This window comes from Varroa destructor, unplaced genomic scaffold (genome assembly GCF_002443255.2).
Source record: "Varroa destructor unplaced genomic scaffold, Vdes_3.0 BEIS01000003.1, whole genome shotgun sequence".
Classification (NCBI taxonomy): Eukaryota; Metazoa; Arthropoda; class Arachnida; order Mesostigmata; family Varroidae; genus Varroa; species Varroa destructor.
Window position 1 is genome coordinate 54,699,054 of NW_019211456.1, and position 144,179 is coordinate 54,843,232.

General features: G+C 37.5%; 6 protein-coding genes across 27 annotated transcripts in view; 4 read left to right on the forward strand and 2 right to left on the reverse strand.

Annotated features, from left to right (window-relative positions):
• Positions 1-15,002, forward strand: part of gdl (gonadal protein gdl) — a 25,245-nt gene extending 10,243 nt beyond the window's left edge. Inside the window, exons 3-5 of the mRNA XM_022797050.2 lie at positions 7,592-7,707; positions 12,141-12,254; positions 14,725-15,002. Of these exons, the coding sequence (XP_022652785.1) occupies positions 7,592-7,707; positions 12,141-12,254; positions 14,725-14,832 (338 nt within the window). The 3' untranslated portion in view covers positions 14,833-15,002. The remainder of the gene's footprint in view (positions 1-7,591; positions 7,708-12,140; positions 12,255-14,724) is intronic.
• Positions 15,003-21,401: 6,399 nt separating this feature from the next.
• On the forward strand, positions 21,402-48,383 carry SRPK (SR splicing factor protein kinase). Of its 9 annotated transcripts, none has more exons than XR_015323373.1 (12): positions 21,402-21,528; positions 21,598-21,691; positions 28,581-28,616; positions 30,538-30,804; positions 34,745-34,953; positions 37,658-37,775; positions 40,303-40,576; positions 41,200-41,303; positions 43,815-44,722; positions 45,224-45,484; positions 45,613-46,342; positions 46,622-48,383. XR_015323373.1 is itself a non-coding variant. In XM_086983088.1 (11 exons), exons 1-11 carry the CDS (start codon positions 21,462-21,464, stop codon positions 45,831-45,833), a joined length of 2,559 nt encoding a protein of 852 aa, XP_086839214.1. In that variant the 5' UTR covers positions 21,402-21,461; the 3' UTR covers positions 45,834-48,383. The 9 variants fall into 9 exon arrangements, 6 of the variants coding, with proteins under 6 accessions (XP_086839214.1, XP_086839217.1, XP_086839215.1 ...); XR_015323374.1 differs by having other exon boundaries at positions 45,613-46,328; XR_015323375.1 differs by having other exon boundaries at positions 45,613-45,950.
• Positions 48,384-61,568: 13,185 nt separating this feature from the next.
• On the forward strand, positions 61,569-67,387 carry Sec61alpha (SEC61 translocon subunit alpha). The gene is made up of 5 exons (XM_022796700.2): positions 61,569-61,743; positions 62,731-62,798; positions 62,962-63,027; positions 64,292-65,216; positions 66,052-67,387. The coding sequence occupies exons 1-5, from the start codon at positions 61,737-61,739 to the stop codon at positions 66,414-66,416; spliced, it is 1,431 nt and encodes a 476-aa protein (XP_022652435.1). The 5' UTR covers positions 61,569-61,736; the 3' UTR covers positions 66,417-67,387.
• Positions 67,388-68,087: 700 nt separating this feature from the next.
• Positions 68,088-82,111, reverse strand: LOC111246693 (polypeptide N-acetylgalactosaminyltransferase 11-like). Of its 2 annotated transcripts, none has more exons than XM_022796699.2 (5): positions 81,122-82,039; positions 79,644-79,822; positions 73,947-74,142; positions 71,783-72,480; positions 68,088-69,620 (listed from the first exon to the last, which is right to left on the reverse strand). In XM_022796699.2, the coding sequence occupies exons 1-5, from the start codon at positions 81,347-81,349 to the stop codon at positions 69,122-69,124; spliced, it is 1,800 nt and encodes a 599-aa protein (XP_022652434.1). In that variant the 5' UTR covers positions 81,350-82,039; the 3' UTR covers positions 68,088-69,121. The 2 variants fall into 2 exon arrangements, with proteins under 2 accessions (XP_022652434.1, XP_086839390.1); XM_086983264.1 differs by lacking the exon at positions 68,088-69,620 and adding an exon at positions 70,254-70,729 and having other exon boundaries at positions 81,122-82,111.
• Positions 82,112-91,716: 9,605 nt separating this feature from the next.
• LOC111247312 (uncharacterized) lies at positions 91,717-114,266 on the reverse strand. 9 transcript variants are annotated; one of them, XM_022798071.2, is made up of 9 exons: positions 114,205-114,264; positions 113,975-114,078; positions 109,707-110,075; positions 105,611-105,838; positions 103,188-103,433; positions 102,502-102,784; positions 98,262-98,440; positions 94,266-94,490; positions 91,717-92,836 (listed from the first exon to the last, which is right to left on the reverse strand). In XM_022798071.2, exons 3-9 carry the CDS (start codon positions 110,036-110,038, stop codon positions 92,500-92,502), a joined length of 1,830 nt encoding a protein of 609 aa, XP_022653806.1. In that variant the 5' UTR covers positions 110,039-110,075; positions 113,975-114,078; positions 114,205-114,264; the 3' UTR covers positions 91,717-92,499. The 9 variants fall into 9 exon arrangements, with proteins under 9 accessions (XP_022653806.1, XP_022653809.1, XP_022653802.1 ...); XM_022798074.2 differs by having other exon boundaries at positions 103,200-103,433; positions 109,707-110,084; XM_022798067.2 differs by having other exon boundaries at positions 109,707-110,084; positions 114,205-114,263.
• LOC111246462 (transposable element Hobo transposase) overlaps positions 114,258-144,179 on the forward strand; it is a 39,015-nt gene continuing 9,093 nt past the window's right edge. For 2 of the 5 annotated variants that reach the window (XM_022796092.2, XM_086982182.1), the window contains exons 1-7: positions 114,258-114,390; positions 123,724-124,016; positions 127,005-127,347; positions 135,146-135,408; positions 140,733-140,923; positions 141,167-141,321; positions 143,412-143,587. In XM_022796092.2, coding sequence (XP_022651827.1) covers positions 123,786-124,016; positions 127,005-127,347; positions 135,146-135,408; positions 140,733-140,923; positions 141,167-141,321; positions 143,412-143,587 — 1,359 coding nt within the window. In that variant the 5' untranslated portion in view covers positions 114,258-114,390; positions 123,724-123,785. The remainder of the gene's footprint in view (positions 114,391-123,723; positions 124,017-127,004; positions 127,348-135,145; positions 135,409-140,732; positions 140,924-141,166; positions 141,322-143,411; positions 143,588-144,179) is intronic. The other 3 variants (XM_086982181.1, XM_086982183.1, XM_086982185.1) reach the window with 3 other exon arrangements.

Here is a 144,179-nt window from a genome sequence, read left to right on the forward strand (position 1 = left end):
GAGTTAAATATTAAATGCAATTCATATTACTAGATACTTTCCTTTGACCGAATTTTAAGAGGTTGGGCTATATGCAATAGCTTAGTGAACTTGTATTGTATCGAACTTTTTTCGAACGATCAAGAAACAAAAGAACTACCTTGTTTTTCCGCCACAGTCCCACCTGTCTCAAAGCTACTATTTTCAAAGGCAAACTAGAAAAAAGTTACGTTTTATTAAAGCCAGAACATTCGAATTATATTACGTGACCGCTTTAGAGGCTATATGTGTAGGCCACTGCATTTCGAGCATATTTGAAACTGGATTCTATTGATGTTCATTTTGCAAGAAAAGTCAGAATGTGGCCTCAGAACACAATCTACCTTAGTCGGAATGCGTTTATGTGTATGTATAAATTTGACTAAGGGATCGTAGTCTTCCAGACGTTGTACCACATGTCGCCAGCGATGTGTCACACGTGGTTGGTGCTGAAAGATATTTTGATGGCTTTATTGGCATAACGTATCGTTAGGACAGATCAATGTTGCCACCAGTGCAGATCATATCATAATTGTAGATTACAATATACTGAGGATAAATATTTATACCAGAATCATGGATAACCAGTATAATTATGGAGGTTTCAGTCCGGTCAAGTTGACACCGGAAAGCCGTGCGCATCGTTACCGTTTCTCTTTCCTCGAACGAAATTCAACTCGTGCAGGTGCCAGTATCTGCGCCGACTTCATATCATGCAGCAATGCTTCACGTCGACTTATAGTAGCCGAATCTTTAGCCTACCTAACTCAGCAGTAAAGGAAAATAAAGCATCGATTTTTCTGATCAGGACTTTATAGCAAGAAAAGCATTTCCCTAAGCCATATAATGCAAGTGTTTCACATGTATACTGGCTATGATGTTTTTCTTCCCGTGATTTTAATTGTTTTCAACTGGAACGTTAAACGGATTTCGTCTTAAAGTTTTACTGTTCTCTATGTTATGTTCTCCGGAGCTACTTGATTGGTTGAAGGACTTGAACAACGCTAACCCCATTAGGTGGTACAACTATTTTTACTGTATATTAAATGTGCTCCCCTTTACTGATTACATATTAAAGCCAGCACTTTGGGAGCTTTTCATAGCTATGCGGTGATTTGCACGGTACTGATTATTTAAAAAGGTCGAGGGTTGGATTACTACGTTATTTGTCATTCTCTTTAAAGCATAAGTGCAATCGAAACCACATGGACTTCATTGGAGAATATGGAGCGTACGCCATCGCTCGACTCTGTTTTCGATTTAGTCTGTAATCGAGGACTGCGATAAGTTGCATGTTTTTGTCAAATAACCATTCTATGTTGCCGATTGCTGTACCAACGCATGAATAAAGAAATTTACAGGAGCTTAGGGTACTTTGCTTAGAATATTTTTGAGGCGATCTCTTGTTATGAAAATATTTGCCAAGATACATTACTATTATGAGCGTCAACTTAAACTTGAATACATTTAGCATTGTGATCAAAAGTCGTTTGCTTACCTGTTCAGTTCCCACATAGGAGGCGCAAACTGACACACGTCTTGCCTTTGTTTCAGGCATATTATTTTGTGGGAACAATTGTGGAAATTGTCCCACACGCGTTTTTATCTGTCCTGAAGCCTGTTCGTAGAGAACCGATCCTTGCCTGTCTGATTTTGTGTTTTCTGTACGATTTCCTAATACGTACTTAAATGATTCTCCTGTTGAGCCGGTAAGGAACGTATTTTACCTGATTTTGCTTGAAAGCTTCAATGGCCACAGCAACTCATTCTTCCGTTGGAAATCTTAAGCTGTTATTATTTCCTTTGTAGCTTTGAGAGTTAGTAACGCACGTAATCGAGGGGGAGGGCTGTAAAGAAGCCTATTATGTCGACAAGCTATCTGTCTACATGATAGTAAAATTCGAAACTGTCTGCCATTAATTCAGCCATGTTCCTCCTTTGAATATGAGAAAGCTGTTGAATTGATTAGCAGATGATAAATCCGCCGCCAGTCTAAATCCTTTTATCACAGAGAGTAGTTAAACGGGCAAAGCGTAATCAGGGTTTTGTTTTATCTAACTGTACGGTAGTCGGCTCAGTTGGTCAGAAAGGCTTGAAAATCTGAGCATATCGTAGATTAGATACATATGGCCACTGCACAGCTCAGATTTGAACCAATGGATTACCATATATAGAGTGTCATTAAGAAAGGTCTTCTAGCTTTTTTCATTACGCCATTCACTCGTTTTACCACAAAAATGCTCGCATATTTGAAAAGTGAAAATTCGAGCCTGAAAGTGGTGTAGGCGCTAAATGGAAACTATAATAGCGGCGAACGGAAATTATTTTGACTAAATTTGTCGTCAAGAAATGCGCTTTTAGTACATGTCAAAACCTCATTGTTTTTTGTTCTTGCTTAGATCTAAACCGACCAACTTGCGCCTTACTAAAATACCATGTGTGTACAGCTGCAGTTTGTCCTTGGCTAGAACGTGCTGCATTAAAGTTTTTCTGATACAGGAAATTGTCGCTCGAGAAAAAGGTTGTCAAATAGTACGACCGCCATGACACGAAGGTTCTGAGTTCTCACTGTCCTCATGTCATGGTGGTCAAATAGCAAAGCTAGAGTAAGAACTTGCGGGTCGCATTTTTCTATCTAACTGAAAGTCTTGAGCAGCAAGGTTGTTCCATTCAATACGATCCCTTAAAGTGGTCGGATTAGATTCATTTTTTGAGGGTAGCTAGAATTTTACACGGAAAAAAATTATTTGAAGTTGGAACCGATTGACCAAATACTTCCACTCTTTCCACTGTTTAAAAGGAAAAAATTGCTTTTTCCTATGAAACCAAATGTTATTTCGCTTAGTCGTGAAGCGATGGCAGCAACTTCTTTCCCATTTTCACTGTTTACTGCCAAGTCGAAGATGGCGACTAGTATAATCCGCGCTAATATATTATCAGCGTAAATATTGTGTTATGTAAACAAATGCGCTAAACGGGCGTTGCATGTATAGGTGTGTTTCATTGTCATGCATGATGAAACTTACCAAAACTATATTATATAAAAAATATAATGTTACAGCTATTATAGATAGTAACCAGCCGCTATCCGACGTTTTCTCTATTATAAATACGGTTAGACTTTTACTTCTATATAGACAAACGGAATTGTGTTCAGTCATAAGACAGGTATTGAGCAAAGCCCGTGCGCACTCTAGTCATTAAAAGAAAGTGGACATTAAAAATACTGTATATCCGTCTGCCTTAGAAACTATCATAAGATCAAAATTGTGGGATATCGCTTGCAGATCTGAATGAATTGGAAAATTTGTGAAGTCAAATAACAATTACATGGAACAGTTACACGGTACAGCCACAAAATCACCAAACTAAATCAATGCTTACAAAAAAATGTTTTTTATGTTGGTACTGTATGATCACACTAATAGCACTGTGAATATATATATATTCAATATGCTAGGATGCAACCAAAGACAACGGTTTTGTCGAGAGAGTGAAAAAGGGTGAAGCCGACAGTGTGATTTATGTCATGCAAGGCAAGCAGGCAGTTAATTGTTGAGATGCACACAAATTGCAATAAGCTCGAACGTACGGACCTTGGGCATTTATGGCTAGTAAAGTGCCTGTCTTCGTTGTTTTTCATTTGGACAGTTTGGCCGTCGTCTCATGGGCGAATTCTTCTATGAAATAAAGTAACATATTTATCACCGACGCAATATAGGTTCGACGCTGTTTAATTTAGCAAGTCTGCGCACATTTTTCTAATTTTTTCCTCCATTTTAAGGACCTCACTTTTTCATACTGGACTACTTGGCAGCGGACGCACATCCTACGCCCTTCAAAAATACGGATCGGCCTGACTCTTTTGCTCATAGGTATATATTATCGATAGCATAAACGAATACTAGATGAAGTAGAGCATACGTTACGCATACATTAGTAGAGCATAGAGTTACGGCCTTCTTTGATGATATTATGAAAAGAAAGGAACAACTGGAAAGGATGAGACGTAAGAGAATCATAGAAGGACAGGCCCGAAACAATCACGGGCCTAACACACTACAATTGGTATTAACGGGAAAACAGGGAGTACGGTCCCCCTCGTAGAAAGAGGAAAGCTAGAATGGAGGATGGACTGGAACGGCTCAAAGGCGAAGGATGACGAAATGACCGTTCCTGCAAGTCATGGTTTCGAAGTAATATCAAACATATCCCGAACCATGACCCAAGCTGGTAAAGAGATCCAGGGTTTAGTGGGTGAAAGTCCCACAGTACCGGACAAAACACAATTCAGTGATGTCTGGTCTGCATAATGCATTTGCCCTTAACCTCCAAAAAAAAGATGAAGTAGAGCATAACACGGGCAATACTGCCCACATCTTATACATAGTCAAAATTAGATAGGAGATGACTACTCGGAAGGACAACATAAACGATAAGCAGGTGAGGTTTCTTCCGTAAATTTTAGCTTTATATCTCTTCCGTGCTCTACTATGCCATATAACAAAGTGCAGTGCACATAACTAGCTTCGAACGCATACAAATGCTCTATGCTACCCGCTGTACATAAATTTTCTATTCTATCATACAGGATTAAATTTGAAGCATTTAATTCTCTGCAATTTGGCGATATAACTGGTTAGCCACAGTGCATAATCACTGTTGCAGATTCTAGACAATTTGAAAAGCCCGCCGTGGCGTTCTGATACGAGGAATAGCAACGCGAAAGCTAGCGGACGTTAGCGCAATATCGCCGTGTGCCGAGCATCAATTCCCAGTATAATGGTACGGCGTTATACTATACTGTGTTGTTGTTTTTGCTGTCGCTTAACGATCGCTTCAAATTTAAACCCGTGTGATAGAACAGAAAAGCTCTGCACAGCAGATTGCATAGAGCAGTTTTATGCGTTCGAGGCTCGCTGTTTGCGCTGCGTCTTGTTATATGGCATTGTAGGACACAGAGGAGATATAAAGCTAAATCTGCAGAAAAATGACACCTGCTTGTCGTTTATGTTGTTCTGTAGAGTAATCATCTTCCATCTCAAAGTAATTTTCGCTATGTATAACATGTGGGCATTGCTGTCCTTTGTGATGCTCTGCCTTATCTTAGTTATTTGTTTCTATGAGAACAAATGCGATTCTTGGCTAGACAATTTACCATTTGTCAAATAATAAAAAGATACCTTGGTAGGAACACCTGAGGTAGAAAAATAGTACACTGTTTAGTAATGCTTAGATGTTTACAGGAAGACATCTACTACATAGTACAAGAATAGTATTTTAACACAATCAGTCATTTACTACTTGTCAACTCCACTGTCAAAAAACAGTATTCTATTCTCGATTTTGTAGATAATAGCAAGAAAAGTTTCTACAAGTTTTTTTGGTCTAGTCCGTTGATAGAATTCTAACATAGAATTGCAAGCTAGTTAAGCCGATGAATTAATTGCTGTTGTTTTAATCATAAGTCGAGACTGGTTAATGGCCCAAAAGGTAATCACTTACACTTCAAATTTATGTTTACACACGAACACAGGTGCGTGTATCAGTTTATACAATAACAACAACATTAACAACGACAACCATCACCCCCAACATTTACAACATTAGCACTCAACGAATAGTTGTTATCGTCGCTATACCTACCGCCTTAACATAACTTGCGTTTTATTGCTTTAATTTTGTCGAACCAAAATTAGTTCGAAGATCATCGTAGGCTCTCTCGTAGGAACTCAGAGATGCAACAAGTCGCCTATACCTGTTGATGATAATAAGCGTTGACCATAATATACATAATAATACACATGGATAACGAGTTATGACCTTTGCATCAAGTTGGATTGATTTCTACTAATAGAACTACTTACAGAAATAGGTTCCGTAGCCGCATGTAACGACTGTAGATAATCAATTTTACCAAAACATTCTCTCAATTTGTCTACTTTTCAGTGCTAGATGATAGCGTCTATAAATATGAGTACGCATTATAAACATAAGCTTGAAAAGCCAAACATCCTGCGTGACGATCAAGGTTAATTGTGTGTATATGGGGCCGTGTAATCCATAACGGCTGCTAATCTACGTATTAAAATACAAAAAATATCCAACAAAGTGTGACTAAATCGTGCCAACAGATCAATAACATATAGAATAATCTATAAACGTATATGCACAGCAAACCATTAATGTTGAGACATTATTGTACGGACATTATTGTATTGAAACGGTTCAGGAGTTACTCATAAAATTTCATTTATCCACTCTTCCTGATGTATTGATTAACAATATATTATCATAAGAGCAGAATCAAGAAAGCGATAATATTTTGCATCATATAAATTATACAAATCTAGTTGGGCTTGTAAAACCTCCATTTTAGTAATTTGCCAGATATTTTGAAGCTTGTTATGCAGGATAACGGACAATTTGACTAATTCTAAAACATATTTACCGTCGGGCTCGGAGAAGCCTTTTTTTTTGCAGAGCCCTATGGCTGAACCCATGCACGACATAGCAAATCACGACGTATCGGCTTGACCGATTCATAACTTCTTACCGTATCCAAGTCGAAGAAATCTTAAAGGATTCTCCCTGTTTCTGTGTTTGGCCTTAAAGGCTTATATTGATGAGAACTCAAACCGGTAACGCAGCTCCTAGAACAACAGTGACGAGTCGACTAGTAGATTCGCGACGCGATTACGGGCTGTTGTGTAGTCCAAGTATATACCTGAAAAATGAGGCTTTATCGCGATTTAATTGTTCGAAGTTCTCCGCTTTGAGATCCTCTCAAATAAAGTATATTTCATGCGATGCCATCGAAGAGTATCTTGTATGATGCCATCAGAGCTACGCTGAGGTGGGGCAAGCTAGAGGCGGTTGCGACAAAAAAACAATGAAGTAGCTTTCTCCTCTCCCATGCAACAGAAGCTATTTTCCTGGATCTTTCGAGGACGTACGCGAAAAACTTTTGCCATTTACAGAGATCAGTAACTCTGAGTACGGGAACTGATTAATGTCCGCGAGCGGTAACCAGGCAAAGCACAAGATGTTAGTAGGCGCTCTCTTGCATCTTTTTGAGTTGCGTCGTGGTCGGGATTATCGTCAGTCTTAGTCTGTGACCTTTTGTCTGTGACTACCGCCTAAAGCCGGGTCGGACCCGTGTACCACTAAACCGCTTGCTTACAGGATGACCTTGACTAACTTTCTCGATCGGAGGCCTTTCACCAGGATGAAGATAAGAGTGGGTTCAAGTTGTCTTTTTATGCTAGACCAAACGTCTGTGTAAATAATCAAAATTCTTATACTTACAGACTATAGGTAATAATTTTAATGTGGAGTATTATGTAAATTATGTGTCTTTTCTCTTTCGGCTATGTTAGCATAGATGAAGAGGCCTAAAATAAGCTACTGAGCTTATTGGCACTGCTGAGTTACCGTTGCTTAATTATTATATGGGTCTGTGCTATTTATTTGCCATTCAAATCCCTTAAAATAAAATCGCCTTTATTTGCAAATCGTTAACATCACCACTGTAAATGCATCCCGGTTTAAATACACCATTTTGTTTTTTTAGCACGGCTTGGCGAAGTGCGAAGGCAACATCAAGAGCGTCGGGAACTTCAAGCAAAGGCGGGACTCAGCTTAGAAGAGCTCGATAAAGAACTCGAGGCTCAATGGAATCTTGTCTCGGTATGTAGCTAAGCTTTCCCGAAATGAAAATTTTTCAACTCATCATCAAGTAAATTTATTTGATATTCGGTACAGTAATATAGTCCTATGCATCAGTTCGCATTGTATTCAATATATGCAATGCTGGTTGCTAGTGGTTCCATTCTAACGTTTAGCCAGTGACAGTATCGTTCTAGAGAGCTTGTTAATTAAGACTTGCCTCGTTTGGCAGTAAAATATGAGACGTCATCCTGTTTACTCAATGCGTTTGTTTTAAAATAGTTGTTCGTTTAACAGCATTTTTATTTTGTTTTGATAAGCGGTCGTTTTTTTTACTATTATAGAAATTATACTATCTTTATTTATCGTATGCAATGAATAAGAAAAGTTTAAATATATATATATATATATATATATATATATATATATATTACTGTGTAATGGATAAATTAAAAAAATTGTTTGTTTACATTTTGCTTATTTGTTTGGATTTGTTTGGAAGAAAGCGTTTAGGTGGTTGTGCTTCAATTTTGGTCAAACCTTTCTTTGAATGCAAAGTTGTAATGTTTTTCGTCATATTTCTAGCAAAGAAAAAAGCGCAGCAGATTGCTGGTAAAATATACATACTGCATGAAATTCATCCCCTTTTCTCCTAATTGTTCCTCCTACAACAAACTTTAGTACTCCTGAATAGCATTAATCGAACGATACATCAGGTGAAAGATACATCAGACCTATATGATCAATCTGAAGGTTGACGTCAACTGGAAGCAGGAATTGCAATATTCATCGCCTTTCTTTTCGTTCACTTTTTTTTTACATCTACGCTTATTTCTGGACAGTTTTGCAACTTAAGGGCTGATGCATTATGCAAACCAAACTTTACTGCTTATAAGGTATCCTTCAGGCGGCGTGAGACCCTTGTTCATTAAAGTATAAACCCATAGTTTCTAAATCCTTGGTTTGGATCTAACTTCAACTCAGAGTTTACAGAAACGGCTCGTTAAGATGTGCATAACATTAAGATGTACATAGGTTATGGGTTCATTATTCTTGCTCCTGCAATATACCCATAGGTGTATCAGCGTCGCCCCTTGTTTGCTCAACAAAATGTCCATCAGGTCCCACTTCCCACGCCCATTCTTTTGAGAAGATCTTCAAATAATTCCTGTCAGACATGTCCTGATAAGCATTTTTTCGTTTTGTCTATTTGGGTAGTAGCTCAGCCCTTCGTCCTTGTTTTTTTTTTACACTAAAACATCTCTAGCCAGTTGTTGCTTTAAGCGCCGTAGTTCAATCGTCTGAGAGATGCACCGTATATGGCCGTCCAGACCGGTGCTCATCGTGTGTATGTGCTCGACTTCCAAAGCCGGTTTAGCCCCCTCTTCACTGCCGTGACCGGAAATACCTTTCGATTTGAAGGTCAAAAAAACTCACGGCCTGACAAAAGTAGCAGTTTTAAAACAAAGAGCCGTTTTGAAGAAAATTTTGCATTCCGTTCTTGCGAAAACCTGTTACTTTTCAAGTAAAATTAAGATGTAGGCTAATTTTATTCTCCATGGAGATGGCTTTGTGACCGTGTTAGGACGCTGGATAATTAAAAATAATAATTAACACTTGATTTGTTAACTATTGCCGTGAAACGCTGTGGTTAGCTACAAGACGAGTGAGCTATCAGAACAGATCAATGGCTGTGTCCATTATTTATTTCTCCAGCTTTGAACGAATGTATTATGTTATATGCTGTGAGTGATACCATATATTACGTTAGCGATAAAGCAAGAGAAAAGAAAGTTGGATTCGTTGCTACACTCGAAACTTTTAGAGATTTTATAAAAACAAACCTGCGACGGATTTTATCGTCAAAACGAGCAGCAAATTCGAAATTCTTATGTTTCAGCGTTGGTGTTGTAGTTGTAGGGTCACAATCTTGTTTTATTTTATTATCATGTATGACTATGTCTATGTAGAAAGCACCTATTTACTTGTCTTGCTCGACCCACGGTGGTGCCGTTTCTATTATTGCCTTTCGTAGGCTGTTTTCAAGCTATAGCAATAGCAAGTAAATAGTGATAACGTACTGCAATAATTTTCACGTATTGCAATAAACATATTACTCCAAAGTCGATTATTTGAACGACTTTATTTTTTTTGCTGATTGCACACGTCATATAGTAGATATTGTGAAAAAGCTGTAAACGTTTTTTTTTACTTCACATATTGGAGGCTAGACCACTTGCATACGGTTTTGTAATTTCGTAATACAATGTTCTGCACTGAGAGTTGACAGATTTGTCTATATAGAAGCTGTTTAGCTCGTCTAACCGAGAACACAGGCACCTTTGCAGCATGTTGAAGTCGCGAACCTTGCCTCATAGATCTCCATATAAACTAATTTTGGTAAGGTGTGGGTGACACGATGCCTACAATTAATGATTTGTTGGATATACCTAGATTAGTCCACAACTACAGAATATATACAATTGTTGCGCGGCGAATACCTAAAAAAGGGAGAACGTTCCACGTCTATAATAGTGTGGAAATAGTTCTTTTGCTTGCTTCCTACGCTTGACCTATTCGTACCGACCCCTTGGATAGACTTGTTCTTTGCTAAAGATAACCAGAGATCAACTGCCCTCCGTACCGGGTCGACGGTAGGCCGTAGTCGGGAGTTTCACTGCTTTTCTGGTCATCAGCTTCGACAAGCTCTACAGATCCAATGTTGTTGACGATATATAGCGTTATGGCAGCCGGATCCGTAAGAGCGGCATCCGCTTAAAAATAGCTAGGAGAAAGCCAAATTCGTCTATGGTGCAGGAAGTGCGGTGCCACGGTGAGTTCTGCCGTTGTTGATTAATCATTATCTGCGGCGGCTCGTATGGTATTTGTGCATGAGATAGTTTTAAATGCTTGAAACACTAGAATGGTAAACCGCGTTTCCCAGCAACCGTTCTACGATAGACACTGTATTGCGACATTTACCACCGCGTGGGAGCTTTACGTTTCTCTGCAGCTCTGTAACGCACCCCATACACATTACGACAACAGTACCGAAGCTCAGACAGTTGCCTTTCGTGACATAATCGGATTCAGTATTTGATTTACTGATAACTAGTCCAATTTATTTTATGTAACTGTCTGCTTGTTTCATTCGAAGGCAAAATACACTTCACAGACAACTGTTCACTGTCGAGGTTATGAAGTCCGCCAGAGCTGCGTCGACAGAATGAATTATAATCGATTAAACTGCAACCTCATGCTCTCAGTTTACACAAGCGTAAAGATGATTCTTTTCGACAATTACCTCAAAGACGGTCGATAAATTCTAAAACATTGAACTGCAAAAGTAATTTAGCATTCTGAAGAATTCAAGTTTTCGTCAAAAATTAAGTTGTTACATTCTTGACATAGTCGAGCGAAGAATTTTCTCATGGCGATGTTAACTATTGTCGATAGTATTCTGACTTATACATGGGTTTGTTTTTTAATGACTTAATATTCGCATGGTATTTTCAAAATCATATTGGTTTCAGTTTGGGATAACCGAAAATTCACAATAGGATAACAGGGAAGACTTTCCCGTTTCTCTGTCAGAACTCCGTTAGAGTCGCAGGTTCACGATATCAAAGTGAAAGGTTACCCGCAACGGGAGTCCTGTGATGATCAACAAAGGTGAAGTGAAGAACAGGATTTTAAGTCACGGCTGTAAGATATAAAACTGAAAGCAATCGAGTAGCCCAGGCAGCGTTGCTGAAACAACGTAGTTGAGTTGAAATAAGTGTGAGAGTAGAAGAATGCAATATATTGAATGATACAAGGTGAGAAAAGAGCTGCAAATGCTACGGGATGGAAGAATAACTGTAACTGAACAATCGACTTACTGCAATAATTCAATAGAACTGCAACAGCAAACACTCATTAGGCAGCATGTATGAGGAAGCCATTAGCATGTTTCCAACCTGAGTGTTTATAACTAGCAAAGATGTGTGAAGCCCATGTGCTGCTCTTCGTGCCCTTCCAGGGAGTGGTCGACTTAGTTTTATTTTTATACACGGTATCAATATTTTAAGAGCTGATGGTACTTTCGAAGACGGCGGGATAGGTTTTGATCATGTTGCTAAGCGTAATCGGCCTTTGCACTGACAACTTCACGTCTGCGACAACTCGTTGTCATCTCTGAAAATACAAAAAAAATATAGGAATCATTTGTGTTTCAACCATAGTGCGGTACTTACCACACTGCAGCAAGTCTATGCGTTTGAACGGTCGAGATATCATTTGTTTAACGTCATGTAAGGGTGAGTGTTGACCGTGTGACTAAGAGATATTCGAATAGTAGTCACTTGACGCCGACTCTAAATAAATACAAATATTCTGCACATCATGCAATTAACACGTTCACAGCCCCACACTCTAATACAATTAATGTATTTTATTTTCGTGTTTGGATGAAGGACGAAGTAAAACGAGAACTGAATAGCAAGGATCTAAACATTATAGGAGAGATCGATAGCACGGTCGTCGAACAACAACGAGCTCTTCAGGAAGTGGGAGTTCCCCATTTCAAGGTGAGTGAATCTTTTCAATATGTGATATGTTCAATATGTGACGATTCCACAAGGGCGATGAGGTTAATAATAAAAATAACAGTGATAGAAAAAGCAAGGAATTCTCGTTGTCGTAGCACAGAAACATAGGACACGTTTGCATTACCAGAAGAATGAGTAATAAATCGCAGTTGACAATTTTTTTTAAGTGAAATGTTGGCTAAAATAGATATTCTGTTTTCAGTAGCTAAAGAGTAATGTAAATTATAAGCCTGTCAGAGATTTATTGAGTATACCGGATCATCTACGGTCTCACTATGATCAGCCAACGTCAGTTAAAACTACACAGTCATCTTACATGGAAGTTAATAATTTGGGTTTCACTACAGCTACGACTTCACTAAATTCTATCCAAGTAAACTTAACACACCAGCACATAGCTTAGGTCTTGACCTATTGAAAATACTGGACTACGAGTGTCAGAAATAGAAGCAGATCAAATATAAAATAAATTGAACCTTTTGTAATTTTTTTGTAGCGCAGGAAGCGTGGGCCAGTATTTCACTTTCAACCATCACAGATTTGTCAGCTTAATGTGCAGATTGCAAGTTGCTTGATCAAAATATACCTCTGAAACGCCCACTACTCTTCTGGACTGATAATTTTATTAAATAATTAGATACTACTTTTTTTTATGTCTCTTTATTTTGACACCAGCGTTACCGTTTTAGAAGTCCATTTTGTTCAAGACGGCACATTGTGTCTGCTTAGCAGAATTTTAGGTTGTCCAAAGCAGCTCACTAGAAATATCTATTATTAAATGCAAACAACGATTGTGCAGTTGCACACAGACTAACCGCCCAATTCAGGCCAATGTAATGACTAAACGTTATAAGGCGCTAGACCTGTCCGCCTCGTGTTTGTTTTGTCGTTAAATTGAAAGTTGATTCACTGATATTATACCCAGCCTAACGTAATCTGTAAGATACACCAACAGCTCTTCCGTAACAATTACGCTGTCTCACCCAGTCCGTTACCCATTTTCATTTGCTTCATTAGTTCGTTCCAGTATATTTACAAGGGCGCTCATTTAGTTCTAGATTAGTCGCGGCGGTACTTTTATTACGACGTTACTAAAAAGCCATTTTAGTGCTGGCTGATTGACTTCGAGATGTACTTGAATAGGGTCAGCTGTCGACCGACCTCTAAGAATCGAACGTGAGTTCAGTTGGCTTCCGGCCAATTTAACACTGGTACTTTTTAAACATTTTTAAAAAATATGCTTTTTTTTTTTAAAAAGTCGTTACACATGCTGCTGATTCCGCATCTAGTACATCGCCGAAGCTTAATTTTCTAAATATTCTGTTATATTCCTTCGCATTTTGATTCTAACTGAAAATAAATGATAAAAAAAAATAACTTTACATTTGCCGCTTTAACATTTCAATTGACACATAGGAATCCGCTCAAAAGTACCTCAAAACGCACTTTCTCTTCCCTATTATGTAGGCGAAATTAATTTTCAATGGGCTTTTGATGATTTTTTCATCGAAATGTCTATACTAAGAGTATAGGAACGTGTATTGCATTTTTACTTAGGTCGATTAGCATCAAGTAAAACCCACTTTAGGTAAAATGCTTTGTTTTCGCTTCCGGGGGCACTTCCTATCTGAAAATTAAAAATTGAGACACGCATTACATTTTAATTCATCTCGGTGGGAACTTTCGGTTGGTATTAAGAATGATTCTACTGTAAATAGATATTCGGCTATTACTCTGTCATTCGAAAAATTTTTCAACAGAACCCCATTATAAAATAGCTTACCTTAGCCTCTACAGCTTTCACACACATGAAAGACTCTTGCAAAATAACTGGCGAAAAAGGGCAAAAGTAAATGACCAATTTGCTTAGCTTAACTTTTTATTCTAAGGAATGAAAAAACTACCCTTGTGAAAAAAGTACTAATCTAATCAGCTTCATTTTACGCGCAGCTCTCTTCGTGTGCAACTCTAGCGATCCACCAAAAATAAATTTTACGACTTGATTGGGATAAACACTGCCGTGTGAGACATATATATATATATATATAATAAGATAGCCATTTATATATATATATATATATATATTAATGGCTATCTTATTAGAAAATGTAGGTATATATACACGCTCTTGATGGCTCGGTTTAACTGTGACAATATTCGTATTTATCAACATCATACATAATTTCATATTCAATAACAGTACAGGTCAATTTTATAAAAGCAACTTAAAAGCAAATCGGGATAACCTACCTTGTTTCGCCGCTAAAATTATTTGATACAAGATCATATTGTTTTAAATGGCGCTTTGGTCAAAAATTGTTTGATTTGATGTTATAACATATATATATATATATATATATATATCCGCCTAAAATTATGAAATGGTAGAAACATCTCGTAAACATAACTAAATTGATATCAAACGAATTCTTTAATGCTAATATTTCAGGAGACAAAGGAGCCAGTTGAATTGCGCATCCAAATGACCCTGCTCGACTTCCTCCTAAGAATAGTTCGGATGCCCACGTTCCGTTCCTCAAATGACGACGACAGCTGACTGGTACATTTTTATAGATGACCTTTAACATTAAAAATCTACTATCCTGTACAGGCTTGCTTTTGCTTTTCTAAGAGCACATTGCTGAAATTCTGCGGATTTAAGATGAATACCTCATATGAAATTGCTAAAGGAAATACGGCTAGAATAAAACTTTCTTAACCCTAAAATGGATACTTTTTCTTTGATTAAGATGTATTTAAATACGAGGTTGAATGTAATATGAAAAACTATTCCTAAGTCAGACGAAATATTCTGATATCTACAAGTTACATGAACCGAGTGCCAGTATGGTACTATAGGGGATAGTCAGTTCTGTTATTAAATGTGCATGTGTAGTGTGAAGAATGTGAATTCTCAATATATCGATTCACCTTATAGACGAAATCACAAAACGAATAAAAATTTTAAACCTGAATATAGGTTTTGCTTAAAATATTTCAGATTCATTGTTATCAACCCTGTTAGCTTTAGCACTTGCGAGTATTTACACGTTTAAAAAATAGTTAGCACAACTTCACGTTGAATTATCAAAATTCTGCATACTACAGAAATGAAGGAATGTGTGCATGTATAGAAAAACTACCGTTTCAATTATTATTATCTAGCTATGCTGAATAACCTCACATTGCTATATTTCAGTTAACCTGCTGCATTGTTTTAGACTTACTGTTATCTTCCTTCGATCATTAAATAGTTTTAATCCAGATATTGCGTTTCCGTGTCCTAGTCGCCCCATGACCATGCAGCATCACCTTGGAACCAAATGTACCCTATTGAACTTCTCTATTATCCCGCTTATGTGTTATCTCATACGTTTTTAGATCTCATAAATTACTTGTCTAAAGCTTGGGAAATCAAACTATATCTGTATTACGATATTTTACAAATAGTGTTGAGCCGATAACTACATGAATAGGCCGGCATTTTTCTCTTTTTGCGTTTCTAGGGAGGTGGTCTGCATATGTGTATTTGTAAATCTCTAATTTTGCTTAGGAGTCACAGAGAGAATGTTATCCATTCCTCACTCAGTGTGTCAGAAAGCCGGAAAGTCATATACAGGGGACGCTCGCTGGCTCAGAGCGTCGATTACAATACAAAAAAATTCTAAGAAAAAAAAAAGGAAAACATTCTAATTCGGTATCATGGTATTGTCAGCAAGTAAGCGCTTACATTACTTTAAACGAGTATAATATACAACGTTTGTATTTGGCTCAACTATTCACTTATATGATTAGAGAGCATATCATCAAAAACCATCAAACATGTTCTCGACGAAATTTAGTCCCCGGACGCCCTTCGGTTCTCACGTAAAAGGGTTCTACAAAAAAATTATAAGCTCAGACCAAAAACATGCATTTTCAGCTTGAGACTTTCGATTGCCTTCGACCTAAAAATACATAAGTATTGCGAGCTTGATGAACCGATATCGATAACGTTCTAGATAGTATACATATGATACCATAATGCAAAAGGCTATTCATTTCAGCAAATCCGACTCTAACAACTATTTAGCCGTTCTAATAAATAAAAATCACATTCCAGTAGACCACGGATTATATTCTTGATTGTTGATATCGCCTGGGACGATGTAAGGGCAATTCTAAAAACTTGAAACTGGTATACGATTTCAACTTCACAGGATACGCGGAAAACAAATCGACGTGATCTTGACTTGGCATATTTGTTAAATTAAGTTACTTTTAAACATATGCACATTTTTCAGGTAGCATGTATTAAAAATACACCTAACATGTAAAATACAGATTTGATCTCTACTAATATAGCCTAACAACATTAAACACTTTCTTTTCACCCAACTCTAAAGGCTACTGAATTGATTTGCCTGATTCGATTTAGCTGTATAGCCAGCAGTAATATTTTTCTACCTTTAGATGCATTTGTAAAGAAATTTCTGTGTTTCGCAGGACAAATGATAACACCATAATCTAAACTTAGCGACTGCGAGACGAGTATTTTTGTTGGTATATTTCAATCTATAACCAGTCGTTGTAGGTGTGCTGAACAGCAAGGAACCTACTGAAATCTTCCTCTTTTTTATTTGTTTATAAAGCTGCGATACGCCACCTCAGGAAGCCGGTCAATCACTGCCAGGTTTTGGGTACTCTCACATACACAGAATTTAATTGTTCTAGCAAGTATGTCTCAGTTTAGAGAAGTTTACCAACGCCTATTATATTTTTCAGAAATTAATCATTGGTGGCACTATTTTTCAATCTAATTTAAATGAGAAGAACATTATCTTAAATGTAGTCAAAGCTGATTGTGGGATGTAAGTGCAGGAAGATTCGGCGATAATAATTGAGAAACATTTAATGTCAGTTTGCAACGAAATATAGGTTATCTAACTGTTTAATTAATAATACTATAGAGGCGAAATTCATTTATGTGGGTAGAAGTATCACCAAAGTAAAGTAAGGTGTTAATTGGGTACAAGTACTGAAAATGTCACTGATCAGAGTTAAAAAAAGCAGCGCTTAATGGTAATACGAGACATAAAACTCGAAACATTTATGAGAGCCGAGGCTAATTCGCGGCCAGACGAATACAGAGCGCTAAACCGGAACTCGATGCACAATTTTCATGAAGATGTAAATGGAATAAGGGATGTCATACAACGATACAGAAATATGTAAACGATTGAATACTTTCCAAGGTTCAAGGAAAATAATAAGAATATCTTAGTTCGAACGCAGAGTAGCCTTATAGAAAATATCCAAGAGTTGTGAAATACGAATGGCATCCACTGTGGGAACCGCACTGAATCGCACCGGAACTATTAGGTTCGAATTCGGACATAGACAGCTAGGAGCCAGCCATCTAATGGAATGCCTAACGGCGATACCGAAATATAAAGGTTTGCTTAGGTAATAACCAGGTTGCATAAGGTCCTACCTGTTATATCCTGAAAGGATGCAATAACTGTCGATCTCAAATTCTCACGAGATTGCTTAATATCATTTTTATGGATAAATAGAATTCTGCATCTCATCAATACCTCGACAAAGACTCTTCCTTCAATACAAAGGTTAGTTAAAGCTGCCATAGAAACGGCCCAATATAAAACTTAATTTCATAGAAAGGCTGTCGCCATTCGATGATTCGTGGACTGCGAAGATATCTAAATCATATGTCAGAAGAGGCTATTTTTAAATAAAAATAGAGATTAACGTGCAATTAAGAACGTGTGAATGACCTCAAAGTTATCAGTCAATTGTGTTTTAGTCAACGTTGAGGTAACCCAGCTGCTCTTAAGGATCGGTTAACCTTTCAAGAGCTTTCAACAAATCGACATAAAGTTGTGGTTTTTCCAAGTAGCTCGTTTTTTTTTATCATATCAACTAACTACGTTTATTTTTGCTCTATTTTTGCTAAACTATCATAATCTTAGTTTGTTAATCTCTGACATTATAAAATGCCAAACATGTAATCAACTAATAATTTTGGAAAACATATTAATTAGATTATCGTTCCATTGTAGTCGTTCACAATTTACGTATGGCCTCATGATAAAATCGTGATAGAACTATGTCTGGAAGTACACTTCAGTTGTGAAACTGGGTTAAGCTTCAACAGCCTTTTGGTTTTTAATTTAAGATATCTATTTGATTTGCTTATCTAAGAACAGATTAAACAGATATCCTGCTGAAAACTTGAACCTGCTGCTGTCAAAGACGGCATATTGGTTACACGCTTGTTTATTACGTTGGCGACTCGAAGATAATAGAGCGTGCTGCCAAAGAGACGAACCTGAGGGCGGGTTGCTCACATTCACGCAAAAAACTGAATGCATACACGACGGCGCTACAGTAATATGTTTGCCTTGTATGCTTGACTGAGAAGCTTTGAGGTTAAAACTGGAAATGGACTTCCTTTGCTGCATGCTCCGTGGAAACTAGTCGTCTTACGCAATGACTAAAGGCAGTACCGGACATAAAGCTCGAAACATTTCATTAATTGTGTTACTTGAATTTATGTCAACAGATGCCAAGACTTCCGGTCCTTGTATAGTTTAAAATAAAGTCGGAAGAGTGCAATTCATTGCTGGTAGACGATTACATTCGAGGTAGATATCATATGCGTTGTCGCGTAGATTCTTAACTTTTTAGGCTTGATTAACGCTCCCAAACGTTTTCCAGGAATTTTCCGTATTGGGCTTTTTCGTTTTGGTTTCATTGTTTGTTCAGGTCTCTTTGGCATCATTAAAAAATTACACGCTAGTCAGCTCCGTTAAATAAATGCACATATTGAGGTTCCACGATTTGCTCAGGTTGCCAACATAGATTGCCATTCATCTACCAAATTTTTTTTAATTGGAGGTTATAGTTTTCCATATGTGCTCAATCAATTTTTAGCAAGGAAACGATAAAAGTTTCGAAATAGGATTTGGTTTAAATAAACGACTATATTATTTTTGGTCTCGTCCATAGTCAACACCTTGACTGTTGCGGAACTTTACTTAACAGAGATCTTATAAATAGGCTAGATACTGATACTTTAGCGACAGTCCAGTCTGAACAATCGTATTGAAGATCCCATCAAAAGGGTACAGATGAAAAAATTAAGCGTGCGTTAAAAACTTGTTTATTTTTTTGAATACGTAAGTTCAGGAGTACATTTTGAATGCAATAATTCAGGAATCTATATAGTCTATACATTTTCGTTACTCAAAGATGTTTCCCTTCGTCCAGTAGAGCACACCAATAAAAACACAAAATATTCTAAAAAAGTACGCGTTTTTTGTCGATTTCTCATGGGCACAGCCATATAGAGGAACGTGTAAGCCGACCGTATCGAAAATGGCCTTAATCTGCGTCATTTTTTGGGAGCTTAACTTGCAAAAAACACTGTCATGAAAACAACGGGCCTGAAAAGAATCCACGGTAAAGCAACAGGGTAAAAGAAGAACTCCGGCAACTTGAGTTCTGGCCAAACGGGCTTAAACCACTTAGAATTAGATTAAAAAAGCTACAGGATTGTATTATGTAGTGTTCGGTTTTGTGTTATTATGTGCTACGGATAATGTGCTGGTAAGGGGTGAATGCATATTGATTGGTAAAACTGAACTCTCACTGTATAACTTTAAGGCTTTATAATGGATTCTCATAAACATTTATTTTTTTATTCCTGACCCTACCGTTTTATTTAGATGTAGATTCGTGATTTGAGAATTGTATTCAGTCTAGTAAAATATTATTCCCGTGATAGCCTAGTAAATAAGCGATTTGGCCGCTAATCTTAGGGATACGTTGTGATCTAGGTTTGAATACGGGCATAGACACATTTCGTTTCGCAATAGAACCCCTAACGGCGATGCTGGATGCAAAACTTAAAGATAAAGAGTAAAATATTACCCATACTGCACTGCATAACGAAATGTTGTTAAACCCAAAATTCGAAAACACAATCACACCTGTCAAATTTGGGGACACTGCATAGTACGCAAATATAAATTTTAGCTCATATATAGTTCGCAAGATATTTGATACTTTATATGCCTGCATTTTCAATATCTTTCGAAAATCGTCACACTTTTGCTCTTATTATTTCTAAAGTTTATTTCTGTGTATCGATTTCTGTTTTAAAGAATGTCGTAAAAATATCTGATTTTTCTTAGCCATTTTCTTTCGCATTTGTGGCAAAAACTTATCAGTTATCCCTATAAACCGGTATGGTGATCGATATGTTCCACCATTACTCTGAAATCTATCTTTAAACACTCCTTGGCCAGTGCAGAATTTTACAACAAAAAATCGTAGTATTTAAAATCATAATTTTTTCGGGTATTACACGCCTCACGTTTCTGAAGTGTTGTCTATGGTGCATCCCGAGGCAGGCTGAAGACAATCATACGCCTTAAATTAAAGTTCGTAGGCTTGGTCGCTTGAATTCAATATAATAGTACAAGTTTTGCCAAGACCTTTAACACAAGTCTGGAGAAAACTAATTTAATGCTTAGTTCAGGTTTACTAACAAACCAAGCGTCGTTTCATAAACCTGCAGTTTGTATAAAAGCGCTTTTGATCGAAATAAAACCAGTACATCATCCTTATTCAGTTTAATGTTAAGATTAGAACTCCCGTAATTAATTAGCAAGATATCTTGTACAACTCGGTGATTAGTAAGAGCCTGCGCTGTATCATTAAGATACTTTGAACACTGTTGCTGTAGCAGCGCTACTGCAACTTCTCCTCGATTGTTTTTAAACTTGCGAATTTTTCGTTCACCCAAATTCTTAAACTACCCTATAACACCTCATGTTCTGCTATATATAAATGCTTTAGAGTTATTATTATCTCTTTCTGAAGCTTTTTGGGGCGGTCTACTTTATCAGCAATTATTATTGAAACATAACTAGGTGAAAGTTATTTTATGTATAGGGTCAATTGACGCATGCAAATAAACAAATGTATCCCAGCGGTTTGACAAGCTATGACTGTCTAAGCCGTTGTTCAGGTCAGCGTATACCCTGTAGGAGCTTATGAAGTGGAACTATCTCCTTTGTAAAATCAAAGTTGGCGCTCTGGTATGATTTGTGGCGAGCGGCAAATGTTGTTCTGTCGATTAAGCACTTCCTCGCGCTTTCCAAGGTTCCGATTTTTAACGGTATGCCTGTGTGCAGTCACCAACAGCATCTAACTAACATCATGAACAGCGTTGACGGCAACCGAAAAGGTTATTTTTATTCCCCTTTTGAAATATTTCGACCCAAGTGAATAGTGAGTAACGAAATTCTTTTTTCAGTGCTCGCTATCCAGGCGAAGAAGAAACGGTCCCGAAACCCAAAGGCTGGCAAAATGAAGGTTCAGCAACGACGCGCTCCAGATCCGGCCTCTAGGTAAGCCTACAATTTTTACTTGTTTTTAGGTCATTTTGTTAATTTCCTGCCACAATCAGCGTGTTTCTGGACACGAATAACATCATAGGTACTCGGTAAACGTATAGCACATGTTTATCGAACGGTAGATGGTTTCAAGGGTCGCGATTGCAAAGTGCTGCCCGTACGACCAAGGCTGGTTGCTATCCATAGCAACGTTAGTAATATTGTGCACATTGCATAGCGGACTACATAGAAAGCAACTACCGGCTGCTTGTCTGCCTCTACCCGTAGCCCGTGTATAGAGTCTATTGCGCTTGCGATTAGCTTGTGTTATGTGATGTCTTCGTTTACGTGAAAATATGTGAAACTAGCCACGGTATTAGTGATATTGCGATGGATTTAACGTATGAGCGCCAAGTAATGCTGAGGATTAGCCAAAGAAAGAAGTAGGAGCGTTTCTTGTTCTTGTGCACTGTGCGTGGATGTAGGGAGCTGTGTAGAAAGGAACTCTACTTGCACAGTCAAACTGACTAAGTGACTGACGCAACCCATTAATATAGAAAAGATATATAAAAGCATAAGCAATTTAAATCCGACGTGCATGTCTCAAACTTTGCAATAATGTCAGTCTGTTTAGCTGAGAACTCTTTGTGCACATAGTGACTGTGTTGACTATGGTGACGGCTTTGGCCTTTTTATGCGAAACACAGGACAGCTCTGATTGTACAGACTGCATTGGGCTAAAAATGGGGCAACTAGTTCCTGCTATTGATCTGAGGTGTGCAAGCCTCTGGTCATGAACAAGTAACGAGTCATAATAGAAACAAAAATATAAATGTTTTTATTTTGCCATAGTTGATTCGTATGTACAGTGGTTGTCACTTTGTTGCTACTGTTCTTGGTCAAACTCTCTGTTCAGTTAGAGCGCAGTTTAGGGCCAACTGCGCAGCCTTACATTGGCTTAAAACCGAATGCATAAAAATATCTAGGAGTGAATTTACCCTAACTGATAGCGTTGTGTCAAGAAGAAACTGTTTTTCGCAATTTGTTTGTTTCTATGTATTAGAATTATGCAAAATAGCAAATTGCGTTATTTTTTTTTCTAGTATATATCGTTAATAGGTGTAAATGCCTTTGGTTTCTTCTATAAAGATTTCTGTATAAGCCCGAAACTGAGTGCAAACAAATATATCGAATGGGTCTCTCTAGTAAGTAAAGTAACCACGGCAATGTTCTTCGTAAAACAAAACCAAAACTAAAAGAACTAAAAATCAGTTTGAAAGATGCTGACAGTTGGAGAGTCTTTATTCTGTCTATTTAAGTAGCTAATTTGCGCGAATTATTAGAATAAACAGTTCCTTTGACTGTGGAACATAATATACCATGCTGTGTTATGGTGTCAATGATCATTACTCTGGTCGTTAAAACGATGTTACTAAATAATATCAGATTACCCTATGGTATATTTACAACATAGTATTATAAATATCTACAAGTGATCAAGATCGGAAGATTTAAAAACGGCTCAAACAATTTTGATTGTTTTCAGTGAGTGAAATTTGCCCAAAAAATTCTGTTCGGAAAAACTAATTTTTGTGTTTAAAAAATATTTAAATTATCCTACGGTCATCGAATCATCAAGTTCGTACACTAGCAGACAGCACTGAATTAAGTACGAGGCATTTCTTTGTTGAAATGGGCCGCTTTGCCTATGCGGAGTCTAATTTTGTGCCATTCACTTGTTTACGCGTATGATCGAAGAATATAGGCTCCTTTCGAGTATGTCATGAATAATTCGAAATAATTTTTTTTGTTAGTTAGTTAAAATTTCTGGTGGTAAGGAAATGCTATTAAGCTATAATGAAATGCTATTGGGGCTTATTAATATGCGTGGCCTGTATCCGTAATAGCGGCACGCGCTTGCCTATTATGCTTAGGGACACGTGGTAGTTTGGGGTCAAAACCCGGCGTAGACACACCTTGTTTTACACTGGGAGTTAGCTGTCTAAATCAATGCTAAGCAGCACCGAATGTAAAACTCGAGACCTTTATAATATGTGCGGCCTAATATCCTTATATAAATCACTGAGGGTCAATAAGAGATTGAATTTTTCGTGGTAGGGATAGCCTAATTGTTTTAACAATGTAGTGCACAGCATATCACCATAATATTGTGAATACCTTTCTGTAGCAGTAATAACGAAAACGAGTCACATAGTAAAATACGTAGTTATAATACACTCAAACAAACAGGTTTTGTCGAAAATTCTCACGAAATTTATATGTAACAAATACTGGAATAAAAACGATTTTCTTTTATGATTGACAACCTGGACACCTTACTACAAGGGCATTCAATAGCAAATTAAGAATGATCAATTATTGCTAAAACGTGAAGTTGGTATAATAAATTGTACAATTATTTCAAATAGACAAAAACTATTAGTTTAATAGTCAAACAGTTCAAAAAGGGTGCATGATATTTGTTGTTTTTGGAATTTCTACGAATGGCATGATCTGATGATTTTATGAATCTTTTGGTGTGATATTAAAATGTCGCTTCAGTTTGAGAACCTTTAAAAATTGGCACATATCTAGATGGAATGTGAATTATGAAGTAAATATTTCGATTAAGTTTTTTAATATAACCAGCTCTCACCTATTATGTCCAAATTGCACGAACTTTATCGCCGGTTATATTTTTTACGATATGTCCTCCGAACCTCAAGATAATAGATATACCAGGAAATGTGCGAACTTTATAGAAGCTCTTGTACAGTTCTGACGTTTTCGTGATTATCCATTCTCATCAGTGTATTTCGTATAACAGAACCTGAGTGAGTTATTAAAAAAAACCCTTTACGAAACATCAGATTTAGTTTAAGATGTAGTTGATTTCGCGCTGTTCGTTTCTATTATAAGCAGTGAAGAAATTGTCACAATACTCGGGCCCATAAGGGTAGGCAGCCAGAAAAGTGTTCCAAATTGGCCGGTGTGCCCCAAGTATCTCTGTACAACGATATTGAATTTCATTGAAACAAGTATTATCAATTAACGGAGAATTTGATTGACGAAACCATCTTTAGCAATGACAACTTACAGAACTCAATATATATATATATATACTGAGTTCTGCAAGTTGTCATTGCTAAAAGTGGTTTCGTTAATCAAATGATCTCCGTTAATTGACTTCTGTGCTTTACAGTGTAAAAAGCGACTACTAGTATATTAACATTTTTTCTGCACAATAATACGTCGGAAATCTTTTCGGTGACTTTACATTCGGATTTTAGATTTTTTCGTTGTAGTCTCTTAGTAGTATATTGATTCACATAGTGTAAATGGAACAATTGTATTTTGTACCCTAACAAATTTGTTTATTCATTCCATTTTAGCTGGGGTAGCAGCGAATAGAATTTGGCGACTTTATTAGATCAAATGTTAGATTAATTCAATCCCTATAGCTTAAAAATTTTCTCGCAATATCTATATCTTCAGCATTCTAAGGGTCTTTGGTAGAAGTTAGGTTTATTGCGCTTCGTTCGGTGGATGCAGTTAATAGATACGCGTTCTATAAATTAACGCTGTATAGTCCTGTTGCCCCTGCTAGATCGTTAGTACAACAATTAGTAAGCTTGGTAATAATTAAGCTTTTTAAAGGTATATGCATATATGATTCTACTATGAAATAGTGTGGTTGATTGAACAGGTTGTGTTACATGAGAACTAAAGTCAAATTTCGATTATAGTAACTCCAGGATATCTGACAGTGTAAAATTGAAGTTGGCCAGTTGCCACGAAAATATGAGAGTCTTCAGAGAAAACAGTTTGAAAACGAATGTATAGGAACGTGGTGATTCCTCAGCGCTAAGGACGCCGTCTATCTTCACATAATCGGCATATTCTTTAAGACAAATTGTATATACACATATATGTACTTCGACGCCAACTTATCCGCCTGCAATTAGAGCTTGTTTTTTGCATTATAATATTTGTCAAAAATAACTATGACGTGAGGTTTTCGCCGAGTCATTACGTTGATAAAGAAATCCTGTTTTAATGAGATACATTGCAGTGTAAACTATCAGAAGTTACTAGATAGAACTCATTTGTGTATAGATGAATTGCAAGTATATCATCACTCTCTATATATAATTGAACTCTCATTTTTTCTTTTCTATTTTTTTAGAGCGTTATTTTGTGCCTCACGTTAGCTTAGCGCTCTTGTGTTAGAGCTCTAGTGTTCCTTGGCGTTTAATTTATAGCTCATAGTAATTCGTGTAAGACAAGAGCTAAATGAGTAAAATTTCTTAATAATGTTACTTGTATCAGCTGCTAGTTAATATGGTACAATTAACTTTTTACTCTTTGGACGCAGAATTTAACTCTATTATGATTGTTATTATTGTCCTCTGCCTGAGAGTCCATATTACGACCAACTACATTTTTATACGACCTCCAATCAAACACTATAAACTGAAAGATTTGACTAATTATTGCTTAACATGACTGGTAATGCCTGCTTTCGTACATCTTGAATAATTTGTGTGCCTTTTTCCCTTTTTCTGTTTCTATTTTTACTGGCTTCCTCCCTTTCGTTCGGACTTCGATTGCGCCTTCATATATTCTTGAACAGTCCCTCTCCCCATTTGACTGCGAGTGGAAAAGAGTTGCGGACAACCAAAAATCAGCACTTCACATCAGGTCCTCTGCAGCGCCATCTACGCCGTTCTCTAGTGGGCATGAACAGCTAAGAACATTTGGGGGAATTATGAAGGGGAGGAGGACATAGAAGAGGGAGAGGGTTGATCGTCCGACCAACCTCTTGTCTATCTGCGGACTCTATGGTGAGCCGCCAAACTGTTGACATTCGCATGTATCGCTGGCAAGTGGTAACAAGGGATAGAAGACGCGCTCGTGTCGTTCGACTAACCAGTTCTTAGCTTTGTTTCTCCTCAAGATTATTGGTTCACTTTTACATAGCGCCGACAGTGCCTGAATATTTATTAGCAATAAGTGCTGATTCTTGGCACTCATATCCGTTGACTGATCCTGCAGGATTCTTAGAATTTTCACTTCGTCTCTAAAATTCGTTGTACCTTGAATTTTATTGCAATGGTAAAACATATGGATTTTGCCTTTAAAATGTCTACAAGCTGCTTTGAATAGCGTATCTTATCCATACTAGTGTAGATTTATGGTCAAATGGATTTTTAACAAAGTGGCTACACTTACTAACATAATTAGGACGTCACTCCTCTCTTTTGCTCCGTGAAGATTTCTAATAGTCAGATAAGGAGCGAGGTAATATGAGGGCTCCGTACGCGTGGCACATCGATTTACTGAAAAGCCAAGGTGCAAGTTAAACCTTTAAGGTCTTTGACGTCAGCTCTACCGTTTAAACTCAAGCGTTTGCGTACAATAGCATGGATGGTAGCTGATAAGATTGGGCTGTCGCTTATAGTGACCCGCCTAACCAGATTTGGAGACTCAACCGGATTTCATTAAATGCATCACGATTTGTCAACGCCAAGGGCACTTTGGCTTCTCCTATGCGTGAAGCGATGTATAGAAAAAGCAGCACGAATTACCTCTTGCTGACTGATTGGGAAGAAAGGATGACAATACCAGAAGGCGCACATCAATATCAGCGATTGTTGACGTGTAAGAACGTGGCACAGAGTAACAAAAGGCGTAACAAGGTTGAGGGTTCAACAAACTAAAAAGGAGTTTTGAATGTTCAAAGCGAGAGGTTACGGAAAAAAGTTATCAAGGACAAATGAAAATTTGCGATCACAGTAACTACAACCAAGCTAAGCTTGGGTTAAAATAGAGACAACAAGAAATTTTCCTAGAAGTTTTTAATTACAGACATCATTAAAATTTGGACGTGTTCCCACGGGTGTTGCGAAAAAGTTACTGGTTAATTATATAAAATCATATCAGTAGCTCGATACACAAAATACTTATCCAAAACTGTTATCCGTGATTCAGCCGACTGATTTTTTGCAGGAACTAAAATTGCCATTTTAGTGCATACGGTTTTACTGTAAGTTAGTATTTCCTCTTTGACGAAGCATTTTTTGTGATCCAAGAGTTCTCATTAATCGCTCGAAAACCTGGGAAGTGAAGAGTCGCCTTGTTGCCTTTGTAATACTATTTTATCTGAATCAGATTATTTTACTGCTATTTACCATGTCTGCAGTTTGGGTCGTTAATAAGACTAATGGCTCACTGGCATCTTCAGAAATAGTGACGTGATAATTTTTGAACGATGGAGCGCTTGTTGAGTGCAGTTGTTTTTTAGTCTACTTCTAAAGAATGTTATGGTAGTTCATCGGTAGCTATCCATATATTGACACATAACATGTTGTTTGAGATGTAATTTTGGCATGTAATTCATCCGTTATGAGCAAATGAAGCCGGTTTTTTTGTGCAGCGGTTGTGTGTATGCGAATTAACGTATACAGGTTTTAAGGCTACACTTCTTGCTATACATATAAGTCATTCAGCGCGTTTTCATTCGATGGACAGCTAAAAATATTCCCGAGTTATAAGGTCCTTAAAATTGAAAATCTGATACACAGGCCACCCCTTTTTGTCGAAAAGGCACAAAAGTCTATCTGACCTTTACCTTTATGTTAAAGAAAGGACCGATCGACTCAAAACTGAGACGCCTCGATTTATAGCCCAGTCTACTATTTGGGTAACCGAATTGTTACATGCTACACATAAATGCAAGTTGAGTCTTAAATTATGTGTTCGACACATGTGCTCGTTACATTCAGTTCCGCTGCTGCATTCTTTAGCTTTCACATTGGTTTACCTTACCCCTATTTCTTTTTCCGATATCAGCAAATTGTAATATTGTTTATTGCGGGTGTAATTTCTGTTTAAAACTTCGCAGTTTGACTGAAACGTACATACGATCGTCCGACGCCATGTAAGCTGCTGTGCTTTATGTCCTGAAGACCTGAAGAAGGTCGCATTGTACATAACTTTCCTACAAATTTCTTAATTAAAGACGATTTAACTCCATGTAAGTATTCCGTGTAAGATTTATTTTTGTAGAGGCGCTATTTTGTCATAATATTTAAGGTAAAAGGAACTTGTGCAAAGTGCCCCTAAAAAAATAATGAGTTTTTAAGCAATTTGGCAAGATTTATGACTTGAGTTTTTCAACAGACAGAAAAAGGTTATGTATGTAAATTTTAAACAAATGAACGGTGCATCAAGGTTGTGTATGAGAAGCGTTAAGGCAATGCTTTGTTGAAGGGAACTGCCTTGTTGTAAAGGTGTCACGTACGTTTGCCAGGTGCAGTAAGAATGGCGCACTGAAGGTCAATCAGAAAAACAACGGATGGTTCATGAAATGTGAACATGTTTTGGATTTCGTAGGCTGTTCGCCGTGACAATCTTTCGTGAACTTTCTAGTGAGCTATTCAAATGCCCGAAGACTCTATGCAAATCACTGAAGCTCACCACCATACAATGGATATGTTGGTTTGAAGCCAGTTTGATACTTCGTTTGCTTAGTAATATGGTTTTGCAGCGTTTGTGTACTTCAATATGTAGACGACCTACTAGCAGTAAAATTTTCTTAAAATCTATAGTGTGGTACCCCACAGCTGATTTTGATTTCTTTAATTTACTTAATACCAGCTGCGACTTTCTTTCAAAGTTGAACATGTAAATCCGTGCAGTTTAAGAGCTGTTATTATGTTGCGTGTGTTTTGTGAAAAAAATATTTTCAAATTCTCATAATTTTTAAAAGCCAATGTTATTATTTTGTTGTGTATGTGTAAATACAATGAACGGATATTCTGTGTATATATATAACAGCAAGCAAGATTTGTACAAAAGTACATATAGAAAGCGGTGATTCAATCGTTCATTTGTCGGTTTTTTTTTGAGGAGAAGTAAAAATAGGCTGTAAACGTTAAGGCGCACTACGCAATTTACAATATCATTCTTCTAAATTGCATGGCACACTGATTGCCTTAGACTGCTATTTGACAGTGTTGTGGCGGTGAAAATACCGAAGCTGATCATGCGCAGGTCCACTGAAATCGTCAAATTTTGTTTATAGATATGTACAAAGAATAATAATCCCCGAAATAGAACGCAACAATATAGTCGTAACAGATAAGTCATTTATTTTCAATAACCACTAGTTATCTGGTATAGAAGTAAGGTTTTAACATATTTTAGATAAGATTTTCCTCATCGTGCATTAGTATGCCCTTTTTATGTTAGGACATGAGATTATTATCAGTATTTGCGCGACCTACGAAGATCAAGTAATGCAATAACATCTACAAATCCTAGTAAAATTTCATCGGCAGCTAGAATATAAGCAAAATGTGAACTGTGTCTTCGAGTTTTAGCATCAAGAAAGTATTTTAATTTACTCTGGAAGACCCCCAGTGCTCTTTTTTGCAAGAAAATCTGCACTAGTGTGCCTAGTGTGTGTTAAAAAGTAACCCAAATAGATACCAATATTATAATTGACTAAGTGAAACATTCGTCGATATTTTCGTGATAAAAGCAGCTCTGACTTACGAATAACGGCTTCGTGTACAACTCGCAGTGCTTATTTTTTAGGTTTGAAAGCGGTAGTTCATGTATACAAGACACAGTAGGTTGTATATGGGAATACTGTAGATTATAGAATAATCGTCCTCATCATGTGTCCATAATCTTTATCGATGTGTATCCGGTGCCGGAGCGTCACAGTAAAAAGTAATTCGATCGGAGCATTGACTCACAAGTATCGAGCGCTTCATATTGGAAATAACTGAAATGGCAAGTAGTGCTGCGAGCAAGTGTGCGTAATCATATAAATCTATTTGTGTTGTATGAAGTATGTGGCAACTAGTGGAAATCATCGAATACGAGGTCGAACAAAAGGAACTCTATTTTGTTCAAGATGGTGATGATCAGGCGTCCGGTTTTGCTTCCGTCAGTAATGAAAATTGCGTAACGTCTCGTTGTTGCTATAATACACTGAAATGGAATCCTTGTATTAGCACAGTATGCAACAAGGAACATGTAGGGCTGGATTATGAGTCAACCAAGGAAGACGGTTCGATCAGCTGCGTTAAAGACCTTCAATGGAGACCCAGGAAGAGGTATACGAGTAACAGAGGAAACAAATTATACTATTGGTTTCATCCCTTTTAATCTGAGATCAACACTATACAAGCAGAAGATCAGAAATACCTATTAACCACAAATTTACTAACCAAGTTTAAGCGGTAGAAGTTCACAATCTAAGTCTGCCGACCCACGGATCTACCTTCTAAATCCTTCATAGTGTAATGTTATTGACACTACATCATTTAAACTCCATGAAACTAAACCAGGTCCAAATTATATCACTTTTTATCGCTGAATCTCTACCTTTTAGTAGCACAAACACAAAAAGTATAAAAAACACCCATGTGCAATCCTTATTGTCTCATGTCGAGGCACAAACTTGAGGATGTTAATGCGTTTTATAGCCATAGCTTACAAAGAAGTTTTACTCAACTATGTCCATTTGAAACAATGAAATCTACGCAGTTTAAAAAGAGTAACAATAGATGTTGGTCTTTGCACCTAAATAAACGAGTTTAGAGGTTGTACCAGGATTGAAAGTGAAACATGTCATTAATAGTCAAACAAGGTTTTACTGTAAAAACGATGTTAAAGGAATATAAAATACTTAACTAGCAAGTATACTGCTGGGAAAATTATGTGAAAGTGAAAATCGCTGGCGCCCAGAGGGTAAAGTCCGAAAACTTTTGGTTGAATACGAATGTATTTTTGTTGGACATGAAAAACCTGAACGTGCGAGTAATTCCCTAATGCAGAGAAGTTTACCAGAGAGATTGCGGCTTCTGTTTTTAGTGATTCGTGATTGTACAAATGGACTACTTCGACAGCAGCGAAGTCATATACGCAGGCGATATATTTGAAGAGAGGAACGAGCTGAACAAAAGCCGATACGATAGCGAATCTCCTTGTGCTTAAACCTTTGCGAAATTCAAATGTCGGAAGATAAACTTGTGCTCGAGTAACTATTTGTATTGCAAGACGTGCCTCTCAGAAATATTTTACATATAATATTTTCACCAATGCTTCCTTTGAAATGTACCTTCATACTTTCGTGTTAAAAAATCGCTAATTGCAGTAATATCCATTAATTTTTTACTGTTAGATTATGGACGCTGGTAAATTCAGTGTAACATGCACATTTTTTTCCGCGTGTCCCAAAAACCTATATTGTGTCAACTACCTGTTTTTATGTCCATTTAAATCCATTATACCATATATTTACACATTTTAAAAATTCGTAAGCACGTGACCACGTATCGATTTAATTAGTTAATAGTGTATCTGTATGCCTATACCGTTTTCTACTGCGGGCAATAGTTATGGTCACTAAATTCCTGATAACAAATGATGTCCAAGGTGTATGCCGAATTATTGTGTAATAAGGTGCTTTTGCGCTTCTCTCGAATCTTTTTTCAGCCAATTTTCTCAAAAATACATGCTTTCAAATATTTAATTAAAAGATATTATGAAATAATTGGGTCGAATAGGCCATATGGCATGAAGCCCGCTAAGATATATTTGGTTAATAGCGAAGGCGCAATTTGGTCCACACGTCCGTGGAAGTCGTGACAAGGCCTGCCTCTTGGTAAAACAAGTTATGGTTTGTGTTTCTAAGAGAGTTCGCGAGTCATGTCAAATAAGCTTCGTTAGGAGGGCCGCCTTCGCGTCGATGCATCCGCAGCGGGTTGTCCCTTGCCCAAAGAAGCTAGGGACTGAACTGCTGCAGTCACGCGTAGGTGCCGAAGAAGCCAGCAAAGCGGATATAGCTAGCTAATTTAGTAACATAATGTAATCCTGTTAAATTCATAAAGGCATAGATACGACCTTGAAGGCAATAAACAACTATCACTTCTAAGTACAGTCAAAGCTGCAAGACAAAATGTTATTTTGAATTCAGGTGTGATGATACAGTTTCTTTGCTAATAGAATTATAATATATACGTGAATGGGCCGGTGAGTGAAGCACGAAACTGTTTGGCTTTAAAAGCGCCGATATACTGGCTCATATAATTTTAATTTTTTAATAATTTAATAAAAATAATAAATCTAAAAAGAGGAGACAAAAACGACGTACGGGTTTACGAATCTTCAAACGTGCTTGTGATTAGGAATGAAATGCGTGCCACTAAAGGTTTTCGGGAATATACTATAATTAATAAGAAAAATTAGATACTGTGTGGTACGGAACTTCAGTCACCATTCTTATATGATGTGCACCTTGTTAGAGGAATTTAGGTTGAATATGCTCACGGTTGTTGATTCTTTGCGTAAGTGAATCCTAGCTGATGTTTGCTGTTGAGTTGTGGCCGATTGTCTTGCGAATGTTGGAGCCCTGGAGGTGAGAAACTACATTTTCTGTTCCATACAAGACAAATTAAAAGTGAAAGTAAGTATTATTGGAATTAAAAAAAGGTCAAAATATGGGCTGTCGACAACAAAAAGCAAATAAATACATACATCGCTTTGTTAAGCTTGCCGTAAGTCCGAAGTAGTTAATAATAGTAAATCTGCCTTTGAAAAAGCACACGTAGATTCTACCTAGATGCTGATGTTTTACATATGGAGGGACTTCACATATGAGGTATTCTTAGATATTATCTGCTAATATTATATGCCGTGCATTATTAGAGAAGAGTTACGCAGTACCTAAACAACAGTCTAGTTACAATTAAGCTGAAGTTCCTTAACCCATTTATGGTGTTACTAGTAGACTCTTATAGTGTATAATTAGGGTACATTTTGTCGGCAAAATTTGATTAGAAGTACGTTCTGCGCAGCATGACAACACCCACAACAGACAAAATTTCAAGTCACAGAAGCCATGGTCTGAGTACAGTACAAGCTTTAGCACGAGAAAACCTCTGCGGTAGACACTGTTCGTTCCGGTCAAAGTCAACACGCAAATATCAAAAATACGAGGTTATAACCTATTTTCGTACGTGTTTAACCTATAGAAATTAATATAATTTGTGTACCAGCGGTATTATTTTGATCGCTTGGTTTCTTTATTTGGTACTTATGATTGTCGATATAGGATTTAGATGTAGTTGTGTTTTTATTTGCAGGATCAAGATTTACAAAAACTAAAATTAGGGTTGCATCTCAAGAAACGCCGCCTTTCCAGGATATAGATAGAGACTATAAAGGTGTGGTAGAGTTAAACTAAGAACATATAGCACATTCTTCATAAATATAGCACTGCGCATACTTAGACAAATTCAAACTGACGAAAACCGCACAAACGTTTTGATCGCTAAGGGAAAACCACTGCGCAGTAACATTTGATTCCTCCAGTATATTAGAATAAGTGTAACTGAATAATCTTTAATAGAATCAGTGATAATTAGAGGAAAATTTTCGCAGATGACTCATTGTGGGGGTTGTCAAATTTATTTGTACTTAATTGTTAAGTAAACTACCGAATCGAAAAGAAAAACTCCATGCTATTTATTGCACTCTATGCAACGCAGGAAGAAGTCTATAAAGATAAGATGCTTTACGTGTCTGCTATAAAAATTGGAAAGCGGCATGAGAACGAACAGAAAATGGCGTTACAGGTTTTGTGGAAAATGTTATTTTAAAAGAATGAAAGAAATGTGTATATCAATGACCCTACTTTTGAAGTAAGTTTCCATTGATTTTTTCCCAAGCTCACTAAAAGTTTCCTAATATTTTTGTCTCCATTTTTCTAAACCTTATTACCTGAGAAAATAGGGCTGAAAAGGACTAAGCATGAATATACCGAAAGCGGTAATTTATCCGTCAATTACAAATTCCCACAAATGTCAAAAAAGTAAGAACGTTTCTAAAGAAGCAAGTGTTTAGAAATGTTTCGTTGCTGTGGGAAAATAAACAAGTATTTTGAAGTTATCGTTGAAAATTATCAATTTTGTATGCGAAATTACCTTCTTTTTAGCTCTGTTAGAAGTACCCTAATTACATTTCAATGCATTTTGTTTTTAATCATTTCAGTGGTGGCGGAGTCGTTGGAACAAAATCTAATGGCTCTTTTCATATTGGTCCTCCTTCAAGCGGAGTCGGCGGAGGTTCGGGGGGCTCAGCAGGATCCGCAGGGGAAAGTGATGCATCGTCAGATGAGAATGGCGATGCCGGGGCATTGAATGAGGCTGAAGAGGAGGCCGAGGATGAAGAGCAGGAAGATTCAAAAGACTACTGCAAAGGTTACACCCTACGTTTTTATCATCATAACCCCATCGTTTGCACAGGCAAATTTAGTGCTGAACTACTGTTTATGGCAGTAGTAATATTTGTACCAGGATTTGTTTTTTTGGGTACTTATACCCAACCAGGCGTACTTCCATAATGTTATTTCGCTATAATGCAATGTCATTCTGTGCGCCATTCTACGAAATTATTGCTGTCATCGTCAGTCAAGAAATTATTCATTCAGCTAAAACAAGCAATTCACAATAATTAAATTATTTTGCAAATAACTCTAGTATAAGAGGTGTTATTATATTTAAATAGTAGGCTTTACAGCATCGCGTCAATATTCTTAGTGCCACTCTTGAGTGCTTTAGAGGCAGTTACCTCTAGCATTAATATTAGGTCTCAAAGAGAATCGCGTTGCAAACGGTCAACAATTTTAACTTATTATCTCAAATAAATCACTGTATGCAAGGGTTGATATAATTACGCGTTTGTTTAAGTTTTCATAGGATTTAACACGTTCATAATTATATAACGTTCAAAAATATATTATTTACAAAATCTACTTTTTGCCACTAAAGTGACTTCTAAGTTATACAGTGGGGTAAAGCTACGTGGTATTTGAGACTTACATAAACAAGGACTACAAAGTTTTATCAATAAATAACTCACAAAAGCACTTATGGTATTTCAGAGTGAATAAAACTTTCTCGAGATCTACAAATGGTAAACGAAATATAAAAAACATAACCTATTAATTAATGCGCTCGAGTTAATATTACAAAATGTAATAAAAAAAATAACTCTCAGATTGTTTAAGTCGGCTGGCTGGATAATGTTTTTGAAACCGGGATAATTAATTGCACGGGGAGGAGACTAGCAAGGCAGACTGCCCTGACCAAGTAGAAACTGTCTCGGCAGTGATATTTGTTTGCGGATTTAGAGCCAACCGCTATATTTGTTGTTGATTCACTTCGAAACCTTCGGCGTGTTTACCAAACTTACCAAATAAGGAATTGGAGTGCTTAAATAGGCAGTATCCTGCTCTTTACACCCTCAACACCGGGAGCGAGAAAAAAAAACAAATAAGTAGTGTTTATAATTACTTATAGGGAAGAGCTATCACTAAATACTCACAGTTTGTTTGATACTCACACACAAATTTGAATATCAAGCCATGATTTTATGCGTCTGGGATGAGGCAATATTTCAAGTGTGAGTTGCTGTCTGCCTGAGTGGTTAACATATGTACTGGATAGTTGGTTAATTCGTGTGACCCATGGGGATTACCCATCGTTATACTCTTCGTTTCTAAAACCCAGGATATTTATTCGACACTTGTGTTGCAGAGATTAAATCAAATAAGTAGTACGCTGATGTAATATGATTTATTTCGCTACAAAGAGACGCTAAACCGTTGAAACCGTTCTAATGAAATTTTTGATCTATTTACCTATGCAACTCAAATTGATTTTATACTCCTTTCGGTAAAATCGAGGTTAGAAAAGCATTTCAAATTACTGAAGCCACGAGCAGAGGAGCCATGCTACATGAAGGGGAATTGTAAATAATAACAATTTCGGTAATTTTATGCGGCCTAATAAAACTACCACGAGTCGCTTAACTGTATAATCAGGTAATGAATTGTTCTATAATTTTTAACCTACTTCAGCATTTCGTGGTGAATCCTACGCTAATCGCTTCAATGTGCCAATGATTTATTATTTAATTACCTTCCGAAGCTTGACCTTACCTGCTTTGGCAATATATAAGCAAGACTTCACGTGTCTATCACATGACTGCAAGGACCTCAGGTGTCAAAAATTTAAACTGATTGGCTTTCCAGTAAATCTATTTTTGTTTAATTTATAAGTCCACGAGCTATATTAGCATTGAGTGTATAGTCAAGTATTATTTGGAAGATGATTTCGCTACTTCATTTATGTTTCACCAGTCTGAAATGAAGTCCATTGCCCTCCTTAGGGTTATATGAGACCCAAGCATGCGAATTAAAGTGTGAATCATAAAGCAGTTATTTCGTATGGAACAAGAGGTGTTATACAAAATGGTCCCTCCGAGATCATACGCTAAATGTGTGAAGAATGTACAAATAATCTATATTTCTGTTTTTCTTTTTCGACTTATAGCTCTACTAAATATTATCCTATTAAAAAACCTGAGGTTTCAACGTTTTTAAACGATAATCTTGAGATACACCTCATTAATATATAGGGCCAAACATGTGTGACTGACTTTGTAAATGATGAAATTTTCTTTAACATTTAAAGCTCGGACATTTCCACCTGAACAATTTCCGTTAGATCATTTGATTTAATTGCATAAAGCTGCGGAACTTTGGTCGGTAGACATAACAGGTTCCTTGCGAGAGATAGTTTCAAACTGTAGACTTACGTAAATTTCATATGTGATTAACGGTATAATAGCTATAAGCAAAGCGTTTAGAGGAGTTACTGAATTGGTCCTTATTAGGAACGGACTCTGATAGAAGTCTCAATTAAGAACAAATTTGAGATCTAACATAATCAACCAATAATTAATAATCAATTAATAACTAAATCGAATACAACATCAATAGTAATTAAAAAATACTGATGTACTAATCAGTAATTTACTTCGTTGCTTGCTTTATAATTCCTTCTTTTTGGCGCGTAATTTAAGCTGAATGTATTCCATTAATTTGTTTGACATTTGCAGGCGGCTACCACTATGTGTGCATTGCCGACGTATTTCAAGGCCGGTATCACGTGATTCGCAAACTAGGATGGGGCCATTTCTCTACCGTATGGCTTTGCTGGGACTTCCAAGATAAAAGGTTGGTTTGCTTGTTGTTTGTTTCCAGACATTCAACTTAGTGCATATATCAGGTTGGAACAAAGGTTACCGCTTTTTTTACTAAAGAAAAAAACATATTTTTCTATTCATGTAACAGTTAAGTTATGTATCCTTTGCCATTACTCACTGCTTGCTTCAAAAATGTTTTGAGATTCCCCCAGGTTTCGGATATCGTTTTCAAATTTGGCAAACCATTCTTGAGCAGTTCTTTTAGCGTTAGTGTCGTTTTTCCGGGGCTGTTTCGATAGCATTTTATAGAAATGCATAGTACAGAAGGGGTCCGAAATTTCGTTTTCTTCCACCCTGAACCTTTGAATTTTTTCAAGTTCAAATTGCACTCACAAAAAGAGCGTTGTAACAACGTGATAGAGCAGGAAGAAGAGTGTCAAAAATGAACGACGAACGAAAGGGAAGACGGAAAAGAAAGTTTTTTCTGAGAAAACGTAGGAACATTCTTTCTAGCCAAATATTGAGTAGTAAGAAAGATGACTGTTTTCCTAACTAAATGGCTTTAGCCTCATATCTCAGGTAATATGGGTCTCGCACTAAGATTATTGTAATGCTTTTAAAAACGTGTTTATTTTACAAACTTAATACGAGGAAGGTACAAATTCTTCTCGCATTATTAGAAAATTTTTTGCTGTTCATAGTCAGGATGCGTTACTGTAAGGAATAACCCAAAAATAGTTCTGTCTCTCTTATTCTGGAAATTTCGATGTAAAAGATGTTCTTCGTAGTGATGGATCATTTACAAAAAGAAGAGATGAAAGTACTGTGAAACTTACCGAAAAACGTGAGAAACCGTAAAATCACCCAGGAACCAAGAATCTACCACTAAACAGTGTTAAACCATTTGAAGGAAGTTGGCTACAAAAAAGCTCATTATTTAAATATCATACGAAATGACCAGTGATTAAAGGACAACCTCAAGGACGCATACGATTAGTAGGGTATTTTAGTTATAGTTTTAAACGTTTATCACGTTGGAACTAAAAGAGTAAAAATAATTGTTTTTTTAGTGTCACATTCAATGTATACCCTTTATTACTTGCATACCGAAGCCAGCCTTCCGAAAAGGCTCTATAACCATGTAAGCTACCATATAATTTGTTATTTATTACTTCTTACCGCACATCTGTATTGTGATGCTCTAGCTTTTTGTTGCTTTTATGCACTAAGAGCATCAAAAGTTTCCCGAAGTGGAATTAAAGTGACCACTCGATATTGGAGTTCTCGACTCTAACAATCATTGCACCAGTTCGATAACTTCCACTGCCATAACTTAGTCATACCTTATATTATCAGTTGCTGTGCTACCTTCTCCAGTAATTTTGAAGATCAAGCAAAATTGATTGTCGCCTTTCCGCTAATATTCTATTATAGACTTGCTTTATTACTAATAAAAATTATGACGAATATATTATACTCGAACCTCTCTGAGTATAGTAAAGTTTTCATTTAGGAAATAAAGAATATGGATGTCGGGATAACGCAAAGTTTTTTTTCCTGCTTGTAGGTATTCACTTATTCGCCAATGACTTTACCTGTGCGCAAATTATAATAATGTGTTTGTGACCATACGTCTGCTTTTATCAGTAAGCCAATCTTTACTGACAGAGCGAACGGTGATCTTCGAAAGCGGAGAGTAAGAATTCTGAAAATAGAAAATTTCTAAAAATGTCTGAATAAATTACCTAGATGAAGTATCAAAAATACAGAAAATACGCTTTAAAAATGCTTACACATGCTTTATGACTAGTAGTGTCGAAGGAAATTATGTAAAGTTCTACTGGGAACACATCACCAGATTAGTATGGTAAAATATAGACTAAAAATGTTTAAAGCACTCAGATCAGTTAAAAACTATGAATTCTTAAAAAAAAAGTAAAAGCATTGTTGCATACAATTCAGGGATCCACTGAATGAGATCGGTTTCAAAAACCTATCTCATAAATGTGTGAGAGTGTAAGCATGCTGTATTAGCGAATTATATATTATTGATTGGGACTGGCACAAAAAAGCTAGGATTTCCAAAGTTGTATATATTGCTGAAGCAATGGTTAGTGGTAGTGCTGGAGATAAAACGCAAGACATTTATTCTTTTAGCATATCTTTCTACAGTTTACAGCTGCAATAGGTTATTTAAGTGAAGATGCTGTTAACACAGTAAAATGACGAGAATCCTGGATGGACCAGACAGTCGGCTCTAAAGCTGTGTTTGGAGCTGTGTTTTATAAACAATGCGTCTCATACTACACAATGACGTTAATGCCTAAGCAGTAAAAGCAGAAGCCGCTTAATTGTAATTTTTCTTTCACTAAATTTATTTTGCGCGATTTCTCGCCATATATATATATATATATATATATAGTTTAGTCAGTCTTATAATAAATCGCACCGTCGTGTGTTTACCGTTCAGAAAGAGGGTACACTTTTTAGCGTCTTTTTTTGGAGATAAGAATTACCATTAATATGAATCATTCTTTTGCAATGTTATTCTCGTACAGGTTCGTTGCTCTGAAAGTTGTAAAAAGTGCGCCACATTACACAGAAACTGCCGTTGATGAAATCCGTCTTCTTCGTTGCGTACGCGAAAGTGACGAAGCTGATCGTGCTCGACATTCAGTGGTGCAACTTCTTGACGATTTCAAAATCGAGGGCGCAAATGGCACCCATGTATGCATGGTCTTTGAAGTGCTGGGACACAATCTGCTCAAGCTTATTATTCGGTCCAATTATCAGGGAATACCGATTAACAACGTGAAGATCATCATGCGACAAGTGAGTCTCACGTTTTGGCAGAGTTTTATGAGTATAGTCAAAAAAAAAATCTCATTAACTCCTGCCGTTGCTGTATCAATATTTAATTTTAGGGTACAATCAGAGAAACGCTGCCAGTACCAGCGTGTATATTAGTTTAAATCTTACTCAATGCACTCACTATCAACACCTGGAAATTACTGGTCGTAAGAGTTCAGTCTTCCGCAGATTTTCGTAAAGTCCCTCAAATGACACATAGCTGCAGCGACAGAAGCGCTGTGACGGCACGTACTCCGTTGTATACACACTAATTAAATACCATTGGATCCCATGCGTGTTGAGAATACCTTGGTGAATGAATTTCTTCACGGATCCTCCTTAGCTGTCTCGCTTCGTAGCCCGCTTGAGCGCAATGTCGTTTAGTATTCGTTTATAGATGAGTATGTCATGCGTCTATATAAAAGACTGGATAAGATTAGGCATCTTGGGGGGTATAGTGAAAGAGTGGGATCATTTAAATAAATATCGATGCATTTGTATTTTATATTTTATTTAATTTGTTTAGGAAAACGTAGCATGTGTTTTGTAAATAATCGTTTCATTACTTTGCGTCAATTTTGTGTGTCGTGTCACTTTTATTCCAGGTGCTGGAGGGTTTGGACTATCTCCACCGAAAGTGTCACATAATTCACACGGACATAAAACCAGAAAATATTCTTGTCTGTGTCAACGAAACCTACATTCGGCGGTACGTTGCATTCATATCGTGGGTGAAATACTAATTACTGGTATTCTCGACTGCCATTGGATGGGTATAGCAAGTGTTTAGGCAGATAAATTTTTTTATTACCTTCTCGCCAGCGGTGTTAATTCATCTTCAGTTTGATTGTACCGGAATTACAGATAGTCGGCTCTTTTTTAAAAAGTCTTTAGAAATTCTGTTCAAGTTACTGGCTTATTAGCAGTGAAAAAAACAGGAGTTGCCATGAACGCAATTAGCCGAGCGCAAGCAATAATCAGTCACGACTGTAACCAAAGCAGAGCAACAATAACAAGCAATACTCCGTATGGTGGTCAACATGAGTGGAAATAGCTGTTCAATCTCGTGCGAGACAAACGTTTCTCCCAAAGCGACTTGGCTAGTGGTAAAATTTCGCACAGGCTTGGTAACAAGAGAATTCTATCTAGAAGCGTTTCTTCTCCGTCGTTCATAAACAGAATAAACAGAATTCACTTAGCCTAAGAATCAATAAGACTGGCCGATAAATATAGCACGGCGTAATAAATTAACTTTATAATACAATTGTTCTGATTGTCAATGGGAGAAGATACATTTGATACTCTGCTTCTATTTCATGTCCTATGACCAGAATAGAATACTTTTTTGTTTTTCACTGAAAAGTTTTCGAAAACAAGAAAGTAATTCTCTAAAACATCAATTTCCATTTTTTCTTTTTTTTTTTAAAGAAAAAAAATCAAGCTTCTCAATAGTGTTTTTGTACCATAAGCGTTTAACAGAGTTAACACCTTTTTAGTGGAGGTAATGAATCTTCGAGTTTACATCGTGCTTGCAGTGACAACTAGGGAAATAAGTATAGTATAAAACTCAAAAATTGTGTTACTCCTAACACTTTGGACGTCGGAGGATACTTACTCTTAACAGTACTTGCTCTGAGAGCAACGTGACCTGGTGCAAAGAAGAAGAAGAACTTAAGCTACTTCTCAGACGTATATGGCGGAAAGCCATTAAGCAGGAAATACCTTTATTTTAATAATATTAGGTGGTCAAAAAGTATTGACGGTTTTAAAGCAAAATTGAAGCAGTTTTTTTTTCTAATTTTTGAGAACAATACTATTAGTCTAATTAAGCGTCATTTTGATCGATGACCTTTTGCTATATTTGTGGTAACACCGTCATTTCATCACTGTAGAATTTGTGTAGTTGCTGGCGAAAAATGATAACAAGCGATTTTTGAATGCCTTCATTGAAACTAAATTAACACCGTTAGGGAAGTTCTGCAGAAGCCGAAATACATCATAGTCAGATGGTGTAAAACTCGGGCTATACAGCGAATGCATGAAGGCTTTCCATCCAAATTCTCTTTCCTTGCCTGGTAGCGAAATATGTACGCAGTCTGTTATTGTAACGGTAGAAAACGACGCTTCCTCCGTTCACTGGTTCCGACCATTTTGTCAATATTGTATAACAATATTCTTATTCATTAGCAGTAAAAATCCAAATAAATTATTTTACGAAGCAGCTGTAGCTTACAATGCACGATTCCTTTCCAATTCCAACAAACACAACATCGCCTTCTTCAGCGTCTTTTCGGGTTTCGCCACAGATTGTAGACCTTTTCTTGCTTTGACCATGATCTGTTTCGCACATTGTTGTAATATCCGGCTAACTCTTCATCGCCCGTAATCAACCGGTTTAGAAAAGGTTCGATCGCGTTGCGTTTCTATAGAGCTACACAGATTCTTTTGCGTTAATTTGCATGGAACGTCGAGCTTGTCTTTGTGGCCAGTTTTCTTTAAAGTAGTCAAAACTGTTTGATGGTGCATGCTTAGTTTTAGTCCCAGCTCAACCTAGTTCAAATTTTGCAGTGCCTGTATCATTCTTTTTTATAAACAACTGACTACCACAAGAAGCTGTCACGTCGGGATTCCTAGAATTAATGAGACAGAATCATTTTTAGACCGCTTGCGCTGATAACACATCCTGACTAAAACAGCACACATTTTTCTGGGCATCATTTATGCTTTCATTGCAAAATATAGCGAATTTCTGCATAAATTCCTTTTTATATTCTTTTGTCCTCAATTTGTCTTCAAAGAGCTCGATCCTAAGTAGATCTGTTACAATTGCTGGAGAGCCTTTGTTCAAACGAATTCCATCAATTTTCCTGTAGTACGTGAGATATGAAAAACCGTGAATACATTTTCGACCATCCAATAAAACAGTGGCACACAAAACATTTTCATTGGATTTAAAATACGAGGTAACGTTCGAATGCGAGCCACTTTTGATTCTGTGATCAATCGATTTATGACACCGATACGCGGTAGAGTATCGGTGGCAAAAGCAAGTAACCTTTTTATTCCAACTTTTAAAGTTTTTCAATTCGAACTACACAATGGGCGAAATCTATAACATTTGCTGAACTTATTTCACGTCCGTTACGACGTTAATTACATAAGTACGCTTTCAGTTGCCTAAAATTTTATAATAATAGTTCGCGCCAACTTTACCTTGCAGGTTGGCATACGAGGCCACTCAGTGGCAAAAGATGGGCTTACGTTTACCGCCGTCGCTAATTTGTACAGCCCCCCAAGATATAGCACAGATGCGTATGTTAACAGCTAATGGGGAAAAAATCTCAAAAAATAAGAAAAAACAGCTACGCAAGAAAGCCAAAAAGAACCAGGAGCGTATTGAAAAGGATATGGCTAGACTGCAACGAATGGACCATAAGCAAGCTGAAGCCGATGATGATACAATGAATCCAGTGAGCGACGAATTAGGAGAAGCTGGCGGAACGCTGCACGGTCCGCACGGCATGCACGCAGCCAACGGAACACTAATCATGCCAAAAAGTTCAGAGCATGAACAGGATCTCAAGCGAAAAGAGCTGCAGTATATGGTGATGCAGGAGGCATCCGGTTGGGCAGAGGGTAAAGAACCTGGCTGGTGGGAACGACATCCTGAGGACAAACGTAGTTGCAGAGAAATAAGTAATTCTGGCGAAAATTCTTCGTTGCCCACTATTGACGCTATGGATGTATCTCCGCCACCTCCGAAGTCACCGAAAGGGGGTTCCAAATCGCCCTCGCTGCTACGACCCGATGGTGATCGAAAGTTAGAACGTAGTGAGACAGTATTGCTGTCACCAGGCCGTCTGTCGACGCAAAACTCACTTATCGGCGGTGGAGGTGAGGATAGCGGCTGTCAGCAGAGGACGCTGTCGCAGGAGGCCAGCTCTCAAGTGGAACTGCGGAGAGTGGCTTCAATGCCGGAGACGCAGGCTGCAACTGCAAACGCTGGAGGAACTCAGGGGGCTCATAGTGGTGGAAGCAGCCGCTGGGGGAGTAACCGTCGATCGCTCCCGCCGCCTCAACCCGATCCTGTCCGGCAGGACTGTCCAAATCTTCAAGTGAAGATTGCTGGTACAACTAATGCATACGTTTTTATCTTCGTTTATGGATATGTTAGAGTATTCTTTGAATCCTTTTACCAGGTTATTTTAATTCAATAATTATACAACATAAGTATTTAATACAAGGCGTAGGATAATCTAGTCCAATGAGTGAGACAGTACACGAGAGTAAAAATAAACACCCCCTGTTTACAAGTCATTAATAATGATTAGCACCATAAATAAGCATGTGTTAAACATTTCTCTGTTTCATAAAGAAAGAATTTCAGAGATTCATAAAGTAAACATATAAAAAAGTAGCTAATATTATTTCTCCACTTATTTGCAGAACTTTTAGGACAGCATCCTAACAACCATATTTTAAATTTGACTGGTTTCGTAGGTGATTGAATGATATTTACCGCGATTAAGTTTGGATTGAGTTACAGATTATATTTGCCGAATACAGCTATTTAGGTAAATTCGATACTTTTCCTAAGGGTATATCACCTGTCTGTGCCTTTACTTTAAGATCTGGGCAACGCTTGTTGGACTCATCACCATTTCACGGAGGACATACAAACTAGACAGTACCGATCCCCGGAAGTTCTGCTCGGGGCTGGTTACGGTACTGCGGCAGATCTATGGTCAACGGCGTGCATGGCTTTTGAATTGGCTACAGGAGACTATCTCTTTGAGCCTCATTCTGGACCGGACTACTCCCGTGACGAAGACCATCTCGCACACGTCATTGAGCTGTTAGGAGAGATTCCTCGTCAAATAGCTTTCTCCGGTATATACTCCTTACATTTGATTATTCAAATGTTGCCTTTTTCGTTTCTAATTGACGTTTAGTCAGGATGCAGGTTAAATAATTCTAGTCTCTAATACGCCGTTTATCTTACTGCTATTCTTCTATAGGCAAATACTCCCGCGAGTTCTTCAATAAGAAGGGTCAGCTGCGACATATCACTAAGCTGAAGCCGTGGGGTCTAACCGAAGTACTCACCGAAAAGTATGATTGGTCCCATGAGGATGCTCGGGCATTTGCCGATTTTCTAGAACCAATGCTTGACTATGACGTGAACAGAAGGGTAACCGCACAGCAAGCTCTGCAACATCCCTGGCTGCAGCTTTCTTAAACCTATATCCGCTGAAGGAGTTCTTTTCAAAAATCTGTGAGGCCTCTGGACCAGTTCGAGCCAGAAGATAGAAAGCGATATGCGGTAAACTGGGGCGCTGAAACGGATTACCTAAAAGTAAGACACCAAAGCGTGGTAGGTGTTCCTTATACTTAAAAACAAGCGAGATTGGAAGATGGCTTGGTATGAATTTATCGATTACCGCTATGTAGGGAGATGTTACTGCAAACAGCGCATATAATGGACCGATACGGGGCAAATGCCTGTACGTCATTCGATTAATGGATGCCGGTGTGTCGGCACCGTAAATGGGAATACAATGAACGACTAGTTGCCGGTGTTTGTGATAGCGAAGTTGATGAAAGCTAAATTGACTGAAGAAAGAAGCAGAGCTGTCAGCAGGATTTGAGCACTCATAGTGGACCATCATGGACCAAGCGAAAAAGCAAGGATGATCGAGAAAAACGAAAAGACCGAAGTATATAATATTAGAAGGTCAGCCAGTCGTGGTAATATACTATTGTTAGTCTTAGTATTCTGCTAAGGAGGGGAACGAGGACGATGATAACTATTAGTGTTATTATTTTTAAATAGCGACCGTAGATTAAGACAACCAATTAGCACGGAAAACAAAAGGAAGTAGATAGGTGATAGCCGAAAATAACGTACCCAGTGGAGTAGGGAGTTTTCTAGATATACGAGAACGTAACAAACACGAACAATTAATTTAGTAAAATAATATGAATACTTCAATATACCAATTATATTTATTGCTGTTTGGTTTCAAGCAAAATACGGAAAGCGGAACGGAAGATTATAACATATAGCCACCTATATGTTAGGAAAAGTAGAAAAAATCACTGTGCGAAGATGGAAAGCTCGATATACTAGCTGATCGTGGGTGACCAGTAAACTTATTATTATTAAAATGAACCATGCCGCGAGAGTAGGGCTGGCATATATCTGTATGTGAATACATGCTATTTGTGTATACGCGCCCAGCAACCAGAAGAGTATATAATAATGGCTTGGTTTCGTCCACATATTCATCAGTGCTGGTGGTCATGTTAGAAGGGCCAACGAACATTGGTAAAGTGAGAACTAATGAAGCGGCAAACTATAGAACAGGATGTTACGTCGAGGAAGCATATTAGCAAAGAGAAATAAAGCAACAAAAAAGAACGAATTATGAGGAAGAAGAGCGGGCGTTGTAAATGAAAGGAGGATAGCTGATCCGATAATCGTTGTCGATCGAATTACAACGAACCCAAGGAAGATGATAACGAATCCGTAAAAGATGTCGTACGTTCAATTATGCATGCAAGACATGCATATGCAGACATAGTTGATCAAGAATGTTGCCGCCGCTTGTTTTATAATTTGGGTCCGCAGTATGAGATATCTAGATGCGATGTAGTTTAAACTCTGCTGAAATAATGACTATCATTTATTGCTTATCTATGGTCACAAAATTCAAGCAGGATTATGTGACGTCACGTCGTACTATAATATCGCGAATAATATTGAGATCCCTTAGCAATTCCAGATGAATCATAATAGTAGTCGTATGTGTGTGTCGGACGGCCGTTGCGTTTTTTTTCATATGTACCCAAGAATGAATATGTGACCGGAAGTGAGGACTTCAAACGACATTTCTATTAAAGACATCTAACAAATTAGGCTGAGTCGTCGGACAAGCTATAACGAATCATGCCCAAAAACAAGCGGGAGTAAGTGTCTATAAAGGTAAATCAATGCTAGCTTGAGGTGATCAAACTCATGTCTGTTTGTTTCGCCTTATGCTGATATCTTAAGGTGATAAAAATATTAGAAATCAGATCGATAAATGAAGATCCCCAAGGAAGATAGCAGCAACTGTTCTCTACTAGACATGCAAAGGCGCAGAACCACATAAAACATAAATATATTGATACCAATGGAACCAAGAAGGAAAAACTAATTGTAACATAGGACGAAATTAGTGTCTGTCGTCACCATATTGCAAGCACTGCTTTATTTGGAATGTTATTAGCAAGTCGAACATAGTGTCATGCACGTGTCGGACAATGGCGAGTGATGGCAGAAAGCAACAAACAAACAAAAACGGACAAATTATTTTGCAACCGCTACGTATCTTGCTCGCTCTTTGTGCAAAGATTTGTTTGCTTACAGCAACGTGCACAAACTAACCAACAAAAATATCAATGAAAAATCATAATTACGCCGAAATTCATATAAATAATGAACCTCTTAACCAAATTGGCAAGGGAAAGGCCAAAATGAAGGAAAAAGAGATGCAGACAGAGAGAGGAAATAAGAATGAGGGGCCTCAATTCCATTTAGTATTTAAGAAAAGTAACCACCACCAAAGGTGATTGATGCCAACTTGGGGTACAGAAAGGGATTGTGGATAACTGTAATGGGGACATAACAAAAATCGGTGGAAACATATAGACTCTGAGGAACGGTAACAGTGATTATCGGGTGTGTGTATATATACTGCTTTGTAAATCTACTATTCAAATAAAAGCACTCTCACTTAGAAAAAAATTCTTCATCTTTGTGCCTACGTGTGCTCAGTACAAAACGTAACTGTAACGATTATTTATTACATTTTTGCTTTAAATGTGCAATTGATCTTTTTATTTTCATTAATATTACTATAATCAGACTTGCCATTACTGTATGTACTTAAACGTATTCACCACACATTTTACCAGTATGCATATCACATAGATATTACTAATCAGTTTCTGTTGCCGATATTGCTAATTTTCATTAATCTTCTTACTTCACTCTAGTTTTTACTTCGCCATATATTCAAGCTATATCGATTATATTAATTATACGGTGAACATATGGTATCTCTTAAATTTTCTTAATATATAGCACTGATTGTGATCATCCTGTAACAGCGACAGCGGAAAGTGTGTAGGGATTTTAGTAGAGTACTTCTAATAAATACTAACTAAAGCTATTTAACTGTTGTTATAAAATGAAATAATAACTGTTTCTAATGGCGGTGCAGAATAGAAAGATGTTTCAAAAGTTCTACGAAGTTTAACATTTCCAATGAAATGTGTTGTATCGTATTATATATAAACGAAGATCAGCATCCACAAAACAAAAATAGTTACATCCATAGATAATTAAACAGTCCTTTCTTTACTTCTAAAAATATTAAATTTTTATTTACGTATTTTATATATATATATATACATATATATATATATATAACAAAAATGGCTAACATTACGCCATCTACGGGGTTTCTGAACTATAAAGTTCCAAAGGTCGAAATAGACTATTTTTTTAATCTCGGAGCCATATCTCGTTGTTTATCCGCCATGTGGCTACAGTGGGAGGATTAGTGCACATGTGTACTCTGTCTCTAATGCTTTCAGCGCTCGTCTATAGGATTAGAAAGTTAATTCATTAGGAGGTTCTCTTTACTTTTTAATCTTCTTAATCTAATTTTTAACTTTTGAACAAGTAAAGACATCTTAGTCAACGTAGTCCTTCGCCTGTCTTTTTGAGAACTGACGCATTTCGCGAAGTGTTAGCCTTACTGGCTATGCTGAATTGTCGAAAGAAGTAATAATTAGATGGAATGACGTTCCGTGAGCGTTCACTATGTACCAATGCGGTGTGCGGTACAGTAATGTCATTATCATTGACGTCGTCCTTTGCTAGTCCAAGGCCTTCTTGTATCAATTTTGTGGGTCAAAAATATGAAACTGTTAGCACAGCGATTTCCTGTAACTCTGTCCTGAGGTTTGATTAGCTCATAACCTAATACTCCCGTATCATCTCACTATATACAAAAGGCGCAGCCTTTGACCATGAATTCAGGCTTGCATTTTATAAAAGTAAAAAAATCAGTCCTCAATTGCCGGTGACAATCTTGTCTAAAAATTACTTTTTTCTTACAAGTAGCAAAAGGCATTTTGTTTGACGTTTTTTTATTACACCGCCGAGTTCATGGGGGTTTACTTCCCTTCCTTTTTTTTTCAATCTTTGTTATGTATGGGAAAAATCGGCAACAGTTCCCTGGAGTACTTCTAGCTATATAGAGAGCTATCGGGTGGATTGCACCCCATTTTCCACAAGTAGTATTTGCAGCTCGTCATTGGCTTTCTGGAGCATGGGTTGTCGTTCAATTGAAATTAACGATTTTGAAGCCTAAAGCGAACGTGCAGTAAACGTTCGTTTTAGGCTTCAAAATTTCTTGTTTTGCCTTGGCAACGTTTTTCCCAGTGCGAAAATAGTGAAAACAATGCCAAATCAGCATTTTTTGGAGCCCCATGATTGAAGGTACTGGATCACCACTTCTTCAACGACAAAAACTCAATTAACGCAACAAGATACACGCCCGCCAAACGACAGTTAAAAATCATACTGGGAAGTGTTAACCAGATACAATCGACCGATCCTACGTTAGCGCCATATCTTGACTCCGACGGAAACTTTCTAATCAACCTAATACATTTTCCATCACTCTATATACATCGCACCACTCACATCAGCTTTTCAATGTAAAAGAATGAAAGGCCCTCCATGTCGGTCATTCATGAATATCAACATGTGCCAGGTTGTACCTGATTAACCACAGTTCCAAAGAATAACATGGTTTCTATGTAGTTACTGCAATCCCTCCTCATCGACAACTTCAATAGACGCAGCTTATTTCTACTGTTTCTGTTTTCAGTTTCAGGATCCGGTCTAAGTTACAGGCGCTCACTTACATAAGCTCCGTGATGGTGTTATTTAATGATACTTAACATCTGTTGTTCGGATCGCGGAGGTATTACGGACCAAATAATGACTGCATTTGTAAATTTTAGTAATAGTGCTCATTGCTGTAGATTCCATGCCAGTCCAAGAGTCAATTCAGACCGTTAAACCAACTGGTAAATTCGACTCCAAACCTATTCATCTCTTATTATTTTGAGGCTATCCATAACATCTATGACATTATATGACCCTATATATATATGCTTCATGTGAATACCTTCTGTTTGAATATATAGAGCTATTTTTTCCAGCTAATTTGGAATATTTCCTCTGTTTTGTTTCTGTGACCACACCTAAAAACGAAATTTTATCGCGATTAAAGCCTTAATTCGGGATTTAAACCATTCACGACTCATTCTCAGAATATATCTTCCCTATTCCGTAAGTAACCTTTTTAATAGTAACGGCTAAAAAGTGCAAAAAACGCAACAGTCTCAAGAAGACTAACCGCTGTGGCTGATCTATATGACTTAACTGACAACTGATATTTTTTTCTCCAAAACGGCCGTTAATTAAAAATTCGGATATATCGAAAATGTTTTTTCAGCAAGCTTCGATGATTTTTTGAGCTATTTAAATCTAAAACATACTAAGAATCTTCCAGCTTGCTTCATGAGAATCTATCTCGGATTTTTCAAAAGTCGCACGAAAAGTGCCAACAATATAGACTATCAATTTCGCATAAAGCAAAAGCACAAAGTTTCTAATCTTGATGGAAATTGCGTCCAACATGAAGACAGTCGATAGTAGCTAATAAGAAAAACGACGCATTTTTTCCACTGTACCGAATTTATTGTTTTGTTATTAAAAGAATAGGCTTTCTAAAGAAATTTCTTCATGAAAGGCGACTTAACGCATACCCGTTACCATAAACAGCTCGCGAAACTTATCCTGATTAAATTCTATATTGATACATTTAGATGGAGCGTATTTATATGAAGCATATTTTACATAATCAGTACCATTCGTGCAAAAAACAAGCTTTTTTTGACAATTTTTCGAATGTGTTCAAGAAGTTCATTCGTATCATTCATTGCTATCGAATTGTTTCGTTATAATCATATTAGGTTTAATCCTTACTTACTGACAGCTTATTAATATATGTATTTACAATTGCCCGTATTGCTAATATTTATTTTCCTCGCGTTTATTTTACTCGAATGTATATATCCCGTATATTAAACCTGTCTTGTATATTAGGCAGCTGATGGTTTTCTTTTTTTTAAGATCGTTTCCATGCAACGCAGGTTGTCTTGCCTATAGCGACTTCCAAAAGGTAGATGTCGCAACCATATCTCCTAGGCTAGTTCGAAAGTAATAACAATGCTTCAAAATTTTCGTTTAGCCAACACAATGAAAAAATGAGTTCTCGACACCCACTAGATTTCGCGTGTCCGAGTTTAAAGTGCTGCCGAAATAGCTCGTGATGTCTATATCACGTGAACCACTGACCTTATAACTGAGCAAACTGCCTGAAGGGGTTCAGTAGAGTCAAAGATAGAGTTTCGAACTTGTATAATGTACCTCCCCAGTCAACCATATGAGGCGTTAGAGCACCCTAAATAGACTACTCTCTGTTAATTGGCCAAGAAGGCAGGTCGTAAACAATTGACTATTGTACGGCATTTTGAATGCGTGAAACAATTTCCCTTTTTCGCTACGAAAAAGGTTATTTTGTTTTTGCTCCGACTACAACTATGGTTGCTGCCGCAAGTCGGTTTCGCTTATGTTTCGTGTTAAAATATGGACATTTGTACAAAAAGTATTTTTAGAAACTCTATCTCAGACGATCTGTAACCTGAAATATGAAATCGTTCAAAATGTCTAGGTTAAATGGGGGAGATGTAGTATATAAAAGAAAAAATTGCCAGCATACGACAACTATGCCGGAGGGATCACAAAGTTAAGGTCGCCTATTTCATGGTTTCTGTGATAGTCTCCAACAAGCTTAAGAGATAAAAGCTGCTAGCGTGTGAAAGAAAGAGTTGGTTACATAAATTACAAAAAATCTTTTGCATTTTGAATGTATGGAACTCACTCAAAAACTAGGAGCGTAGACACTTATGAACGAAGTAAAGTACACAAGGAACCACGTCTTCTCAATACCTTGCAGCAAAGATAACCGATTTCTGCATAAGATAGGGGTGACAAAAAAATGGTGTTTCTAAGTTTATATGAGGTCACAAAAGGCATGGGTACAGCAGACAGAGTTAAGCCGAGTCGCCACTCCAGAAAAAAAAACGTTGTTTGCGTCTGATTGGAACGGAAGAGCCTTATACGGTAAGAAATACTACATTTTACAATTAAGTCCCAAAAATTGGTTGGCAATTTGCAGATAATATCGTGGATGACTAACCTGTGGGTTGACGAAATAAATGATGGTAATTTGTTTGTCCTTAGCTATTTGTTTGCCTATAGATATGTTTGGGTTTGTCCTTATCAAGATATAGGTTAAGCAAATAATTCAAAATGCTATTATTATGCCACTTAAACATTAATCGCTTATTTGCCAAGCAAACATTCACTATCTTACTATCACATTAGACCTGTTATCATTGTTGTATACTCAAAGGATTTTTGTATATCACTCCTGTTGTTTTCACCGTATCCATAATCATGCCATGCTGTTGCAGAAGGAAAGATAACTGGCTCCGGTTTTCCGTTCATCTTTCTCATGATGAAGACATTTCGGGTATAATAATTATTTATGGAGAGAGGGAAGCATTAACAAGTATAAGAAGACCAGGGATTCAAATAATAGTAGTAATGCGTATCTATGTATCAACTAATTTGGGCTGCTGGTCAGACCTCTTTACAGATTACCCCATTTTTTGTTGGTTGATAATCTAAATGTGAATTTGTCAAATTCGGATGATGATGTCATAGTTGTTTGAATTGACTTCACTCGAACGTGGTGTCATCCCACCTTTGATGTAGTCACTCTTATTATACCGGGACTTGTCCACATCATAGTTGGGTTGTCCATGCGAATCGATAGAATCATAGTTAAAATGTTTAACATTTTGTCTTTTGGACTAATGCGCTGTAGCCGATTTTGCTGTACTTAAATTCTGCATTCTCCTATCAATGTCGGGTTCTAGTACAGATTCACGGAAACTCCAACCAATAATATATTCATTTGGATGAGTTGTGATAGATATTACAGTTTTTTTATCCAGAAAACGTTCACTCCTGTAAACGTTATACTTCATTAACTGTATGTTCAAAACGACCAAAAGAAAATCCTAGACGTTTTTCTTTCTATTATAACCGGGCACTGGATAGTACTTTGTCCTTCCTACAAAGCCAATAGCAAAGACAATACAACATAGCAAAGAATCGTTGAGTATTTCTAGTCTGTGATAGAGACAATTAAAACATAGTTTCAAGCTGTTTCCATAAGGAGATTCGTTACGAAAAAGGTCCGCCCTCGCACATCTGAAAAATCGCTGCTTCAACATAAAAATCGGCAACAACTACTTCCCTTCCTTACTAGAGTAGTACGCAAGTAACTGTTTGCGTTGAGGTTCTGCATCGGTTTAACGTTACAACGGAAGCTTCTAAGGGAAGGTATCTTCTTGCTGAATTCATGCTTCCCTCCTTCTTTATATGTGTATCTCCCCAAAATATATATGTATACATCATATATGTTTTCTATGTTATGTATTGACACGTATTATACAACCCGTCTAAGTAAAGGTTGACAAATTGCCTTTGTCTTCAATCTTGTCATGATTATAGCGCACACACCACCTATGTTTAGAGAGCGCTCGCTTAACCCTATATCGGCAAAAAGAACGAGATCACAGTGAGTTGTTTTACACCAATTAACAATAGTCAGTTTTTTAGTTAACTTATCCGAGTAGGGTATTTTACCTCAAGCAAAAAAAATGAACAACCTTTAAGGTTCGCTTTTTCATGTGAAGTTCAAATTTTATTATTATACGATTATCTACAGTAAAATATTACCCTCATTCTTTTGATTTTTTTACACCTGTACAGTTTTTTTTTCTCGTTTAGTAGTTAACTTGTTTAGTATTACAAACATATCATTGTTCCACTTGTATCAGTGTATCATATTTTCGATGCGTTTCCTAAATAAAAGTGAAATTATTTTTTTACACCTGTAGAGTTTTTTTCTTATTTAGTAGTTAATTTGCTTAGTATTACAAACATATCATTGTTCCACTTGTATCAGTGTATCAGATTTTCGATGCGTTTCCTAAATAAAAGTGAAATGATTGAAGGGTGTCTTAATTAAATCCAATTATACCCGTAAAAATATGTATATGCGTTTTGCAAGGTTCAAAGAAAAGCAATTAAAACTACACAGAGCTAGAAAAAGTTAGGCAGTTAGGTCAGGTTACTTCGCGTGAAGGCATCGAGTCCAATAAAATGAAACAACCAGAATAATATAGACGTAAGCCTACGTGAATGAAAAAAATACTGCAGATACTTCTAGGAGCTACAGGCTGCTGGTGCAAAACTATTATAGTAGACTATGCGAATCTTGCCGAACGTTGCTCAAAAGCTCATCTTCATTCTCTAGGTTTGGGCGCACTAACATACAATTTCACATATCTGTATATTTTATTACAATCCAGACAAACGTGAGTAACGAAGGCACTGGTGCCATTTCTGTGTAGGGCGGTAAATCTGTTCATTTTGCAATGCGTCTTTACGACCTAATGGGAGAAACTCTATTGTTATGAGAAAAGAACTGCTTCCCGTTGTCAGAGCATGATCCACTCGTATCCCAAACCTGGACCTAACGATTTAGATTGACCAACAACTCCTTCATATTATTTATTAAAAAACTTCTGCATGAGACATAGAAGTGCCTGCAAGATACATTTATTAAACCCTAAAATATAAACTTTAGGAAATGCGAATGCATTTCCTAGAGTTTATATTTTATAAGCCTAGACAAGTCCGAAGGTAAACAAGCTTAAGGTCATATTAAGCAGGAATAGGTCGCCTCTCGGCTAAGCTGGACAAATGGATATTCAAATTTCGGTACTTACCCAGTGACCTACTTTTAAGAAGCGATAACAGTTGACACCTCAAGACGACGTATAAGTAAAGTTAGCAGATCTCTCCGATATTATTTTCATCTACTTTATCACCGGTCTGAAAATACCACGGTAATATTGCTATTAATAACAAGGTGATTAATCAGAAGCATTATAAGAGGAAGTAACAAATGTGATACATCTTCACCCGATAATTGTATTTTTCCATGATATCTTATCTAAAAATATAAATAATGATATAACATACTTTCAGCATTAGTTGCCAAAATGGGTTCTAACTTGCAGCAGCAAACCGACATAAAGGAAAATGTATTTCCGAAAGGAGATATTAGTGGTACAACAATTGCAGTTAGCTGCAGCGGTTCAGTTACAGCTAAGGACAATCAACGACCTACGTTTCCTTGCGTCAGAAAACAATTCAACGGAGTCAGTACAACACATCAGCATTAATCTGCTAAACTGTCACCAAGGCTTACCGCAGCATTCTACTGTATAAAGCCAAAGCCCACAGATCACTGCCGAAAATTCATCCTCACTTTTTAAATAAACCACGAATTGTTGAACGGTATACAGTTGTGCTGTATTTGCTTTATCACGAATGCCGTATGATAAAATGTACACGTTAATACTAGCGGCGGCTCTATTGTTGTAAAGTATAGGTTAGACTAACGCTGGATTTTCTTAAATGGTGACTGTTGCAAAAAAATAAAATACTGTTAATTTTTGTAAAGAGAGAGCAAAAAAAGTTTGCTTCACGAGGGTTCGATGAGAATGTTAATCGCGCAGCACGATAAAGGTCGTTTAAGTAAATTGCCCTTATTACATAGAGAAATCAATAATGGAAACACGATAAAAATAGTCACGATCTTTTATATATATCACTCATATAAACGTATCAATGCAATAAGAAAAAGCGTTAACAGGCAACACCTCGCGGTTTGTAAACGCGTAAAGGGTTCCCCATATAATCGGGAGGTGCAACCGTTTCCGGGCAGGACAGATGATGCAGTGAATTTCGTGTAACTATTAGCGACGGCATGTTAATTGGTGTTACCATTGCGCCATTGATCATTGGCCCCATCCGATAGAATTCGAGGTCGATATCGTTCATTGTATTCAAATGCACTTTCGTGCATAAACTAAACGTTTCTTTTAACTCATACTATTTTTTGACCTCCCCAACGAATAGTGGCGTGTCACAAAACAACTAGATTAGTCTGTTTTTTTCTGAAGGGTGGACACTTAGGTCAAGCTTGAGAAAATAGCTTTTCTCGATCGAGAGCGTGAAGTTAATTGTATGTAAGGTAGTCCCAAAAAAACGACGAACAAGAAATTACTTTTAACTGAAAGAGCTCTGTTTTATGCAGAGGCTGTCTCTAATTAGGTCACCAAAAAATATCTGCTATGTATGAGCCTGTTTTGCTAAATAAATGAACGAATTAAATACAAATTACTGGACGGCGCTTTTACCAAGATGAAGTAAGTCTGCTGCGGTAAACAGACCACCTGGACGAAACTTTATGGCCACAGCTTTCGTAAATTGACATCTAGCCCCAGGGCAGTGACACAGTGGTTCAAAACAGCTAAGGCCCGTTGGACGCGATATCGGCCAACAACACATAAAACCAGATCGTCTGAGTGTAGAACGGGATTTACTAGCAGGTGACGCTTCTTGATCCCACTGGGTAGGCCACGAATTACCGCAGAGAATAGAAGTGAATTTTGGTTATTACCTGAGTAGGCTGATGCCTGTAGCTTGCTCGAAAGGATTGATCTTTACTGCGTCATCGATAATTACTTTTTTCATCTGCAGTATGCTCCCGTAAACTGTGAAAAGGCCCAGCATGTTTTGACGTACTTCCATTCAGGCAAGCTCAAAAAGAGCAGCATCTTTCGGAACTATATCTAATGCAGGTCAGAAGTTGACAAGTACTGCATGTATATATATATATAGATGGACACGAGTTGTTGAGAAGATGTACTGGCTGTGTAGGTCACATGCTTATGTCAAAATTCCGTGCTCTTTTTCAGGTATATTGCACGCATAAGGAAATGTAGGAGGCAGTCTCTGAAAAACTGAGATAGTAATTCATAATGAAAATTCTTTTACGCAGTGTTTCGCCAACTACAAGGCTATTAAGGCTAGCTTTTTTCTTTTCGTTATTACAGATAGCAGGATTTTCAACCACTTGACTTGAAGGTGGCCTTTCTTCACGCAGCCACTAAATAAAGCAATCTAACAGGGCGCTAAAACGTAGCCTTATTGGAGTCAATTTTTCCACTTAGCGATAACTATTATTACCTTTTGCACTTCAAAGTTTCGACTATGCATATCGCGTATTTTAAGTGTTAATAAATCCTAGGCAGTGACGCAGATTTTGACCTCAATTACGTGGGACAGTATTTTAGCCAGCTACTGAACCTAGGAAGTGCTAGACAAGTGTATTGGTTTTAACTGTATGCATTTAAACGTTCGTCGATGTAGCCAACAGGGCTGTTATGAACGGACATTTTCCAACATCTTACACATTTATATCGCTTTCCCGCCCACTGGATAGTGTTTGTATGAGAAATTTTTTCGTGAGTATCTGGAAGAAGCGCAGCGAAAATTACCGCAACGCTAATGTTAGCAGTCATAGATTTAGGCGTTACGGTTCTGCAAACGTGATTGAACCATGTCCTTCCAAACCAGAGTCCCGGAGTCGGTGGGAGATGAAGGTGGAAGGTGATAATGTAGAGACGGGAAGTTAATAACATAACTGAGTGATCTTTATATAAGAACAGTCTCGCTTGCCCTAATATCTGCTCACAGAATATGGACACTTCGCCACTGGGGCGATACGGCCCAAAGGCGCGTTGGGCTGGGACGCGTACTCCGTAAAACCCGCTCATCCCAAACTTTCAAATTATTCAGGTTTCTGAAAGAACTAGCGTGCCAGTAACAGCGAAAACAGCAGGAGCTGCAGATTTTCATCTCTTTGTGATTTCAGTGCACAACAGTTAGACCTCTCTGCGAAGCCGCGTGCACTTTTTCTCACTAGAATATTTCCATCATGTCAGCATCGTTCGGATCGCTCAGGTTATAAGATTGTAAAAAGTGTCCTTTGGCAGTATTCCTCTTGCATATTTTTTTGGTTTCGCTAAATGGATCTTTTCGTTTCCGTAGCCTTTTGCGTGGTGGTGTAAGAAGTCTGCCTGTTGGTGAGGCATTCTGTATTCTACAACTAGTAACTGGTTCGACTGACGTTGATGGGCTGGCAATTTACGCGCTTATTTCTCGCTGGTTTGGTTGACTACAGGGTTTCATTGCTATCACGTTAGCGGTTGTCATCAGAAACACTGCTTTCTGCTGTTCTTGAGCTTAATTCTCATGAACTTTGCAGCATTCAGAGCGAGAATTATGACCACTCCATAGATTGTGTCAGTGTGGTATGCCAAAGGATAAGTCTTTAACCGGCATCATCGTCCGCGTTCGTATAAGTTCCGAGAAAGTCAGCCGACATCTTTTCTTGAAAGCTTTTTAAAATGTTCATTCCCTTTTGGTCCTAGATTTTAATTGCGAAGTACTGGGATAGAATAGACGATCAACTTTTCATCGGAAGCGTCTGCCTTCAACGCTTTGTAGTTCAGCTTCTCACCTATAGTTAAAGCAATCTAGGAGCCCAAGTAAAGATCTATGCTGAAATCATCACCAACATAATCGAAATAATGTTAGCGTTTTTTTGGAAAGCATTTTGCGAGTTTCACATTGGATAACGTTAACTGCCGGTGATGCATAGGCAACACGTGTTTTCAAAAACCCTTATAAAAAAAGTTTATCATAAGCATGTTCGCTGACTTTTTGTCACGCGTTTCTACTTCTTGGCTCGCCTTTCACATATTCCTGTGAATGACAAACGACACGGCATTTATATTAATTAGACACGTACCAAGTTGTGAAGTTTAACTGTTGTATCGTCGACGAGGAAGGAAGCCTTCTGTTGATGTGGGTGTTAATAATGATCGATCCATTTGACAATTGCGCTGCGCTTTGCGCCTATCATACACTCCTTTAACCGTTCAGAGGCTCACAGTTCCATTATGACGACACATTTTTCAAAATATCCGACGAGATTCATCATAAGTTCTGGCAGTATTCTAGCTGGGGTTTATTACATCTCACGAGTGCTACATAAATCGGGGCTCCACATGTAGTCTAGCATCGGAAAGGGACGACAGCTTTAGATGCTTGTCTTTATTTGAGCTTATTCGATATTGTCAGTATTTAGGCATCCTTTATAGAAACAGAATCTGTATGGCGCGTACAATCTCTGGAATTGGCTACCGCCAAAAAGCATAATTCGCAGATGGGCAGAACTTGTATAAGGGTGGTCTTTAGCTCTGACAGGGGCATGAGACGTACTGCATGTGCGCCGTGTGCGGCAACAGCAATGGTACCTCCCATAACATAAACGGTTTCTAAAAATAACATACATGGTTGCACAGCGCCTTTATTTTTATTTACTAGCTTCTACTACAAATACAAACGTTGTGCCACTACCGCTTTTCTAGGAGGCATTACAGCCAATTATTAATATAAGCGAGCAGCTTATAAAAGCCCTTAGAATTACAGGTGATATTAAGTTTTCGTTTAAAGCAAAGACATACTTGTATACTATTGACACTATCAGAGGGAACACTGTTTATTGCTTGGGTAATCGCGTTGAGTGCTTTCAGCCCTTAACAAAGAAACGCTTACCTGCCATATCTACAAAAACTGAATGTTTGTTGATTTCGTAGTTTCTTGTCATATTTAAGCCATGGCTTCGATTTGTGGTCAATAAGCGTAAAAGACTAACCGGAAAGATGACAGTCTCTTTGCATGCTTTAGAGTTCGACTAATACGAAGAGAATCGATCTCCGCATATTCATTATCTACGAATCTTGTAAAACGTGACCTTCATCAGTTCAATTGAACTCTTAAAATTTTACTGAATTTGTCACAGCGCTTTATAAAACCACTTTGTTTACCTTTTACGTAATTTTTATTAAATTATTTACAAGAGATTGACGTTACCCGGCTTTGGACACTAAGGTCACCGGTTTCCAGATGAGGCGCAGATTTGTGCGCTCAGTTAGGTGTTCTTATAATACCATGCTCCAGAGAAACAAAATAACCTTTACTTATAAATAAAAAAATTAATTATAGACATGGGTGCAAGCAGCTTAGCTAGGCGTTCTTCATCGGTTGAGATGCAATATTATAGCGTAGTCGAAAGCTGACATTAAATTCAGTCTAGATGTTCTAGATTAGATTCAGTCTAGAAGTCGTCAATCCGTATGCCACCCGTATTAATAATTCTAGATTATGCAAGCGTAAGCAGATTGGATGCCAAAAAGACTTTTTATCGTACTCTCAAATATTGATCATTCTCGAAATAATGGTAAAACGTTTAAAAATCCGATGAAGATCATCGAGCTTCTCAGAGGAGTACTATAGGATAGTGTACTGCTGCACAGCTAAAATAACAGCCAAAGATGTTGAAGAAAAACGATTTCGCATATAGAATGAGATGAATAGGCGTAAACTACTGTTCAGAGAAGATTGGAAAAGCGAAGCTTTGAAGAATATTCTTTGTATCATTTCATTGGTATCATCAGGATACCTGTTCGAATTCCACCACACTACATAATCGACTTGGTGTACGTTCATCGAGGTTTAGCATGTAACTTATTTAAAATTTAGAAAGATTTGCCTATAACTAAGTACGATGTCTCCATACGGGCCATTCAGTCTCTAACCCATCTAATCAAGTAGGCGATGTAACAAAGTGTCAATTTTTGACGAAACAATCGTTTGCGTTTCGAAGCACCGCCACGTATTTGATTTTTGCACTCGCCTTACTGGCAGTGGTTTCGGTTTCGTGTCAGCTCGGGCTGCAGCGTTGGCACTATTAGACGTCGTGTGTTCGCAGGTTCGCCGGTGAACGTATTTGATCTCCCCCAACGAGAGTGAGTAGTTAGTCGTTGTTCGTGCTGGGGGCGAACAGAACGATCTTGGCTCTCCAAGAGTAAGGTTGCAACCTACACAGCCACTATGGGATGTGAGTACGGTGTTATATAACCCAAGATGAATTCAACAACAAATGTGCTTTTTAATGTGCAAATGTTTTTGACACATTGCTGGTAAACGGATCGCTGCTTTTTTTTTGAGAATCTCTTTAAGTGAATGGGCTGGTTCAGTCAGGCGTTCGGTGTATTTACATGGATGTCTCTTCATATGTATGTGCGCACAATGAGCTCTACTTCGTCTAACGAAAACGTACTCGTTTGGGTTTATTTAAAAAGTTTAAAGCTCACCGAAAATTCGAATATAGGCTTGATATAGAGTTAGCCAGGCTAATTGGTTTTCAAGCATCTCTGCCAAAATAACTGTACAAGGAGGGTGCGGCAAAGGCCCTGTCAAAATATGCATATACCTTACATTGAGGTTCAAGGACACAAATAAATTAGGTGCATCCTAGGATAATGGTTAGACACAGCGAGCTACGAAAAATCTGGGCTGCCAGTGTTATCAGTGTCTGAAAGCACATGTGAATGACGTGTCAGTCGGTTGGCCGGAGCACAATTCCTTGTCTATCAAATTGGCGGGACCAAGCATTCAAAAAAGCGCGTCCTACGTTCTGTCCAGCCTACACTAGCAACACAGAAATAAACTTGGTTTGCTTTTTAATGATTACTTGTAATTACTACGTGTGACTTTCTTTATTCGAATGCAACACTAAAATTTGTTTTATTGCCCAATCAATCAGTTTTATCGGTTATGGAAAATACGAAAGCCGTTCAAATCACTGGGAGTGATTTGATCACTAGGAACACCTTGATGAGTTAATACTATATTCAGCTACGGTAATTATTGTTAAAGGATATCGATATACCTTTGTATGATTTCTGCGTACGTTTAATATTCAAATATCAACGTATTGCAAATATTCCAACCTATTCGACACCTTCTTGTCCCCCTGCTTAAAATCTGTTTTAATATTGTTCGTAATAATGCTTGATAATGAATTACATGATTCGTATTTCAGTTAAGTTCCTGGAGGTGATTAAGCCGTTTTGTGGCATCTTACCGGAAGTCGCAAAACCCGAGCGTAAAGTTAGTGAATTTTGTAATATTGTAATATTATATGCGTTGAATTCCATATATGTTAATATTTATAAATTGTTTTTCTCCAGCTTTATTGTTTAGAAATGTTACCTACGAAGGCCTACATAACAATAATCAATTTATTTTTTGTTCATGTATGCGCTTTGAACAGATTCAGTTTCGGGAAAAGGTGTTATGGACAGCAATTACTCTATTCATCTTTCTGGTGTGTTGCCAGGTAAGAGCGTCACAAAAAAACTAACGGGATAAGCTAGTTGTATCGTAAAATCGTAATTAAAATGTAGCTATTCGAGGCATTTTTCGAAATGCGATAGTTAGGACCATACAAACTACAAGGTGTCGACTGGACCAACTTTGCGCTATATCAGTTTTAGCAGTGCTAAAGTCAATGGCATTTTTTCAATGCAGATGTGCGGATTTTGCTGCAGCTTGGAGAATTTACACGAATGTATTAAAAAATATTATATTCTTTTAAACTAAAAATGTTTAATATTATGCCCGCGTAATAATTAATAACCTACTCTGCTGCGGGGTTCATTTCTCACTGCATGGCAAGCAATCTATTTATATTACTAGCAAGTTTCTAATGAGCTGGATTAAAAACTGCACAGAACAGTTACATAAAATGTATGAATGAAAATAAAAAAAAACATTCGTATAAGTATTCTCAAGATAAATTATTCTCACTACTTTATTCAATTTACCGAGTGTACTGCTAAATCATGCTAGCACGTGCGCCATTACCCAATTTCGTTGCAGAATCTGTGATGCGTAGTCGGCTAATAAAACGAATTAATACATTTATTTCTAACACGGTAACACCCATTTTTGTGAATACACGTTAAAAAATAGAGTCAATTTACTTATTTTAGGAGAAAAAGTAAAATCACAAATAAAACAATTTCATCCTTCCTATGATGTCCTTCATTTGTTATTAAATTGTAAATGACAACAGACTCTGTAACGCCATCAGATGCAACGCGGCGTTATTGTGTTTTTCGAACTTTAAGTGGCTTGCCCTTATTGTCAAGAGAAGGTAATTGAAAGCAAGTTTTTAAAAGCTGAGGTTCGACGTTAAAGCGACAAGCCTTTGAAATCTGCAGATGCGCTGTATTTTTAGTTTCCCACGCCTCTAAAAATCTTTTTCTACGATCTCCGTTATCTTTCTCTTTGCATGAGTCCTCACAGAATCCTAACTTAAGAGGGTCTAATTAGGTGATGTTTTGTGAGAGTCCAGTGTAAATTTAAGTAAAACAATTGTAGACGGTGTTCGGTTAAATACGGCACTCTAATCCTTGCTAGAAATTAGCATAGTTGAATGATTAATCATAATCAATGCATACCTAAATTGACCGCGTTGTCATTAGTATAAACCGTATATATGTATTAAAAAAATAAAGTCCTTATCGATCGAAAAGACTATGAGTTGAGCAGTTATTAAAAGACAATACATAGTTTGTGGTTTACATTTGCTCTTTTAGGTACCTCTATTTGGAATCATGTCTTCAGATTCGGCTGATCCCTTTTATTGGATGCGAGTGATTCTTGCTTCGAACAGAGGAACTCTCATGGAACTTGGTATCTCACCTATTGTTACATCGGGTCTTATTATGCAGCTGCTTGCCGGAGCAAAAATTATTGAGGTCGGCGACACACCTAAGGACCGAGCCTTGTTCAACGGCGCTCAAAAGCTTTTCGGAATGGTTATTACGATTGGGCAGGCTATCGTGTACGTTATGACAGGCATGTATGGCGACCCGTACGATATTGGAGCCGGTGTTTGTTTTCTGATCATCGTGCAGCTGTTTGTTGCAGGCCTTATTGTTCTTCTTCTCGACGAGTTGTTGCAGAAGGGTTACGGCCTTGGCTCTGGTATTTCATTATTCATCGCCACAAACATCTGCGAAACAATTGTATGGAAAGCGTTTTCACCATCGACTGTCAATGCCGGACGTGGTACAGAATTTGAGGGTGCCATCATTGCTTTGTTTCACCTTCTAGCTACACGTACAGACAAAATTCGAGCTCTTCGCGAAGCTTTCTACCGGCCCAACCTACCAAACCTAATGAATCTTCTTGCAACTGTCTTAGTTTTCGCCATTGTAATCTATTTCCAAGGCTTCCGTGTGGATCTTCCTATCAAGTCTAATCGTTACCGGGGACAGTACTCGTCTTACCCGATAAAGCTATTTTATACATCGAATATACCCATCATCCTACAGTCTGCGCTGGTTTCCAATCTATATGTTATATCGCAAATGCTCTCTGTGAAGTTTGCCGGCAGCGTCCTAGTGAACCTGCTCGGCGTCTGGTCTGACGCAGGAGCTGGTTACGGCGGGAGATCGTATCCAACTGGCGGGTTATGCTACTACCTCTCGCCTCCGGAGAACCTTGGAGCTATACTTTGTAAGTTCATTCGGCTGAAACAATTTTCTTTTGATTATAAACGTATGTGTGAAAAAAACCGGGCCAGGGAAAGGGATGAGAAACATGTGGGCGATAAGAACTCGTAGCCGCCCAATCCTGTATTTTGCGAAATCTTGTACATACTGTATAAGATTTTTGTAGAAAAATATATAAGATTTTTACTGGTATTGCTCTAGTGCAGCCACATCGCGCGGGTACAGGCATCATTCTTTCACAACCATGATAACTTACCATTATACAGTAGGAAGCAACTCTTTTCTATTGTTTCGCTTCTTTCTTGAATAATCGATCTTTTCGTTCTATCGATATTTGCCTCTTCGCGAATGTCACCTGTCCCGCGAGTCTACGTATTTATTTTTATATTGTCTAGCGCATGGTTTTCATGTGGATGAAATACATGCTCAACTATTTTATAAAATATACGTTTTGATTGTGACCTCAAATTGCTCAAACATGGTACTTTGTTCCATTATAAAGCCAACTTAAATAACTAATATATGACACGTCCATAATCCTTATACCTATCTAGCTCATTATAACTCGCATATACTAACCTTTACTTGCTCCAACTATTACACGGTCCCTGTTACCCATGCAACCAATTTATTCTTTCGCTATTTTTTAATTAAATTAACTATAGTTCTATTAATATTCTTAATTACAGTATTTTTTTTCCTATTTTTTGAATGATTATGATTATGTGAGAATTTGAGGTTTATCAAATGTGGATTTGAAATATTTTTAGTCCGAGCACCATTTTTATTACATCAAATCTCAAAAAAAAAAAAATATTAATATTTTCTCCTAATTGCAGCGGATCCCATCCATGCAATTCTGTACATTGTCTTTATGTTGGGGTCGTGCGCGTTCTTCTCCAAGACATGGATCGATGTTTCTGGCTCATCGGCCAAAGACGTTGCGAAACAGCTCAAAGAGCAACAGATGATCATGAGAGGCCACCGTGAGACGTCAATGGTGCACGAGCTCAACCGATACATTCCCACAGCTGCTGCCTTTGGTGGACTTTGTATTGGTGCCCTGTCAGTGTTAGCAGATTTCCTCGGCGCTATCGGTTCCGGAACCGGAATCCTTCTCGCCGTAACCATAATTTATCAGTACTTCGAAACATTTGTTCGTGAACAAGGTGACATGGGCGGCATGTCAACATTGCTATTTTAGTAATTTAATTACCAAATTTATAATGACAATATACAAGATGGATATTGAAGACCAGGATACGAAAGCAAAACAGACTTCACAACATCACACAGACAGACACACGTATATAAAAACAACGCAACTATAAGAACAGAGTCTATCGTGATGAAGCCATGCTGCACGTTGTTGGAATTGAGGAACGAGAAGAAAATTACTGTATTATGTTTAAGCTGCTACCCTTATTCGTTTTACTATTATTATTTAGGCCCGTTTCAGTGAATGCAAGAAAGAGTGAAACGAGAAAGAGAGTGAGTGAGAGCATGAAATAACATAGACAGAGAGAACGGTGAAGCGATACGTGAAAACGCAAAGGTAAAGAAAGGAGGAAATTCAACAATAACAACATCAAGAGACCATGTGCTGCATAATTAATTTGTAATTTAATTATGTGAAATTATGTCACTAGGCTCGAAACAAGGTTATCAATAAGCAAGAATATTATAAGTACATTGAATCGGGGTTCAATCGGAGCTATAGAAACGTAGACGCTGTAGTTAAGGCAAGCTACAGTGAGGAAGCCAGACTGGACAACAAGGCTCTAGTTTTTCAATAACAAAAAAGATATGCACGCATAATTTTGTTTCCGTTAGGAATAAAACACAACTCGATTAGATATGCGGGTAATCTAATCAGTTTACACTTAGTTACCCTGTCTGCAAATGTGGACTCCCCTCACGCTGCCCCTCGTGTCTAGAAATCGAATCGAAAATGACGAAAGGGCCTCGGGAGGTACTCGGAGAGATGTCCTACTGATAGCGCTCGAGTGTGTCGTGAGTCTGTAGCACTTGTCCTATTTGAACTGATATGCTGAATGTTTGTCATTCGAGCGGCTTGACCATAAGCGGTCTGCCTATTCGTTCGCTGTGTATAGAGCTACAACTTTTATATGTTAAAAAAATAAACTGTCAAGTACCAAAAAGTGAATCACATTATTCATCGAGAGATGCTTCCTTATGTAATAGACTTAACAGAATGCCATAGGTTGACACAGAAATTGCATTGCTTTTGCAGTGTGCAAATAATCCCTTTTACCTAAATAAAGCGCCAGTAAGCCTCCTATAGTTTTGGCTACAATCTGGGTTAATTCCCAGAATGTTCATCTCTCAAAAACATTGCATTTGCCTGTTCTTACTTGTGCTCGCATGATAAAGGATTTTGATAGAACTTCGAATGTACTTCTAGTAGATAATCATCGTGCAGTAAGCCACACGTTCACATATTTTGTAAAGCCATTCGTATTTTATGATGAAGAGTTTTCAGTAAACAGTGTGCTTTTCGTAATACCGTAATTAACATGTCACTGAGTCCATCAGCGAATCTTTTTAGTACGTTTTAAATGTTTGATTTCGGGAGCTTTGGTGAAAACTATTAAAAGAGTTGTCGTAGTTGAAACCGTAAAATGGCAGAAATTTAGCGATGATTGAGCTGTTTCTTTTTGAGTGTCTTACTCTACTCGGCGGTAAGACGCTTTGATATGACCAGATTCTTAACAATGTTGCTTCGCCTTGTTTAACTCTAACTAATTTTATTAGCTCTCAGGGCCATGAGTCTTGTACTCATCACCGGCAATACCTAACTACACTGCTTGGTTTCAAAATTTAAAAAGCTAGGAATTGAAAATGATTTCAAGAATTGTGAAATGAAATATTTTACTTTTTCTCCTGTAAGTACAAACGGTGACATTTGGTGTCTATGGCAATACATGTATATACATCGCCCCGTCAGTGGAGCTTTATTACTTGATTATACTTGATTGACCTAGCATTGTATTATAAAGGTTATATCACAAAATACATTTGCGACTACCAAACTCGGTATTTTTAAGAGCACAAATCCACCACTGCAAAGACACTACCCCATTTTTATTTATTATTTATGCTAAATATAATTTTTGAGTAGACAATACAGAACAATACTAAATGTGATACAGAAGTGAGAAAGAAATTAGGTGAGATAGTGAATTACTTGTGATGTGAGTAGCTGAAACATTTGATGCTGAAATTATAAGGATTATTAAAAACGAGGATTTGTCTCTCTCTTCAAAATTCAAAATTGCACAAGTTGTATATGTTCATAGAATGATTGGGTGGATCAGAATGAGATTTTCAACGATGCAGTTTCAAATCGAGCCAAACAATACTGTGTCCAATTAACACAGAAAAGTGCTTTACTATTAGGTTGCTAAAAAAGTTGCCGTTGTTGCTTATTGTAAAATGTGTTGTTTAGTAACTTTTTGTTCTATCAGTCTTGTGGCACGCGGCCCAAAGATGCTAAATTGCGTATGGTTTAATCTCGGCGAAGGGCGAATCAAGGCAGTTTATAAAATAAAAGCATACCGAAGGAAAAATTGGAATGCCGTTTTTTGTCATGGAAGTGTTCATCTATGAAGACCGAAGTGGAGCTAAAAAAGATACAAACAAAACAATGATCTCCACAAGCTTGTGGAGAAGATTAGTGGCTTTTTTTTGCTAAAACCATTAGTGCACAAGAAATTTCAAAGTTTCGAAAGACATTTGAGATGTTTCTAAGAACCTAATAGTATATAAAGAAGAGTCCGAATAGTGCAAGTAATGCAACTTATTAAACTGATATGATTTAACTATAGAGGAAATTTAATTTGGAAGTACGATATGTTCCAATAGGTTAAGTTGATCCTAAATCTAGGCCTAAAGTAGGGCCAATCTATATTTTTTTTGTGCAACGAAGTCCCATTTAAGAGCTCGATCTGAGCTGCATATTTCCAAAGTCACCCGTTGACCTTCAGCAACTTTAGCAGAGCCGAGGCACATACCACTCGCCATGTTATAAAGAGGTGCTCCGTACTTTGCAGAATATCTCCAGTCTTGGGAACCGCCCATTTCGTGGCATTTTTTTAATCTTGGTACCCCCTTCCCACCACCATCAAGGCAGAGGATATTTCCCAACCGTAAATCTCGTTTCTCTGTCTCAAACCAAGATTGACGTTTATTTCGAAAGTCGCATTTTTGAAGGAAGAGAAAGCTTCCACGAGTTAAAACGCTGTCTTCTGATTGGACACAAAGTGAGTCAACACGAATCTGGAAACGTCCGGTCATAACTGGTTGTTTTCGTTTATATAATGCAAGATTTCGAAGTCCAGTACGGTTAGTAGGCGGCTGCAGATCCGGATAAACGTTATGGAGGTACCTGGCATAGAAAGAAAAGTGTGTTAATTTTTTTACTAGCTTGCATTGGTTTTTCGATCGAGTTTAGATCACCAGGCTAATATCGAGATTTGTGGTAGGTTGCTCAAATCAAAACAACTAACCTATATAAATTAAGATTAGCATGTGTTAATAGTCCTTTTGTAGCATAAGTTTTAAAAAAAAAAGCGTGAAGCCGTTCAGGCGTATGTTATAGGAAATCTATAGAGAACATAACCGTCAAGAATTCCACTATTTAAGGTAGTTTGTGTGCGTTGCACGTGCAACGAGTAACATGATGCTATGAGTCCACACCAAATACCAAGCAACAAACGTAGTGAACCTTTCTTTCAAGGCACGTATCTTATGGACACATTTACGCACACTTCAAATGAATCTAAGAAAAGGATCGGAAAGTTTGTACATATATAACACACAAATTTTTTAATTTATGTCTCGTTGAATTTTTCCCGGACGCATAACTTACATGTAAATCATGCAATATTCCCCTATCGTCCTCTTTCAGCCATAATTGCCTCAATGAGTTTTTCCAAAAGGCCGAACTTTCCTCAAGGATCTTTCATGATATTGAATTTTGAAGTGAATTATTGCCCGAATGCAATGTAAATCTCTGAAAATCAAGCCTTTACTCTGCTACTGGTAAGATAGCTTTTTGAAAGGCACACGCTCATCATAAAAAATAACAAAGAAGTCGTTCTATTTCAACTTATTGATTTCGATAAGTAGCGTAAAGAGTAAACTTTTCTAATAATGTGATGTTCCGTTCACTGGAATCGGATACGGCACTTTAAAAAACGCTATAACAGTGATGCCAAGTATTCGAGTTTATATTAGATGTAAAATAGATATTTTATAATATTGTTTAAAAATCTAATTTGAAATAAAAGGTCCACTATATAAGCTCACAAGCTAGGTTTACTGATTTGATTTGGCTGTGTTGCCCGGAATGATATCTACAGCAAGAAAATTAGCAGTACTCACAAATATATCTCTTGTCTTGTTCATGGTATCTCTGTGTCTCGCAAATTTAATGATATGCGGGATTTGGTTACCCTCAGAATTTTTTGTTGATCACTTTTCATTATATCACCACTTGAAAGTACATAATTTAATGTCAATGATTTTGTGCTATTCCATAACTTACATATAGAAACTTAAGTATGTCATGTGTATAACATTATTCACTGTATTGGACTTTGAGAGATTGCTACCTTTTTATAAGCCTTTGCAAGTCCATAAAGAAACTATGTTTTCACTATATGTAGCAATTTACATTACTTGTGATGAAATCACAACAGAAGTTCGTGGTAGTTAACACTGGCAATGTTGTAGAAATATACTTTTAGAAAAGTTACATCTCGGTATTATACCTTATAGGTTTAGGTCTAGGCATAGACATTGTTTGCGTTGGAAGCCTATTAAATGTCTAATGGGGATGTCAGACGCAAAAATCGAGACATAGAAAGGTACTATATGAGCATTTCTAAGGATAGTTTGAACTGTTCAAAACAGTTCATTTCCCGGGAATAACTCATTGAAGCTATTCTCGTTGTATGGGTGAGTATAGATGAAAATATCGTCAAACCCTTAAGTGTCTCCAAGTATCCTAAAAATCCTAGTTCAGGTATCTTCAATAAAATTTTAATTACTTACTTTAGGTGGCTAAAAAAAGCGTCGATAAGTGCAGTATAGACTGCCTTTCTCCCTATCCGAAAATAAAATACCCCATTTACGAAAATTTTCATTCTCATTTTTCGTTTTTTTCGACACAGCCCTCCAGCCATAGGATTTGACAAGCTACAAATTTGAACAAGCTAACGAATACCTTTGACTAGTGTTGTATAGAAGTGTAAACGAGCTGTCTGTCCAGCATCGCTTCTTTTTTTTTCTACTCTCAGGCTAGCTATATTAAGGCAAAAAATTGACGTGGACTTATGATAATAGTCAAACAATGTTCGCTATTATTTATTTGTTTTACTATACACTTCCACAACCTTTTTTAGTTATGTTATAATGATTTTTTCAAGAACAAGCACGCGCCTCTTTTTAAATAGTGGTAGTACTAATGGACACAAATATGTTCCAGTTTAATGGTTTCCTTTTGCTGCCAGTAGTGTCAAACTTTCAAAACAAATGCACACTCACCAGTCGAAGGACTTACACCGAAGTTTCTTCCGCAGTTCGATTCTTGCCGATATGTCCCCATAGTCCTTATCCTTAAGGTCTGGTCTTACTTGGTAATAATACTTCTTGTACTCATCCATCCATACGTTGGCCACCCGAAGAGAGTTCTTTGCTAGAGTATCCTCTCCGTTAGGAGCGTTATACGGCCGCCTTTTTCGAAATACATGCCCCACTCTTGAACAGGGTATTATCTTCAAGTTACCTCCGCACATCCAGATTCTAAACGAAAGCTCGAGATTTTCGCCGCCCCAAATGTCCATACCCCAGTCATATTCGCCCAATCGACGAAACTCGTTTCGATGAATAGCAAATAAACCGCCCGCCATCGTTGGTGAAGGTAACGGCGCGATCCGGTCGCGATCGGTTTTAAAGTAGCCTTTTGGTAAATTATCCCATCTAAAGTGCATACCCCAATTAAAACCTCCCTTAACGAGTGGCGAGGGAGTGTACTCGAATGTATCGGCATTGATGATATCAATTACCGGACAGGTAACTGTTAATGGATTGGACTGAATGGGAGCTAAAAGGGGCTGCAGCCAGCGCTCGTTCACTTCAACGTGACTATCAAGAAAAACGAGTACTTCTCCTGTAGAATTATGAGCACCTACCATACGGGCTCGTATCAGACCTTCACGCTCTCGAGTGCGAATCAGTCGAACCTGCAAGACAAAAAGGTAGGCGAGGCATCAACTTATTGCGTGAGCCACATTATGAAATATAAAACTAATCTTGGTCATGACATCATGTAGTTTTCGAAAATCTTTTCACCCCCGTTGGAGTTTAAAATAAATTATTGTAGTCAAATATATATATATATATATATATATATATATATATATATATATATAACAAAAAAATATGCAACACATTTATGACAGGGTCACTTTAATACTACTTCCACAGTATATGTTTATAATACCCTTTTATAATGGCATAGTGTTAGTTTGAAATGCAGTAGCTACAACGGTGGTCACACCTGTGGGTATCCAAATAGATTAGAAGAGACAGCCTTGACGAAGGAATAACTGGCGTGTTGCCACCTGGTGCCAGCGTTTTGAAATGGACAAGGTCTAACCTGGATGCCAACCAACGCGGGACGAACGAAGCACAAATTCTCCTACAGCCGTAAGGTGGCGAGTATCGATATGTGGTAGGGATTCAATGAGAGGCTTGCGGACTGCTTGTCGGAGTTCAAGCATGCTAGTACCAGGAAAGAAACATCTTCGCTAACTTTGTAGAGGCAAAGCGAGCGTTGCTTGATGAAGTGGCGATAAAGCTCTATCTTAAAGTGCTTTTAGCAAAAAAATGCTGGATTATGAAATCTATCCCTTTCTGTAATTTTGTCACAACTGCTCAAATCAGCTCGTATGCATGTTGATATGTGTAGTCCGGGATTACTTGCCAAGACCTTACAAGTTGGATTGCATTCGAACTAGCAGCTGCTTTCGAACATTATTTTGTTAAGAGCAAATGTTGTTATGGCCAGAACACGGTAACGGAGCATTCAAATGGGGGTAATGTAGCACTGAAATCGGAGCAATTGACGGAATATTGACTAAACATTGCAATCGTGTAGCTGAATAACTAGAACGAGCTAATAGAATAATTAAAGCGATGCAGTGGGCTAGTTGCAACAGAGGGAAGAAATTACTGAGACGAGAATGACGATAGGGCAATAGAAGTTGAGGTGCATTATCTTTAAACTCGGGTTCAAGCCCACCATTCTCAAGTCTGCTATAAGTTGCTAAGAAAATGTGGGAAGTGAATGTTAGGTACAATACATTGCGACTTTGTTATGAGAAACATTTGTGAAGAAAAAGATCCAAACTTGTGTATTCATAACCGCTAACCGTGGCCGTAGGTGGGGTTTTTCATAAAATAGATGATTTTCCATTTCTACGTTTCGATTAAAATGTGGAAGTGAGAAATCTAAAGTTGTGATTTTCGGCAAGGACTCTTTCTGCGGCTACATGTGTTCTCGTTTTTCATTATACCTTTTCATATGTTTAATTTAATTAAAATCAATATACATTGAAAACTATACACAAAATCGGGACATGATCGTACGACATTGTTCCTCTTCATCTAGTTCTTAGCTGGTTTTTGTTCACACTCCGATATATACCTTTTCATGCCTTTGGATGAATCTAGCAAGAGGCTCTAGTTCATCGATGTCCGAAAGATCGTCAACAAGTATCACTTCATGAAGGAGAGATGGCGGAGACCGATCCAAAACCGAATTCACTGTTCGTATAAGAGTGGACCATGCTTCATTGAAGAAACAGATAATCACTGTTGCTCGAGGAAGATTACGAGGATACCTGAAAGTTGTACCGTACTTTAACTAAAGGACAAGCAACATTCATTCATAAAAATAAAAAACAATAGCAATTTTCGGAAAATAAAAAAATAAATTACTTTAGTAATCAATGTAGATCTAGGTTCTGTTATATAATTAAACGTAAATATCCGTCTCTACATTTCTGTTTATGATACTTCTATCATCTACACCAGTACGAAGCAAGATAAGGCTAGGAAGCAATTCCATAGACATCACTGGCTCCCACGTCTAAAACCACATACATACAGTGAATGCAGCGTAAAGTTTACAAGTAAATCTGTTATAGTATACTGTATATCTACTTTGTTGAACTCTGTAATTACTAATTACCATATATCTGTAGCGCGCCAAGTGTGCGAAAACGAACCAATTATTATTTTCTATAATGACCTTGATGATTCTTAAACGATAATGCACGAGTAATATTGAAAACGCTCAGATTGTCTTATTCCCTAATCTTTTGCCTCTTCGATTTTTTTTTTGCTCCGTTGCTCCCCTATAGATATTTTGACATTCAAGGCGAGCATTGAACCTTAGACCCAAACATTTTCTGAACAGGATTAGCCCTGAACAGTCAACCGGGCAGTGGCTGATACTAGTTATAGTTGGAAAACTATATTGTCGGGCCTAGTAACTTTTATTTTTTCCAGATTCAGCACTGGTAGCAAAAATTTCGCAGTAAGGCTATTAAAGTTTTCAAGCAATTTTTTTACGTTTGAAAAACAATTGGCAGAAATGTTAAGCTGAAGTTAACGCATTGTGCTACTTTAAGTTTCCTGAGTACACATTTTATATAAATTGATTAATAATATATATTGTGAGAGCCTTTGAGACAAAGTGGAGTGCAACAAATATGATGCGTTAGCCCAAAACAAAATTTGTCGACCTTTTGATTCTTCCGTTTTTCTTGAAGAAAACTGCAAGTAATCCACTCATCGATTAGGATTGACCAACTGGATTACTATTTTTATATACAAAATAGATATACAAAGTAATAGCGATCTTACACAGTGATTATGCAGAACATCTAAAGACGATTCCCTTATATGCTGACACTATATATGACCCGCAAAGAACACTCTCGTGTATAATTTTCTACTAACCCAACGGCTCGTAATTTTAATTATAAAATTTAATTTAAGTCATATAAAAGTTTTTTTCTGACTTATACTGTTAGAATCTTCGAAAAGTCGAAATAAATTTAGTAGCCAGTAATCAAGTAAGTTTTCAAAGTAATGCATGCCAAATTGAGCCTTTGAATTGCAGTTATCTAATTTCGACCCCATATTTTTATATATGTTTGAAAATATTTTTAAATCATACTACGTTCGTAAGATCTATTATAAGTCAAGCTGATTCAGGTGCTGCTTTGCGGCGTACTGGCTACTATGACTGATGAAATCCCAAAGTGGAAATAGCATTAGTAATAAGTAGTAAAAATAATAATGTAAGTAGTAACCACTCGGTCCCAAGTCCTAATTTTGGCAGGCGCAGGTCTCGCCAGCAAGGAAATCAAACATTTTGTTGGCCACAGAAAAAACGGTCGTGATCAGAATTAGCCGGGTTTATAACAACAGATGGTCTTTACAGAGTCAGTCTTAGTTCTAGTAAAGGCGCTCTCGTAACACTTCTGTCTGAGCAAAGAGCGGAACTATACTGTGACGACAATTTGGATATTACAACGGCGCGGACAGCTATCTTTAAAAAGTGGCAAACGCAATGGTGGCAAGAGAAACACGCAGGAATGCGGTAGGCATATGAACTAAATCTCTCATTTCAGATCTCGAGCCGTGGTATGACAAATCAGGCGGGAGGCAGATGTATCATGTCACGCAGGCATTGACGAGACATGGCCAGTTTCAGACCTACGTAATTAGAATTAGTATGTCGCAAATAGGCATATGTGTCGTATGTAACTCGGGTAAATCCGATAATGTCGAGTACAGAATCTCCACGTGTTTCTGCTTTTTTTGATTAAACTTTACATGAAATAGTCTTCGTGGACGAAGGGCCAGGCGGTTAAATATATTATAAGCTATACTCTAGCATATCAGAGGGAGTGGAGAGACGCGTCGGGGAACTCTCAATATGATGAAAAATGTCCTTAGGAGACCTTCAGTATAGCGAACGAAGGGAGGAGTTGGGACAAAAAGAATGTCCAGACTGGCCTGAAGGTGGTAGATTTAGAGACAATAGGAGAATAGAAAAGGTTAGCCTTCCTTCCAGATCTATCAACGTTTCTAATACAAAGAGCAGCGGTTAATTTTACAAGTAACTGAACGGATAATAATGGTTTAGTGCATATTCTCCTCGAAAATTTTCTTCTTCCCGCTTATAGAAAATTCTTTTCTTCTCCCAGTGGATTCCCTCCTTTTCCACTTACGAATTTCCTCCGTCAGATCAACAGCGAGGAATGAGTTTCACACATAGGCCTTTATTATTTAGACCGTATACGGAAACGGCTTCAGGAATCCCAGATAGAATATAAACGCGTTCGTTTATACTTTCTTAAACTGCAACTTTTCCTATAGAATGGCAACGGAATATCATCTGAAGTAAAACTACGCATTCTTAAAGAGGGTTTTTTAATGGAAAAGATATCTGTTTTTGGTATTGCCAGTGGAGGGCGAACATGTTTCTGTGGTGGATTGTTTTGCTGCCAAACAGAACGTCCCAATTTTTTTCTTAAAAAAGTATCGACGTTTTATAACAATTAATACTGTGGATGTGTGGGGTTCCGATGGACTCCGATACGGAATATTAGGTGCTCGTTTGTATGCTAAATAACAGACTTCAAATCTTTAATTGAAAGCTTCGATTTCTCAGCACTCGTAGTTCAATAGTCGTTCTTCGAAATTTTAATTTGTCATGAGTTTTTCGTTTTGACTTATTTTCCATTATCCTCTTTAAGTTCTTCATGTCCAATTCCATTTTACTTCGTTCTTTTTATATTTAGTGCTACACTTGGAGGGAATTTCTTTATTCAGTGAATTTAAATATATATATATATATATATATATATATATATATATACTTGAGCATGTAGGAGAAACTTGACTGCTGCGCTTCGGCCTTTTCCGTTATCACTGGTAGTGCTTATGCTCTTGTGCCAAATATATGTGGGGACAGAAAGCCCAATGCACCGTTGGCCAGGTAAGACAGGAAATGGGATTAACGATAGGTTATTCATTTTATAGTGGAGCAACTAAACCCAGGAACAGTTCAACGGTAAAACCCTGGTTTGCATCCGTAATATTATATAAAGGTATATATGACGTATTTAAAGCTACATTGGTAGGATTGTTTTTATGTGTAGATGGACCAGTTATTGTTTCCACAAATTTGGACAGATGATTCCCGGCACACCAACTCTTTAAAAGCGTTCTCAAATGATTCGGCAGTACCGAATCCGATCAGTCCATACCTGATATATTAAAATTATCTAAAAAGTATAGCAGACTTCGTTACCTGACCGAAACACTCCATAACAACGCATCGTGAGCTGCATTACTAGGACAGTTGCATTCAAGTCTAACTAATTCCCCCTTGTATTATACATCGGGTGACAAAGCTTGCATTTTATGAGGAATTTCAAGTTCACAACGTCTCAAATTATAATTAATAAGGGTGAAATATAGAATGGAAAAAAGTAGAGGGAAAGAGTGTGAAAACAAAAGGGGGAACTGGAGAAAACCCATTTGTTGTACAAAAGTGGAGGTCTATATAGGTGCGTTTATGTGGAACTAAATGGAGCCCCATCTCCTTGTCGTTGTGTCTTGCAAAAACCTGTATAAACTTGTTGTTCTACTATTTGATGGAGCTCACACCTTCTGAATATTCCTATCAATGTCGTGAAGGCCTTTACATTCAATGGAATGGGTTATGAGCCGTGAACCATACATCGAACTTAACTTTAAATTTTTCACCAGAGAGTATATATTATCTTCTGAATTCGGAACAGGGATGGAATACGTTGACAGGTAAAGATTGTTTTGACGGATGAAGCTAGCGAAGTCGCTAAGTATATTTTCTATGACGTTTTACAATTTATCAGTAATGCCATTTCTCTGCATGCTACATTTTGCGTCGTCATTTAGCCTGGCTTCGATAAGAAGTAGTTTATACAGTTCGGTTGGTTGATAGAACTGCTACCAGGTGTATGGTACCTCCCTCCCTCAAGCCTGTTTCATTCGAGCCAACATCGTTGTCCACTATATTTGATACGTACTAGGGAAAACGGTCTATAGTATTGCACAATACCGAATTCATCAACTCTTTAGCCACAGTATCCGTTGTCAGAAATACCACTCCTGCTTTGGCGACACCTCAACTCTGCTTTCTAAAAGAGATTCCAACGTAGGAGTGACTAACCCCGTTGGCGAATAGGTGCACCTACGGATCTAAACGAACACAACAGATAAAAAGAAGTTTGTCTACTAACGGAAGAATCTACTAAACAAGTTGATAACTTCTATATCTACGTTTATAGCTTTCCATTTTTTAATATTTTTAGGTTATGTTTCCTTAGTATCGATTGTGGTCAATAGACCCTAAGGTAGTTTTCGATAATATAAGGTGTCTGACCTAGTTGAGTGAGTTAAATGACAGACTACATTCTGACGTTTTAAAGAATGCTGGTTGTAAATCGAAAAAGCTGTTTTAAAGAGTCGAGTGATTTATAACAATTTTCTAACGTATTGAAAGATTAGTCTTCGTGTGTTTTACGTTTTAGTAGTTTTCAAGAAGATTAAAGATACTACTTATTTCACTATTTAAATTCACTGTCTATGTTTAAATTCTTTGAACGAGCACACATGTAAGTGACATATTAATTATCTCGTCAGGAGACAGTGTGGCCACTTATTGATAATGCAGAAGATCACCGAAGTGTTTAAACTTGGATAAAAAGTTGTCGTGTCGATCTTACTATCCGCCTCCTACCCATGTATTCTCTCAACATTGGATAATGTGTTGGCAAACCTCGTTCACATTTTAGTCGTAACTGGGAGACTTCTTTGCACAGATTTGAATCGCATCCATGCATATAAGCATAAACAGTCCATCTTCAAGCATTTTTCGTTGTAAGCAATTTTTCGTATATCGATTTAGTTAAAATTTCAATCTATTTTAACTCAGACAAGTAGGTAAAAGTACAGCGAAATCGTGAAAATGGATAAGCTTTCATGGATAAACAAATGAACGAACTAAAGTAGCATGTGATGCCCTGGTAGTCCCTAAAAGCCAAGTCCCGTCTTAGGTAACGATCCAAAATGATTACTCCATAACAGTATTACGATATCGATCATCAATATCGAAGTAATGACGAGTTGGTGTTTGTTCTTAACGACGACATATCGTCATTACCCGAATAATCACTTTCTGACGTTGTTTCCCACTAACAGTAATCAGGCTCCAGAATTTTTTTTCACATGATGACCAACATTGTATGATGAGTATGCATTCGTTAATTCTTGGCCTTACCTTTCCAATTTACAGAGTGAATGTCTCGTATCAGGTAGCCTTCGCCTCACACCAATGCGTTCGGAGACTAAGGTGTTAAACGCGTGTCTTTGATAACCTTGTTGTTTGGCACGTTGTTCTCGAGAGTTACGAATAAGGCCAAGTTTCAAAATCTCGCCTGTCTTCTCCGCAAATTCACTCTGAAACAAATGTGAGTTCACTTGAGTAATCTTGCTGCTATACAGACATTCATCACAGTCAGAAGACGTCAAGATATAATAGGTAATTCGTCATAAAATATTCGGTTCAGAGATTTCAATAAAAAATTGTTTTGAAGTATTTATTTGGATTGCTTCTGCGGTAAGCCGATCAATTGTGAGGTAAATACCTAGAACAATTCATATCAACAAGGGTCATATTTAAATTGTCTATGATAAACTGCTAACTTCAGTATGAAGAATTCGGAAGAAAACTGTAGCTCTACTTCTTGAATCGTTTGGAGTCAAGTTTGCATGTTTAAATCGCAAGGTATTCTAGACTAACGAAATTAAAAGTTAAATTGATATAAAACTATCAACGGACGGAATCTTAGTTGAGCAGATTTTTGTGTATATACAATAGGATCATGAATTTCAATATGTTACGCTTTATGTTCAGATTAAATTATTAGCTAAATAGAACTTTAAAAAGGAATATATGTTAAGCAATTAAGCGATAAGCATAATAAAGGGATCCGGACTAAAGTACCTTATTTCTGCGTCTTGCACTAGACTTATTGCATCAACTTCAGGCATTGGTTTGGCGGGTATGCCTTAAACGCCTTTAAGGAAAATATAGTTATTTATTTATTAGTATTTGAAGTATAATAAACTAATTGGAACAAATTAAATATTTTGCAGAGACAGATCACAGATGAGTGAAATACTTAATGGTTCGTAATTGTATGTCAACCAGCTATTTGTCTTCCTTTCCCTCTCCTCTTTTAAAAGTCACAATACAAACAATTGTTCTAATCTTAGATTTTGTCATGTATTGTTACATAGATCACATATGTAAACCAAATGACTGTAAAACTACCAGCTTGCATGAACAAATAATTGATTCAATTGACGCTTAGTTTAATATTTTTTAATAAGTTAGCCAAAGCTGAAATATATCGTAGTTTAAATGTATGTAGGACATATATTAAACAGAAAAAATAAAAAAAGGTTAATGGTTAATATATATATGTATTCGATTATTTATCCTTTGCACAACAAGAAGTTTTAACATCAGTAGTTATTGATATCATATTGAGTTAAAGAGTGTTCAAATAAACTGCAAAAATAAATCGACTGTTTTTAAGCGAATATAAAATGTAAGGTTCAGTAACTTCTCCATAAATAGTGATAATTCTATAATCAATATGATTGTTGCGGTTATACTATTTTCTTTCTGTTCAAAAGAAGTTTGCTTAGCGACTTTCCGATAACACAAATTAATAGAAACGATTATTGTACCTTGTCTTCGTGCGTGTATGCTTTCACCGATGTATAACGCATCTTTAGATGTGTCTTCTGTCCACCAAAGTAACTGAGGTAGTAGAAAATGAATAAAAGACTCCATAACACTAGACCTAAAACCCCGCATAACACCTTCGACCGCATGACGGCACCTTCTAACGGAGGTGCGGTGATTGTCATTGCTTTTAACGCAGTCAACACATTGAGGGGCGTACCAGCAGTCATCCAGCACACAAATCGCACAGCGTCCGTAGATTATTCAACACAAGGTTCTTAGTTCCTTTGTAAAATATGGTGATGGATGAATGATGAAGGAATTCCATGCCTGGTACCGCATTTTTATTCAACAAAAACAAAGTAATACTACTTAAGAGGGACGGGGGGGTATACAAAATGGTTTCCCAGAATTTTAATGATGGATTAATACAACATTTCGGCATTTTGTCTTGAAGTATAAGTGCGCATTCATTTATCGCGTATTTTGCGATTACTCTCTGCCATTTCGATTTTTCTGCATTTTTATTCCATTACAGTGCGCTACAGAGAGTCCTGTGTAACTTCATATCTATTCAATTCGCTAACGTGATGCGGTAAACAATTCCATCTCGGAGAACACAAGAGCGACACAGAAGAATGTACACATTTGCTTGGTCAAATATAATTGATTCATTAATCCTGTCGTCACAACTAGGACATAGTGTGATGTACAATAGCTCAGAATTACGTACAGACTGCACCTGCATAAAAAGGGGTAACCGACAGATCAGCTATGCACACTCCTCCTTTTCAGTGGGCACCTCGTGTTGGCGCCATCTTGGATCAAAAGTCGGGAAGAGTGTGTGCAAGTAGGCGGTCAATAAACTGACTTTTGATTAACTGTATTTGTACTTGATTTGATTTTATCATAACATCACGGAGGGGAACGCGGTAGAATGACGTGCCTGATGTCTAAGAAATATACGGTGTCTAAGTAATGCTGACAGGCTCAGGTATGTTAGCATACCAGGAACAACTATTAAAAATGAAGTTTGTTTCTGAAGACAAGATTTATCTTATGAGCATGCATATAGTAAAGGTACTTTATAATATTACAGTGTAACTACTGATAAATTGGCGATATAAACTGCGATAACGCTAGCCTAACCAGTGCGTTCAATTGGAAAATCCTTCAATTAGGAAATAATATGTGTTTTCATTGAAATGTCGTCTACCTGATAGTCTAGCGACAATTTTTTAACTCAGACGGCGTGCAAAATCGGTATAAAAATATTTTTCCGATTTTTTTGGCATACTCTGGGCACCAATATGCAAACTAATAGTATATAGCCATTTGTTTTAAATTTAGGTTCGAAATTTTACGCCCATGATGCACAAATTACTTAGATATTAGCAGAAGTCTGTGTGTTCTACTATATGCGCGCGTATATCGATTTTCATTATTAGCCTGCGTAGCAAAAATGTCTACCTTTCCTTTCAGTAAACCTTTTTTTTTATTTACTTGTTAATAAATTTACAACATACGTTATAACCTTTGTAACTGCTAATTGATCCTCCACAAAAAATTAGCACAGACAAACTAGAAACTTGATAAATAATAAATACGTAGTGAATAGGAGTAATCATATATCCTATAGGAGCATAAAAAGTGTTGCGTGTAAAATCATGGTTTCAAATGAAATATGCGGCTGTTAGCCTCTATGCTGTAAGCTTTTGATTTCGATTTTGGAGAATAAAATACAAACTAAATTTACTCCGGTCGAGAAATGGGTAAATTTTTGACCAGAGAAATCAATAAGAAAAGGTGATATGTTTCATCGAGTATACAAGCCCATTAACTCGTTTTAGAGAGCAAATGTTTGGGCTCATACTGATTAGCTAGTCGATGGATAATAAAATGAAGCGCTTCGCTGTAATAGAGTATAGGGAAAGATTTTGGCGATTTCGGTGCTTCTATCGACGTCCTTAAGCTTAAGGATTAAAAAAAAATCAAAATAAGAAAGAAAGCTAATTGAAAATCTCAATAAACAAAATTTGAGATTTGGAGAAGACATCCCACGTATGCTCTAATGAAACAGGCATTTTACAGTTCGACGCCAAAAATGTTGTTATTTAAAATTGTTACTAAATCGAAATACCTGGGAAGAGTCGCGTTAATTTAACGTTACCCTAAGTTTCCTCAAATAAAAATTAGAAATTAGTTTTTTATCTTCACCCGTATGTAAGATCTTTATGAATAATAAAGAAAAGCATAAAATAATGCGCTAACATCAATTGGGCATTGAAAAATATAAATATTACGCGTTTGGACCCAAATTTCACAAGAGATATTACAAAATTATTCGAATGCAACATGGCTTGTTCGGCAATCTCGTGCAACTTAAAAACCGCCACAAGCAACTTGTGTATACAAGGCAAAACGAAATATCCTAAACAGTTTGAAAAAATCATTTGACTGTTGAAAGCCTATAATTTATCTTTGTAAGCCACAGGGTAAGGCAAACGTATCTTAACACTTTGAAAAAAGGTCCTTTGACTACTTGCAGACCTTTTGGCAGTGTTTATTTTGTATTTACTAAAGTAGAAGGATATACGCAAGTTATTGCACTGAAGAGCGGATTTAACTGTGTAACCTAATTGTAACAGAAGCACCCTAACACCATCCGTATGATTTCTATGGTATTATATCTAAAATACTGTGGTCGTTCAACCGGTTTTATTAATTAATATCAGGATAGCACAGTTTAAGTTCTGTGTTGTAAATGTTTCAATTTATAATGAATACTGAGCTATGGAATTTTTTAAAATATGATTATAGCATTCATACCGACGATTTCAATGTAAAAAAGTCTTCGGTATTATGGTTTTATGCGTCTAGCACTAAGGATTTGCCTCCGTTAGAAAGTATATTGGTAGATATTGCTTAACTTTACAGATTTACGGAACGGCATGGTAAATATACTAGCACCTACTACCCTTTATATAAATTCCCTATATTTCCTTGATTACCCGGTTATTAATCCTTTTTGCCAATGCGGAAATTTCAATCGGCATTGCTCCATATTTGTTAATTGAATGGCAATGCACTCAGAAGATTAGTATTAACGATTCACAGCACTCTTCCATTTTATCACAAATATGCCTAAAGAGCAATGTGACTTCGAGACAAGATCGTCGTTCAGCTAAATGATAATAAAATGGTAAATTGCGCTTTTAGCATACACCACTATAGTACTTTCTAAAATGCTCAGAACATAGTGTTATATTACTGAGTATTATATTATACGAACTGGTATTAAGGTGTCCCTGCGTCGAACGAAAATTATAATTTGTGTTTCTTCCACAACATTGAGAGAGTAAATTGAGGATTTTTTAAGACTTTTAAATTGTGAAAAGATTCTTGCCCCTTTTCTGTATATCTAAACGATGCTACAATGAGTCTTTAGAGAACTTACGATAACGATAGAATAACGGTATTTTATTCTAATCAATCACAAGTGTGAGGTGTGAACGTGTGTAATGTCACTCATTCCTCATGGACATTGTGGCTATGGCGGCCGCGTTGCCAAATTTTATATCTCTCCATCGATAGCCCTTGTAATTTGCAAAACTCAACCTTTCAATTCGCAGCGACTTTTCAAGTGAATCGGAAACTCCTAATGGAAGATTTGGACATCTAAGTTCTGCCCTTCTTAAAGTCTCAATTGGCAATGGATGCGAGTTGTTACTGTAAAGGCGAGTATGTCTGCAGCTGGCTTTTTTCTGCTAGCGTGCTGACAAAACTTGATAGTGCTATACCGCGACTGACGTGCTAGAGAAAGAACTAAACTACGGTCTTGAGAACATATGTGCCTTACTTCTATGATAAAGCATGATAGTGGAACCGCTTTTAAGCAAATTTAATGTGTTCTCTCTAAGTGGATATTAGGGTTATGACGAAAATGCTGTTTGTCTAAACTTTCTCGGACCCCCTTTCTTAAACCTTGACAAAGGACAGCCAACAGAAGCAATTAAACGATTGTCAGGACGAAGATTGTCATAAGTACCCTTACCGTATTACTCTACTGAAGGAGACGGAAACTCGTGAAAACAGGCTCCGGCCCCAGAGAGTCATATAGCTAATACCGGCGTTTCATACGATCTTCAGTGTTATCCGCGATGTCTCGTAGTTCGGTGTACCTATTCTAGATAATATGATTTATAATAATAAGATTTACAATAGATTTAGGTGACGTTTTGCTGTAAGACCTCTGTCTCTCCCGCAAGATTTCCTTCAACAGTCAACGACGTGGCTTTGGACTAGCAGAAGAACGAGTTTAAGCTTCATTGAAAAGCCTTCCCATTTGGCTGGAGTTAAATTGCAGTGAATGCGCAAGACCTGACTATGCGGAAATTCGGAGAAGGACTAAGGTCTGCCAAGGTTTCCATTATAAAAGTACAAAATTTCTCGATCTAAAAAAATGCTGGATATTCGTAACTGACATCATGGTTCGTTCAAGATGTATAAACATTGGGGCATAATAATGATCCTTTTTACATATGGGATCACATCTTAGCAAAAGTTCATCCATTATTCATTGTAAATACCCCAAATAAGACTTTGGTTTCGATGGTGGTGACGTAATTATTAAAGATCATTTAACCATCGATTGTTCGGCGGACAACCTGAATTTTCACTCTTCGTAAACTTGAGTTCGAATTCTGTCTGGATTGTTGAGGTTGTCAGGAGGACTCTCGTAAGATCAAGTGTCTTAACTATGGAGGTGAATGGATATGCTTCTTCCTCGTAATGTTTGCAACGTCGAACAACTCCTGATATTTTTTACCTGAAATTTTTGAGACTGACTGTCGGCAGAGCTGACGAGATTGCGCCTGACCCATTCGACGGTTGTAAGTGACAAGACTTAGTTTCACACGCTTTTGCGAGGAAACATTGACGTAGTGACTGGCGACGATAGGGATGTTGTAGACACTGCTGCCTATTAGTTGGTCTACTTTACGCGTGAAAAACAGCTGATGAGGTGTACTGCGACTCCCTTGGCAAAGGTCACCAGTGCTGTTGTGTCGGTTCAGTAAGTGATTCTGTTACATTTCCGCTTTCTTCTTGGTTTTTTTGATATCTAGCCATAAAATAGAATGCCCGTTAAAAAAATTCAAAGCTATTACACGTACGTAGCACACGAAGACATAAGCACTAAACAACTTGTTATAGCTAGACAGATTTATAGGCTGAAATTTTGTTAGTTATTCAAAGATCGAGAAAAAACGATTGTTACAAATTTAGCCAACTCACAGAAGAGGACTTATCCCGGCCCATAATTTATCCTTCAATAAATGGGGTACTTCCAAGGATACAATACTGTCGTGTTTAAAAGTTTTCAAAGGAGGGAAAGAGCATAAGCTTTTCCACATCCTATCATAACAGAAACACTAACCAAGGCTGGGCGTTACTATAACGACGCCAAGCAGCTCGTGTAGCGTCCAACTAAAGGATGGATTCTTCCTGGCGAGCGATTCCTCTTCCAAAGATTCCTTCAAAGGCGATAGGACTAGTTGGGATAAAAGTCAGGCATATAAGAACGACGGAGAACCTGCCGAAGCAGCGGTACCAGATGCTGTTCTGCCGATAAGCGCGATGATAAACCTAAAGAGAGAAGAGCAAACAAATGGTAAAGACGTACAGATCGTAAACGAAGGTATATATAAATAAGCTCAAAACAAAAGCGGGAACCAAAGAACCTGCAACAACGACTTCGAAAACGACAACCACTGTTTTTAGGATATCCCCATCCGATCTGTTATTCTTGGAACGTGAAACCAAAAGTAAAGCGAACGAGGAACAAGGAAATAATACGGATAAGTTAGAAATGACCCCTCAGTGGGTTATAAAGACTGCTTCGAGAACTTCACCGCGTCAGTTCAATCAGTAAAAGCAAAAAAAAAAGTGAACAAAACAGCAATATGCGGAGTTCGATCGGCTTATAAGTCATATATCCACGGTGGCATTAGAACATCCAGAACTCTGAAATTGCCGATGTACATTTTTGATGCCGTTTCTGTGTCAAATGCGCTGTCCCTTTTCCCCAGATAAAAGTCCGTGTGATTTCAATTGCGATAGTTTCAATCTCTATGCAATGAAAGAGAGTACATCAAATATATACCAAAACATTATGTTTGTATTTTATATGGTTTAATTGTGTGACTTGCTGAACACCTCCAGACAGCCCAATAGTTCGACTCCGGTTTAGATTATTATTATCACTGTCACTAATCTATCACCATACCTTACCTTCTCACAGATTTTATTTCCTATCAGGTGCAGGAGTGCACCAATAAATCAATTATTTTTGTTGTTTTTGAACTACAATATATAGTGATAACATAGGTTTTTTTTAAAGTTCTTCGACCTTGTCTTTACATTATACAATTGTCTGTCGTTTTTGGCTTTTAGAAAAATGTAAATAAACAAATAGACGAAAATAGAAGTGATTCAGGATTCTCTTTTTTACCGCACTGAGACTAAACAAATTTTCCAAAATACGAGTACATCCGCAGTAGGTGAAGTAAACATCGAGTCTTGCAACGTTTGGCTACTTGAGGCAAATCGATTTCATTGAAGTTTTGTAGTTTTTTGCTGAAAACTTATTGTAGGGTGATATGTGAAAGCAAGTACTAATATAAATGAAGACGGAAGGTCTTAGTCATTCAATAAGGCAAGGTTTCTGCAGCAATCAGAGTTAGAGCTTCCAGTGGAAAGTTTGAGCAGTAAAACGAAATTAAAAGCACCAGCTTTTTCGACTTGTAGTTAATGTTATGTAAGCGGATTTGGCTCTATCTCTGTACTCAGGAGTGGCAATAAACTCCAGTTAAAGATGCTGTGTAACTAGTGGGTAATCAAAGAGCGAAGTTACCAAATTTAGCGGACCGCAGAAGTTCAATGAGTGCATTTAATTAATGATTATAATAATTTTAACCAGCGACATCTTATCAACAGTCCAATTTTCAGCTATCCTAACTGTGAAAGTATCTATCGAATACAAAGTTGCAATGTGAACATATACAAATGCAGCTTGATATAGAGAAGTGGAAGTAGATGATAAGAGAAAATATACGTAAGTACACGTCTACATGCACGCTTCCGGATGATTATTGACCGTTCTATTCAGATTTCGCTGTCTTCGTAGACCAGGCTTATTGCATGTGCTAGAGATTAATTAAATTGAACCTATAAGTGAGGTAAATGTTATGTTACAAGAAGCCATATTAACTACAATGATCAATATAAATTGAACCTCAACTGCCGTCTAGAATAGGAAAGTAAAAATTGTATATACATGAATTTTGCTGCGTGTGCAGGCTTAGTTCACTACAGCAGGATACAGGATCTTCCCGGCTAATAGCAATACATACAAGGCAGTATTTTCACTAAGATAAACCTTTTTATAACGAAACGTAGCCTTATTCAGAATCGACATTCAAGTTATGTATTATTTTATTTATTTAGCTGGTTTAAATTTTAGTGGAACCTCTATGTTTAATATTTCAAGATCATGTGAGGCTAGGGATGAGCTTGTGTGTTTCAGGCAATTTGTAGCAACACCTATTTATAACAAGAATTAAGGTAAAATAGGAATGACTATAGACTGAACGCACAAGCGTCAGTGACCTGCAGTCTATTCGATAAGTTTCTGTCGATCATATAAATTTTGGCCGGTACGGACACAAATAGCCCCAGCAGCAAGACTTCTCTAAGGAGAAATCAGCATCTACTCAACTCCTTCAAACGGTTTACGTTGGTCGTTACTTGTAAAAAGAACTTTTTTTAATCGCACAGGGTGTACCAGCGGAATATATTTTCTTATTCTGACTTCAACAAAAGTTATAATGCATTTTTTTTATTAAAGATCGTTAATCTAGATTAGTTCTTCAATTAATCATTTTGTAGGGTTGCTAGTTTTCTTTATTTATAGAACTTCGGAATTTTCTCATAATTTTTTTTTGTTGATATCAGTGGGTTTGATTGGGTTAAAGCAGGTAAAAGCGGAGCCCATGATGTATGCGGCTCTAATGTGCGCACTGCCGTATACAGAATAGGGCATTCAAATAAGCACAAATTTTGTTGGAAAGCTTCTAATAGTGGGCACCCGTTCATTTGCTATTTTTGGCACCGAGGAAAACCAATTTTTTTCTAGAACAAAACGACAAACTCATTACAACAAATGTAATATAGTGTCTTGCCGTTTAATAACGTATAATAGACAACAAAGTTATAGTACTGTTATAGCCGAGTAGAGAATATCACGTTCTGAGCAGGGCCAGAAAATAGGGGGGAAATAGAAATATCTCTGCGTCGGAAGCATTGTGACAAGATAATGAATTTCCTTGGATCCCCAAAGGAGAAGACGTAGGCCCCCTATTTCGGCAACCTATTTTGAGAAATTCGAGGAGGATTTGCACGCAACAAGCGAAAAATAGTAAAATGGTTCATATTTTTCATCGTAAAAACATTAAGTACAATAATAGGTGGTAAAACTCAAGGTTTATTATCTCCTGACTTTTTAAAGATGAAACGTCAAGAAATTGGCTCAACTAGTAAACTAGTTTTGTATACTTTATAAATGAAAGACTAAGACCAGTGCATAGTTCTTAGATCTTCTGTCTCCTTGTTAAAAAATAAAGCGGTGCAATTAACAGCTTGTAGACAGACGCAGACGAACTTCGTACGAAAAGCAAAATTTTACTGCAGTGTATTGGAACACCACATACCCTTTTTAGAAAATGTCGATTTTAAACTATGTAATGTATGTTGTATTACAAATTATCCCATTTTCTTCTGTAATATATCCTGTGCTTTCATTATAATCAAACCATCACTTTGGTACCGTTAACCCGTTATATCTTATGAGTATTCTAGTTATTGGGTTATTCGAGATGAAACTAACGTTAGAGTTTTCATGTAAATAGTGCGCCACTTAGGACACTACGAAAGTATTTTGTAAATTCGATGTTTTTTTAAAATCATATCTTGCGCCATTGTCTAAATCTCGAACCATTAAGCAACTTTTCTATTTAGATAATTCGTAAATCATCAACGATTTTTGAAATGACTGCCCAAAAAATAGTTTTCCCACCAGTTTTCATTGAAGTCTAGACTTTAAATGATTTTTTGCGAAAAGAAAATATACTCTGTTATTTTATGCATTATATTTTTTCATGGAAGTATACTTATATGCAAAAAATCAGAAAGATCATTTTTGGCACATATTAAGGAATGTAGAACTATATGGACCAAAAGCTAATGCTGTCGTTAAAAACAATGTTATGGAAAAACCATAGAAACTGTATTCGTATATTATTCTAGGACTCCTCTGTTGTGTGACCGAAATGGACTTACTTAAATTCACTCATTTTCAAGAAAATAATAATTTAAAATATGTCATTTGCCATATAGACCCACAAGGTTGGGGTTATACAGCCTGGAGGTGAGCGTAGTCCGGCCACTAAAGATTTTGGACGAAGAAATCAGTTGTTTGACAAAACTAAAAGAAAAATGCTTTTAAATATAGACAATATTCAGATTATGGCTGGAGAAGCCATTTGTTTACTATAAATTAGACAAGTTTACGATTACGATTCGTTCACTACAGGCCACAAGGCTCTACTGCGCGGTGTGAAGCCGTCTTTAATATATGTGTACACCATTCTCTGAAGCAGAGTTGACCGCACTGAAATCTATATAACTAGTATAATTATTTATGATTCTGGTATAAATCATTATGGAATATTCTTATTTATGATTTCATAATTATCCACGATAAGGTGCGTTTGAACAATGCATTATGGCAATAAGGTCATGGCAATGTGTTTCAAAGACTAATATGCCTGGCACGTTGTTCTGTGTTGTTGTACTCTGAAACCGTTTAGTTCTTTTAATTTCTCCATAAAATTAGCATCGAAGGCATCCGGTCCTATATGTTCTCGAAATGAAGTGTATACATATGAAGTGCCCAAGGTTATTGTGTAAGCTTGTTATATTGTAATATAGCTCAATATAATATAATGACTTCTACAAATTAATTCTTTTCAGCATCGCCTTTGAAGGCGTGGCTTTGGGACAGACGAAATGGTGATACAAAAAGGAAGTCCTTATTTCACTTCTTTTTCGTTCAACAAGAGTTCGATGAAATGCGAACATTCATCCGTCGCACGTAATTTTACCTTTTGTAATCTTATTAAACGAAAAAAATCTTGTGTCGCGAACAGGAGTAGATTTTTTAATGCGCGTGTATTTCAAAGGCTTGGTAATATTAAAATATAAACCTTCAATTGCTAGAAAAAAATCAGAATGGCTCATACAGCCCTGTTCCGAGTACCCCTATTTTCCCCTATATGTGAACTCTTGCTAGTGTAAGTATCCTAATATAAGATGCTATCTGCATCCCGAGGATATTTGAAATCAGTATATTTTATCATGCCATAAGGACCTGTCATTGATTGCACCTTTCTGACAAGCGTTAAGGCAGTTTTAGACCTTAGATATCTTTTTAAAACAAGCCTTGACGCTTCTATATAGCCATGTAATAAGTGACCATATCTGTGGTTTGATACGAAGTGTTCCAACTAATTTATTAATTAATACAAAGAAATATCCATCATCCTTTTGGGCCCTTATACTCGCGATGCCTGAAACGGTTGTAAACCTCTTTGCTTGAAATGAATATTATCCCCAGGGGAATTACAGTTTTGTTCCTTCTAACATATTTGACCAACTGGCTCTTTAGCTCGATCATTACAAGGTATAGTATAAAGGAGAGTTAGATCAAACACAGTGTTGTACGATAACCACGATCCAAGTGTAATGAAACTACGTAAATTTCTATTTACAAACGTTTCTATAGCAATTCCTCAAACAAAGTCAGTTATCGTGTATTTTAGTCTCCTATAGTTTTGATAGTGAGAAAGAAAATAATGGAGTTTGAGTATTAAATTTATGAGACTATATCTTTGTATGAGTGATTTTTTTTGTCTTCTGTCGTTAAGCAACAAATATATATAAATTCATGCTGTATTTACACTTCAACCGTGAAGAGGTCTCTGTCTCGGCCAAACTTGGCTTTTGCAATGTCCGTAGTGTTAGGTATTTGTAGACCATCAGAAGCCTGGTCAGATACAGCCTAATGCTGGTTATATGCATACACATCACACATGAATGGAGCGAAGGGAGGCAGTAGAAGAACGAAACGGCTTTTGTTTGTCCACCATTATTTCCTCTCCTTTAACATCAAAGGTAATACTAAATGTGCAATCGGCTAGTCCTAGCCATGTAGTCGCTTACGTGCGTACTACCAGCGTTTAAATTTGATCTCAACCAATGACTATCACTCGGTAGACCCAGTTACGACGGTAACATAACTCGTGTTCGCTTTATGTTCGCCTGTTAAATGATGTATATTAGTCCCAGATGTTGTTGTGGCTGATGTTGTTCCACTTATTTGTATAGGGATAGGTTGCTGAGAATGAACTCTACCCTGACGTAAACTCATACTTCCAATGGTGCCCGACGCGGAGCCGAAGCCATTGCCCTTGATTGCGCTTACATCAGCCAATAATAGCTCGCGCCGGATTACTTCATTACGTTGCTGTTCCTGTAAAAACCTGGTTTCCGCGTCAAGCTTCCGCCTTTGGGCAGCTATAAGCTCGCGTTCTTCGGCTAATCTGGAAAAATCGAGTATCTAAAAATTATTTCATTTGAAGATATGTCGTCTATGGAAGTTCAACAACTGACTATATTTAATTAACTGAAAATAAGCGCAAATTCATATAAGCGCTACAGGCCAAGCAGTAATGTTCGTCAAATAAACACAAGAACCTGTATAAATCGTATAACCAACCCTTAAAAAAAGGTATACATATGTTTATACGTACAGATGAAATAATTCTCGGAGATGGCGTATCAGTAGACTGGTGTCCTGCTACTTCGGCACGCCAATTTTACATCAGTGTGTCGCCAAAAAATTAGTGGGTAAGTTTCGAATACTCAGTAATTTTATAATTAATTGTATAATATAAGCAATGAGCCCGTCTACGCCTAACATCGTTTGCATCTTGACACTTATGATCGACGTAATCCAAAAACGGTTCTACTAACTTGGAAATTCTGGCTAAATAACAGGCGGACTACCAATGAATCAAGGAAGAAGAAACAATATATATATACATTTTTTTTTGTTTTTCTAGATCCCTTATCCTTGGGTTATACGGTCTTGTATATTATGCCTATGCATGGCTGTTGCACCTCCATTTGAAAATATAGCTTATTTCTCCTGAAGCTACCGTGTAACAAGGGTATCCGTTTTCGCCGATCCACTTTTGTCTCACCAGAATAAGCCTCTGTGGCCATTTGTCAACCTAATATATTTTACAGCACGCCCAGCAGCTCGTGGCTTCCTTCTAATAGCCACTTTTAACTTTAGTACAGAAAGTCTCACAAGTTCCTGGTTTCAGATAAACAACACTTTTGCTAAAGTTTATACTTCAACCATATTTCCTGCATGTGGGCGCCATTTAGGCTATATAGAGATGGCGGGCTGGGATTAAACAGCCTCCGCCAGTCACTCTCATATAAGAAAGAGATACTCTACGCTAGTAACGATATTCACAAAAAACTGATTTTAATAATTCAAAATACATTATGTCTAGTTATTGGCCATTAGTTTTTTAAGAAACTGCCGATTATTCTGCTCAGCATTGATAAATTTAAACTCAACAGGATACGTACGTTTCCAGCTAAGTAAAGCCGTTTATGTTTAAAATGGAGAAATATTCTATAGAATTTGGCTTCCTTGTCAAAGATTAAGCAAGCATTTACAAGGAGCTACAGATGCACTTACTGAGATAATGTGCAACATCTATAAGATTTCAGTCGAAATGCGTTCAGTTGAATGCATAGATGCTGTGACCATCAAAAAGCATTTATATATACATGAAAATTTTTCTTTTTTTCTATTACTGTTTGGTACTTTTGACCAGGCGTGGATAAAAAAAAAAATTGGTCTTTATAATATTAATACTCAAGTGGTACTATGAATTTTCCCATAATAAATAAACTTTTAAAACAATAACAACACGTCCTCTCATTTCCAACCTTTTTCGCCTTTCATCGAACATTTTCGCTTCGTAAAAATGTCTCTGTTTCTGTTCACGGATCATCTCTGTTTCGGCGTCAAGCTTTCGTTTTGTAGCCACTAAAACTTTTCTGACAAGTACAGCTGTCATAGTTGCCCGCGCGACTAAGCGACTCTTTGGCGAAGATGTGATCGCCGTGCCTGGCGCTCCGCTTGTACCAGTTGTGTTCGTGTCTTGAAAATACCTGTCATGAGCAAAGAGAGAAGGCGAAAAGCACATCTAAAGGCATTAAATATACGGATCTGACCAATTCGTATGATCATACATGTGTGCATTTTAAAAACAGAGCACGACCTTACTAATTACTTTAATTATATGTGATATCCATACTTATGACATTAAGGTAACGAACCTGAACAACAGCACTATTCATCTTGAACGTTAATTAGAGTGTCCGCTTCACTCAAGTCATTATGACAGTTAAATTGTAAACAGTCCACCTTTAAAAAAGGATCGCTATATGACACAAGGACGCATTCTTCTTATTCAACATTATTTTAAAAGCTAGCTTACTACGGCTCTTTAATTACTTATAGTTTTAGCATACAAAGTGTCACAAATGCATCAACTATGGAAAGAATAAGTGGGGTTTTAGAAGACTTAGTAGATTATTTACAGTAGAAAAGCACGGCCGCCTCATGAATCAATACAAAAATTTATTCAAGCAACCAGACAGACAGGCGCATCCATGCCGAGCTTGTGCAACACCATGACTGGGCGATCTTGATTGGTCAAATCGCCCAGTAGTGGTGGGTTGCGAAGCAGATTATAACGGCATCATTAAACCCTCATACAGCCCGTACTTCGCTGCCTTTATCCTAGTAAACAAAAAAAAGACACCTACATCGGATTCCGCTGACTCAACGTCACCATAAAACGATACACATAGGCGCGACCCTGAACTATTTTGACAACTTCATAACCCAGTCACCTAACTTCGACATCCGTATAACGCACCCGCAGAAAGTTTTGATGGCCATTGACTTTGCTGGCCTGCGTAAAAAACTGTTGCATATTTGCAACCCAAAAGATCAGTTGATAAGGTAACAAAGTTGCACCCGCCGGTATTCGCTGGGATCTTATAAAGGTATGAGTAGGGGAAACTACTTCTCTTGGTCTTAACTAACCATTCAAGAGGTTTTTACGCCTAGTCTCCTGTTATCAGGACTTTATACGGTACTTTACGCGAACCGCAAGCCTGTCGTTAGCACGAAGAACTTTGTTTAACACGCGAAGCACGATGGAGATTGTTGCAGTCCACACAAGAACCCACAGGAGTCCATCCTGTGCCACTTTTGGCAGAATCTGAAAACGAGCTTGCAAATGAATGGTATTGGACCTGGGCTAGAAAAAGTACTAGTCCAGGCAAAAAGGCTAATGTCGACCATCGAAAAGTTTCGACCGTATTTCTATATGAGACACTTCAAGGTTGTGATTGACAGCACTTCACTGAAGTATATGAGAACAGAGACGAACCTTTGTACTAATTCTGTGAGCTCTAACCCTACTTACGCCGTCTTAAATACGATCTACTTAAGGCCGTCCACAGGAAGGGGTGCTGGTACAAGGTCTCGCTCTCGAGTTTAATAAGGTTCGGACAATGCAGAGAAACAACCTGAGCATGGTAATCGCCAAATTGAAGGGAGGGACTCATCCTTTAACGTATGCAAGGACAACCTGATTTACCGGGTTGAGAAAGGAGAAATTCGGCTTCATTTTCCATCGTACGAAATGGAAGAAACTGCCACTTTTTGTCACTTGAAGAAGTAAGGAAGCGCACGTTGGTATCCAGAAGATGTTACTATACGCTTAAGGACGTTTCTGTATAATGGCGGAGCTTAGAACGCGGATTCGGAATGTGTTGGCCCTGTGTAACTTCTACCAGAGGCGGAACCGAAATCCAGCGCGGCGTGGCGCTATGCATTTATTTTTTTTAATGCCGGTTTATTTTTTTTAAAATGCGTTTACATTTCATGAGTTTCCTTAGAATTCCAAACATGACGACTTTTTTTTACAGGGAAAGCGGGATTTTTATTTCTTGGGGCGGGTTGCAGACTATCTCAAGAGAAACCACATCGGGCTTACGCAGCTGTTGGACACCTGCCATTCGATAAGCAGGTCGAGCATATAATTCGGAAAGTCTAGGCTCCCTAATGGCGGATAGACACAACTCCCTCCAGGATCCGCTGCTTGGGCACGGTTTTCGCTCAACATATCTACAAATGAGACCTTTAGGATGACCTTGGTAAAATTGCTCTTCGCTTACCGGGTTGTATTCTTTGAATGACATCCTTTCTATAAGGACGTTGCAAGACGGGATGTCATAGAATTGTGCTGAAGCGCGTGCCGTAGATATAAATTGTATCATAACTCCTATTATTTACTAAGTGGCCGAAAAATATTGGCGATTTTTAAGCCATGATTAAAACAAGTAATTGTTGTCTTTTAAAACAATATTGATGAACTAAATATGTGTCATTTTTTATCGAATCATCATATTTATCGAATACCTTCTGCCTTTTTTCTAGTAACATTATAATCTTAACACTGTAGGACATCTCTGGTTTCGGGGCTAATAATCGTGGCAAGTAATCTCTGCATCCCCCCATTGAGACTAAGTCAACATACTTGAAGTAGTTCTACCGAGACAGAGGCAGATAATGGTTTAATGGTCCGAGACCCGAGTTATATAGCAGACACAGTAAAATGTCTCATTCAATTTTCGTCTATCAGTTTTCTCTCATTTTCACTGGATGGCTAAAGATGTGTGCGGCCTGGCATCTTCATAATGGATAACGACGCCCCTCGTTGAATATTTTGTTCATGGCTTGCTGTAATCTTGTCAGTTGTCGACAATAAACCTCCGAGTCAATCGTTTTGCCGGAAAAGCAGCAACTTATAATGCACGACTGTTTTTCGATCATACCAAAAACGTAGAATTACCTTCTTTGGCGTTCGGCTTTACCACAAACCGTGGAGGTTTACTTTACTTCCACCATGATTTTTCTGTCAATTCGTGAGACAAAAAATATCGGGCCTTTTTTGTAGTCAACTTCCTTCAAATGGTTTAAAACTGTTCGGTGGTAAATAATTAGTTTATTGGTGATATTATAGCTACTCACTTAATGTTTCATCGTTCCTGTTTGTAATGGATCAACCATCACTAGAAGCATTTTTCGCATAGAAATTTTTAGGACGAACACGACAAAAGCATTTTTTATTGTTTCTTTCAATAAAGTATCTTTATCATAAACAGCAAAATTTTTGATAGATTGGACCAGCATGTACTTTTAGCAGAATAAAGTTGTAAAATAAACCAGTTTTTTCGCAGATTTTATCTTAGAAGCCCTCAACGTTATTTTATCTTAGCGTAATCTCAAAAAAGGCATATTAATCGTTTTAACACGTTTACTACTGTCAAATATCAACCTTCAAATGCCGTCCACATCAACCCGGATCACCTGATTTATGTGACCTTAAAGCTATATAGCCAGACAGACCATTAATACCCTTCAGCGAACTTATTAAATAAATATATATATATATATATATATATATATATATATATATATATATATATGTAAGCATAGACTTAGTCGCTTAAGAGCAAGAAATAGTATAAATGGTTGCTACTAAACAACCGATTTCTGTGGAAGCTGTGCCAAGATGCGAGGTGGAATCACTTGAAGTTCCATAAGAGAAGGCAAAGGAGAAGATAAAAGTAATGAAATGTATAACTGTATAATGAAGTGATGTTTTCTTTGTAACACAACAAATATGATCCCTTAAAGGGATCCTTATAGCCTTAGATATCCCCAAGCAACCTTCATGTTAATTTAGTCAAATATTACGCTGATATTTGGTTAGTTGCAATTCAATTATAATAACAACGTCTTCATACGTTGTCTAAACGAGAAGAAGTTAAGTCTAATATTTGGTTATTTTATTGGCTTACTGTTCCGTGGCGGTGTTTTGCTGAGCAGCACCAGAAATGACTTGGGCTGTTGTCGATGGCCCACCGTAAATGATCGTTTTTACAATGTCGTCCAAGGCTATATTACTGGCTTCGGTTCCCACAGAACTAACATTGACCGGTAGCTGAGTTTGTGATGGTTGCGCTAATCCAATGTTCGCCTAAAACAAAAATAAACATGAGCGCAGAGTTTTTGGCTATGATTCGAAATCTAATGGATTCACTAATAGACTGTGGAATTAACAGGACAGGTAAAAATATGGTTATCTAAATTGGGTACGATATGATCAGGTTTTGGCTTTTTGACCGTTATTTTCACGACATTTTTCTAACTGTAAAATCCTTTTTTTTTGGTATAATAGATCAGATTTAAGGGAAACTATTTTTGACAAGCAATCTCGAAGCAATCAGTCAGTTGAGGTCAGCAGCAAAAAGTCTGCCTGGCCTTACAGTACGAAACCATCTTGGATCAAAATGGATAGGCTTTAACTACCGTTTCGGCAGCAGATGAATTCTTCGATAAATGAAACAGGTACCCATAACGCTGACCCATTATAGATGCCTCTTTCATTGAATTTCCGCCAATTAAATCACGTGCCCCTAAGGCAGTGTTATATGAACTTGAACATATATCATCCCATGGAACAGCAATAAGCCAAGCGCAATAAAAATTTCATCATCAAGTTGCTAAAAGCAGGCGGAAGTAAATGTCATACAGGAAAATCACGTCTCGCAATATTCGCTTATTGTCAATTTATTAAGCAGTTAAACAAGTTCAGTCATTTCACTTGGTTTCAGAAAAAGGTTCATAGAAAAGTGTTTTTTTCAGGAAGCACGAAATCTACCAAAGTGTCTATGTGTCGACATGTTTGAAATCTGGTTACAACATACGAAAAAATGACTGTTATTTTTTATCCTAATATGGTCGCTAAAATTAAGTCACTTTACAGCTCATCGCATCCCTTGTGAATTTTAGGAGAGACTAGCTACAAGCCGAAGAATATTGATTTAGATGAGGCTAGCTATAGCTTGGAACATTGTCTACAAATACGTACTACACCTGCGGCATTCTCCACGCGGACCCAAAGCGCTGCCGTAAGTAAACGGCTTAGAAGTTACAACAGGGGGGGGGGGGGGGGGCTAAACACAGTCGTGGAAATTCAGCTCAAGATCAATAAAGCCAACCGCGCCATTTATAAATGAATGTCAGCAGTTGGATTTCCACTGGCATGAGAAAAAGCAAAGCTATCTTACTTATCGAAAAGTCGCAAGTACGCTCATTATTCTGCTTTCCGCTGGCAGCAAGAGTAAAATAGTAAATTACGCTGAATACATTTGAAAACTTCTGGGACACAGCATGTGAGGACGGCCATCGTAAAGACCTGCAGGGGTATCCGAGGTATCCATACCCCGAAACGGGCTAAACAAGGTCGCTTCATAATACCGACTGCAGAATCTATAACTCTCCTTAATCCAGCGGTTTGGTGAAGCAATTCGATGGTTACATGTGCGAATTAGAGACTCTTTCGAAAAAGGCAAGGAACCCTAACGTTATGTGTCATAGAGTCTTATAGAACGGTCAGTATAGAAGCATGCTGCGTTTTGGCCGCAACCCTAGCATAAAATTTAAACACAGAGGTTTTAAGTCGTCACTCTATAGATTCGAAAGGTTTTGGCCCTGACATGCATGCATTACGACAAAGGACGATTTTGCTACATTCAACTAGGCTGCCGCTATGGCCTGGAGTATGAAAGAACTATAGTGAGGACGAAAGCACTTGAAAAATGGGGGCGCAAGGACGCCTTGCAAGTGAAAGGTCTCCAATTTCTACACAGGCACGAACTAAAAGAGGTCGTTGACCCTACTTGAAACTAAATAACAGACAAGCGCGGCGACTACAGTCGAGGTCCTAGAAGAGAAGAAACGTCTCATTCGACTTTGATAAACATGGTTAAATACTGCTTTATCGAGGTCGAGGACATAATGTTCATAGGGAAATTCTTTTCTAGGCAAAATGTGCCCCTCGGTAGAAAGGGAACTGGACAGGTGACCGCGATCAATTGATTCGCAGGGCACCTACAACCTGCTCTACGAACTTGCGGTACTACTAACTGAAAATCAAGACAAGCAGTGAATTACGTTTAATAATGCTGCGATGCGCTAGTTAGTAGGTGTCTCGACAGAACCTAGTACAATCGCCGAAATAGAGTCCGCCTGGAAAGTAATAAGTCCTTCCCGTCTAATAATGTGCACAAAACATTAATTCTGTCGCCTTACAGAAAAGAAATTCGAATTTGGGTATAAACAAACTTTCATTCCCCAGTAAATACTTTAATAAAGAGAAAAACGGCGAAAATAGCGATGATCTCTGCTCTTGATCGGTTTTTCCAAATTGTTTATGCTAAACAGGTCCCTGAAGCAATGCTTGAAGGATGGCACAGTGGCCTGTAATAGGAGGTACCGACGAATTTCAGTTATGGAAAAAGTTGTTATCAAAAAGGCAGGTAGCAGAGGACTTGCTAACCGAACTCATTTATCTATATAATAGGTTAACACATCATTACTCCGTCATCTAATGATTGCAATTTAAGCTATAGCTTCAAGCTAATTGGATCTTGGTGCAGCATGGCAGTGCATTCAGTACAGGAGTCCAAACATGAAGTAAATGTACCCTGGTAGCCTACAAAAACACTATAAACAAATTACTTTCTTTCTTGAGGTTACCTTTGATACTATACAGAAATTTAAGCAGGCTAAATCGCATTGCATCAAATTAGTGTCTTCCAGTGATATCTTCTCGAATTGCAAGCTGTAAATGACGCACGAGGAAGCTAGCGTTAAAAACTACTGCTAAAAATCGCTCGCTGCGATATTTCGGCAACGCTTCTTTATTACTCAAGGTTGATGTCCATAGAAATTGCGACGCTGCTCTTAATATATTCCTAGAACACTAGCATCTATTGAACCGGAAACGCCTATTCGTCAGGACTTAGTTGGTCGTCAAGGTGTGGTGATTTAATCCTTCTTAGATTTTACAAACCTCGACGATTTCTTTCACCATCAAGTTGTCCTCAAATTGCTTTCGCCAACAACAATCGTCCCTTGACATGGACTTCAATATTGCTGAACACATTACGCAAATATATCAGTAAAGCAACCTTCAGGCGTTCAGGGTCTATGGTTCACGAATTTCATCACTTTGTATTCCTACTTTTCATGTCGCAGCATATGCAACCTTTATTCCAAGGAAAAAAGATCGCGTAAGGACAACGTGACCCCTTTTGACGCAACTAAAACAATTTCGAAACCGCAAGGTAATGAAAACAGAGAGAATTGCCTCATTTGCATTGATGCGTGAATAAACTGATCCAATTTGCCCTTTTTAATTAGTCTGCTAAAGACAAGATTAATATGACGTGCGACATTGTTATGTACGTTGAAATGCGTCATATGCGGCTATACTCACGGATTCTGGGGTACACAATTGTAGCGCATGCTTGCTAGTTAGAATTTAGCTATTGTTGTTATCAAAGAAGGAACATAAAACGCGTGTGCATAGGCCATAAGTAAATCTTTCGCGGAAATAAAGCATGATCTAATTAACCTAGGTCGAAGGTGTTTTCAATATGATAAGTTGGCGTAGCCTGGATAGTTGACTCACATTTCTAAGTTCTTTGCCATGGTAGCCATGAACATGTGAGTACTGTTTGCGGAAGTTTTAATGTTGGTAACTGTTTACTCTGAGATATTGTTACTATGTCGTTCTTTAGATCTATTGGATAGAAGCCCAAGAATTTAGCAAGACCAGCCTAAAGTAATACTTCACGGTTTATCTACAAAATTAACAAGAAAAATTATATATAGGAGCCCATCCTTAAAACTAAGCGCTCAAATTTCATTCCCCAGTCCACTTCCGCTCAGGTAAATTTTTCAGACTCAGATGATTGATGCCACTGGATCATCCAAATTGGATAAAAAGCTCATCGCGGAATGTTTGCCGCGCAGACCATTGAATCGAACTCAAAGCATTGCGTATTGGATTGTCACGAAAAACAAAATAAAGCTTTAACGTTTCAAAACAGCATTCACTGCTGCTGCTGGAAAAAAATGAATAATTTATAGAATATCTTTGAATATGGAGTTTATCATCTACAAACATTTACATCTAGCTGTAGGTGCCCAATTAGTTTTGTTGTATCATCAACAACTATTGTTGCTTACCTCGTGGTCTTCATCAGCACTATCACCGGTTTCAATATCACTCAGCTGGCCGTCATGATGATTTTGAGGGCCTTGAACGCCACCACGACCTACATGCGGGTTGACAGGATTTAATTGCGCTCCGGAGTTTCCAACACTGACTGCCCCAACAATGTGTGGATGATGTGAAACTCCCACTTGAGGAGAATGCGTTTGTGAAGCGTTACCGCTACTGTCAACGGTGATATTGACTGTGTACGACTGACCCTCGTTTCCTTGAAGCAACTGGATTTGATTCTCATCTCTGTAAAAATTTTGCAGTATAGCCTACATTACATATCAACCTTCGTAGGATTCTTACACTGAATATTTGTAGCACGAGAATGGTATATGTAAAAGAAGACAGGCAACGGTCAGCTTAAATCCTTAAATTCTAGCGTGTGCCAGAGCTACACAACGCTCAAAATGAGCTTATAACAAACGGTACGCGCAGATATGCGGAATTTATATTGGAAAATTCCTGTAGTCACTTAGCAATTCCCTAAATTTGAATTTATCAATAAGGGCAAAGATCAGAAAAAGAAGAATAATATTATACAAAGCTAAAAAATAATGGCAAAAATAAAGTTCAAATGTTCCCTAGTATGTTAATACAGAGCACTGCTGATTTAAAAACAGAACAGATGATTACTTTTTCTTTGCTATACCTGTGCCCGTACTCGATTGGGGAGGCGTGATGTTGTTGTTGATGATGTTGATTTTGAGAGCTCTGGTGACTGTCAACATCGATCTCGATCATAATATCGCCCTGCTCATCATTCTGTTTGAGCCCGTATCTTTTTCGAAACCCCGTTAACCAACCCTGTGACGCAACGAACGATTTGACGTCGTGCATTTCAGCAAGCCGCTTTGCCGAACGCCGCACATCATCGTCCCATACGCGGCCCCCTGATCTGAGCGAGACAAACATAAAGCAAGGAAAATTACAACCATATGTGTTACCAAACTATACTAGAAGTTCATTGTTAGCAGAACAAGTGGTATAAGAGTGCACGCACATATAAACATCACAAATAATAGAGAAAACGAGATAAATTTTTTATAAGTTACATTTGGCTCAAAGAGACGTCCAAAACAGTTTAATATCACATTTTCGTTTTTCGCGTGATATTTATTCGGTTATGTGTATTCTGCTCTAGATTGGGACAATATAGCATGCGAGACACGTTAATCTCATAATTCAGTACTTTTGACCTCATTTATTCAATGTATTTTTAACGACACGTCGTTTTGCCACCCTTTTTTAACGAATAGTAGTAGCAAAAAAAAAGGTCGAGTGGATTTGGACCTTAATCTTGTCTTCGGCGGAAGATGTATAATTAGGTTGAGTAACGGGTCTGTTCACTGTAACCGTCAAAGAAGTGAACAAATCTTAGTCAAAATAGTGTCCTGCGGCTACTACGAACCTCGCCCATCTTTATGGCAGCCAACTTGGAAGCGATCTGTTCGTCGAATTATTTGCTTTCGTGGCTAGGTAGCATTGACCAGAACACGTGATAATAAGGTAAAATGATCTCCAGATTGTACGCCGCCTGGGGCAAAGTTTTCCACTGAAAATCTATTAGCGTTCCCTGGGTCATCAAAGCAGTGTCCGTTCTGGCGTTGTCATGCAGCACCATCACCTTGCGTTGCCCTTTACCAGTCAAAAGCATTTTTCTGTCAATTTCGTGGTTCAGACGAATAAGTCGAGATCCGTAACAATCTTTTATAGTTTTTCCTAAAATTTTAGTACCTCATAGTGTAACACTCCCTTCTCGTTCAACTATGTGCATAGGAGCCACCTTCGACAATATTTAGTTTGGCGTCCAACTGGAGGGATCTAAACCTTCTGGTTTGCATTTGGGGGTGTCGTAAAATATCAGTTTTTCATCGCCGGTAATGATTTTTTATACAAATAATTTTTATCCTCTCGTGCCAGCACCGAAAAGCATATTATCAGATGGATTTTTTCCATAATTTGCACTGACTTCATGGCGGTCTACTTTCCGGCTTTTTCGATCTTCTCTAGTGCATGCAAATCATGTGCAATAGCCACCTGTGTTACTCCTAGCTTGCAGAGAGCCCTCTGGTCGGCTACGCTGCGTTCTGCTTAGAGGTTACCTGCGTTTTGTCTTTGTTTTCCTTTCATGGCGGTCGGGAACGTAGTTTGTTATTCAAATCTGTTCGCCGGTTCTGAAGCGATAAAACCATAACTGACCGGTCGTACCGCTTGCTTACTGCATAACGGTCTTCGGCTTTGCAAACGATTCTTTTTGACTCGGTAGCACTTTTTTCAGCACGAAAATAGTCAAGAAAACAAGGTCAAATTTGCCTCCTTTCGAGATCGGTGATTGAACGCACCAAATCATAATTTTTAATGATAACAGCTTAATGAAAATAATCAGACACACGCTCGATAGTTAAAAAACTAATCTTGGGAAGTTCCAACTAAGTACGTCGCCATCTGTCGGCTCCAACTGCAACTTTCAACTCAACCTATTACTAGAAGGACCAAAAGCTGTTGGTATATAAAATTATAAATAAGAAAAACTGTAAGCTCAAAAACGTATCCATTGTTGTATCGAATCGGAAGTTATGACGAAAAATAAATCTTGTTGTCGGTCACACTATAGATGGATGTAACTAAATCAGTGGGACAATCACGCAAGATAAATATACAGCTGCAATAATCTGTGATGTTTGTTCGGTGGTTTACCGCAGGTGTTATGCTCTAGCTCGTCGACTTCAGCCGAAACAGAAGTTCAAAAGCTACTTTATAAAAAAATTGTCTAAATCTCATCACATCAAAATCGATTTTCGACACTTCATAGATTTTAATACCCCAGACTTCGACAATAGCGGTATAGACAAGCTGTCGTCCAAATGGCAAAAGATTTTACACAATAGTAATAATAATAATAAAATAACTATGCCAGTGAAAAAAAATTTGAAAAGTTGGAGCTCATTATCTAAATGCCTTAAAATATTAGGTACGGAAGCGAGCTCCTGACAAAATAACCGATCTAAGAAAGATACACTCCCTATATCATTTCATAGTGAAAACAAATAGAAAATAAGGCAATATAATTACCTAACGACGTCGACGATCCACTCATAGACGAGCTTCTCAAGATTGGAAAACTTGCCATCCCGAAATGTTTTGTCTGCATCACCTTTCACTCGTCTCTCCACCTCAAACCATTTTTCCTTCTGAATTAGAATATCGCTTACGCGACGACGACAAATTTCCTTGTTCCACAATTTTGTGAAGTGCTCAGCAATCTGTCGCTGGTTGCAGTCCGGATGCTGTGCTTTGTACCTGCAATATTATAAGTAATAATATTGTTCAAACGAACAAAGCTCTCGTAATCTTAAGCTAGTTCGTTTTGAAAAGCTGGAAAACGGCAGTCCTTGTCACAGACGGACTAATGTCAGGTAGCGGGTACCTCAAAAAAATGAGGAAAGTACAACTTTCAAAACGTTTTTAACTAGGATAAAATTTGGAAGTGGGATGTACACCTTTTCCCAGCTTCCCAAACGCATGGCCTTGATGTTTTAACTTTTCTTTTTTTACCAAACGTTTTGAGCCAAGAAAAAGGTTTTAGTCACCGGAGACAGCACAGCCAAAATACATATTCTGAAGCGGGAGAAAAGCGTTTGCTTACTAAGCGACAAGTTGAATTTCATAGGCGCTCAATATAGAATCGAATGATATCCTGACATTAGCTATGATGCATACATCAGCATATAAACATAAAACCTATGTTTTTCGTTGCCGTAATACTTTACCTAGTGTGTTACAGATTAAAAAGGAAAACGATGAAACTTTTCGATATTTAATAAGGGTAACCATAAGGGTAATCCGGCACAGGTGGTCATTGTACTAATGTGTAACAAGGGCATATTCAAAAGTAATTAACCTAAAACGTCGTGTTCCCACCTAAAATAGCAGAGGACACATATTGAGTAAAAAGAGCGTACAACATGAACTGCAAACAAGTTGTGAGTTAAAAGGGAAGCCTACGGTGTGTTTTCGTAGAATATAACAAAACTATCGACTAATAACATTAGATACATCTCTGGTATACGAAGAGTTCAGTCTCTGCATAATCCATAATAATCCGTAAACGGGCTATAATTACACAAAATCACAGGTAATAATTAATATAATCAAACGATAAATGAATATCATATTATTGATTCTTACAGACGTAACGTTTTTGTCACGTGATGATAAAGTGGTAACTACTATACTTAAGGACACATAAGGTAAGCATAAAATTTATGGGATAAGAACTGGGAATCCCATTATTCAAAATCAGAAAAAGTCAGAGTTTATTAATAGCTTAATGAAATAATGGCTTAGGTAAAGAAATTGTAAGTAACAATAACGGCCTAAGGCTTGCTAAAGCTTATGGAACGAAAGATGGATGTACCACAAGTGCGCTGGAAAACATTTCCATTAGGCACGTAAATGTGGAAAATTGAAAGAGACGGCTGAAAGCTGCAATTTCGTTCGAAAAAAGGCTTTCGAATTTTCATAATGGAATGTCGAGACGCGATTTTTATATGAATAACAAACTTCAGGCACTTCTTTAAATTCCGCGCACTTACCCGGTGTGTTGCTTCTTCTTGTATTTATTTGTAAGACACTTATGTTTTTCCTTGCTAACGTGTCAGCAATTTTTTCGCCATTTTTGATAATTTCTTATAGAACAAACCTTGTTTTACACTATTAAGACCTATTATATTATGATTATAAATGAATGCTAAAATGCACAGAATAAGTCAGTCCCTTGTGTTGTAGTCTCATCATTAAGGCGCTTTAAAAGAGTCGGATTTCGTCCTCATTGTCTGCTCACAGCTTACAAGGCTCTATTTAAGCCAACTTTATGGTACTATACTTTAATTTGTGGCAGAGCTCACGCCAAAATTGTAATGAGCTAATGATGCTTTACTAGGCAGGAAAAAAAATGATCAGAGTCAAGTCGGTAACCTATATGGAAAGTTGTTCCCAAGCAGATTCGTCAATTAGTTTATTTCAGTTATCGTAGAAAGTAAGGCTATGACATGAGTAAGAGTTGTTTCTTCAGTTAAAAAAAATAGTGCTGCACTTTCATTCTAGAGACAATTGGTTCCTCATGTTTCGCCGTCACTCTCTGCAACCTTCCCTAGTCTCTCAGCCAAGTCATTTATACGCCCTCGTCAAAAATTTTCAAATCTGGCGTTGAAAAGCCAAGTTTTAAGACGTTCTTCACTATCAAATGTACGGTTACTAATTTAGTTTGACTGTGAAAAGCTGGTCAGTTATACGCAGGTGTAGGGTCTGTAGAATGTGGTGGATGCAAAAGCTTTCACTCAAGATCTTGGAAAGTGGATTCGACAATCTTTGCCATTTGCGGCCTGGCACTGTTAGGAAGGAAGACAATTTGGCCTTGTACATCCGGTTCTTTCTAATGCATGACCTTGTTCACTCAACGTAATTGAGCTATATATAAAATCTTGTTGACGGTCTTGTTCTGCTCAAACATTTCACAGTGCATAAAACCCTCCCGGTCCCACCTTGTAAGCCACGGCATTTTCTACATGAAAATATGACCCAAGTTGAGACTGAGGTATATCTACCAAAAGCGCTATTATTTCCCCTACTATATATCAACGTAAATACAACACTCCTCTTAACAAGCAACAATTCTAAGTAAAAATTTGCCAGCGTCGCTGTGTACTGCTTAGTGCTGAGCGACATGGCAAGGGCCAAAGAAAAACTATATTTCTTTGTGCACATCAGCCAATGTTTGAAACGCCCTGTCCCGAATTTATGATAGAATTTCATACATTAAAGATACCCGATAATTTGCTGGTCCTCGCAGCTTTAACGAACTGTTTGCCATTCGAAGCCCTTTTCGAGCTTGAATAGCCAAATGAAGCTGTGTACACTCTCGAGGCCTAAGATTCTGCCTTCAAACTTAGCAAAACCTTTCAGGCAGTTTTCTCAGTTATAAATTCCTCACTGTAAACCGCACGAATATCCCACGTTATTTCAGCGGTTTCTGATCTCGGCAAAGAACAAAATGTAGTAGATATGAAAACCGCACTTTTTTTTCATCTGGTGCTTTCACCTTCAGAATGTAAACTCGACGTGAAATAGCATTCAATACATACAGATTTTATAGGCGAGAGGGAATGGTATATAAAGTAAAAAAAAAGCGGCGGAGAGAAAAATGGAAGGAGAGCATTAAAATACAGGCATAGCCTATAAACCCGATGTTTATAAGATAAGCTTTATTGACCTTTTTGGAAAACTAATTGCAATGATGGTCACATTAACTTAATAGTAATCGAAGTATACAATCGTCGTATATATATGATAATAGTGAATTTTGTACGTAGCAGGTATTTTCCGCATTTAACTCCGATTTAATGTATGATGCAAATATGAGAGAAAGAGGCAGAGAAAGCAGTTCACGGATGCAGTTGTTTGAAATGGCTTATCCTGCAATTCAGATAAGTCCTAATATGATCGGATTTGAGATTGTCGACATGTGTATGTATATATAAGCCTGAAGGGCTTTATATAATGGGATTGTGCGTAATTCTCTGGGTTCTACGTAGTTCACGTAATTTATGGCCAACATTATAGAAATACGAAATCCGCAGTCAACCCGAAAATCTAAAACAAACATTTACTTGTCGATCTGCTATTAAGTACAATGATTCAGTTATTCATCCATAACATGGTCGCTAAAACGGCCTTTTTTTAATGAAGTGTTAATGAAATAATGTTTCCTTTAATGAAGAAATGTTAGGTCATCCATAAGTTATCGATGGTCACGGTAAACGTCCAGCGGTTGACTTTTTATCGATTTGCTTGGTTGCTGAGAATGGTAAAACTGGCCAATCTCTGCAACAAAGTACAACAAATAACCAATCGCAATTGATTCTTCAAAAATATTCAAAACTCCAAAAATTTCATGATTTATTTGCGAGACATTATCAAACGGAAGATAAAACACAAGAAGAAAATGGGAAAAGTGGGATCGAGGAACTGCAATACTTGAATTAATTTCGAATGCTATAGTCTACAAAACTTCTGTTTTTTTTTTTCTTTTTTAATTAAAAGAGGATCTTGCTTAATTTTCGTCTGCAATTATATTAACTACTAATCCAGGAGTATGGTCGCTGCCTACCTGCAGATGGCAGTCTTCTCACGCACGCTAAGCGTAAGAAGGGGCTTCTTAGAATGGGGTTTTCTAGCTATTCGATTGTCTTCAACACCGTCCTGTGAATCTAAGTCATAATCGGTACTACCGTCATCATGCGGGGCTTGCAACAGCACGTGCTGTGTTCCGTCTTCTCCCACGAGCGCACAGTCCTCCAGTACCTGAACTACCTGAAGACCCGCGGGAGCACCATGCGAGGTAACGTGTCCGCCCTGAGCCACGTGAGTCACTTGATTTATGTGTCCACCGCTGGCTGCCGCCACCGTAACAACCTCTGCACTTTCTATAGACTGTGACATATCTCATGGGTATAGTTGAAAAATAAATATTTTGTTCCTGAAAAATCTTAAAAATTGAAGTTAAATGCTTATAATTCATGATTACTCGATGTTTTGTATTATTTTAGCCTATGTGCGATGGTGAACCGCACCTAAAAGCATGCACTGCAGTGCAACTCCTGTTATAATCCTATAATTTCTGCTACAGTGGTACAAAAAAATTATAATAAATAAGGATTACCTACAAGATTAAAGAGGAGGTAAGTATTACTTTATAAAGTTTGCGGAAATTGATTTTCATCAATTAGAATTGGAGATTTGGATTGGAAACACAAAGTACGCTTAGGATGTTTGCGTGAAGCGGATGACGATAAATTGAAGGGACAATTGCCTTAAAATTTAGCCCAGTTAACCCTAGAACTTTTTGTACATATATGAGCAAGTGTCCCCACCATCCTGAATCGTCTGCATACACTCGAAAAGGCTTTAAAGGCAGGAAGGTGGGCCTTACATGAATTTACCAAAATCACCATTATTACAGCGTCGAAGGTATACACAAAATTGCCCTCACGGCAGGAAAATAAATAATCTCTATTTTAAGCCGATCTTTAATATAAAAAAATAATCATTACATTTTATACCGTTGAAATTAAGTCAAATTCCAAACAACCCTCCACATTAACACTTAGGATATTTGTTCGAGTCTAACGGAAACGCTTGTTTGAAGTTTTTTTTAAAAAAAGTGAAATCACGAATGCAGGCGGCACTTTAACTCAACACGACAAATGAACTAACCAATTGATAATATATGAATTTTAAGGAGTCAAAGGACTGCGAAAATTAATTTTGTTGCTTAACAATATTTGACTTTGCAGCTTTAACGACTTCGCAAATTCTGACAGACCATGGACGATGACCTTTTCGAGCCCGGCTTATAGCCTACACTTTTCTCCATAGAGTTACACTTCCTCAGACCTTTGCGAGATTGCATGGAAGACAAGAGATCCAAAATAACAAACAGAAATGATGAATAAAATGTATGAATGTGTTAGCTCCTTTGCTTGACAAGGGATCCGTTCTTGTTTAAATAATAAAGAAGAAAGATAAAAGTTCACAGCATTTAAAGCGAGCTGAAACACAAAACTACATATTAAAATTATACGTAACGTACCGAAAGACAATAGAAACTGTATTTAATTTCCTGGATAACAGTTTGTATATATTTATCATTATTTGTCTTAAGGATATCAGAAACGTAAATTTTAAAACTACTTACTTTACGATAGCTGCAGCGTTGCTAAGTGTTACGCCACTTCGCTGGGCAGTTACCGCTTCCTTAAATTTTTGATATCAAAGGTCTCAAGAATGTTTAGCAGTAGAGTAAGAATGGACACTGGATAAATTTTTACTTAATGAGAAAAGAAGCTGGCCCAAATTTAGTCGTGCACACCAACTGTCTGTGAGACAAATGTTTCTCTATCGGAATACAAACTGTTTTTAACTATAGAAAACAACGCGTAAGCATTTCTTGCGCGTAAGTTGGGTAGATTAGGGTTATTATGCCCAGAAGGTTTAAATAAACAGACATCACGTGGAAAAATGTGATACTGGGACCGGATTGCTACCGGATTCGCGACAAGCCTAGAAAATATTGTGGAGACACTAGTCTGAGACTTCGCTACCACTCGTGATAGAAACACACCTAAATCTATAATTTATAGAATATTTCAATGACACTTGTTTTAATGTAAATCGGCGCATTAAAAAACTAGGTTCCATTTGAGGGTATCGTTCTGTCTGCTGAATGTTAAAAATACATTTTAGACTCTAATGCCTTTCATACGTTCTCGGCAATAGCTTGGGATTAAACTTTTTTTTAAATTTCAAACCCATAGTTTGAAAATAGAATTCTGTCTAAATAAAATAGTTTGAATTTAACGTTGTAGTAACGCCACTTTTCAAAATTTCATCGATCTGCCAAGCGCAACAATATTGCACCTAGTGCCAGCTACCAGTCGAGAAAATCGCAAGGTAGCACTGTTTGGTGGATTGCAAATAATTTGCCGAGCTTTATTGATGATTAAAACGCCCATTTTAATAAAACATTTTTAATTATTGCAAATAAATAATATACTCAAGTATGAAATTCCTTGAATTTCACTGTAGAACATAATGCTAAATATTTTAATACCCAACCGCTGTGTGTTACAAGACAACTCCATATTCCTAAATCTTGTTGTACTCCTAGATTGTACGTAATGAAAAGTGTTTGTATTAATATATATATTCTGCTGGTCATTAAATTCCAGGAACTTATTTATACACTAAACTACTAAAACTAACTTGACTTTTTTTTGCGATCTGTCGGGTAACCGTGGAAATTTCCTGAAAACTTACATTAACTTATAAGATCTACTTATAAGATTTTGGGTAAAAATTTTACTTTTTGCAAGGGAGGAAAATGGCAGTTTGTACCGACACCGCTAATAATTAACAAAATACACTGCTGTGAAAATTGGAAAACGGCTTATTTAAAATGAGGAAAGCGAGAAGAATGCTGCAACGCACTGGAATCATTACACAACATTGCACCAGGTGAGCGAGCCGCCCGCGTCGAGAGCATATCCTTGCTTTGGCTTTGTAAAATTTATACATGCCTCTATTGTTTAATGCTTAGTTGTCCTGTTCAAAATAAATGTGCCACAGTTTCCTCAATTTCCAGACTTAAACTTCAGCTTTGCACTCGTTTTTCCGGGTTTTCCCCTAGGGTCTCAAATCATTACATTTCATTGCTTTTAAAATAGAGTATGTCGCAGCTTTTTTAAATACATCTTCCGTTTTCTCATATCAGTCCATAGCCGTGTAGATATCTAGTGCAATCTTAGTTTAGCTTTGCATCTATCACTACACACTACGTTACTACAAAATCTTAGCAGAACTATTAAGCTACACTATACGAAATTGTAATGTATTTTCTGTCTGCTTTATCGTTCAACGACGTCTGTTACTACTTTTTATGAGCTAAAGTATATAAAATTTCCTGAGAACTTTCGAATCGTGTTATCGCAGTATTGCATTACCTACTTTGTAGTGTCATGCGTTTGGAAGCACGCAAAAATATATATAATATTTATATGAGCAAAAATATGACTTGAATCATTTTTAATTTTCTAGGCTCAGACCTTAAAGAAATGTCTCTGGATGGCATCTTGATATTGATATCACGTGAATCCTCGTGTACACCCATTTTCTTCACAATGTGACATTCACTAAACCTCTGCAACATTTACTTTTACAAGATGTAAACGTACTTTTCTCAGAGCGTAATGCTAAATCTTATGTCTCTGTGGTGTGAAGTTTGATTAATTAGTGACGATTTGAGTTTAATAAAATTTTAGCACTGAACGCCGTTTAACTTGAGGAGAATTGGCATTGGCTTTTCTTTTTGGTAGTAGAATATATTATATTCATAAGTTTTACCCTGGTATATATATATATATATATATATATATATATATGCATTGCGCAATATGTGTAAAAGGAATAATAAATACAAAGTATAAAAAATTATAAATATATAATCATATCTAATAGTAATACATCTGCTACGCATGAAAGTAGGATAAACATATTCGTATTAAAAAAATATTGGGTTGGAGGTGTGCTTTTATTTAGAACGCCAAAAGGAGACACGAAAATATGCTCTGGCGGTAAGTCGCCGTCCGGGCGTGTTGAGTCGCTAAAACGGCCTGACTCAAAGCTACTAACCGCCCTCTTCTGGTCAGCTACGGCCAAAATGGCTATCCGGCTCGTCGAACCCCCTTCATCATAACTCGCCACAAACAGATTAGTAAAACCTAATAAACTACTATAGCAATTATTTAGCGTTTAAACGGTGAGGAGAACATTGAAAAATAATTATGCATGTGTTTCTGGCAGATAATCCTAGTTACTCACCCTGATTTTTACTAAAAGTTGCTCTTGTACGCGGGGACACGAATCGAAGAAATCGAGTACTTTTGGCTCAACTACTGTTGCGCGGCAGAATTGAAATAAATTATCTAAAATGAAAAGAAGTAGACAATTGTTCTCTTTTAATTCATAATATCAACTTCCTCGTTTCTAAATCTCACTGTTACGCGTCCGCCAAATCTAAGATTATAAAATGCAAGAAATATATGACTTACTATTATAGAGAATTTTCTAGCCATTAGTAACACTTTGGCCGCCAGGTGGCACTTTCGATGAAACAAAAACAAACATGGCTATCGCCAAGCGGCGGATAGGGCGTGTTGATTGTTATGGATTGACAATAGTGAAGTATCCGCCTGCGAAAATCCGCAACAACTATATCCGCTCGATTGGTTCACATGGTAAGTAAATACAAATCGCTATCCGCACCCATATCGAAAACATGGAGAGCGCTGATATACAGAAAATCTTATATTATTAGCAGAGGTTTTGTGATTTTCAGAGAGAAATGGTAACTGCTGTAGGGTATGAGTACGTGGAGTACCCAAAGTTAGTTGTCACTATTAACAAACATTATTGCTATAATTGTGGTCATTTGGTATCACTGAACGAGGCTCAGCATGTGTGCCACGATTGGCTTTCATAAAAACGTTTAGATTCAATGTAAATTTATTAATCGTAAAGCTAGTCGCTATCATCCTATGCTGTATTATTATTACAAGTTAGAAGAACATTCAACAATAAATTAGCTGCGGCTGAGCGTGTAACGCTTTCACTTAGCAAGTTTGCATAATATGTGGTTTCTTGTACTGTATTATTGTGAATGCTTGAAAATGGTGATGCACTAAGTTGACGTCTTCTGTAATAATTTCTCGTGGGCTTTATATGTTTACATAGACAGTTACCCAGTAATAGTATATTTTGAAAAAATCATAACGATCAAAACATGACAGATATTGCTTATAATCCGCAGGGTTTAGCTCTTTTTACTTAAACCCTGCGTCTAAGATCGCTCTCCATAGTTCCACTGATACAGTTTTTTTGGTGTGTGCTTTAAAAGATAAAAAATACTAACTAAGTGAACCTGTAAAAAAGTTGAAATTTTATAAGACGTTACGGAATTTTTTGAACACCCAATATATTGTACTAACGTAATCCAGAAATTTGTAATAATAAATACTGCCAGTTGGAAAGTAGCCCTCATAGAAAAATTTGTGGAACAACTATGTAAAACTCAAACCTGATCATTATGAATTTGAAGAAGTTGCTCTACTTGAACCTGAAGGACACACAGATTTCAAGCAGGTCATATATAAAAAAACAGTATAGATAGCCACCACGCTGCGTGACTGAACACATCGCACTATTTAAGTTGCCTACAGTCCTTTCAAAGCTCTTACAAATAAAAAGGTGTAATAAAAAGAGAGTGTGCGAGAAAGCACACTGAATAATAAAAGTGTACCTTAACATTAAGCAAAATGTTCTATTTAGTCGATTATAAGTATAGATATCAGTGTTATTTTTCTTATTGAAAATAAAGTTAATAAAAATTCAATATCTATAAATTTTAAAAGCCATGTTTTTACGTTTTATTCAAATTCATCTGGTAATGTGATTATTAACGTAATTTACACTTTTTAGGCGTACGCCGAAAATTAGCTATGTATACACCTCTCCACCAAGATTCAAGACGAATTACAATTTAAATCAGTGCATTATGGACAAAAAATATGCGATTATGTTTTTAAATTAAACTACAGAGGTCAAATAATATCATAATAATAAGAATTTAGGCTATAATCATTATTTAGTTAAAACTACCATTATTTTTACAAGCCAATTAACAAACTTTGACACTAGAAGAGGCAGATTAAAAAAAAACACAAAACTTTCCGTTATATTTGGGATTACTGTAAGGAAATACGCAGGTTCACATCTAAGAAATATATAGCTTTATAGCCGAGAGAAATGTGAAAAAGAAGTATCTTTTATTTGTGCATTTTTTTATTCTTTTTACAATTGTAAACCTATGGGGGATCAACGATAACGCGAACACTTCTGCTTAACGTTGTATCTTTTTTGAAAACCTTAAGCTTAAGCAAAGTGATAATGAAATATAGTTTGCATTGTTGGCTATATTTTACATTTCGGTTGCATCTTTCTAATTAAGATATCCGTTTTCAAACTAAGCCAGTTTAGGCAATTTGTTTTGGGCATTCATACAATTTATTTTTTTGCAATCTAACACTTTTGAATATAAATTATATCATTATAATATTAAAATCGAGCAAGTGTCCCCTTTTATTAAAGAAGGACTGGCAAAACGAATAATGTGGTTTGAAAGTGCGTCCATTCAATAACTTTTGTGTTAAATAAAATGTGTAGTATCGATTATGTCGTTTGTCGATTTGGTCGCCAGTTTCCCTCATTTCTTTTTTAACCATAAGTCTTCTTTTACTTGCTCGAGTATTGACCACCTACAATATAAGGTAATCAGCATCTTAGTTAACTTTTCGGTTTGATCACATTTATATTTTTATCTTCAAAGTATGTGGCAATGACATCCTAAACATACCAATATCTAAAAATTTCAGTTTTTGTCAACAAAGCACCTTTCAGCCTCATGGTTGTTTCCTAACAGGATCTACATGAATCCTTGCTTGAAAGTATAGTATAGATCGGGTATAAAATTTGGGTATGCAAAAAACAATTACGACGAGATTAAGTTAAACAAAAAAAAGATAACAGTGCAACGTCGTCCTTTACATCGAACAACGCCATTTTCAGTAGTTGTTCTTACGAATCGAATGTTTATTTAAATAGTTTCTAACTAAAATAGAAAATCTGTCAATGTCTCTCAGCAATGCTTCAGAAGATTCGAGTTACCTTTCAGAAACAAAACGTACAAAAGTATTTGGCTTACGCACCATAACAAGTAATTCACATCCAAAATATATACGATGTTTAAATAAATAAAGAGACCTCTAAGCGACGTGGTTTCGCAAGCTACACGATGAAAAGTTCGTACACCTGAGGGTGTTAAGCAAATTAATTTCGAAATCGTTTTTCTTTCGAGTTGGTGAATATACCAGACGAAAGCAATGTAATCTCGAATGCTTTACCTTTTTACCATATATGACCAGTACCTTATTGGCCGATCATTTTGAAACAAAATTGCGGATCTAGCTATACTGAACGATGATAGTAAGAATCATACAATATTTTTTTGAGGTAAATAATAATAATAATAATGCATCGTATTTAGAGTTGCTTACATTGGAGATCACTGCTTTTACCGAACGGAAATAATCCATCAATGCTCTTCCATAAAAGCCACAGTTGAGTAAAACTCTTTTTTTTTTGTTCTTGTAGAAGATAAGACAGTAGGACATCTTCTTATATCTCCAAGTTATTAATGTTTTAGATCAATTTGGTCGAAATCTGCAAAAATAGGGATAACTGAAACGTCTCTCAAATGCAGCTGAAAAATGTAAATGAAGAATACGAAATGACTTAATGTTTTCTGTGATTTGTGCTAAGGTGTTTTTTACAAAGTTTAAACACCTGTGGCAATTTAGGTTCAAATCTGAATTTACACAAACTTCGTTTCGCGCTGGAAGTGAGTCATATGAAATAATGTCTAAATTTATAGATATGTAAAAAAAATATATACACTAAGAAGCTTCATGTATTGAAGGGGCCATAAAGGCCACTCATTGAATTCTAACAAGTTAACGGTGGTTTAAAAATATCTAACTACAGCGAGTAGTTCGATCCAACTTGCAGAATCTTTGTAAGGCATGCCGGTCAGGTATTTGTTGCAAGTCGGGTAGCCATCTTTCCTTCTATTACACTTTCATAAGATGGTCTTTTTTGATACAACTAAGCATATTTTCGCTTTTTCTTCTTGAAAACCATAAAGAATAAAAAATATCGGTTATACAAACCAGCGTAAGGTCAGGCTAAATGGGCCACCGATTTTTGAATATAAAATGACCCTGATGCTAGCGACTGTTCCATATTTAAAAAGAACAATGAAAACAACTAAGTACATTCATAGGGCAATTCAATCTAATGAGAATGTTCATATTTGTATTTACTTTTAAAGACATCGTAATTTTACGCTGTTTGTACAACATGTCAACATGGTGGTTGCTGTTCTAAAAATTTTGACGGCTTTATTGATTTAACGTATCGTTCAAAGAAAACAATATAGCTGAAATATATCACATCGCGGATAGTCACGATCATATATCAAAATTAGTCATGGTTATATCGAAACAATTACTAACGATGGCGGTTACAACGGTTTTGTGTTGTTATGCTTACTATGAATAATACTGCGTACCTTGTTACAATCCTCTCTCAGTTCTCGAAAAAGCTCATAAATGTATTACACATTTATTGCTTCAAAGCTCGGCCTTACACTGTATAACAAAATTTTATGTGGACCTGCGGTAGACCAATTAAAATTTTTGTTCTAGCTAGATGAGCGATTGTGAAGGGATATATAGCATCGTCTTCTCTAACCATACTTTTAGTGATTTTTTGAAAGATAAGTTTTTTCTCTTTACCTTTGTCAAATGATAGACTTTTTCGCGTGGAACTATTAATGGCCTATGTGACCCTACATTACCACCCAATATTACCTTACGACTTATAAATAAAGAAGCAAAAATATCGGTTATACAAACCAGGGTAAGATCAAGCTAAATGGCCCACCGCTTTTTGAATATTAAATAAGCCTTATGCTGGCGGATTAACGGAGAAAAAATATCTTGGAGCAGCGATTTACAAACATAAGTCATGCAAACATTTCATTAAGGAAATTAAGAAAAATATCATTACATATATTTTTTAAAAGCCTGAGTAACAGAGTGTTTTATTTCTTGTTGGTTCGTTTAAAATATCAAATATCTCCTTCTTATTTGTTTACTAATCTTTTTTTTAGTTTTTGTATCGCTTTCTATCCTGCCGAGTTCAATTATCATTCGAAATCTGTGCATTACATCCTTTTCTCCAGTATCTGAATCTGGAATATAAATGGCGTAAAGCTGACTTGATCGACATTATTTTGTGTACTAACTAGAGTGAATTCGCGCAGCTTTAGTATATTGCCTTCTTTTTTCATTCGTTATTTGGTGATCTTATGTACCATAAGAAGGACCACTCTTTGATTTTTAAGTCGATTGAGAAACTCAGTCTACAGCATGCTCAAAATAACTTGACACCGCGTGGCGGTTTTCTTTTGAAGTAGAAAAATGCGCTGTTGTTTTATGCTCATTATAGAACAAGAATATATATCCGTCTGTTGACTGTTGAGCGTGTACTCAGAATGAACTGAGACAGGTTAACGGATTTTGCAAACTTATAGGATTGTATGGTAAAACTTTAAAGCGAACTGGGTGACTTTTTTGTAGTGTACCATTGAGATAACAGTTAACACTAATCCAAGGCCAAGAGCAGCAACTTAGGCTGGTAGGCATTTAAGATGTGGAAAGCAGAACTAGAATTAAAACTCCTGACACTATAAATCTTCTTTTTTTATACTTAGATAAAATAAGTAAGCCGGAAATATGTTCCGTACCCACTAAAGGATACGGCCAAGGAAGGAGATCAAAACCGGAGGCAACACATGTCAATATTTTTTGAGGTTTGGAAGACCTGTTTATGGACTACTTGGCGCGCCTGGATACATTTCCCAAACGATCCGCTAGAAGGCCTTAATTAAGACTACCATTCAACTCAAAGGACCATAACCGCTTGGTGTTGATGAAAGCTTCATAGGACAAAGAACGACTATTCTCTAACCGTGATCCTTCGGGAGAACCCCTGCAAGGCCCTGAAAACTGACCATAATAATTCGAAGCCTCGAGGGTACACTGAGCTGGTGAAGTACCGTTTATGCCTTCCTGTCTCAGCGTACGTGTGGAACTTTCTGACTCATCATCCGCTTCCATATTCTAGCTCTTCTTTTGTATGAGGCCGCTGAGGAGGCACGTCCATGCTGGGATTGCAAAAATGGAACAAGGTAACATCGATGGGAACGAGACAGGTGCTAGTCAATATCAGCAAACAAGTAGGGGCAAAACATGTCTACGGGATGTTCATCGATGATGAAAAGGGTTATCCATAATCAGTAAGAAAAAAAAGACTGCAATATCCTTAAAGGATATCGACTAACAGATTTAGACAGTGGGGCTCCGAGTCTTTTTAACTCGAGGCCGTCACAGAAGGACAGATTACAGCCTCCTTGGCCATCCCGAGCCCCATGTATTTTCCATAAAAAATCTGGCACATATGACGACCCAGAAGAGCACGCCAGTTTTAAGAAACTGCTAGGTTTAAGAAGAAAGGCTGAATTTAAGACACCTCAGAAATGAACGAAAGGCCCTTTATTTATCGTTATCAGTTCCTTTAACTGCAAACAGCCGTAAATGAGTATCATATTTAATGAGAAACCATGTAACACTAACATTCTGCCTAAGATATCAAAAACTTAGGCAGATAGCTAGAAATGATACGAGTCCGAATCTTATGAGTGTGGTCTACTAGATCATATAGCAAAAAAATGCCAAAGACACCCAAGTGGATATGCAGCATACTCAGCTTTGGAAAGGAAGGAACTACTGAAGCTTTTCCGTTAAAGAATAGAAGGTTGTTTCTAGTCATAGTTTTGAACGTAGAAATATTTTGAACCGTCTATGGTGGAACTCAGTTCTAGACCCGTTAGCTAGAAAGTATCCTCATATTATACCTTAGGTTTGGTACGTTTGGTATCAAGGTATTTTGAACGGGCCACCCTGAGCAATGGGCTACCATCAGGAATTCTTCAACAGGCCGTCTTGGCCGCCTTACTATGGAACTTAGTATATAACGATGTCCTAAAACTGAGAAACCTCTTACCAAAGATAGCTTTTATTGTATATGCTAACGACTTAGTACTTACCGTAAGAATGTGTTCGCCGAGCTGCTAGAAGTCTATATGGTCCTGCCAGATGTAGCTCGGTCGATGGAGGCAAGTTGACTCATTCTCGGCTCAGCAAATAATGCGACGATCGCACTGACCGGGCAGAAGAGCCGATTACAAACTAGATTGCTTCTAGATGGAAAAAAAAAACGAAATGTCCCTTATTGCTAAATATCCAGGGGGATGAGAAGAACCCGACATTCAAATAACTAAGAAGAAAGCGATGAAGGCAGCAGTTAAGCCTGCAAGAATCGTGACGAACATCACTTTTTGTGTCAGTCACCAAATCCATCATCGCCTGATCCGCTGGTCTGGTTTTGCATCTGCAAAGAAGATAAATCCAACCGACTAGCCAAATCTTACTCGTTTACGGACTCTGCTATTTTTAAATCTTAGCATTTTTGAAACTTCTGTTTGGCCTACTTTCGGCGCAAAGTTTAAATCCTCCAGAGTGTACTGAAACATGGAGTAATCAACTCCGCTAAAATGACCTGTAAACGGTCGTTTTTTTGGAACAATAGCTAGCATACTGCTGAACTTTGAGAAGTAGATGCATATGAGGAATGAAGTGGAGCATGATTTAAAGGATGCTTTTGAACGTCTCCCGGAATTTATATTTTCGCGCCACACAAGTGTTTCGGGATATTGATTATATTCCTGCGTTTAGACATGCTGTACGACAAGTAAATATTCGTCATGGTGCTATAAATGGCAATTTATCTAGCTTACCACTTGCCACGTACCGATATTTCGGGCAAAAATGTTTTAATAGACCAGTTTCAATTACCTAGCCTAAAACTATTCTATTGTTCCGAATGAAATTTGCTGGGTCTTCTGAAGTTGCTTCTTTGTGTATTCTGTAGTTAGTTTTTACTCTTTTAACCGCCTCAGATCTTTATTGTCGCAATATTTTATCTCTGATATATATCCTATTTTATGATGAAATACCTTCGTCCACTCCATTTGAAGCAAATAATGAGGTGCTCGATACATAAACCTGTACACTCTCACCGGAAAACCGGATTTCGTCAGACTGTTGTGAAATTTCAGCTCTGTATATAATAAGCCTTTTTCCTCATGCACCTCTTTACAATGCGCGATATGACACTGCGGCTTTTGGAAGGATGACCGGCTCTTTATGTGAGCTTATATCGTATAAGAAGAGTGAGTGGCAAAGCGGCAATGTATCTGGTAACCGAACCAAATATGGCTTTTAAAAACACCCACACTGTGTATTTTTTTTACATACATGTTATTTCAGTCTACAACTACTCTTCGAAAAACCATAATAGTAGGCAGATGTATATGTAGGCGGATAATCTCATAATCAACAATAAGACCGGCAGCTTATACCAGGAGCTTTTCTTAGTGATTACGGGACATAAGGACGGAATGGTTATTTCTCTTTATATTTCAACGATCACTGACTGAGTCGCGTTTCTCCACTGAAGAAAAGGATGTCACTACATACGTTTTAAAAAGTGTCATCCAATAAGAGATCAGAGTAAAGAAGCTTCTGAGATGCTCATTGCGGGCCTATCTGAACCTGCTGATTTGTTAACTTGTACGTTCTCCAGGGCTTGCAGACCTTCTTACAATGAAAACTCCTATCCAAAGAAGTCGCACTTTTTCTTGTCTCTAATTACCTTAGTAAACGATAGTATATATACCCTACAAGATATAGGAACATTAAAGTGAAGTACTCCACCTGACCGATTTAGTTCATTAGACATATGTTCAACTCGGTCGCATTTGCCATTAATAAGATGTTCCGCTATGAGCCAGCTCTCAAGCCTTCGCAGGTATTTCTTTCGTTATAACGCCTATGTCGTATATCATATGATTTTGAATGGGGCGGTCAGAAGCCAAAAATTTGGTAGAAGTTTGAAGCTGTTTTGATTTGTCCAAGTTACATGACAGTATCAGTTAAGCAAGGGGCTAGGTTTCCTGGATGCAGCCGATCGCAAAGGTAAGTGAACGATTTCATTACGATGGTGTGTGTATTTTCTATACTGATGATGCGAGAAACTGAAAAGACCGTGAACCTGTTAAAGAGGCCTGCTTATTTTTAGGCGGAGCTATAGGGCTTGGCTTCTGGTTGTCCGAGCGAAAACCCTTCGCATCACGCGGATGCTATTATATTACTATTATACTCCCGCCTCTTTCCAATGAGAAATTAGAAATGAGATCAAGAGGGAGTACCGTGTGCATAGATTACCGGAAAATTTCCCTATTAAGAAGCATCTTGACTCAGATTTTAATGTAGACCGTAAGAAAAACTTAGCAATTGGCTTAAGAAAAACTATCGAGGTTCCTAGATTACTTGAGGATTTTGACGATAACTAACCGATTCAGTACCAAAGACTCGGACCATTAGCGAGGCAAAAAGGAGGAATCATTAAGCGGGCGGCGATACTCTAAAATCTAGAGACGGGAAAACGATGTATTAAGAAACTGAGGAGACTAGTGCGGCCGAATGTTACAATACCCTCCGGAGTTGATACATAAAGTCTTAAGTTATTTCGTTATCGCTGTCTCCTAATCGTCAAATTGATTTATCATCTAAAAAGGCCGCCTTGTGTTATTTAAGTAAGTATATAAATAAGCTTATAAACTAATTCAAGTTGAGACAGTCTCTGGGTCTGCATAACTCCTGCTTTGAGACTCAAATTCTAAAAAAATATGTATATGTATGTGTGTGAATTTGGACAATAAGCTTGAAACATAGATAGTTGCACCTTTTAATATAATTTTCTACCAACAGGATTTTCAGCTCATTGATTTCAAAAGCAACTCTGCGCAACGATCAGTGCAAATACTGGAGCCATGCTCCCTGTTAGCGTGACAGGTTCACCCCCGGTTATCTCACACCTTCTTGAGGACACGTCGTCGTCATCGTTACTACAGCCGCAAGATGAACCTCCAAAGAGGCAACAAACAGGTGGTTACACCACGCAACAGATCCAAAAGAAAATACAATGCGGAGTGTACCATGTCGTTCTTAAGAGAACAAGTGACGAGAAGAGGAAGAGTGTTATATGGGAGACCTTCGGTGAGGTACGTAAAAAGCAACAAAATTAAATGGATCAGAGTTTCGAAAAGTTCAACTGTATCCTAGTTTACCTAGACAACAAGGGGCATTCGCAGGTAAGTACCCGAAGCAGTCAAATGAAGAGATGCGCGAAATTAGGATCCGCTCAAAGAATGCTGTTGTTTCATAATCTGAAGTTGTCAGCATAGAAACGCAAGGTCTATACTACCTTAAATGAACACTGTTCCAAATGATAGGTATGCGACAGGCGTGATCATCATTTTTGTTTTTTGCGTACATATTTTGAAACTGATTTGTTTAACGTATGATGAAGTAGCCAGTGCCTTCTACAAATGGAATCCACTGCTATTTTGTACTATAAAAGCATCTGTGTACATGATGATTGTCATGGCAGAAGCATCTATGTGATTCCGCGAATAATGCCGGACTGAAGTTATAGTCTTGAACGAAACCAGTTGCTTGCCCTATACGAAACGGTTCGAGTTTTCTATTGTACACTATGATCTGACTGGATTGTAAGGTACTCCACATGAGCCGATCGATCCTAACGAGTTCGAGGAAGGCAACTTTTATAATACCGAATTGTGTGCAACACTGAACGCTGTACAGAAAACGATACAGTGTTTTTTGGTGCCCAAAATCCACACTGTTTGATGGGAAGTGTTTCTTTCTAGTCAATCTGTGGTTTAACCGATAGCTTACAAAGCTAGCCAGCATTTTGTGCATACAGCTTCTACAAAGCATGTTCTATAAAGCATCTTCGCTCCTTCGGATACTCGTCATAATCTACTCTATATAGTAATACGCAATAATCTGTGGATCTTATTGAAACCTTCATGTTGAACATAATTGTAAAAAGCTAGGTTTTCTCATAACAAATACATGTAGATATTTATTGTAAATGCTTTCCAGTCCAAGCAATTTAGGTCACTAAAAAGCCAATGTATATTTTTTGTAATTCCTGAACGGTAAAGTTTTTCCAAAGTTTTGCTTTCCACGGTGACTCTGCGATCAACAACGACGAAATATTTCTTGGGACGATGTCACGTGCTCCAAGAATAATTTGAAGTTGAAACCTTCGATATCCTACGTTATCAATTCTTCAGCACGTTCGATTGATATAGGAAGTTTGTCTACACAAAAGAGATGTTTAACGTTAACCATTCGGAAAAAGTAAGCGTTTTTAGGTGTACCTTGTTATTCATATGTTTACGCAGTTTACATTACTTAGAAGAAGGAAAGAATGCTAAAGACAACCAACAAGGCCGAAAATAGCAACAAATAAACAACACATGAGGAAAGCGTCCTATAAAAGCAAGACGAGCGTCACAGAGAAAAAAATAAGAGTATAGAAAAACCAGCACGACTTTATGATTACACGCTTTGAGCGCGGTTGGTAGTGTATCATTAATATTCATCACTTGATGTGCGATCTGCTGACTAGTTCATAAACTGATTTTATCGTTGCTGAGGCAATGATTCTTGAGGAGGCAAATATGAATTGTCTTGTAAGTCTCTGTATCGTATTTACTTTTCAAATAGGCTTTCATGCAACTGATGGAATCACAAGGGAAAGTCCAGATGTATTAACGTACACCATAGCTTGGTATCGCTCAGCTTTTCAGCAATTGAGTTACTTTGACAATAATCCAATCCCTTGTCGTTATCAGGCTTTTTAAAAAAGGTGCCTTCGAGGTCAATTTAATAACGCCAAGAACCATATTTAATAGAAAAAACTTTCATTGATACTTTAATACTTTCCTCTACATTAATTAGTTACTACGCTATTAGCTCTCACATGTTAACAGCGCACATATTACAGAATGATTTTTCATGCAATATATATGTACATAAATCGTTCTCATTCTGAAAACCTTTTTGGCTGAATGAAGCATCTTTGACGGATTCTCTTCGTAAACTGTAGCCCTGATAAAGTGAGGAAAATACGTTTAGAAGGAAACCATAGTTAATTAAATTCCTATTACATTTTTCGATACAGTGACAGTCTTCTAACAATAGTTATATGCGTCCGCCCATCCGTTAATTTATAAATTCAACCTATTCCTTTTACCTTTTTTTTTTAAATATATATATACTCGCGGACCAATATGACAAGTTTTCCAAACAGCCAGACAAATTCCATCCCGATTATTCCATTTATTCCCCTATTATTATCCCGGTAATTTACCGTTAATTCATTCTCAGCCGCACAATTGTCTCCACGGAGAGGCACGTCACAGAGAACGAAATACGAACTTAACACCATTATCGGACCCTGATCTATCTACATAAGCACTGTTTATATAGTCAGAGAAAGTAATTTGTTAAGATTTTTTAAATATAAGGTCGAAATGTATATACAGCTTGTTTTCGATTATTCTAAGTAAACAGCTTTCCACTCGTAAACTTTGACTCTCGGTATCTTGTGGTGGTCTGTTTATTTGAACAAAGAAAAGCGATACATTAAATGATATGCAGAAACAGTCGGAAATGTGCGTCCAAATTGCCGGGGCTAAAATAAAGCACAGAACAAAATTTCTTCGGGTATACAGATACGTACATGTCATTGCGGCATAAGAACTACTTCATACTACTTATACTACTTCATTGTGAAGAAATATCCAAAAGGGAAGATTTATAAATGACAACATTTTATCGTCAGGTTATCAAACCACCTAAGTAAACTAGTTACATTTATAAAAGATGAAATCTAAGATGATTTGAAAACTGCCAAAGTTTTGATAGGGTAGATGTCGGATAGAACCTTTTTTTCAAGCTTTGCAATCGCCACGTTTTTTGGTGTAGGTCGCTGGCAATATGATTCAATATTAAGGCACTGCCTGATATACAACCTTAATACTAAAATGGACATAATTTAGTTCTGTTTTCGATGGAAAACTACAGTTATTTTTGGAACGCATATTTTCTACGAAGAAGTTAAATTCGCCTTTGGAAAACTCTTGTTTATTTTGCGGTATCACTCAATTTTATAGATCCTGGACCAGGACAACAGTCGCATAGCAGAGCATGTGGCTTGTTCGAAATGCCACAAAGTGTACCGGTTTCTGCCCCATAAAACAGGCACGTCAAATATCCTTAAACATCGCTGCCAGTCTCTCCTCCATCTAATGCCGTCAGTGCCACCCGTTGGCTCTTCCGAATCATTGCGGGCCGTTAAGCTACGCCGCAAGAAAGATCCACCATCTTCTCGAAAGGATAGAGATAGGAGTTCTCTATCAGAGGCAGCAGCGCCATCTGCCAGACCTGGAACGCCCTCCAGCATCGTCTCGCCATGCATCAGTGATGCTAACCAGAGGCAGCTACGATGTATTAAAGGTTATTTAGTTGGAGTTTTAAACCTAGTGATACAACAAGGGGTGTGCATTGGAAAATAATTTCAATCTGTTAAATAGTTCTTTCCATGAAAATACGATATAATTAAATTCTAAATTCTTCATTCGGTACGAACGTTTGATGACACTTCCGTGAATTTAATTATAGCACGCTTTCGGGATGATACTGTTTCTCCTATGTGATCGATGGTCATGCAAAACAACACGTTATTCCTTCACGAATGGGACCAAACAGGATTTGAAAAGTGTCCAAAATTGTTTAAAAGTAGTCTAATTCGCCTAAAATAGTTTCAAGACTTTCAATTTTTGAGTGAAAACTATATATAACATTGAGTCATATTTTTATTACTCTATTATTACAATAATATTTTATGATGGTTCCCCGATACTATACTTCCATGCGTGAAAGGTCTTTTATAAGTCTTAACTTATAGATTAAATGATAAAATTTTATTACATATATAACTAATTAAGAAGTCTTTCAATGAAGATTTTTTGATCCTAATAGAACACAAACAATAATTTCCGAATCCGTACTTAATTGAAATTTCAGATATAGATGGTGGGACAAAAGATATATAAGTAATGATTTAGCTACTGTGTCAAGCCCAGCCAAACGGAACTAAATTACTGTGGTTATTCTGCCCAATTGATTCGTTTCAGTTATCTGATCAGTCGAAGAACATATAAATGCCCTTAGCCTAATTATAAACTATAGTTCAATTGCTTTTTGATTACCGGGTTACAATTCTTTGAAGATCTTCCGTTATCCCGCTGTATTCTCCTTTTCAATAAATCTATTAGCGATACATCCCGTTGCGATTCATCCGACACTTCGTGCCCCTTCTTCTCAATAAACTACCACAATTCGGTAAACTCGTCAACCTATCTCAATATTTGATGACCTCAACATAAATTTTGCTCTCTTGCAGGCAGCCATGTTTGCAGGAGTCCCACTGCAGTTCTTTTGACGTCCTATTATATATCTTTGTTACTCCGTTGCAACTATCCGGCTACAGTGTTCGTATTTCCTTAAAATCCTTTTTATTACAGTTACTCGATTATCCTACGCCATTGACTGGCTATCCTACTCAAACGAATATCCCAGCAACCTCATTAAATTGCTACAATTAATCCGTTAACACACGGTATATATTCTGCTATTTGAAAGAACAACTCAGCTCGGTTTTAAAATTGTCGATATAAACTAAGCAAAATTTACCTCGCTTACATATGTGACGTTAACCATGAACGCAGTGCTACTGGGAAACCTTCCCTAACAGATATCTCGTACACTCCTACGGTTTTTCCCATCTTTTGGTTAAAATGTTGTGGTGATCTCTATATGTTGTTGTATGTGTGCCACTTTTTCATTTTAATTAGTCCGTTCTTTAGCTTCAACGCATGGCTTTTTTCAAATTTTGTAAAAATTTGAAACATAAATAACTTTCTAATATAGCATTGTCCGCTACGGGGAAAAAATTTGACTTTGAAACTTCTCATCTAAGATAAGAACATGAACTCTGCGCTAAAATAAATAATTGTAAATCTCACATCCGGTACTGCCATAAATTATTGTTTAAGGCGGCTGACTCCCAGGTCAAAACTAGTTAGGCTGAGATGGTTGATATTTCATTAATTAACTCGCAAATTATTCGAGTTATATACCCCCTCCCTTAGAGAGAAAGAAACTACCCCGACAAAACATATACTTAAAAATTATCAGCTAGATGTTCATCCAGTATGAGCCGTCCGTACTCAATCACCTCGTAATAATTTTAGCATGAGTCACTATGTTACTCCTGAGTAGTAAGCACACGAAAATTCAAAACCTTTATTTCAAGTCTAATAATTTCATAGAGTATGAAAAAATAAACAACTTTTCAGCACAAATCATTCACAAATTGTCAACGGTTGTCGAGCAAATTGCAAAAAAATCAACATGCCGAAATTATTATTATGCATTAGAAAAAAACGAAACATTTCCCGGAAAAGTTTGCATCCAATATGCTCCATCTTTTGCGTAACTCCCACAGAATACAATTCTATTACCCCTAAAGAAATCAGCTTAATTCTACCGCCTTACGGGGTCAATCTGGGTCGTAGAAATAAACTCCGTTTTAGTAGTATATGGTAAGTAAATATAGATAGAAGCATATATATCGTACAAACGAAAACTCTTAAACTGACAAGAAACTTATACCCCATCTTTTGTTTTATGAAAGTTTATAACTGCGAAAGCTCAAAAAATATAAGAGTTTTAAACATTCATGTACGTCCAACTTCCAAGCCATTTTTATCAGTGTTGATATTTGCCTTCAAACAGAAGCAACTGTTTACTTGCAATTAATTGGTAGCGTACATTTTGAAGAAGTTTTTTCGAATTTCACTGGACTAGAAAGAAAAAACCTAATTTATTATTGAAAATTAATGAGCGATTTTCGAATTTTTCTTTCTTCGAAACCAAGCCATTTTTAGACCATTTTAGAGTGGAAGTACCTTGAACTTAGGCGGCAGTGTTTTAATTGGGAAATTTCCATACCCGAGAATGGGTTAGACGATTTCGATTTCATGTTCGATCTGTTCAACGAGGCTTTTTATAAGTGGATTAAACGGCTCAACATCAAAGATTTATGCCCAGGCCGCTAAGATCTCGGATGTCTCGTCATGTTGTAACTGCCAAAAGGCGGGACATAAGGTTAAGCAGAGAAACACTATCGAGACTAACTTCTTAATAACGGAAATTATCCAGATTTTTAAATTTGTAGTCCAATAGGGCAGCGGATGCATATCAGATAGGAAATATTTGCCTGATAAACGCACTCATTCCGGTCCCTGCCGGTGTTGTTTAATATGCGCCTGCAGAAAGGCTGTTTTCCTGTCTAGTGTTCAAAGGTAATCATTTTATTTGTTCCTGAAGTTAACCAAGCTCGGACCTGCGAGTTTCGTGGTGCGGTATTGCAAAAAAAACACGTACTAAAGTTGTTAACTTTTCTGATAACGGTAGAACTAAATCGGCTTCTGGAAGTTGCTAGTGCCAACCGGGATAAGCAACACGGATTTCGGCACCTTTCGACATTAGTATCACATAAGGAAATGTTTTATTTCACAAATTAGGAACAGCCAAATTAGCTGAACTCCCTATTTCAATCGAGTTCTCGGACTCCGCCGCACGGCACAAAATCAGCTAGTTAATTTTTTTCTGGGACATCTCTGTTCATCGGAAGTTTATATACGCCTGCTCTTCTTTTAGAAAATGCCTTGCGACCTGAAAAAACAATTTGCAGAAATAATCGTAGGCTTTTTTGCAAGTTTGAACCTATGCTCAAAGTGCTGTGTTGTGACTAAATACGTGATGCATAGCTCTCTCCAAAACTACGTGCCATTTTGTTTTTATGGATCAAATAAATTGTGTACATGCATTAGATTCTGTGAACACTGTACCAAATATTACGCTTCTCAACCTCTCCATGTAATGTGATTAAAAAGGCGGGTATTTTAGTAAAAAAAAAAATACTATTTTCTAATCAAAATTGGAGATTTTTAATTTAGATTTAATGATTTCTTCTGGGCCAGTCATAGAACCTTACGCTGTCAAAAAGGTGAAGCTAGGAAACAGGTACTGCTTGCCAAATGAGTGGATTCGACTGCCAACATGGTATAACTACGATGAGAAAAAAGTCGACGTTGATTAGAATGCAGCTCGGTGGGGTATGTAGCTCGAGACCGCAAAAGTTTGATAATTGTTATGGGTGTGGAACAAATGGACACAGCAAGCACTATGCAGTGTCCAAGCATCGGAAGGGTGTGGAAGGGGTAGATAAAGGCGGTATAAAGCCGGCACTTTGCATGCTGGGTAAACCGAAGGACTCAATAGAGAGTAACAAGCACAGGAAAACACGTGATGTACTCAGTATGACACTGCAGAGGCTGGGGACAAATTCCTGCTTGCTCAGCTAGCCGAACAAGAGAAGAGCTATATGCTTATCAGAATAGATAGCTGATGATAGGACTGACATGACAATTTAATAAACTGGGCAAAACTCGAGACGACCATTAGGGTTAAGGATATACGAGAAAATTTTACATAGAGTTAGATAAATTAGTGCTCATTTAGTGCTTAGTTTTTTCAAATACATACAATTTGAGGACCAACATGGTTTCTAGAGGCCTTGAGACTAATGTTCAACACGCAAGGAAGGTAAAAAAAGATAATATCAGAGGAGATATTAACGTCCAGTAGCTTGGAGGAGCTAGCATACATCTAGAGAATCGATATAGGACTGACAAGCATAATTGAAGCTTATAGTTACCAGTGTCAACCGAGATCAGATCTTTTTTGAGGAGACGTCGGGTCGCCGGCCGCAGCAGAGGTCATCTACTTATCTCACTCTTATGAAAGCTAAGGTCCTACTGCAGTATGGCAAAGTAACCATTGGTATGGTACATTTACCGTGGTTGCTGAGGGATTAAGCTTACTACTTGTTCTAAGACGAGATAGCAGGCATGTAGGATGGTAGGTCCAGTATTTCCCAATTATCATAAAGATGACCGCCCTCGCACAATGAGGAGATTGCCAGGCTGGAGGGTGTGGCATATGTTCAATTTTTGTAATAGTACATAATTTTAACATAAGAACACTTAAATGACAAACAAGATAACGAGCTTAAAATCCGAATACGAACAGAATAGATGATTTCAGGATAGAAATTAGAATAGGCAAGACATTTACATGGGAAGATGTAGTTGAAGAGGTAGGAAGATGTGTGGGATCTTTCACACCAAATCATTATGAAGCTTTCTAAAAGTGAGCGCCCCGATTTTTGCCCGACGGGCTCAAGCTTCAGCGCTGTTTCCATAATTTCGAAACCAGATGGCTATCTTAAGGGTGATCACAAAGGAGGTAGAAAAATCCAGGGCACATATGGTTTTGACAAAATCACCAACCCCAAACGAGGTCTCACCGGGAGCTGTCAGGCTTCTCATCAAATGGCGGCCCGAACTCTCCAAGGACCTAAAAGTAGGTTTGTGATTACAAACCATTTTTAAAGATCATGTAAGGAAGCAGACCTAGTCTTTGTACCTAACCCAGGCAATTAAACTGGTCCATCAACCCACAGGCCTATATGCTTGCTATATGCGGCAGCTAAGGGCATTGAAAACGTTGTCATTCTCGAATAGTCAGTTCCAAAAGGAAAATTGCTCGGTGTGATTAACAAATGCTTGACAGAGCGCAAAACGACGTCCCCGAGAACCAGGAACTTTGTACTGCTAACATTATTGAGTGAGAAAGACGCAATCAGCACCATAAATTAGAGGTGGACTATAAGAATAATGGAGAATAATATAGGAATGATGGAAGAAAAGAGAATTTTTCGTTTCCTTTAAAAAGCGGTTTCACTATACAGTACAGGATTATTGACATAGGAACACAGAGACTTGCGGCCACGACCGCACGGCTAAAGTTCCTCAAAGGTTAGTTCTAAGGCGCATGTTTTAGAACATTGGCTATGACGAAGTCGTGAAGAGGCCAAGTTTCCCAGAAGGAATTTAATGCATAGCTCACACTAACGATCTCACTCTTTTGGTCGTGATAATGACAGAAAATATTAAGGAAAGAAGCTCTAGCACAAATGAAAAAAATAGGTGCATGGGCACCATCTAAAGCTTGCTTCTGAAGAAACTAAAGAAACTAGGAAGCGTTGCCAAAACGTTTGAATTAGTTTAGGGCACCATAACTCGAAAGATGGAGGCGAAAAAAGAGTATCTACATGTTCGGATGTATAAGGATTTAATAGGAACTGCACATATATAACACCTGATTTATGAGACTATGAAAGTAGCGATTAGCCTATCACGTGTAATGGCAAGACTAGGGGAGCGCAAGAAGGTACAATTTGGCTACTGACCTCAATAGTTAAGTCAATTTAATTGTATGCCTTCCCGCTATGGGTAGAGGTGGCCCCAAGGTCCAAGAAGAACAGACCCTGCTGGCTGTCGAAAGTTTGTTGCTATCGATGTGACTCGAACATGTAGGACGGTTTTCATTGTGGCCACCCAAATATTGACCAGAATGCTTTTTTAGACCATACTGGCCAAGGAGGGGGTTCCGTGCTACATAGATAATAGATTGGACCTGACAAGAGGGACTTCATTCTAAAAATGAAAAAACGAATGGACATGAATTCGACCATTGCAAGCAAGGGGCGATTAAACTAGGTCACTGATCCCGAATATAAAAATCTTCTTCTTCTTAGAGGTCTTATGACGAGGTTACATACTATACCATTTAGGTATTTACTGGACATGGCGAGTTACAGACATATATGGCCAAGATAAGCAAAACCTCAATGCACATTTGTGTCCTGTGCGACTTCGCATGAATAGACGGGTCGAAGCATATAGTACTACACATCATACTCTCGGCGCGGCTTGGAGAGAGAGGAGGATAAAATACACAATTGAGCAGACTTAAATCGTATCAAGGATTCCGACATCAGAGCAGGAACTTCAAAAGGAATAAAAATATCTAAAGAAAATCATCATTTTATTTTTGGCAGAAGATCGTGAAAAAGCAAGGCGACGGCAGGTTGACAGGAGTATCAAAGATGAAGCAATAAAAGGAGTAGGGGGTCTTAGTTTTCCACTGGTTAGCTACATGAGATGAGACGCGACACGCTTATCGAGTCATTGACGTAATCCCAAGGTTCGAAGAGAGATGTAATAAGTTTCATATGATCATAAGCACATGATCATATACAAGACTTATACAAAAAGCTTATAGCTAAAGCCCTAACGGATAACTGGATAGATCAACGTTCTAAGTCTCATAGGGTTTGGAATTGTAACTTGAAACCGTTTTCCTTTTTCTAATAATATGTAGAGCATTTCTCCCCATCTCCTTAGCAAAAATAGACGGCGCAATAAAAGCCTTTTATTCCTTTAATGCAGGACCAGGATAAATCAGAACGAGAAAGAAACAATACTAAAAATATTTTGTTCTTTCCTTTTTGCATTACAATGAACGGGTTTTAATCCCGAGCGGTGTACGCGGACCACACCTTTTTTTTTTTTTATAAAGTTATGCCCGCTTTAAAATGAATATTAAGTTTTCTAAGCCGGATGCTTTTATAGAATCATCATTATAAAAGTCAGTTTGACTCTAACAGTCACCTTTGAAATTCGATACACGTTGATAACCCAGTCCTTGCTAGTTATTTTTGTTATCCTTAGTAAAAAATTAATTATTGGGTAAAAAATTATAAACTTGGGTGAATACGCTTGTATCGGTTTATAGTGTAGGCCTTGTGTCACAGCTCTTGTCGTTATAGTCTATAAAATATACACGTTAGTACTAAAAAATGACACTGTTGCTTAAACAAGTTTATATATGATTTTTATTTCGTAACTTCGGGCGCGTAGCAAACTGACAAGCGAATATTCTTCTGAGTGTGCAGTTCTATAGAAACGTGACGAAAGCCTATTTGTTTTCATCGTATTGTACCTGTCGTTTTCTAATACGATTCGAACTTAATACGATTTGGCACTTAAATTTGAAAATGAACAAAAGAACTACAAATATTAAAAAAGATGAGAACAAAGACACAGACAAGCCAAAAAATGGGTCTATACATATAGATTTCGATGTGTACGACGGGCTCTGCTATTTAAAAGATAGGACTGAAATGCCAGAAGTGTGACAATGTTTGTATGTAAAAAATATTTACACATCACTCGGAATGCAAGTTGACTCCTTTTGACTTTTTCGTGCTTGATTTCAGAGACACTAACCAAGGAGACAGTATGCTTCGTATGCTCGGACCTTCTGCCTTTAGATGTAGTGTTCAGGCCTGGCCTTTCTGGACTCTTGCAAGCTTGCGTCGATCTGGGGGTAAAATACGGACAGTTTGAAGTAGCGCATACAATGCCTTCTCCAGTTGTGCTTCGTCAAAGACTACGAATCCTTGCTAGCGAATGTCGAAGAAAGCTTTCCGCCGAACTCAAAGGGCTTCTCAATACGATCGGGGGATCACTCTCGTTACAGGTACTTCGAGCTAACTCTAGGACGTGTATTTTAATTTCCGTAATTATAATTTACTGGAAGTGATTTGATTTTCGTTGGACATCGAATGGCAGGAATTTGAATAGAATAAGCCACATCTTCGGTTCGAAACAAGCAGTTTTCAAACAGTTCAGAACAGTGAGGTCACACTATCACCTAGCTTTGGCTTTAGTATTGAAATAGCGTATTGCTGCACGAATATACGCTAAAAATTGAACATTGCTCTAAAAGATCTCCATGAAGTACTAATACGCGCTCGGTGTAAACTACCTTAATTTGCAAGTTCCGATACATCTTTTGAATAAGCTGTGTAAATGTTACATATCCGGCTCGTTTAACTTAGAACTTAGCGTGACGTAAAAAATTCGAAGGCTTTTCGAATAGCGGACGACCAAAAGATGAATGAACAGGAATACATATACATATTTCCGTCGTTCACTTTTATTAACGCGAACCACGGATTGGAGACGGGCACACCAGTTGGCGTGTACCCTGGCGAAGATTTATCCGTTGTAGTATAGCAAAGCTTGGACTCTTTTAGCATCTGAAAAAGTGAAGGTATGACCTTACTGTGAAGCCAGGAGGTAGGCCTCATACTGATAGTGCGTTTGCTACGAGACGCGCGTCATTAGCTCGCGCCGCAAGCGTTAAAATTACAGAGATCTATTATCCAGGTAGAACGATTTTACTCAAAAAATGCCAAAGCTGACTGTGCTAAGCTTGCGGCGCGTTTCGGAGGGCCTACACTGCCAAAACTGCATTGCGGTGTATAAGAAGAAATCAGATAAGGCAAAAAAGTGAACAAAAGAACTTGCAAGTCGTTTGCAGGACGGAAACTGCTGCTTTTGTGCGCCTGTGCCCTACCCATATATAATAAAAGATGCTGCACGGCGTCTTCTCCTAGTGCAAATTTACGCTAACCACTGCTAACAGCGCACTGTCAATCACAAGGTAGTTTTTAGGTAATTATAATTAGACTGTATATGCATTTAGTTCTGCAATGGGCATATAGCAAGAAAACTCTTGGACCAGCCTTATTTTGCTTGGCTATTGAAAATCTAATTGAATATCTATAGTCAGTTTTCGATCTGTGGTGCTAGCATAGTCCTGGTAGGAATTTTCACGCAGTGTTAACAAGCGTTTCCGTAATTTTAACTTGAGCAAACGCGAAAGGACTCGACGTTTACACGAAGGATGAAATTTTCACATGCGAGTTTTTTTTTCCCAGAACAGATTTTGGTTTGGAACATGCGAGATTACTTTTACCAGATTACTAGGCTACTAGATTTTTGAAGGCAACTATATGCATTTTGCATGCGCCAGAACTAAATGACGCATTCCAACCAAAAGATAAACCGTCGTTAGAGTTTCCATTTTTTTACAGCTTCATTTCTGTATATTGTCCTGCTGGTCATAGACATGTTTATTTCAAAGTACTTCAAGTAATCGGCAGTTCATTCAATATGCTTTAACTTAAACTTCTGTTTTCAAATATAAAACTAATCATTCAACCCAAACTACACCTGTGAAGCGCGTTAACAAAGTGTGTTCACATTTTAGGAGCTCACAGGAACCTGTTCTTTCTATTATATATCGATTGTAAAGGTTCTACTTGTACTCAGAGGACCTAAAGCCACCCGGGTCCAAGACTGTTCGGACCCTCACGTCAAGCTCATGGTGGAAACACTATTGAATGTTTCAATCCAGTGTGCCACTTCCCGAAAATGTGCATAACCATGCGTCTTTATTGGTCGCATTCGATGATTTTGGATGCTGTTAAGATTGTAGTTTCCGCCTTGCAGGCTCACTTGAATCTATCTTACATTTTCTTAAAGAGCTTCTTTAGTATCCTAGGGACATTCTTCGCTGGTCCAGAAATGTGCCGTGGGTGCGTTCAACCAACTCAGAAGGTCAGAAAGGCAACGAGAGGAAGCATTCTGCTCTACCAAGAAGCGTAGACCGAATTTCCTCGGAGATCATGTACGGCACATTCTACAACTGTGTGAGAACTTTTGCTGTCGCCACTTTTAGACTAAGGCTTAATTAACGCGTTCATCTCTTTCTTAGTTGGAACACTTTTAGACGATATAAGTACGTACACCTATGCTGGCTTTTGTTCGGACAGTCGTTTGGTTACTTGTCACATCGATAATAATTGTAATAAGCAGATCAATGTATATGAGCAGCATGGACTGTATTGCGACAAGGGCAAAGGATCGAGTCCTAGACACTTCCATCCTAACGACATTTTTGCCAAAGCCTCTAAATGTGTTTAAAGGGAACCAACAGACTCTCTTAGAGATCATATGTGTAAACCAAATAGTCTTATTCTCATAGTCACTGGGCTGGAATTCCACTGTAGTGGATACTAGAGTTCGTTATAAATTCAACCACGATGCTTGGGTATCAGGCTATGTCAGCAACTGTGAAAGCACCAGTGCAAATGTAAGGAGCAGATCCTGCGTAGTGGGAAAAGCTACTTTGATAATATATATATTATATATAAAGTAAGTTCTTTGTATTACTTTGCTTTTTTTTCTTTTTTTGCAAAGTTTGCCTCTACATATGAAGTTTTACATAACATTCAAGGACACTATAAAAATATCTGGTTTGCATTGTGCAGCAAATGAAATTCCAGGTGTTTCAGGTACTCAACTATTTTTTATGTTTTTACTCACTTCTCTCAAAAATCAAAAGTTAGAAAGAGTTTTTGACTTCGTCAAAGAAAAGAAATATAAAGCGTTGAAGATGCTGTTTTTTTTTCGCGCGAAAGGTCCAACTTATGAGTTTCCGTTGGACGTGAAATTCAATCATCTTGCTACACGGTAACATCTAATCTGTGGAGCATTTTTAGATAGCGTATAATATTTAGCTAGTAGCAGATGAAGTTCAAGAGAAAGAGATAAATAACATCGTCCGTACAAAGATTTATCAATGGGAGTTTACGATATTTTGTCTAATACGGCAATTTACGATATTAAGAAGAGTTTTACGAAGCAAGTTTATCTGTGTTGACTTTCAAACTTTCCCAGAGTAATATATCTATTGTGAATATGAGGAGGCTATCCTATTCAGATGATCGTACCTACAGTAACCGCATTAGTAGCGATTTGTCTGGATAACCTGCACAATTCATATAAATAAAGTTATTCTTATTCAATTAATCGATATGAAGTCCACTCAATATCACTTGGAATCAACAGAAATAATTTTAAGTAATTTAATTTTGTGGGTATGAACAACCATTTTTTTTTGTATTTGTGCACGGTTTTGAACACTGTTTCTTAAAGTAGATACCTACAGCATTATCGTTGAGTGCTGTGTGGTTTAAAAACACGTATGTGAAAGAAATCAAATAGCTGTTTTCAAGTGATGAATATGGAATAAATTTGTAATCTAAACGTGTGGGTTTTAGTGTGAAAATTTAGTTGTGCCGCTTTGGAGACTTCGGTAGATTTCTCGCAATCTTCATGAAATATTTTCTGACACACCACTTTTAATAAAACGCCTCAACATTTATGAAACATTTTACAGAAAAAATAGTAGGAGATAAAAGCTATATTCGGAGAAATCAATATATCAGCATTTATATTTATCTATTATATTATATTCAAAAATCGTATTTCAATATGAATTCCGGTCACTTTTTGAACTTCCCAAGTTTCGAAGCTGTGCACAACACATTCTACTTAGTTTTTTCCCACTATATGGAAAAAAATAATAAGAGGGTAATACGGTTCCGCGTGTATCCAAATTCGCTACATCTGCATATCGATGTTTATTAAAGTCTCCATAGAAGTTTTCCTAATATATCAACGGATATATAAATGGCTAATAAATAAATAAATAAATAAAAGATCCAAAAAATGTAAACGTCCAAATAAGTCAAAAATCCTAAGATGTGCCTGTATTTAAACGTTCCTACAGACAACTCTGAGTTACTAGAGACTGCTTTTTCACCATAGTTTCACTTTGCCAACCGCCCTCATAGTCAGTTCATACAAGCACCCAGCCATTAGCTACCCATTCTCAAAGACTTGGAACTACTCGAATTAAATTCGATCCTGCGCTGAAGTATACAATCGCTCATTGGTTATTCCGGGCGCTGCATAAAAACCATCAATACTCGAAACTGTCGCAAATGGTTTAAGGCTGTTGTTGTTCTCGACGCTACCTTAAGAGGGAGGAGCACAAAAGAGACTTCTGCTGTGAACAGGGTTGTCGAATCGGTTGCCTTACCCAGAACCTGCATTGAGCCTTCGACAATCTATGACTATAAGGACTGAGCGCCATCAGAAAATAAACAATTTAGTACAAACCAAGGCACTGTTCTAATATAGGATTCTCAAAGTACATGTTATGAAATTGTAACGAACACACTAAGGAAAACATGGGTTCCTTTTAACTGAGTCTTAACGGATAGAAATATGTGTGCTGTATTCGATAAAAAAATTGCGCAATCATTACCGATAAGAAACTATTCTGGAGCATAACTTGATCGCAGAGGACATATAGGTTCGTCAAAGTCGGTTCAGGCGATTTCAGTAGTAGTGGTGAATGTGTGTGCAATGAATATCCAGGGTATTCGGTATTACGAAACATTGCCCAGTCAGTTGTCGCTAGATATCTTTTAAGTTCCTGAGTAGCCTCACGGATGTCTTGCGTAGCCATCGACCGCGCATAGTCTAACCGCACTCGATGACAAAGCACGATTCAATCGCTACGTCTTAATCACGGCCTAGATTGAAGAAGAGAAGATTAAGCGAAGGCTTCAGTTCCCATACTTATATCTTGATTTACGTATGCAATTTCGACTGCTTCCCTGCCTTAAAGAAACCTTCAGGTGATGTAGAGCGTACTACTGTCGTTTTTTTGAAACAAGTCGCCAATAACGAAATTAATTATCGTAATGTAAATCACAAGTGTAGAATCTTTTCGTCGACTTTGATCGCTACACTACTACCAGGAAAGTATTTATTATATTTATGTGCGTTATGGCAGTTAAAAAAAAATATAGTAAATAATTTGCCGTGTATATGCGCTACATTCGTTCATATTTTCCGATGTATAAAACATTTATTGAGATTACGAGAACGTACTATTCTTGAAACTGCGAAAATTTGTATACTTTGAAAGAGCCGTAATATTGTTGAAGGTAATCAAACTCAAGTTTGATATTTACTCCGATTTGCGTTGCAGAGGAAAACATCCCATACATTTTTACTATGACGAATAAACAAAAAAAACACCCTATGCTATGAAGAATCTTAATTGTGATTTTTGTCCGTAAAACCTTATTGCGAAAGACCTGGAAAGATCCAGAGACGAAAGCGGAGCATTTCATTGTCACACTTCACTCGATGCAAAACTTCTCGAAGGTTACCAGGTGCCTTCGTATGGCGGAATGGGATGCCGAATATCGTCTTACGTGTGACAACATGGTTGGCGTTCTCTACCAAACACTTAAGGACTACGACTTGCATGACTTCTTTCACAGGTAACGCTTGAAAATCTACTATTTTTGCCAGTTCTAATAAATTAAAGTGTTTTGCCTAAAATGGCTCTGTACTCTGATAATCTTTTTCGGTTTAACTAATATGTACTAGGCTGCATCCTACTAAAAATACGTATTCAGTTTATTTCGGTAATCAGTTAGAAAGGTAATAACTCAGATCTCTGGATATTTTCAAATCGATTATATGCTGTATATGTTATTTGTCTTGGTACTCTTTCTTTTTAGATTAGTGTATGTAACAGACCAGGACTCGGAACTTGTGACAGCATTAGGCACAGCAACTCGTCTAAGCTGCGTTACATCAGCAATCAATGCGGTCCTCGAGTTCACACTTCAAGTAGACAACGCCGACGTCGCCTCCGATGTATATTGTCTGTGGAGTGAGTTCGATTTTTCTTAAAAAGCTAGTATGCGAATTTTGTTTACGGACACCGTGCCTCGTATCTAGGAAATTTGGCACGATGGTATAACCATCATCTCCTAACTGCAGTGCACATCTGGTTTTGCATCAGCACTTGTTTTAGTACTATTTGGCTCTAGGGGAAATAAGCTTTTTCGTTGTATGCAAGGCCCTGAACGTTTTTCTTCTTCACTGCGCCTTATATGCTCCTGCTCCTCAAATTTCATAACCTTCATCACAAGATCCGGTATTTTTGTCCACTTTTCTTCGCCTTGAAGCATCCAGTTCACCATAATGTCAGTTTTAAAAGGGTGCTGCAGCGTTCTTTCGACTTCTTCCCTTTCCTTCTCAAGAAGTATACAATGTTTCACTGTGTATTTTACATCGTTTCGCACCCCCAGTATTGCTATAATACACGTGGCCAATGAGGTCAAGTAATAGGTCAAGCTATATCGTTTGTTAATTTGGGGTATTAGCCTTCTATTCAAGACAGCAAGCCATCTCGATTTTTTTCCACTTCAGCTACAGCTTTTCGAAGAGCATTCTCCCTAGCCTTTTGTTCGGAAAAAGTCTGATTCTTTCATGGTATCCTATCCGGCTCGGTCACTTTTCTCCATGACTTCTTACCGAAGCAGCCGAGTGCTAACCTGAAACGCAATCGATTCCGGTTTTCTTCGTCTTTGATGCTGCCCGATCAGTTGACTTTGAAGCTTGAGCTGTGTTCCACCTAGTTTACTTCGAACTACCTTGTAGTCTTTGCCCTATGGATCGGCTCCCACTGTTTCGGTAGCCTGTTAGAATTTTTATTTGCTTGATTTACATTTAATTTACTTACACAAATTAATTCTGGCTTTTTTAAGTTTTCAAGTTGGTTCACTGAACTCCCTCTTCTAGTTCTGTTTCACTAGTATTTGGGCTTTTGTCTTTTGATCTTGTAGTGTGCTGACGTCTCCTTGGCCGTAGAAATAGTCTCCAGCATATTCACCACATCCCTGTGTTTAAGAACGCTTTAGAGTGTGTGGCAGCTCATATTGATGGTGTCCTTTAGCATACCCTTGTCGTTCGGCATTCAAAGGTGTCAATTGGGGTCAACCTCAGCTTCCTTTTCGACGGGAGCTTAACCCGGGCTAACTACCTCTCCCATAGCAGCCTTGTAGTTTCACTATATCTCTAAAGCTCTGGTTCATCTGCCACGTACTATCTGTACTCTACCAACTAGCTCAAGCCTAAGTGTGATTCACTAACCGAAGCTTTCTTCTAGCCAAACATTCAATAAGAAATGTTACTTTGGATGAGGTGCATTTGCTCCCGCGTCAATGGTAGCAACACTGGAATTCTCAGTGATTAACATTTTGTCGCTTTTATCCCAGCTTTTTCTAGATAGGCAGCCTGAATTAGAGAATGCGTCGTGCTATATAATTGTATGGCCACAACCGTTATCTAAGCATAACCGATACATCTTCCAGTTCACTCGCCGATGCCAAGGGGAACCTTCGTAGCATGAAAAACAGAATTACGCAGCGACCCAGTAATAGGTGTTGCAACACAAGTACAGAACTATGTTAGGGTCGAACTAGGACGACTTCTACCACACGAACACAGCCTCTGTTTTCCTAGAATACATCAATGAGTTATGATCGTCGACTTCGATAGTCCATCAATGGCATCGCATTTTTTTAGATCGACTCATTGAAGACCTTTAGATAGTTTATATGTGGTCTATTTGTGATTAGGCTTTTGTATGATAACCGAGTTCGAATTGGTAGCCCCTTTTTACATTCTCCAGAACGTTGTGCCTTTAGCGCCTCGACGTCGTCTTCATCTGCATCATTTGCACACAATCCAATTAGGAATGATTGCAGGGCGCTTATAAGTACTCCACTAACTGACACTTCGCAGGATCCCCCTACTATTATTACAAACGGAACAATTTTTTAAACTCATTGTAGTTAGGTTGGTTGATAAGATGTTTTGGATAGGTCACAATTGTATGTTAAACTGTATTTGCGGTAAAAAGTGCCAAGTAACTTTTACTATATACTTGTCGCATTATCTTCGTTACTTGTTTAGATTACTGTGTCATACTCGTCAGTCATCTACAACGGACAAATCTACATGATCTTTTGGATAACCCAATTTATCGGCCAAAAGACACATCTTGTTGGGTAAACCGGCTCGAGTTCCTTCAAAGCATTCTCTCACAGTGGGGACAGATCACCAAGGCACTGGGTACGACTGACGAAGAGGTAATCAAAATCTACAAGTAAAATAATTTATGAAATAGAAAGTTATTAGGATTTTTATGATGTAAATTTACGTAATTCACAGAACGTTAAATGCATCAAAATGAAAGCGGACTTGTTTGCTTTGTAGTTCGGCTGATTGATTATAATCATTATTTTTTTTTATAAAGGACTAATTGTTAAGTAAATTATCCCAAATGCCAAGCTTCAAACGTAAGTATCTACTTCAAGTGTGGGATTCCTTCCTAGCAAACGTCATTAGTGTCTCTTCTTTCCGACTAACACCGAAGACCTGTGTATACATTTTCATGAGATAAAGAAATGATTTTTTTGATTTAGCTGTCTTTGAGTTTGTTTCAGGCCTTTAGTAATCGTTTTCCTTTGTGTTGCGTTCGTCGGCATGCTGAATTGCCTTTTTTTCTCTTTAACACTCCGTTTTTTTCTCGACCACCTTATTTGTTATGCCAACTGCTTGGTCCTCGATCATGCTTTTATCTGAGGAGCGTCAGATACTCTGCAGTCAACTTCTAAGGCTGGGAAATAGCGTATGCCACGTTATATAAGACGCCTGCGTCATAAGTTACATATGTGGAGC

Coding starts and splice junctions, on each gene's coding strand:
- SRPK (XM_086983088.1), top strand. CDS start 21,462: ATGCCTGTGTGCAGTCACCAACAGCATCTAACTAACATCATGAACAGC. Junction 30,805..34,744: donor CAATGGAGACCCAGGAAGAG/GTATACGAGTAA, acceptor TAATCATTTCAG/TGGTGGCGGAGTCGTTGGAA. Junction 44,723..45,223: donor TCTTCAAGTGAAGATTGCTG/GTACAACTAATG, acceptor CTTTACTTTAAG/ATCTGGGCAACGCTTGTTGG.
- Sec61alpha (XM_022796700.2), top strand. Junction 62,799..62,961: donor TCGCAAAACCCGAGCGTAAA/GTTAGTGAATTT, acceptor CGCTTTGAACAG/ATTCAGTTTCGGGAAAAGGT. Junction 63,028..64,291: donor TCTTTCTGGTGTGTTGCCAG/GTAAGAGCGTCA, acceptor TTGCTCTTTTAG/GTACCTCTATTTGGAATCAT.
- LOC111246693 (XM_022796699.2), bottom strand. CDS start 81,349: ATGACTGCTGGTACGCCCCTCAATGTGTTGACTGCGTTAAAAGCAATG. Junction 72,481..73,946: donor TCATCCAAAGGCATGAAAAG/GTATATATCGGA, acceptor TTTGTCTTGCAG/GTTCGACTGATTCGCACTCG. Junction 69,621..71,782: donor CGGTGTAAGTCCTTCGACTG/GTGAGTGTGCAT, acceptor TTTCTATGCCAG/GTACCTCCATAACGTTTATC.
- LOC111247312 (XM_022798071.2), bottom strand. CDS start 110,038: ATGTCACAGTCTATAGAAAGTGCAGAGGTTGTTACGGTGGCGGCAGCC. Junction 105,839..109,706: donor GAGAAGACTGCCATCTGCAG/GTAGGCAGCGAC, acceptor ATAATATTGCAG/GTACAAAGCACAGCATCCGG. Junction 94,491..98,261: donor CAAAACACCGCCACGGAACA/GTAAGCCAATAA, acceptor TGCTCATGACAG/GTATTTTCAAGACACGAACA.